We start from the raw sequence: 144,179 nt of genomic DNA on the forward strand, positions 1-144,179 counted from the left end.
TCGATATGCGATCAAGAATGTTTTTAGCCTCATCATAAGTCTTGTATAGCAGATTGCCTGCTGCTGCTGCATTGGCGACTGTCTGCGATGTAGGATTTAATCCATGGTAGAAAATTTCCATATGAAGGCAGTCTGATAATCCATTATGCAGACAATCTCGCACTAATCTCTTAAACCTCACCCACGTGTCACTTAGTGATTCGTCTTCTTCTTGTTCAAAATTATTGATTAATTTCCTCCTTCTTGCATTTTCCATAGGAGGGAAATCCTTCTTCATGAACTTCTCAACAACCTGTTCCCATGAAGTTATCTCCACGAAAAAGGAAATAGTGTGAGTCGAACTTCTTCAGCAAAGATATTCGAGAACACAAAAGTGTTACAAATTTCAATAAAGCTCTAGAGATAGGCATACGGATCTTCGCCACACCGTCCAACAAATTGTCTGACTGTCCGGATCATCTGTAACATAACCAACTTCATCTGATCTGTCCAAAGCTGGCCTCATGATTCCTGGGGAGAAATCAAATAGGTTAGTAGACGCATAATCCCGGATGGGTATTGCGATCATTCGCCAGGAGGATAGGATTTTCCATAATGTTGTTCGCATTTGCGGCTCTTTCTTCCGGTTGTTCCGCCATTCTGGGACTTCTTCCTTGTTGTTGGCGGTTGTCTCTCTGCCTTCTTCGAAATGTTCTTTCGATCTCTGGGTCGTAGTTGGGATTAGAAGTGTATCTTTCACTCATGTGACGTCTGCTTCTTCCTTACTGAAGGAATGGTAATGCAGAAAGGTCGAAAGCTACAAAGAAAATCAAAGAGGTTTGCTGTTAGTGCAATATATACCGTAGTCCCCGGCAACGGCACCAAAAACTTGATGCGTGTAAATTGTGATGCAATATGGTGTGAGTTTGCGGTGATGTGTGTTATGCGATGATCATGCAAGTTTTCCTAACAATACCGAAGTATAAGCCTTATTAGGTTTCCTGGTAAGTCCAAGGTCGAACACAGGGACTACTAAGTAAATATGCAACAGTTACTTTGATTCTCTTGCGATAGTAAAAACAAATGAAGTGGATGGTGTTTTGATTAAGGATTTTCCTATGCGAGGAGTTAAACGCAGAGTTGATGAAATCATAGAGTTATAATGAGTATGCGATGAAGGGGTTGAGAAGGGGTTTAGCTAACACTTCCTAAGAGTATGTACAAGTTATGCAATCATGCTACACACAAATAACAGCACGTCATTTCTCAATGCAAAATGCTATAGTTCCTATTTCTAGGAAACATGCAATGTGTATACGAAAAATTCGATAGGACTTATGTCTAAGCCTCTATTCTTGTCTATGCGATGATGAATGATGCATACATAAAGCAAGGTGATCGCATACAATCATTCCTATTTCTAGGGCGCATGCGATGTGTAAATAGCAATAGAACTTATGTCTAAGTTTTTATTTCTTGCTTATGCGATTCTAATCTGACTCTCTCAAGCCAGATTCTAATCTGACTACTCTCTCAAGTCTAGATTCTATCTTTAGACTACTCTCTCAAGTATATCTAAAGGGTGAATGATGCATACATAAGACAAGATGATCACATAAAATGTAAATATTAAGTCATGCTAGCTAAGTGCTTCTCAACCCATTCAGAAATTTAGCTACTCATGCGAAATATGGAGAGATTGGACATAGATTGAAATGAGATTTCCATTTTCTGTAAAAGTACTGAATACAAAATAACAAATGGATTTGAGCAATAAAAAGCCCGGTAAGCAATTTCTTGCTTCCCCTGGCCTTTTACATTGTTCTTTTTCACTCCAACTCTGTTCTAGATGTGTATTCTTGCTCTCGTAAGTGTTAGCTCTCTCTCCTTTGTAATTATTTCCAGCAATCTCTCGATCTGTCCGAGAATGATCTCTCAGCTTCCTCGTCTCCTTCTTTGTCTCCGTCTTCTAAGTATATCAACAAGTATGTGCGTGAACAGACTAACTAACTCTCTCACCCCTCACTTGTTAACCCTTTTACACTGGTGGCCTTCGGTATTTATCGAGCTCAAAGTGAAGCCGCCTTTCTTGCTAATGATTGCAATGATGGGCATCTCCCCTGCTCTGATGCGCCAATTAGTGGTCACCGAAAGTTAAGTGTACTTGTTACAATGTGGCTTGAACGACTTGTCAACTAAATTCATATTCGACCGTTATCAACTGAAGTCCCATCATGATTTATTATGTTGTCACCTTAATGCGCAGTCTTTATGCAACCACCTTTTTAAGAAGCTTCTCACGATTGCATGACTTGCAATCGCAATCTTCAAGCGCGCTGACGCCTTGTTCCTTTGGATCGCAATTTCCCTTGCACCATCACATTTTTCCTGCACAAAATATGTAAATTAACCGCTTTTATGCGATGAGCGCTTGCGATCACAATTCCTATTAGTTTAGCGCTTTTAGACATGAAATTGCTTATTTTTCTATCGCATTTTCTCATTGTTTTACTTATTTGAGCTATAACAACTTGTATTTCTACCAGTTATCACCAATCAATAGTATGATTGAAGGAACTCTTAACGAATAGCATCCATGAGCGCGTTTGAATCTTTCCGATTTCATTATGACCGAAATACAACACATACATTCTAACAAATAGTAATGTAAATTAATATTAATCAACGACATGCTACGATAAATAAAACACAAGGGAAAGAGTTCTCATACCAGTTGAAGACTCTCTTCAAACGTCGAACTCAAGGCAGCAAAAGAACCTCTACACGAACTCTATCGTCCAGCAAACCAGTTGGCTACGACAGCACGATTGTCTACACGAACAATCACGAACAAGTAAGAAGCGGGGATGACACTACCAGTTTGAGCCCTTGGTATTCTCGGAGTGAGAATCCAAAATGTTGTTTTTGGTGAATTTAGTTGTGATAATTTGTAGAAATACAAGTTGTTTATACTGTTTTATTTAGATATTGGAGTTAAAAGAGAGGAAAGTTGCTTCAATTGTATGGAAGTTGGCTAAGAAATGCAAGAATTATAATTTGCCGTCAATGCACCCACTGACTTCATTGCGATGGTAGAAAAGGATATTTCAAGTCTGTTTTGCAGGAAATCAAGTCACCCTACGCGTTCATGGCTCAAGATAAAAAGATCAATGCATCTACGTCGCATTGCGCCCATCATTCAAGAATGAATAGACGATCAACGCAATGACAGCGTATGCGACAATCGATCAAGAGCTAAGAGATTAATGCAACTTCAATCGCATGCGGTAATAAAAAAACAACACTGCATGCGGACAAACGATCGAAGATGCAAAAGAGCAACGCAATTGCGGAGGATCCAGACACGTGTATAGCTAACCACTGTGCATTTCTAATGGGATTGATTGCGTAACAAAAGGAATATTCAGTCCACCATTTCTGGAGCTGCCATAACAATAAAGTAGGGTCCACAAGTCAGAGAGTCAAAGCTGAGCCTATAAATAGCCTCTGAAATTCCATTGCAAGATATACTGGATATGAGCATATTTTGATATTTGTATATTGAGAGAGAGACTGGTCTGAGTGCTGATCGAAGAAGATCCGGGAAGAATTAAGAGACAAGGCTGAGAGGTGAGTCTCAGGGAAAATCCTTCAAATCCCCGCACTAAAGCTCTGTACCAAGGTCACCTCTACCGGACGAGCAAGCCCGAGAGGGAAGCTCTTCTGACCATTAATTCCATACGCCGGCAAGCAAATCCACCGTCCAGATCTGTGTCAAGACGTTGGCACTCTTCTATATTTGTTTCTATCTCTTCATCATCATTGGTATTCATCTTCTTAATCTCTATCATTCACACCATGTATCAGACGCTAAATATTAGTATTGAATGTCATGATCATTTTCATCTCCATCGTTCTGTCTATTTTCGTTCATCCATGAATCGCTTTCTCCACTATATTTTCTTAATCCCTTAGTAATTAGAATGAATCTAACAAGTAAATTAATATGTGCTAAAGAAATAAATATGTTTAGCTAAACCATGCTAGATGGCATCTTCACCTATGAGAGCAGAAGTGAAGATGTCATTCTGCCTATCGAGAAAAGGTTAGAAGAATGCGTTAACTAAAGCGAGAAGTACTTCTAGAGATGGAAGCAACCATGTGTTCATTACGTTCATCCCTATTTCATCACAGAGATGTGGGAACGCGGCTGATCACCGAGAGGTGTATGCTAAGGGAAAGCGGAACCGTAGTTATATCTTTAACGCAAATAATGAACTTGTGATGTTTATATTAATTATCCTTTCTATTTCTGACTCATATATAAAGACTTGCCACCACATAACACGACCCTTGTATAATCTTCACAGTCAATCTCAAACTCAGTATCATGTATCAGTATCTTGTATCTTGTATCATAATAGCTTAGGATTACTTTCATCGCATTTTATTTTATAATCACAACTTTACTTTACCGCATAATTTTACTTTATCATAATTTAAATACCTGTACACACACAACTTTTATTAATTGAAAAACCCCCAGTTGCATATATCACAAATGTAACGCATTAACTACGCAATCCCTGTGTTCGACCTCAGATCTCTCCAAGAAACTTGCAGTGGAATTATACTTGGTTTCAACGCAAGGAAACTTGTGACAACGCATAGCATACTACAAGCATTTCATTAATAACGCATACATCTAGAAGTAGTATCGCATAAAGTCTGAATAAGCATAACACATCATCCACATTCCATTTCCATCTCAAGTCATCAGGTTTATGGAAACATGAGCTAGTTTGATCCATCATTCATCCCCATCCACATGATTATTTAGAATCATCACATCATTTCATGCCTGTACAAGTTTATGGCGCCGTTACCGGGGATGAAATGTACAAGTTAATGTATAAACTTGACAGGCATGAAATGATGCGATGATTCTAAATAAGCATAGGGATGGGGATGAATGATGGATCAAACAACCTCATGTTGCCATAAACCTGATGACTTAAGATGGAAAAGGAATGTTGATGATATTTTATGCTTATTCAGACTTTATGCGAAACTACTTCTAGATGTATGCGTTATTAATGAAATACTGGTAGTATGCAATGCGTTGTCACAAGTTTCATTGCGTTGAAACCAAGTATAATTCCATCGTAAGTTTCTCGGAGTGATCCGAGGTCGAACACAGGGATTGCGTAGTTAATGGGTTACGTTCGTGATATATGCGACCGAGGTTTTTCAATTAATAAAAGTTGTGTGTGTACAGGTATTTAAAGTTGTGGTAAAGTAAAATTGTGCGATAAAGTAAAGTTGCGATAATAAAATAAAATGCGATAAAAGTAAACCTATGCTAATATGATACAAGATACAGGATACTAATACATGATACTGAGTTTGAGACTGACTGTGAAGATTATACAAAGGGTCGTGTTATGCGGTGGCAAGTCTTTATGTATGAAAAAAAATAGAAAAGATAACTAGTATAAACATCGCAAGTCATTAATTGCGTTAAAGACATAACTACGGTTCCGCTTTCCCTTGGCGTACACCTCTCGGTGATCGGCCGCGTTCCCACATCTCTGTAGTGAAACAGGAATGAACGTAATCAACGCAAGGTTGCTCCCATCTCTGGAAGTACTTCTCGCTTTAGTTAACGTATTCTTCTAAACTTCTCTCGACAGGCAGAATGGCATCTTCACTTCTGCTCTCACAGGTGAAGATATCGTCTAGCATGCTTTAGCTAAACATATTTATTTCTTTAGAACAGATTAATTTACTTGTTAGATTCATGCTGATTACCAAGGGATTAAGAAAACATCATGGAGAAAGTGATTCATGGATGAACGGAAATAGACAGAAAGATGGAGATGAAAATGATCATGACATTCAATACTAATATTTAATGTCTGAAACATGGTATGAAAGATAAAGATTAAGAAGATGAATACGATTGATAATGAAGAGATAGAAACAAATATAGAAGAGTGCCAATGTTTTGACACAGATTTGGACGGTGGATTTGCTTACCGTCATATGGAATGAATGGTCAGAAGAGCTTCCATCTCGGGCTTGCTCGTCCAGTAGAGGTGATCTTGGTATAGAGCTTCACAGCGAGGATTTGAAAGGATTTGCCCTGAGACTCACCTCTCGGCCTTGTCTCTTAATTCTTCCCGGATCTTCTCCGATCAGCACTCAGACCAGTCTCTCTCTCAATATACAAAATATCAAAATATGCTCATATCCAATATATTTTGCAATGGATTTTCATAGGCTATTTATAGGTTCAACTTTGACTCTCTGACTTATGGTCTCCACTTTATTGTTATTGCAATTCCAGAAATGGTGGAATGAATATTCCTTCTTTATGCGATCAATCCTATGATAAATGCACAACGGTCAGCTGTACACATGTCTGGATCCTCCACAATTTCGTTGTTCTTTTGCATCTTCGATCGTTTGTCCGCATGTAGTGTTGTTTTTTATTACCGCATGCAGTTGAAGTTGCGTTGATCGCAAAGCTCTTGATCAATTTTCACATACGCCGTCATTGCGTTGATCGTCTATTCATTCCTGAATGATGGGCACAATGCGACATAGATGCGTTGATCTTTTTATCTTGAGCCATGAACGCACGGTCCTTGATTTCCTGCAAAACAAACTTGAAATATTCTTTTCTACCATCGCAATGGTGTCAGTGGATGTATTGACGACAAATTATAATTCTTGCATTTCTTAGCCAATTTCCATACAATAAACGCAACTTTTCTCTCTTTTAACCGCAATATCTAAATAAAGCAACATAAATAACTTGTATTTCTACAAGTTATAAATAGGTAGGAGGAAAAGTTGATCGTGTAGACAATAAGCAAGTAGGAGAGAAGAAGACGGCTATCATAAAGCAGGGATGCTTATCGTTTAGACAAAGCTATATGATCGTGTAGGTTTTACTAAGCGATCGTCTAGTAAAATGTATACAATCGTTTAGAAAATATGGCACGTTATGCGATCGTTTAGGAAAGCTAAGCTGTTGGTTCTCCTCCACTTGATATAAATCATATTTATATCTAATTTCCTCCAAAATTAATGTATCTCATACATTTAGTCAATTATATCATATATAATTAACCAGTCCAATTATATCATATATAATCGAACTCCCTCTTGTCAATTTGAACATTTCAAACTGACACAAATATTGATTCTTGACTTTATTCAAGCTACCGGGTACGTCCAACTATACATAACTGGACCAACAACCTTTGCTTCGTAAGACAAGTGAACAGCAAGATGAACCATTACATAAAAAAAAAGTTGGCGGAAATTTTTTTTCAAACTTACATAATATGAGTACAATATCTTATTGCAATCAGTCCAAGTTTTTGACACATATTACTTTCGCACATAAATCACCAAAAAAAACTTACATAACTCCACAATAGGTGTATACATATTCTTTCATAAGTATGCTCAAACACCAATAGGAATAAGTTGCTAGAGTAGAATATGAGAGTCGTGCGTCTTTAATCCCCATAATTTTCCATCATTCACACTAACACACTGTGATAAATTTGAGGCAAACCCATCAGGAAACTTCATTGATTTCAAGAACTTACAAAAAGTTATCTTCTCACTTGTAGTAAAAGTATATGTTGCATGTGGCTTTACACATTTAGATCCGTCTTTTTGTAAGTGTAAGTCCTTTCATATATTCAAATCTTCAAGGTCCAAACGGTCATTTGTCGTGTCTTTGGTTTTTCCTTCAATATTCATCAAAGTCCCAAGCAAGCTATCGCATATTTTTTTTTTCAATATGCATGACATCTAACTTATGTCGTAACATTAGTTTAGACTAAAATGGGAGCTCAAAATATATACTTTTTTTGTCCAATTAATAGTTCTTTTTCATTTCTTATCTCGTTTTGATAGATGCTTACTTAGTACTGGAAATTTTAGTGCATTAACTTGCTCTAGGATCTCATCTCCATTCATTACAACGGGTGGATGTCTATGCTCTAATTTACCATCATGTTGCTTACTCTTATGCCAATTGTGGTTATCTGGAAGATAACGTCGATAACCCAATCTCTCTTATCTTAAACGACGGTCCATCTTGTTTACAAATGGGACATGCTTGATAACCTTTAGTACTCCATCCTGACAAGTCCTCATATGCAGGAAAGTCATTAATGGTCCACAACAAACATTCACATAACTGAAAGCTCATGCAATCGTAAGTGCGCACACCATTGTTCCATAATTCTTTCAACTCTTCAATCAGTGGTTGTAAATCGACGTCAATTTCTTTTCTAGAAGACTTTGGTTCTGGAATAAGAAAAGACATGAAAAAAATTAGATTCCTTCATGCACTTCCATGGTGGCAAATTGTAAGGAACAAGCATCACGAGCCAATGCCATATGTAGTACTCATATTCCCAAATGAATTAAATCCATCGGAAGCTAAGGCTAACTGAACATTCGTTAAGTCTGAAGTAAATTCAGGAAACTCTCTATCAAAACATTTCCACCCTTCAGCATCAGCTGGATGTGGCAACACACCATCAGTTTCAACTCGTTTATCTTTATGCCATCGCATCTCAGAAGCAATGTGTTTTGATGAAAACAATCGCTTTAACCTCGGTATTAATGGAAAATGACGTAAAATTTTGTTTTGGATCTTCTTATTCTTGCCATCCTTCATTTTGTATCGAGACTTACCACACACTGGACAACTTTGACAATTAGAATATCTTTTCCAAAATAAAATGCAGTCGTACTTGCAAGCATGAATAGAATCATATCCTAGTCCTAGGTCACGTAATTTCCTCTTGGTTTCATAAAAAGAACTAGGTATGCATGCACCAGTTGGAAAGGCATCTTTCAACAAATCTAGTAACATATCAAAGGATTTGTTATTCCAATTATTGAAAACCTTAATATGCATCAATCTCACCAAGAAGTTTAATGAGGAAAATTTTGTACAACTAGGGTACAACGGGTTACGTGCTTCATCCATAAACTCCTAAAAAATGTTTAAAGTGTTAGATTTTATGTCCTAAAACTCGTAGTTTGTAAATTAATAAACATATTCTATTTTGTTTTTTGATAAAATTTTTATTGAAATTGTAATCTTGAATCCAATAAACTAAGGTCCTGGGGCTATTTAATGTAGTTTGAACTTTATGTAGTGACATAAATGTGGATCAAGTTCAAATATATAGCCAAAATGGTCTATAGTATATGAATAAGGTTGGGCGCCTTATTCTGTGGATACTATGGATGCGACCCACTTTGTAGTTAGTACAAACGATGTGATCCTAAATCGTTCATATAGAGATATATGAGTGGGGGCATCCTATGTAAAGTTTACATAAGACTGAACCATGAAATAGTCACTTTTTACGTTCTAAATGTCGCTTTATGTATAAAACTGACTATTTCGTTAATTGATGACCTAGGTAACTTAATCTTAATCCTGAGTTAACTATGAACTCCTGTTCACTCAGAATTATCCTTAGATCTAGGTGAGGGCAGCTCAATATCGCTGGCCCAATAAGCCTCCCATTTCAGGGGTAAGATTGAGTGGATAGCTGGGAACATATGGTACAAGACGGAATTCACTTCTAGCCGTTATAGGGATAGTAGATAGGTTGTTCCCTTTAGTACTGAATCCAGGTCTTAAACAAGGGGCCCCACCCTCTCCTTAGCCTGAGAGGGATTATTGTTCATTAGAGGATTAGTGGAACTTAAGAAACAAGATGTAGTCTTGGGGGTAAAACGGTTTTTATGACCCACCTGAGATTACGAATAACCTGTGAAGGATTAGCTTACTAATCATGGTTATATCAAATGGACACACATATATCTATAGTAAGGGGAGTGTAACTACGGAACTATAGTGGAATGATCCGTTAGTTAACGAATGTTGATTAGCTTCGTCTAAAGAGTTTAGCCAGCTAATCTCGAATCGTTGGAGCCCATGATCTATAGGTTCATTAGGTTCCCCTACTAGCTCATATGGAATAAACTTAGAACAGTATGATAGAATGATTCGAAATGTTCGAATTAGATGAAGAGAGAGAAACCGACAAGTATATGTGATATAATGGTCGGATTTTTCAGTTTAGAGATACAACTTTAATATTTAAATGTGATTTGAATATCAAGAATATGAATATGTTCATATTCGGAAGCTCGAAAATAATAGAAATGGTCAAAGATGTAAAAAGTCAAATAGTTGACTTTTTACTTTGAAAAGTCAAACTTTGACCAACCTTATATTCAAATGTGATTTGAATTTCAAGAAAATGAATGTGGATTCATGCTCAGGAGGTCAAAATTAGTCAACACAAAAAAAATCATAAAAAGTCAAAATGTTGACTTTTTGGTCAAAGTTTGACTTTGACCAAATGACTATTTTGCCCTTTGACTAAAGTTAGTGGGAAAATCCAAACTTTTGTTGGATAATTTCACTAACAAAATAGTGGGCTAGGTGTTGGCTTATAGTGGAGACATTAAACCCAATAAGATAGTGGATTATAGGTGTTGGGTTTTTATAGATTTGGTTCATGCAATTATGGTTTTTTTTCTATAAAATAGGCTTTCATTTTGAATGAAAAAAGTTTTGCCATTTTTCCAAAATTGTTTTGTAAATTTGGGCTAGAAAAATCACATTTTTTGGAGAAAAATTTAAAACCCAAACCTAATCCAAAATTTCATTTCTTTTTTCCATCTCTTTCTCTCTCTCGGTTTTCTTCATCCACGGGGTCCCACAACTCAGTTCTGAGTTCAGAGGATAGTAGGTCAACTCTAGTGGTGGTCTGGAAGAGTTCGGGTTGATATTCAACAAGGAAAAGCGTTGTTCGGGAGCTACAAAGGTTGTTTCCTATCCACTTTTATTTACTATTTTTCCTTCAATTGCATACTAGTTTCCTTTGAATTAAAAGCAATTAGAGTGTAATTAGATCCTAATTCCGCTGCGTATGTCTCGTGTTCCATCATGAAGTATCCCTTTGTTCGATGTTCTCTGGCACTTCATCTCCAAAGTCTTCTTCATCTTCATTATATGCCCCTTCTCTCATCGGTCCTTGCAAATAATTTAAAAGATTGAACAACTCATCATCATCATTGTGTGCAGTATGTTATTCCCTTAATCCATCATCTACTAAATGAGCTAAATGAGTCGTGACTTTCTTAAATTGAGCTAAATTTACCAATTCTCCATGATAAATCCATTGACTATATGAAGAAGATATTCCATTAGCAAATAAATGTTGTTCTACTCCATCTAATGTTTAAGACATTGAATTTTGACAATATTTATAGGGGCATCTCATTTTCTCCTCTCCATTTACATGACACTTTGCCACTTCCATGAATTTTGCAACTTCGTCATGTACTCTCTTGAGAATCTAGCTCTAAGCTTAATCCAATCCTTATTCATCGTTGAACCAAATGAATAAAACATGTCTAAGTTTTGGATATATGAACGAGATTTTCCATCATCTCTAAGTTTAAGCCTTTATGATGAGAACAAGAGAGAAATCATTACATTTCTAGTGTTCCTTCTTACTTTACAAAAGGGTCGGTCTGTATCAAGCATGTGACGAGAACATTAGTAAAGAAAAATGGTCAAATATTTCTATTTTCTAATTTTACTAAAGTTTTTTTAAAACGACTATTTACTAGAGTTTTTTAAATGGTATGATATCAAATTTACATTTACTTATCAACTTAAGTTTTTCGGGTCAATCAATGATTTAACACTAGCAAGTAAAAAGTGTGAAATTTAGTGAATTTTCTTTAAACATCCTTAACAATTTCATAAAACTTAAAGCATATTATATCCATAAAAAGGAAAGATTAAACTTCAATCTTAACAAATGAATCTCAATCTGAAACAAAATCATTTATCAAAATAATAATACAGACACAACCTGCGAATAACATTTATTAGAAAAAAGCAAAGAGAAAAAGAACCAACCAATGCGCGTGTGGCGATAGTAGTGTGCGACAGCGTGCGTTGGTGTTCGGTATTGGAGCGATGGTCGTTTATGTAAAAAGTGTAGGAAGAAAGAGAAAATAATAGGAAAATGAAGGGAAATTTTAATTAGTGGGACTTAAAGGAAGGGAACCGAAATGGGTGGAGAGGGTAAGCAACTGAAAATCGAAGAAAAAAGAAAAAAACTGGGGGACGGGAGGTTTTGATGGAGGTCGAGCAGGATTTTAAGGTATGTGGCGTTCGGTGGGGGAGAAAGAAGAAGATGGGGGTCGCCAGAGGGGAAAAGAGAAGGAAAACGGAAAAAGAAAAAGTAAAACAAAAGAGGATTGAGGTCAGCCAGAAAAAGGGAATAGTTACTGGTTTTGTTTTAGGTTCAAAGCGAGAAATTATCTCTTTAATTTCTTGATCTTTAATTTGACTAATGCTTCAAAAAAAAAATTCTCTTGAAATGACATTTATAGTTTTATTGCATATACATGTTCCTATTTGATTTCACAAGAGGATAATGATGTTTCAGAATCAGAATTATTAGTATTTTCTTGGATTTCAAAATTTTGGCCACAAGAGGATTCTTCTTTGTTATCTAATGAAGAGGAAGGGCTTGAATGTGTTAATAAATTTAATAATTGAATTTTTAAATCTTCTTCTATTTCTAAGCTATTAATTAATTTTCCTTTTCATATGGTAGTTGGGTACAATATAAACACTATATTGAATATTATGAACATAAAAAATTAACAAACCTTGAATATTATAAAATTCAACAGAGCCCATTAACAAGAAAATGACCCAAAACATTAAACACTCCTCTCTTCCTCAAGCCAAGATCATACAGAGCCCACAACTCCTGGGTTCTCACCCAAGAATATCAAGGTAACACTTGTGATAATGTCCTTACTCTGTTCGTGAATCAAGTTGGACTCGATTGGGTTCAAGGAGCATTCAGACGATCATTGTGTTCGTTTACATGTGTGTTGTTCATTGTGTTCGAGTGTTGCTGTAGACGCATTGTAGACTAATCGAGGGATACTTCAATAATGGTTTTTCAAAGATACGCATACTCTATCCCTTGAGTTCTATTATAGCATGTTGTAATTTCTAGTAATGCATAATCTGTATGTTTCCGTTTTAGACTGTAATTGGTCGCGTTCAATCCGAATGGAATTTGGAACGATCTAGTTTTGTTGCTCATGGAGATCTCCGTTTTAGATTTCCTTCACCCTTGTATCCTCGGGATTATATATTTAACCATCGAAATTAGCTTTCTTTTAAAATTCTTTATTTAAATCTATTCTTTTTTTCAAATGTCATACATGTTTGAATTTTAAAAATATCATTTAAACTAATATAAAAAAATGTCACAATCAAGTAAATGTCACACCAAAGTAAATATAGAGAGCATGTTTGAATTTCAAATTTTAAACATATTATTCGTCTCAAATTAACAACAATACATCCACAATTCTTCAATAAAAAAATACAAGCTCATGATAGTGTTGGGTCGTATCGGGAGATGCGTCTACAACCTTAATCCACAATTGCTAAATCAAAAATAACATTAACATCTGCAACCTAAAATGTATTTGTCGAGAGATGCATTTGCAACATGAACCTCGATGTACTTACAAAATGCAAATTTAAATAAGTTTAATGCTCAAATACCATATACCACTCTCAAAATGAATATAGAATTTAAAACTCAACTAAGAACATTAATGAATTGAAACAAACCAATTCAAACTTGTATATTTCAATCTCAAACTCAATATAGAACTTAAAAGCAATATAAGAACATTAACAAATAAAACTCACTTTAACTTGAACCTAATGTAAACTTAAAATCCGACTTAAACCCAACGAACTCATAACTACATATTTCAATCTCAAACCTAATATAGAACTTAAAATCCAATTTAAACTTAACCAACTCAAAAGAATTGAAACAAACCAAGACATATACGTTTACTTATAATGAATTAAGTTTTATTATCTTTTTCATAACTATTAAAATTAATTCAAAATTTTCACTTTATGATTATTTTAAATTTATTGGCAAACATTAATGTCAAGGACTAAAGTGAGTATAAGGGTAAACTTATTTGAAATTTTTGGATCAAATTAAAATAAAAGTCAAATTTAAGAAATAAAAATGTAAGCCTCGTTTGGTAATCATTTGATTTTTTATTTTTTGTTTTTGAAAATTAAGTCTATAAATACTATTCCCACCTCTAAATTTCTTTCTTTGTTATCTACTTTTTACTAATAGTTTAAAAAACCAAGTCAAATTTTGAGAACTAAAAAAAGTAGCTTTTAAAAGTTTGTTCTTGTTTTTTAAATTTAGCTAAAAATTCAACCATTGTACTTATGCGTGCAAACTTAATTTTCAAAAATAAAAAATTAAACCACGAAATAGTTATCAAAAAGGACTATAACATTTTGAAATATTAAAACTAAATGGAAATTAGACTCAATATAGGGACCAAGAGTAATTTTGCCGAGAAAAGTTTTTGAAACACATGAAAAAACCCCTTTTAAGTCTAATGAATTTTTATTTTAAACAATAAGCTGTTTTATATATAATTTAAAATAAGTTACTGTATGTATATATATATATAAAAGTTTGTATATTTTTTTAATCTCTCTTTTGAGGTGAAAAATTAATGAATTAGAAACATCTCAAACCGATTACAAATATTACTCAAATCTGTTCCCCAAAATCTTTGGGTTTCCTTTTTTTTCCTTTTGTTAGAATAACAAAGTTCTTAAAGTAAATCAATACCTAAGATTTAACTATGATCAATTACAAGTGAGTACAACTAATTATATATTTTTTTTCAAAAAATATAAATTTTTGTTAAAGAAATAACAATATTTAATTCATCTCCATCTCCATTTAGCTAATAGAACAAAATTTCATCTCGTTCTCTCACTCATTCTTTCTGTAATGGAAGATATTTTACTCCATTCGACGCGGGTCTCGATAAAATTAAGCGGACATCAATATGCAAGGACAGTGCAATTTAAATACACAACAGAAAATAGCGCATGGGAGTTCAAAAAGACACGGGAAGAGATTCACCAAAAATTCAAGCAGAGTTGGTGACGACTGGACGGCGAGCTGACAGCATCTAGATGGCGACTGGATGGAATGGGTGAGCCGACGGTGACTAGACGGCAAAGAGTGAGGAAGATCAAAAATCGTTTCAAAGATCGAAAGGAGAAAAAGAAAAATAGAGGAAGAAGAGGCTGCATGAGGCTTTTAAACGGATTTCTCCTGACGGTCATCTGGTAAATCATTGGGAGAAATGAAAATATCGCAATGGTAAATCAAAAACCGTCGGGAGAGTTGTCAACTCCCGACGGTCACATGCAAACCATCGGGCTAACACCAAGTTCTGCCGACGGTGTTCTGACACAACCGTCGGCATAAATTCATAAATTCCAACCTAATTTTTAATTTAATACCCATGGGCCGACGGTCTTTCATGTACTGTCGGACGTACTCCACATCTCCCGACGGTCTTCTTACACCACCATCGGCATAACGTCCCCATTTTCCATAAATTTTTTATTGTAATAACAATCATCTGACAGTCTTTCCACGTACCATTGGGCTAACGCCACAAAGCTCGACAATATTTGAGTGACCGTTGGATCAATGTTAGCTCAACAGTTACTTCCATATCGTCGGCCGAACTATAACAATTTCCCATAAATCATTTCATTTATATTTCATATTTTTTAAAAATCAAACNCTATAACAATTTCCCATAAATCATTTCATTTATATTTCATATTTTTTAAAAATCAAACTACTCCCAACAGTTGCTCGACCACCGTCGGGAGAATTTAATTTTACCCCGACCGTGTTACTTCAACTATCCAGATAAGAGAAAGATATCCCGACGATTATGATACCGTCGGGATAGTTGAATACGCCCAACGGTTGGTTATTAGATCGTCGAGATAGATGTGTTATCCCGATGGTAGTAAACAATCCGTGGGAATAGTTTTTTATCTCGATGCCGTTCTTACACCTGAAGGAACTCGTATGAGAGAACCTTGAGCAGAAGTGGATTGACCAAATTCCATAAGTTATCGAATACAAAGTTTTACAGTAAACAAGCAATAAGATATGCATTTACAACTAAATTACAGCATGCTTTAAAATAAAAAGTTTTCGTAAAACCTCACCTTTGAAGAACTTTTCTTCGTGTTTTTCCCTCGAACAATCACGAACAACTTGAATACCTTTTTCAAGATAAACCTCAAACGAGAAAACCCGAAAACTACCACAATGAAACCTTGGTATTCTAAGGGTAAGAACCCAGGAGTGGTGGCTCATACTATTTTGGTTAAGACAGAAAGTTTAAGGTGGAGGGGGAAGAAAATTGAGAACTTTCTAATCTTAAGATAGAACTCACAGAAAACTTCTGTAACTTCTCAATCGTTTAACCAATTTCAACGTCCAGAACAAGAAGAAAATAATTTTCTTTTTATTCTCTTTTTCCAAATAGAATAACCACTCCTACTAATGTGGGTGGAGAGAAAAGATGGGGAAGGAAGTTGTAACTCCCTTCCTTATTATTCAAATAATAATTTCAAATATTTATTTCCGCCCATTAACCTATTATGTATCAAATACATTATGACAATATGTCATATATAATTGAAACAATTTAATTATATCATATATAATTAAATCCTTCTATTAATTTGAACAATTCAAATTAATCCAAAAACTGATTCTCAACTAAATCCTGTTGAGCTACCAAGGGGATCTTATGGACCTGTAGCTTGAAGCTCCAATGGTACATGAATAATTAATTAAACTCTTTAATTACATTATTCACTATCCGTTAACTGTCGGACACTTTGCTAAAGACCGACAGCTGCACTCTTCACACTACAGATATATTTCTGTATCCATAGAATATAACCAATCAACAGTATAATGGCCCTTCATAAATTGCTCATAAGTATAGTTGGACCAAATTATCGTTTTTCCCCTGTAGTTACATCTAACTCCTTAAGTACCACTTATCCCTCTAACTCTTTAATTATATTATTCACCATACGTTAACTATCGGGCATTCCACTAAAGACCGACAGTTGCAATCTTCATACTACAGATATATTTCTGTGCCCATTGGATATAACCAATCAACAGTACGATGACCCTTCCCAAATTGCTCGTAAGTACAACTGGGCCAAATTACTGTTTTTTCCCAGTAGTTATATCTAACTCCTTAAGTACCACTGATCCCTCTAATGAACAATAGATCATAGTCCTACTATGACTAAACCCCTCTCGGGCCAGGAGAAGGTATGGTGTCATATTGTTGAAGACCCAGAATCAACCCTTAAGGGAATAATTTATCTACTTACCCCTACCTCGGGGAAGGAGTGAATTCTATCTTGTGTAACTATGATCCTAGCTTCCCAATAAGACGTATGGCCAAAATGGTAGACTTGTTGAGTTGGTGATTTGGCCACTCTCACCCATACAAATTAAAGGACTATCCTTATAGGCAGGTGTTCACAACTCACTCAGGATTTAAGTCATGTTACCTATGGTCATCCTGGTAAAATGTAAGTCTCTATTATGAACGGCATTATATAATGAGACTAAACATTTCATGGTCCATTCTTATACAAATTTCTTTGTATAGAATATCTCCGCTCGCAAGTCTAATACATGAATGATCTGGATCAAATCATTTGTAGCACTTTACAACAATTGTAACACCTGTAAAACGGGTCATACTCTTAGTGTAACCAGGATAAGGTACCCAACCTTATCCATTAACTACAGACCATTTAGGTTATCACTTAAACATGATCCACCCATATGTCTCCACATGCATGTTTAATTTACAAAGATAACCTTGGATGTTAGTTTATTGGTTTGTGGTTAATGCAACTAAAATATCATATATGTTATAGACAATGAATAAAATATCATATATTTTATTAAATACATAAAGGGTTTGTTCAAATATGTTTATAAACTATAGGACCCTACGAGATTTAGGGTATCAACCCCAACAGCACCATCAGGGGAAGTTACATACGCCAACGTTTTTTGCTGTGTCGGGGTAAATTTCGTCGGAAATAATGAAAATTCTTGTAATGAACCTAAAACGACGATCCAACCGTTCAAAACAAGGCCCTAGGTTTCCTAAACATACTGACTAAATTTCAGTAGGATCCAACAGTTAGAACTCTGGAAATCGACAAATTAGTGAAAGTTGTCTCTAAAAATCCAAACTGCATTGTTTCTCTCCGTTTTCTCTTGTTTCGCTTTTTTTTTCTCAGATTCTTTTCACAACAACTTTTTGCCATGAATGATATAGACTTATAGACTTTATTTACAATAAAAATTCCCCAAAACAATGGGCTCTTATATGATCAAATCAAGTAAGACGAATCTACGTACCAAATATTGAAAACATCTATTAAGTCAAAAGAAATATTCAAATGAAATTTACTGTAATCATTCATGAAAATAGTACACAAAAGTACCCACCATGTTCTCTATCTTTTGTTTCTAAAAACCGAAAATCAAAGTTGCAAGAATTGGCTTTGATACCAATTGAAGGAATTGACTTCCCACAGAAGCGTGTGAACGCCTTGCATTTAGACATTTGATTTTTGTGGAAACAAAAACAGTAAAATAAAACATGCATTTGTAGGATAAACATTCAAACAAAACTATAAACATGCTAGAAAAGAGGAAGAAGAGAAGAAACCAAAACTTACATCTTTTGATTCTTCTAGCTTTCATCTTCCACCATTATCAACGATCTCGAATTTCATCAATGAAGAAGGATACCACCAACAAAGTTACCTTGTTATTCTTTAGGATTCCAAAAGAACTTGGAATGGTGGTCTCCAAGAACTTTTAAGGAGGAAAATACTAGAGAATTTTTAGAGAGAAGTTAGAGAGAATGTGGAGGCTTGGAGGCTAGGTTTTTTGTGTAATAAAAACTTCTCCTCTAAATGGGCTATAAGGATATTCATATGGAGAAGGTTAACTCATTTCCCTTTATACCCTTAGTGCTAATTAATTAAATAATTCTTATTTAATTAAGTGATACATTAGTTAAATAACCATATATTAAATCTCATTTAATATACATTTAATTAATTATCATAAATATCATATATTTATATTAACCTCCCATCTCCATTATTTCTTAATCAATTAATTAATCATTGATTAATCAATTAAACAACTAGTTGTGTATTTAATATTGGACAAATACAGAGTGCTAATATTATTATTAGTAGTAGTAAACACTTGACATAATTTATACCTCTTTTTCATGATTTTTCATAAGTTTAAGTTTGTGCGATAGCCATCATGGATTGACCTGGCGGTAAATAGAAGACATGGCATTGGATAAAGGGTTAAGAGGCCATGGTTTTAATCTATGGTAGATACTTACCTATGATTTAATATCCTACGAGTTTCCTTGATACTTAAATATTGTAGGATCAAACGCGTTGTTTCATAAATTAGTTAAAGTGCGCATAAACTAATATGAACCCACATAAATAAAATTAAAAGAAAAAAAAGAGAAAGAAATTAGGAAAAGTTTGTGTGATATTCTTTAAAAAATTTATAAACTTAGTTCATAATTTGAGCTTGCACTATATGTAGTTATAGAAAAAGTTTCGATGATAATTTTCTCTTTTTACTCTAAAATTATATAAACTTTAATAGAACACACATAGATAAAATAAATAAATAAAAATAAAAAAGAAAAAGTTTGTGTGATATTCTTTAAAAAATTTATAAACTTAGTTCATAATTTGAGCTTGCACTATATTTATTTATAGAAAAAATTTCGATGATAATTTTCTCTTTCTACACAAAAAGTTAAGATGATAATTTTCTCTTTTCACACCTAAAATTATATTAAACTTTTAATAGAACATTGTATGTAACATATAACGCCATCTTATTCATTTTGGGTTGGGATTGAAACATTTTATCGAAGAATACATATTTATGCTATTTAAACTATATTTATGTTGATTAATGTCAATATTTTGTAAATGAATTAAAGACCAATAGTGATTTAAAATTTTAGAAGTTGATTTACACATATTTTTCTGTAGATCTTAATGGTCTCAAATTTTTTGAGGTTTTGTTGGGTGGAATTAAAGCACCTGAAAATAATATCCTATATTACATCTCAAGATGAGGTCCTAAAATATTTTATAATAAAAACAAATTATAGAATATCAAAATTTATAGTAGCCTACAATTGTTATTTACAATTAATAATAATAAAATATATGAAACTTAGAAAATATCACCACGCAACTACATAACAGTGATATTTTATTTAAAAAGTGTATTCTCCAAATTTTCTTTGAAGTAAAATGGTCAATCTAATTCTTTATAGTCAACCATCTTCAAAATATCATTCTCAATTACTATCAATGCTAACCCATTTAAGCCTTTCCTGTGACATTATAGAGTATATATAGGTTTTCAACCACTTCAATTTGGAAAATTTTCTTTTTGTAGATGCAACTGTCAAATGAGTAGTCAACAAAATTATATATGCAATAATAACGTTAAGAAAAATATTACGTTTCACAAACCTCAAATATCTAATGGCTCCATTTTTTAAGTAGACAAGAATTCTCTTGGTAACTTCAATTCCATATACAATTTATTTCCATCAATATCTAATTTTTCATTATTCTTAAGAGTAGACTCAAAATAAGTACAATGAGACAACAAATTTGTATCATCTAGTGATGGCAACTTGAGAGGTAAATAAAAAGTCAACTTTTTTTTTTTTTTCATATTCTTGGTATTGTTCAAACCCCCTATTAAGAGAAACAATAACTTCATCAACGATATATAAAATTAATAATTAACTCTAAAAATTCTTCTCGAGATCATGGAACCATATTTTGGGTGTGATCCGAATTCTCATTAAAAAAAATTTCTTTTAATTTCACGCTTCAAAGAAAAAGGACATCAATGTTCATTTCCGTGGCATATTCTCTGAATCATTCCAAACATTCTTAAAGTCAACCTCTCTATATTGCTCAAAAAAATCAATTAATCCCTTTATTTATTTATTTTTCCATAGCAATATCGATAAGCATATTCTTTGGTTGTAAGTGTTACTAACCACCTTAACCGCACATAATATATCAAACCAAATAATAATAGCCACCAAAAACTCACAATCACTAAGCTCATTTGTTGTTAAAGATTTAGCTTCATTTTGCACTTTGAAATCATTATCACTAATTTCAACCACTTGAAGTAAAGCTTCATGTATTTCAGGCATTTGTTTTCTTATAACTTTAACACTCTCAATACGAGTCACCCAATGAGTGGATGAATACAGTTTAAGAGTAAATTTTTCAATTTTATTCTCAGGATTTCCCATCTTTTTGGAGAATGGGTAAATATAGTATAAATACGTTCTATGATTCCAAAAAAATCTCTAGCTTTACCATAACTATTAGCCATACGACACAAGGTGAAATCAATAGTATGAAACCACAAGGAGTGTAAAACATTCTTGGATTTATATCTAACAATTTTTTCTATACTCCTTATGCTTACCTTTCATATTCGACCCATTATCAAACCCTCGTCCCCTTACATCATCCATGTCAAGACTAAGATCCTTCAATTCATTTTGTAAACATCAAAAAGTCATTGACTTGTGGTATCATTCACATTTAAAAAGTCCTAAAAAGAACTTCTCGATAGTAATAGGACTAGATTATATATCAACATATTTTATCATAATAGACATTTGTTCTTGGTGGCTCACATTTGAAGTACAATCAAGTATGATTGAAAAATACTTTGCTTGTTTTATATTCTTAATGACTTCAGACTTGATTGTAGCACTAAACAAAAGTACATTTTCATTTTGAGCTCTAGGACCAAGATAATGAAAATGAACTTCATCCTTTTTAATATGTTGAACATGCTCTTGAATAATAGGATTGAATTCACATAACATTTCAATTAAGCCTAAAAAATTTCTATTACATTTTTATTTAATTCGTCACTAGTACACGAAATGCTAAGTTATGTATTGTAAGGTATTTCACAATTGAAACGAGTCTAAACAATACACCTTTTCAGTGATCCTTTTCTTTCTCGAGTTGTTCTAACTCCACTTTGTCAATAATCTCATTCTTTTGGAATCTAAAACACAAATCATACCAAGTTGTCATATTCTTAAAATGCTACTCTACCCATCATTAAAACCATTAGTAGCTAATTTTCCCTTACTAAGCCCTTTGCTAGATAATTTACAACAAAAAATTCAATAGACCTTTTTTTAATAAACAAGTCTCTCTATCACTTTTTTTTTTTTATTTTGTAATACTCTCGTATACAATGCAGAAGAAAAACACTTTAACAATTGGTTTTTGAGGCATTTCTCTATATAAAAATCTCTTTTAGGGCCTTTAGCTAAGAGATCAACTATTTTGGTACTGAGATTACCCTAAGTTCTAGAATCAAATATATCAATATGTAGCATCAATATCAATATCATTTTGAGCATTTAAAGCAACATTGTTCTTAACCTTATCAATAATATGATTAGTATTGCCAACAAGAACATAGTTTAACTGGCATAATGTTCCTACTATCAACCTCGTGGTTTGAGGTTCGATTCCCCCACCCCACACTTTAATTACAATACCTCTTCAAAAAAATAAATAAATAATATGATTAGTATTCTAAATTGACACATTACTAGAAGGGTTCTCATTAGACACATTTTCATCCAAATTAACACGATTATTAGCATTATCGTTTCCATAGATCTATTAATAAATTTAATTTATAAGAAAAAAATATTTTCTTTCTAGATCACCGAGAATCTACAAATTCTGTAGATAGTAGTGGATAGGAACCTTCCTTTTTCAATTATATATTTTTTTAGTTATTGTGTAGACAATAGCACATCCAAGAATTCTATGTAGGAGTACTATGTAATATAAAAATTATAATATGGGAGGAGGAGGAGAGGGAGGACCTTGAACCCACTAACAGATCATTCAATGTGGCCCTCCTTACCACTACACTACCAGCAGATTTTGGTAACTAAATTGAATTTCTTAATTTATATTTAAGCTCAAAATTTATATTAAAAATGCAAAAAGCATCAAGTTCGGAGGGAGAGGGGCACATGTCCCCTAACCCCTACGTGGATCTGCTGGTGTGTTAGATCTCCAGTAATACATTTTTATTTGGAACATATAGCTAATTAGTTATAGGGTGGGACCTACCGTGGGTTTTTTTTTTTTTTTTCATTTACTCTTTCTACAGTCTTTTGTTGCACTCCCTAAATTCAAACAGGGAGTATATGTTCACCTCTATTCATGTTAGCCTCAATATTATTTGTAAAATTTTTTAATATATGATTATATCTTCTATTCTTAAATTGATTGTGTTCTCTCTTTTTATTTGTTCATTAATGTTCGCAAATTTTGAGTTAAATGATTCTTAATTTGAAACAAATATATACTATTTCATCTATGATCCAATCGTTCATGACTTGTAGTAATTGGATTCTCTTTTAAAATTCTTATTATCTTTAAAATTTTAATCTTTTCAATTAAGATAATTTATTTTATTTAGATTTCCTATCAACCATATGTTAGTCTAGATTTCAACAATATTAATCTTTCCTAATTGCAAGTAAATTTAAGGTTGATGATCATTATATACTATTTGACTCAATTTTGTTTCAAGATTTTTTATTTGCTTTTAAATATAATGTAGTAATTACCTAGATCTTAGTGGTGAGTCATATCTATTTTCTTATTTTATGTAAACTAACCGGGTATTTTAGTTTTTTTTATTATTTTTACCAAACGAAAGTTAACTATTTTTCAAAATAGATATTTAAATTTAGCTATTTGTCCAATTGATCCAATAATATTATCATTCGAATTCTGATTTGAGATGGGTGGTAGGCCACTTGATAAAACTTCACTTAACATATGTTAGTTGGGCATAGGATACCAAACTTCATCTTAAATCTTATAAGCCAAACCCTCACCAAAATTTCAATCATGTTATACTTTTAATAGAAGGGGATGTGACATATACCATCCAATTCATTTTGGTTGAATTAACATGGCCGGCAATTAGATAACAACTTTTTGTTTTTCCTTTTTTTCGGTTCAAACAGGTAGATAAAATAATAGATATGTATTGACATTTTATCAACAGATTCAAGGCAAATAATCATTTGAAATTTTAGAAAATAATTTATGCATATTTTCAAATGTAGATTTTAAACTATAGTCTACCATATTACCCTTAGGGATAAGTATAGTTAAATTCTCCCTTATATGTAAAAATATTGTATTTTATTATAGTTTATTGATAATTAATTGATTAATCTAACAGTATATTTAATAATACTAATTTTAATTTTACAATATCATTTTATATTAATTAACAAAAAATATTAAAAAATTGTTGATACTATTTTAATACTTTATATGTAATTATTTGATTTTAGTTTCATGTGTAATTAATTAATCTAACAATATATGCATATACAAAATTGGTAACTCCTCCAGATTAATTATCGTGCAAATCATTTTAAAAAATTTATCGTTCATGTCCAAATACATATAATAATATCTCAAACAGGCCCTTAGGGATGATTAATCCAAATTTATATATCCATGATTAAGGACCTATTTGGATTAAAAAAAAAAATGTTTTGAAAAAAACTCATTTTTATTTAAGGGATTATATTTCATTTTTGTCCAACTTTCCTATTATTTTTATAAAAAAAATGTACTAATGGCTTCTTAATTATACAAAATTAGGGTCTAATTACCTTTTTATCCTCAACCTATAATTAATTACACATATTTTACAAAAAGAAACTCAAAAATTCCCTTGATTCACGTGCAAGATTTATTTCAACCAATTTTCATTCAATAAGTTGATACGTGAAATCAAAAAATAAAATTTCATTAAATGTATTTTCATTCACCCATTAACCTAACGAAAAAAATTTCAACAAATAAATACATTTTCTTTCTCCAATTAAATAAAATAAATAAAATTTTATCAAATAAATGCATTTTTTTTCTCTCCAACTGCCCGCCACATTTAAGGGTATTCTAGTATGAAAAATCCAAATCTTATATATGAAAATATAAAAAAGTTTGGACATTTATAAAAATAAGTTTTGAAAATGGATTAAATTTATAATAATCCGTTTATTTAAACACTTTTGATAAAAATGAATTAAAATATATGTGGTGGCCAAACATTTCAAATTCTTTTAATTTATTTTTTAAATTAAACATTTAAAAATGTACTTTCAAACATATCCTAAATTTGGTTCTTAAATTTTGAGCATATGTATCTCTAGAGTCATAAATTTGAGGTCTATCTTTTGGCTTAGAGTTTCGTTTTTAAATTTTATGTACCTGAAATTTTGTTTTCTGTTTTCTCCTAAATTTTTTTACATTAACTTTTATACTTTTCAAGATAATATTGGATAATTTTCCAGATATCAAAAACACAAAACAAATTTGTTTGATAATGATTTTATTATCTTTTAAAAAAATTATACTGACTTTCTCTCAAATTTTAATTATGACTTCTACATTTCTTAAAGAAACACTTTGAACTCCGACTAAATTCTAGAAATAAAAATAAGTTTTGAGAAACTATTTATTTTAATTTTTAAAATTTTGACTTCTATTTTTTAAAATATTTTGTTAAAAAATATATAGCGGTATATAGAAATTTATTGATAGAAATAGTATTAAAGCAACAAATTTAGAGGGATTTTTCAATTTAAAAAATCTCTCTCTCCCTCTCGATGTCTCTTACATGGGTTTATGGGTTGTGGAGGCGGCAATAGAATAGACGGCGTGTTTGGTTTGCATTGATGGCGATGGCGGTGGAGGGGATTTTTTCAGGTGGTTTTTGGTGATTGTGGAGGATGGGATTGAGAGGAGACAATTGTTGCGGTAGCGATGGTGACAGAGTAATGACTGGGGGATTTGATGTAATGGGAGGTGGCAGAGATGGAGTGGAAGGAGAAGTTGGCAATTTAAGTGCCAGCGATATTTAACCACCTTTATATTGTCTTTTCGGTGTACTTTCTCATTTATTAGGGTATGCTTTGGTACTCGAAAAATAAAGTAATTTTAAAAAAAATTGTAACAAATTTAGAGACAGAATGGGTGTTTATAGAGTTAATTTTCAAAAAGTAAAAACCAAAAACTTAGACCCTCGTTTGGTAACCGTTTCGTTATTTGTTTTTAGTTTTTGAAAATTAAGTCTATAACACTCATTCCATCTCTAAATTTCTTGATTTTTTAAATCTACTTCTGACCAATATTTTAAAACTGAGCCTAAATTTGGAAACTAAAAAAAGTAAGGTTTGAAAACTTGTTTTTCTTTTTAGAATTTGACTAAGAATACAACTCTCATACTTAAGTAAGTTGCAAATAATTGTAAGAAATTGAGGGAAAAAATAGGCTTGAATTAAAAAAAAAAAAAACGAAAAACTAACAATGTACCAAAATGGGGCTTAAATGGTTACCAAATGGAGCCTAAAATCATTATCTAATGAGACTTAAATTTTAGTTTTCAGAACTTAGCTTGAATTTTTAATATATTTGTAAAACATATAATAACAATACAAAGAAACTTATAAGCGTAAGTATTTTATAATTTTTTTAAAAAGTTCATTACAATATTAGTTTTCATAAATTAAAAAAAATGAAAATTAAAACCTAAATGATTATTTTAAATATTTTTTTTTTCAAAGATATTGTAATTAAAGTGTGTAGTAAGGGAATTGAATTTCAAACTTTGAGGTCGATAGTACGAATACTATGTCAATTGAGCTACGTTCTTGTTGGTATTTTAAATAAAATTTTAAAAAAGAGAAAATATGTTAATTATTACTAAATTATGTTTACTTGAATGATACGATGGAGTGATGTACCTATTAAATTAATGTGTGTGACATTACAAATTAATAAAGATACACATAAATAAACATGTAAGGCTATCATTTTATTTACAATGATAATGAATCAAAGTCTAAAAAAATATGATTGATTGGATCTAAATTCCAGAATTCAATAAACAATTTTATATATATATATATATATAATCGCATTATTGGTCACAATAATGTACTAAAAAATTACTAAAATGCAGTTAAATCGTTAATCATGGGATGGTGGAGGACTGGGTAGTTGTATGGTATGCAGCTAAAGGCCCCACATTACCCATCACAGCCATGTGGAAACTACCACGTGTCATCTTCTAATTGGGTTGCATAAATTAGTTTCTCTTAATTAATTTTTCAATGTTTTCAAATTATTTTAAGGACTGACGAAGAATAATATTCCAATCCACCGCTCGATTAAATTTCTCGAGTTTTAAGATTTAGTTTCTAAATTTTAAAAGATAGGGATGGATTTTAAATTTTCAATTTTATATTTTAAGGGTTGTTTAGGCTCTCAACACAGTGAATGTTATAATCTACAATTCACTATTAATTTACAGTTTTGTAACTCATTCACTTTTTCGGCTTTCAATTATAATGGTTGGTATTTCTAACTATGTCACACTGAAATAGTCTGCATCTCAAAACATACTATTATATCCTGGGCTAAAATAGTCTGCACCTCAAATACAAACTATTGTAGCTTATAGATTATAATTACGAACTATAATAACCAACTCAGCGTACTAAATGTCCTTAATAGATTTCTAAACTTTAAAAGTGTCTACTATGTCATTATCTAATATCAATAAATAATTTTACTTTATAATACTCACTAAAATCCTTATATTTTATGTTAAATAGATTTCTAAACTTTAAAAAAATGTCTAATATATAGGACTTTAAATATTTAGTTTGTTTCTAATATCTTTAATTTTGTGTCAAATTGTCAAATATTCATGAGCCTAAAGTTTAAAAACCAAATAAGTACAAATTTAAAAGTTCAAGACTTACATTAAACCATTTTTAATGTTCACATTCCAATTCCAAGTAAAACAGTTGTAAGCATTTTTTTTTTTAATTAAAACACTATTTTGATCTCTATATTTTGAAATTTGTTCAATTTTAGTCTATCCATCTTCAATAAATCTTAATTTTAGTCCGTGAAAATTAATTTTTACCAAAATTGATTTCATTCAAGGAAGTGTAAGATATAAATATGTTTTTCTCAAGAATTACAGTAAAAATAATAATAAATAATAAAAATATTTTTTTCAAACATTAATTTTAAAATTTATTGAAGATATAAAGTATAAAGTTCGATCATTTATTTATTTATTTTTATCAATGATTAGTCGTGAGATGCGCTAATTCAATATGCTTATCTTAACTCAAGGAATCAAATTACAAGGGGGAATAATCTTTCATGAAGGTACTACGGACACAATTTGTTTGTACTATAAATGTCCCATTACATTCAATCATAGTCGTTCATTAATTTCCATATGTCTTCGACAAAAATAATAATGTTGAGAATACAAAGGTTGTCTTGTTTTCTTATTTGGATGAATCCCTTTTGGATTCAACTTTTGTATTTTCTATTCATTTCATCTTTTGGGTTTTTTATTTTGGTTGTTTTAAATCCAAAAACTACTTCCAATAATTCTTTTAACCCAAAGAAATTAGATCTTTTCTTCACCTCTGTCTCAGCTTCCACAGTTTCAAGCATGTCAACAGTGGAAATGGAGGTTTTCTCAAATTCCCAACTCATTGTTTTGACAATTTTAATGTTTATAGGAGGTGAAGTTTTCACTTCCATGGTTGAACTTCAATTAAGGAAGTTCAAGCTCAAATTTTCTGAACAAAAAATTGCTTGTGTTTCAAGTGATTTAAGTGTAGAATTGGGAATTGTTAGGAATAATAATACTTTAGATATTATTATTCTAAAATACAATTCAATAAAGTTTTTGGGATTTGTAGTACTTGGTTATCTTCTAATTTTCAATTTCTTAGGCATAGGAATGGTTTTAATTTATTTCAAATTTGTTTCAAGTGCTAGACAAGTCTTGGAACAAAAAGGTTTAAAACTATCAACTTTTTCAATTTTTCTCATAGTTTCAACTTTTGCAAGTTGTGGGTTTGTACCAACAAATGAGAACATGATAGTATTTAAGAAGAATTTAGGTTTACTTATCATACTTATTCCTCAAGCACTTATTGGAAATACATTGTTTCCTTCTTGTTTGAGGATTTGTATTTGGAGTTTAGGAAAATTTATGAAGAAGAAGAAAGAAATTGTTGGGTTCTTGTTGAAAAATAGTGAAGAAATTGGGTATTTACATTTGCTTCCAAAGCTACATTCATTGCTTTTGGTTGGGAGTGTTTTAGGGTTTGTTTTAATGCAATTTGTAGCAATTGGAGCAATGGAGTGGAGATCAAATGCATTAAGTGGATTAAATTGTGTTGAGAAATTGATTGGGATTTTGTTTTTGAGTGTAAATTCAAGACATAGTGGTGAATCCATTGTTGATCTATCAAGACTCTCTTCAGCCATCTTGCTTCTCTTTGTTGCCATGATGTTAGTTTCCTTCTCTCTCTTTTAATTAATTTTTGCTTTAATTCCATTCAATTTAATGCAGAAATTATTAACTCAATTAAGTACTACAACATTTTCTTTGGAAAATATTAAATAAAGAAGACATACTTTGTTATTCTTCACGGGATGTTTGATAACTTATTAGTTTTTTTTATAAAAAAATAGTTTTAAATTTAGGTTATAATCATCGATTTCTATGAACATAAGAGTTTCTTTGAGAAGTATTTGAGAAGTATTTTCAAAATTCAAACTAAGTTTTGAAATTTGAAATTTGGTTATATGAATTTAAATGTTCTTTAAAAGAGAGAGAAAAAGAAAAGAAAATATGAGAATCATCCTAAAGAATTGTGAGAAAACAATTTTCAAAAACTAAAAACTAAAAATTAAATCATGAGCCCGACTATGTAGTTTTAAGTTTTCGTGTTTTGAAAATTGGGCTTCTTTCATTATGATTTTTTTAAACCATAATTTTCATCTCTATAAATGACATGTTTAGATTCTTAAGACCTCGCATGACTCCCTTATTCGAGTCTTGTATGAATATAAAGGAATGCGTCAAAATTAAATGACTCAGGACATCCAATCGGTAGCATCGTAAAATTCCTCAAAAATAAAAACTACTTCAAAAAAAATTATTAATTTAAAAAAAAAAAAAAAAATCTTGGCTTGGGCTTTAAAATGCTCCTAAAAATTAAATAAATAACATAGCAAAGAAACACATAGATAGTAATGTTTATAAGCTTAATTTTCAAAACCCAAAAAAAAAATGAGGGTTTTTGATAACCATTTGATTTTTCGTTTTAGTTTTTAAAAATTTAGAATTGTGTTTATTACTATTTCTTTACCATGGTTTAAACATTTGGATTCATAACTAAATCCTTAAAAATTAATTTTGTTTGAGTTTTCAAAATTTGACTTGAAAGTTTGAAGATGTTTCTAGAATGTAAACAATAAATTAAAAGTCATGGTGTTTATAAATTTAATCTTAAAAAAATACAACAAAACAAAAACCTCTCAAATAATCATCAAACATGGCTTAAATTCTTCTGTGTGTTTTAAATATTATTTAGAACAAATATACAATTAAAATAATCAATAATACACTCAATTCCTTGTGCTAGTCAAAATAAAAAGAAATATATATTCATTGAGTTGACTATCAAGGTATTCTAATAATGACATTATTAATAATTAGAAATTTTTTTTTTAAGGATGACTACTTTTATTTATTTATTTATTTATTTTTGAAAAATGACTCATATTATTAGTGACCAGGAATCCTCGTAGAAACAAGTCTTAATTTATGTTTTTTATTGGTAAAATTTTGACTTATGATTAGCATATGCATATATTCTATAATCTATATCATTTTTACTATATAATTAATCTAGTGACTACTCAAGGTAGATTGATTATATTATTTGAGTTTTTTAATGAAGAAATATTTTACTAATAATCAAATATTTTATATTATTAAAAAATATTGAATTATTATTATTATTATTTAATGAAAAATATTAAGTTGCCATAAAAAATTAGATCCAAAAGTTAAAAGTAGTTTTTTTCTTTAAAAAAACCTTATTCTTTATTTTTTTTTATTTAAAAACAGTTTTAAATTATTTTTAATTTTGAGATTTATTTATGCAATTTTTTTATTCTTTTGTTCTTTCCCATTTTTTCTATGCTAATTTAAAAATTTTAACAAATCAAAATTCGCCAAGAGACTACTAATACAATGACTATACGTGACTAACCAATGATAATATAAAATTTAAAAAAAAAAAAATCAATGACAATATGGTTTTGCACTTCTTTCCTAAACTTTCATTTATAACAATTTGATACTTCTTTTCCTTTATAAATTTGACTCTACCTTTCTTAACTATATTTATTTAATTTTGAATGACTTAATTTTTTGACCTTTAATCATTTTATCAATATCAATTTACACGTGTAAAAAATTCTATTATATGTTACATTCTTTAAAAATTCAAATACCAAAAAGCAATTCTTAACTATAAGTTTACAACATCAAAGAACCATATCTTATTTTACAAAACAGAAACTTTCTTTTCAAGTATTAGTCACAAATTTGTTATATTAAGGACAAAGTTTAATATTTATTTTTAAAAATCTTATTGTTAAGTTAGGTATAAATTTAATACTCAACAGATTAGTAAGAATTTGAATTTAGAACTAGCTCATTTGTTTTAACATTAATTCCTTATTTATTTAACCACAAAGAAAGTATTTAAGTATTAAATTAAATTCTTATTATTATTTGGTTGATGGGTTTTAATTTTTTGCAGGTATCTTCCACCTTACACTTCTTTCATGCCAATAAAAATTGATGAAGGAGAAGAAGAAGAAAATCAATTATTGGAAGCCAATAAAAGAAGTAGAAAAATTAAAAGGGCAAAATTTATGGATAATTTTGTCTTTTCCCAACTCTTTTATCTCATCATCTTCATCTTTATTATATGCATTACAGAGAGACATAATATCAAGGAAGATCCTCTCAATTTCAATATTTTCAACATTATTTTTGAAGTTATCAGGTAATTAACCTTTAATTAATTTTTTTCTTCATATTCTACAAATTTTTGGTCAAAATAAAAATTATAATTTTCCAAAAATTTCCACCCACAAATAATGTACTTTTCATTTTTCTCTTTCTAATTTCATGATCCTTTTATTTCACATTAAATTTTTAATTTTTCAAAAGTAGTTTTCATGAGGTTCAATCTTGCAAATTTTATAGCGTAATCTAGTTGAATACTTATTCGTGTCAACTTTTAAATTATATTATTATTTAGGATTTACAGATAAAGGAAATTTAAGAGTATAGGGTTTGAAGTTAGAAAAAAAATTATAATTAAATCTTCACACTTTGTCATTAAATCTTTTCATAGTACCTATTTCCTCAACATCACACCCTTGTATTTTGTACGTATTTTTTTAATGTATTTTTTATTTTTTTTTTCTCTATATAATTTTACATTTTCTTTTTGTCATTAAAGCTTCTAATAATTTCAATTTAGTCTTCCTATCTTCTTTTTTAACCACCTCTTCCTCTTTTATTTTATTTTTTTCTCTTTTTCTTCATGGAGCCTTTTTTTTTTCTAATGATAAAGGATTGATATAGTAAAATTGAAAACTCACATCCTTTCACAAATATATAAGTCTCTTCACATTATAAATACACTTCTTACTCTCTTTTTTTTAATGTATTTTATTAAAAAAAACATTTAAAATTATATTTTTTTAGAGAAAAAAGAACATTCAAAATTATAAAATAGAAATATATTTACTTCATTTAAAGTTTACAATTTTTTGTCCAACATTTAACAATTTAAAATCAACAAAAATAATTTTTTATATTTCACCATAGAAAATTATATGCTTAAAAGAATTTAAACTCTTTTATTACTTTAAAATTTAATCTAAGATATTTACTCTTTAAATTTAATTAGAAGTAATAATCATTTAAAAAAACATCTTCTAAAGATTTTTAACCACTCTATATGCCTTCAAACTAGTACTATTAAATTCCTATGTGTGACACTTTCATATAATTGTCTAAGATTGAAAGGAAATTTGTAAATTAATAAAATTTGAAAATACGTGTTTAAATTTGGACAGTGCATATGGAAATGTGGGGTTTACGATGGGATATAACTGCAAAAGACAAATTCATCCTCAAAGCAATTGTGCCGACAAATCGTTCGGGTTTTCAGGAAAATGGAGCGACAATGGAAAGGTGGTTCTTATTGTCGTCATGATCTTTGGACGACTAAAGAAGTTTAATATGAACAAACAAAGACCTTGGAAGCTTCTCTAAATAATCTTTGACCCACGTGGAAATAACACCTTTATTTGTAATTAAAAAAAATTGTAACTTTGCCTATCGTAATATTTCAAAATATTCCCCTAGAAATTTACTAATGTGTTACAAATGAACACAATTCAAGAATTTTAGGTAAATTTACACTTAATTTAACTGAAAATTTTAGCATATTTATTAAGAGGTCAAAAGTTCGAATCACTCAAATCGGATTCAAAATTTAATCATGAGATTGGATAAAAATAATAATTTTTGACATACATATATATATATATATATATATAACTGAGTAAAATACTAAATCTAATTTTTAAATCTTCATAATTAAATAAGTAAAAAAATTAAATATATAAAAAAGGAAATTAATAATATTTTATTCAAGTAACTTTTATATGCATGTGTATATGTATACTTGTAAATTTTTATTATTTACTTTTAAAAAATGATTAAATCTATTGCTATATTAAAAGAGAGAAGGAGGGAGAATCTTTTCTTCCCAATTTGCCCTTCATTTTACCCTAAATCATGTATGTATCTTTTCTTTCAACAAACACGACTTATAACTCTTGCAAAACAATGTGACCAACTTCTGCATTTGAAAACAGATTTTCCTCTTTTCTATGTTGGAAAAATGTCTTTCCTTTTTACAAAAGCAAATGAATAATTATCTTCTCTGTGTTGGAAAAAGATGTTAGATAAATGAATAATTATTCGAATTGAAGCCTATCGTAAGACAAATCGAAAAATGTATCATACCAAATAATGCGGGTTATCTTTCTCTTTTCTAGATTTGTTCTATGTGCCTCTCTTTAATTACTAAGGTATTTCATCTTTTTTATAGTAATAAAATATATCATCAAATAAGGCATTTCATTTTTTTTTTATTATTATTTTGTACGTCTCTCTTTAATTACTAGAGTTCTTTTCGAGAGATTTGAAAGTGAGAAAAGGTATCATCAAATAAGGTATTTGATCTATTTTTTCCCTCTTTTTTTAAGTAATATATGTCATCTCTTTAAAATAATATGATATAAGATATTTCCTCTATTTAGTTTTACCATTTTAAATACAGTTTTATCATCAAATGTGTATTATAAATTTCAAGTTTTGAATGAACAACCTATAATCAAAGTGTTTTTATTTTTATTCCAGTATTCAAATTGGAAGAGATTTAGTGATATATTTATTGTTTTTTTCATTTTCAACCTTCAATTCTTGAAAAAAAACTTCTATATCTAAACAAATATTTTCTTTTTAAGAAATTCATTTTTTATATACATTTTTTTAATCACCATTCTTCTTTTCCAAGATTTCATAGTGAAAAAAAATATTGAAATAAGTTTACTTTTTTCTTTTTATAAAAAACTATTTTAATATGACTTGGCTATGATATCTTTTGCATGAAACATAGAATGAAGTATGCAAGAAATAGAAGAAATGGACACGTGATGTATGTGTGGCATGAAGAATATAGAGTAAATGGAGTTGGTGGAAGCATGCATGGTTGATACATGGCAAAGAGAGATGAAATAGAAAATTATGGAATGAAAAATTATGATGATAGAATAGAATGAGTATGTTGGTATTGATGAGGCAAAGGTTTAATATAATATGTGTGTTTGAAATGATGATGAAAACTTTGTGTAAATTGAAAGTTAATAAAAGAAGACTAAATTAGTTATTGGAAATTATAAAAATTGGTAAAGAAAGATTGATGTAAATAAAGAAAATTTGATGTAAATAAAATAGGTATTGGAAATATGAATACTTGAATTGTTTGGGAGAAATGAAGAACTTTTTTATTTTATAAACCAAGGTACAGGTTCTCTTGATTTTCTCTCTAAGGCAAAAACTAAAAAGATGCGGAAGAAAAAAACTTGTCGAAGGAAAAACTTGTGTCCCTAGATTCATACTACACCCTCTTTATAGAGATAGTAAGCTTATTATGCATTACATTGGGTGGACACGTTATAGGACACATGACACCTAAAGTCTAAAAACCAAACATTTGTACAATACATTGAAACTAAAGTTTGACACGCATACAACATTTTGTCTTCAATTGGATTTTGTCGTCTACTTATTTGGATTAGTGGATTGAGTTGGCGTGTGGATGTGACGCATAAAATTTGTAAATTCGTTGTCACATCTTTCTTGAATATTGGATGTATTTTCTTCTTGACTGGTAGTGGATGGAGACGAAATTTATTGAAGAATAATATTGAGCTCTTCTTTATTTGATATTTGTGTCATTGTAGCCACCAATCTTGATTTTTTAGTAAAAAATTGTTGATTCTTTTGTAGGTTTGGTTTCATGTTGTTGGCATAAATGGAAAACCATTTTTCCACCACATTTTTTGAAGTAACGGTTGTGTTGTATTTGTCCCATCACTTGATTCAATATGATTGAGATAGGCGGAAGATGTCATTTGACTCTGTAACTAAATAATTCCAGCAAAAGATCCAGGCTAGATGAAAGTAATTTAAAAACGTAGAATTAAATCAAAAGAATTTGAGAAAATATTATTTAAAAAATATTTAAAACTTTCATGAATTGAGTATGGTAGGTTAGCCTCATTAAGGCCTTAGGTGATAAATTTAGTGGGTTTATTTATTACTTTTTGTGAACGTTTCTCTAGAAAAAAATTCTAAAAAAAAAGTATTTGGTCGTAGTATTTCTTTTTTATTTTTGTTCAAATGACTAAATTCATATTAAGAATTTTTTTTTTGTATTGAATTTTTAATGAATGTGTCCTAAAAGGAAAATTCTTATAACTAGAAAAATCCTAAAATATTGACACTTATAATAAAAAGTTCAAAAAATACTTTGTACTTTTGAAACTTTTTGTTATAAATTTTAAATATTTTTAAATATTTTTTTTATATTTAAAAAGGTCCCTCGAGTTTGTTAAGAATAAAAGATTTATTTAGGTATAGAATCTTATTCTTAAAATTTATAGGTTTAAAATTTTAAAAATAAAAAACATACAACTAAATTTCTTTGATTTTGAATAGAGTACTAAAAATTTATAAGTTGTTCGCTCAAATCTTAAAGAATATGCATAGTGATTAAAGAAAGACATTCTTTTAATTTCTAAACTTGTTTTTTATTTTTAAAATTTTAAAATCTTTAAATTTTAAAAACAAGATTCTATACCTAAATAAATCTTTTGTTCTTAACAAACTCTTTTTATTTATTTATATATATTTTTTAATCAATATGCTTTTTTCTTTTAACGTTTGATAGTGAAAAAATATCAAAAGAAGGCTTCTTTTTTTTCTTTTTTTCCCTTTTTATAAAAAATTATTTTTTCCATATATATATATATATATAGGCGATAAGTTTACTGGTTGTGTTTATTACTTTTCTGAACGTTTTTATCTTAAAAAAAAAAAATCTAAAAAGAAACAAGTAATTGGTTGCTGTATTTTTTTTTTTTCTTTAAATTTTTCCCAATTCACTGAATTTCAAGTAAGGGTTTTTTTTTTGTTTTTTAATTTTCACTTCAATATATGTATTACTTTTACATTTTATGAATGTTCAAATCTTTGAAAACAAATTTATGTATCTAAATAATTTTATTTTTTATGTTAAGAAGATATACTAATTTATCAATAATTTATTTGAAAATGCGTGTAAAATAATATAACTTGATAATTATTTGGAGTGTTTCCCTCTTATTTTATGAATGTTCAATTTCTTTTAGATATATATATAGAAGAAAAAAAAAATGTATCTAAACCATTCCTTTTTGTTTCATTCTTTTAATTTTAAGTGTATATATAATATATTTTTTTAATACTTTATTATGCTGTCCCTTTAAAAATTTTAATATATCTTTCATTTCATGTATTTTAGTTATATCCTTATTATTACTACTACTATTATTTTTTTGTATTTTTCTATCTCTTCCATTATTTTTAACTTTAAGGCACTTAGCGAGAAGTATATTCATTCACCGTTTATATTAATATTTCACCTTTTTTAGACAACTATTTATATTTCACCTTAAAAATATTCTAAAGATTTTTAACATGTCTATTTTATTTTCAGGGTAAATTAACCTAAAACAAAATACATATAGTTTTAGTACTAATTTTTTTCATTAATAAATTTATGTCAAATTATTCAAACTAAATGATATATATATTCATTCAATATTCAAATTCTACCGTAAAAAATTAAATTCCAACAAAATTTAACCACATCGCAGGTGCTTTTTAACTAATATTTTTAAAAAGGGAAACATTTCCTTTTATTAGAAGTATTTATAATTTTTTTGCATTAAAATGTCAAAGAGTAATTAAATATGATTTTAAGAATTTGGCTCTAAGTTACTCCACACACACACAAAATTTGAACTATCGGCATTCTTACAATTTTATGAAAATGATAATTAAAAGCTTGAAAAAATAAATTATGTCGATGCCAACTTTTAATTTACCTAAGCTATATGTGACAACGACAATAAATTTGTAATTTGGGGAAGAGAGGTCCTGCAAAACAAAGAAAAATGACTCTAATGCCTAAATTAATAAGAGAATTAAATAATTGAGAAGAAATCAAACGTTTTAAGTTACCTCATATAGAGGCATAATGACGTATTTATTGGAGATTTGACCTAAGGTTTAATTTAAACCTCCTAGGATTAGGATATCGATTTTTCTTAATTTTTGGCAAGTTAGATCAAATCTTATCTTTATCTCATTTTATCTTGATTTTTGGTTTTATCCTACCAAGTCAAAATTCATCCCTCAATAATATATAACAACTCAAAAAGAGGAAGGGAAAAAAATGAAATTTGGGATAAATCTAACACGAAAAATATAATATCATTATGTTTATTGATATTTTATAAATTATTTTAATTTTTTTTAAAACAATTATGACCTACAATCATTTACAAGAAATAAAAGCCTGTATTTTTAAAATAAAAAAGCCCCTAACATAATGCCATACAAGTCTAAATTGTTACAAAATAGATAGAAAAGAAGAGCAAACATAAGAACATTGAGGTGTCATGTACAAAGGCACCTTACAGTTCTATTTATAGGGCATAGTGGATTGTATGTTACAAAGTAAAAAAATTGATGGGGGAGGTTATGGGATTGGGTACCCTATGAAGGTTAGGGGTGTGATGTAACATAACTAAGTTATGGATATCTACAATATTACATTTATAATACTCTCCCTTAGAATCCATAGTATATAAAATATCTCGTTAAAGCCTTACTAGGAAAAACTCAATGGGATAAAAACTTAGTAAAAGAAAAAGAGTACATCATTCATATACTTTAATAACTGCCTCACTACAAATCTTGCTAGGAAAACCCATTAGGACAAAATCATATTCAAGGATAAAAGATAGCACATTTACTCCCCTCATGAAAACATCACTTGATACTCTTGGTTGTCACATACAAATGTTGTGTATTAACTTCTCAAATGTCGTTGCATGTAACACCTTTGTCATTAAGTTTTTCAAGTCGTTTTTTGAAGAAAATTATTGAATAGTGATGTTAGTATTTTATAAAGAAACTCGTATGAGGAGAACCTTGAGTGAAAGTGGATCGACCAAATTCCATTAATTATTGAATACAAAGTTATAGTAAACAGACAATAAGATATGCATTTAAAGTCTAAATTACAACATGCTTTACAAGAAATTGTTTCAAGAAACATCACCTTTGTAAAACCTTTTCTTCACGATCTCCCTTGTACGTATCACAAACTTCTAAGACCTTCTTCAAGATAAAGCCTCGAACAAAAACCCGAAAACTACCACAATGAAACTTTGGTATTCTCAAGGTGAGAATCCAGGAGTTATGGGCTCTAACTATTTTGGTTAAGAGAGAAAAGATTTAAGATAGAGGAGGAAGAAGATTGAGAACTATATCAAGAACACAAAATCCACAGAACGTAATTTCTTTCTCTCAATCGTTCAACAACAACAATAGAGAAGAAGAAAACGATTTTCTTTTATTCTCCTTGCCATAAAAACATAACCACCCCACTAATGTGGGTGGAGAGAAAAGATGGAGAAGGGACTTGTAACTCCATTCCTTATTATTCAAATAATAATAATATAATATAAATAAATATGATAACTAACTTATCATACTATATATATAATAAATTATATGTTACATCAAATATAACATATAACCTATAGTTCTAATATTGTATCACATACAATATAAACTATAGTTTCTTTTCTTTATTATATGACATTTAATATAAATCATATTTATATTAAATTTAACAACAATGAATCTCATTCATAGAAAATATATTTGAATCTCATTCAAATATTTATTTCCTCCAATTAAGCTATAATGTATCAAATACATTATGACAATAATATCACATATAATTGAATCAATTTAATTATATCATATATAATTAAATCCCTCTATTAATTTGAACAATTCAAATTAATCCAAAAATTGATTCTCAACTAAATCCTATTGAGCTACTAAGAAGACCTCATGGACCTGTAGCTTGAAACTCCAACGGTACATGAATAATTAATGGAACTCTTTAATTACATTATTCACCATCCGTTAACTGTCGGGTACTCCACTAAAGGCCGACAGCTGCACTCTTTGTACTACAAATATATTTCTATGTCCATTGGATATAACCAATCAACAGTATGATGACCCTTCATAATTATCGTTTTACCCCTGTGGTTTCATCTAACTCCTTAAATACCACTGATCCTTCTAATGAACAATAGATCATAGTCCTACTATGACTAAACTCCTCTTAGGCCAGGAGATGGTGAGGCGTCACATTGTTCAAGACCCAGAATTAGCTCTTAAGGGAGCAATTTATCTACTTATCTCTGCCTCGGGGAAGGAGTAAATTCCATCTTGTGTAGATGTGTTCTCAGCTCTCCAATTAGACGAATCCCCAAAATGGTAGACCTATTGAATCGGCAATCTGGCTACTCTCACTCATAGAAATCAAAGGACCACTCTCATAAGCAGGAGTTCACAACTCACTCAGGATTCAAGTCATGTTACCTATGGTCATTCTGGTGAAATGTAAGTCTCTATTATGAACGGTTTTATATAATGAGACTAAACATTTCGTGGTCCGGTCTTATACAACCTTTTTTATATAGAATATCCCCGCTCGCATGTCTAATACATGAATGATCAGGATCAGATTATTTGTAACACTTTACAACAATTGTAACACCTATAAAATGAGTCATACTCATAGTGTCACCAGGATAAGGTACCCAACCTTATCCATCTACTACAGACCATTTGAGTTATTACTTAAACATATACTTAAACATGATCCACCCGTATGTCTCCACATACATGTTTAAGTTACAAAGATAACCTCGCATGTTAGTTTATTGATTTGTGGTTAATGCAACTAAAATATTTGATATTTTATAGACAATGAATAAAATATCAAATATTTTATTAAACACATAATGAGTTTGTTCAACAATGTTTATAAACTATAGAACCCTGCAAGATTTAGGGCATCAACCCCAACAATCTCCCACTTGACCTAAAGCTAGTGTGGTGTACAATATAATCAAAATACAAAGTACACAAATAATAAACTAGGGCATAACACACTCAGTACAATATCTCCCACCTGCCCTTGTCCAAACGTGGCCTGTCCCATAGATCCATATTTTGCATGTGACCCTCAAATACTGTAGCCATGAGGGCCTTTGAAAAGGATCAACAACGTTGTGCTCCGAAGCTATTAATGTGACAATCACGTCCCCTCGATGCACAATCTCTCGGATGAAATGATATTTCTACTCTATACGCTTGTCGTGCTTATGACTCCTAGGTTCTCGGGAATTAGTCACAACACCACTATTATCACAATAAAGTGCGATGGGCTTTGACTTGTCTGGAACAACTTCCATATCAGTTAAGAATTTATTGAGCCAAACGGCTTCCTTGGTAGCTTCACAAGCCGCTACATACTCAGCCTCCATGGTAGAGTCAGCAATGCACCCTTGCTTGGTGCTTCGCCATACTACTGCCCCTCTATTAAGAGTGAACACTGATCTTGATGTAGATTTTTTAGAATTCCTATCAGTCTGAAAATCAGAGTCCATGTATCCCATATGGATCAAATCCTTAGAACTATATACTAGCATGTAGTCCCTCATTCTCCGTAGATACTTGAGGATGTTCTTAACGGTTGTCCAGTAATCTAGATTGATATCTACTAATTATCCCTACTGCATAGCAGATGTTAGGTCTAATACATAACATCGCATACACCAAGCTGCCCACAACAGATGCATACACCAAGCTGCCCACAACAGATGCATAGGGGATCCGTCTCATCTCCCCTCTTGAAGTGTCTTAGGACACTGTTCCTTAGACAATGTAACTCTATTTCTAAAAGGCAATAAGCCCTTCTTGGAGTTCTCCATCGAATATTTGACAATCATCTTGTCAATATACGATGTCTGAGACAGTGCTAGCATTTTGTTCTTTCGATCTCGAAAGATTTGAATCCCCAGAACAAAGTGAGCCTCTTTCAAATCTTTCATTTAGAATTGGATCGCTAGTTAGTTCTTAATTGCAGTCAGTAAACCTACACCATTTCCAATGAGTAGGATATCATCTACATGTAACATTAGAAAAACTACTAAACTATTGATGATCTTCTTATATACACAAGGCTCATAAACATTTTGATCAAAGCCAGAAGATTTGATCGCAGTATCAAACTTTATGTTCCAAGATCGAGATGCTCGTTTCAATCCATAAATTGACCGATTAAGCTTGCAAACCTTTTGCTCTTGACCTTAGGTTATGAATCCCTCGAGCAACACCATGTAAATGGTTTCCTCAAGATTGTCATTCAGAAAAGCAGTCTTAACATCCATTTGCCAAATTTCATAGTCATAATATGAGGCAATGGATAGGAGGATCCGGATAGACTTAAGCATGGCAATATGCGAGAAAGTCTTCTCATAGTCGACTCCCTCCACCTAGCAGTAAAGCTTAAATTTCTTTTTGGAAGGGCATTTGGAATACACGTTGCTCTTTGGAGGAAAGTTTTCCTGACTTTTTTGCTCTCTCATATGTCTAAGACATATGGAGACTTGATCTAAATGATTGGGAACATTCAACCTCGTAGGATTCTGCGTGACCGAGAGTTTCAGGCTTGGGAGATGGCCAAAAGATCCTTTCCTCATCCAGATATAAACAAGGAAAAGATAAACCCATTTGGAAACTTGTAAAAAATAGGGCGAGCTTTATCTGTTTCCTCCATCAAAATTAATCTTTCCCACCCTATTCTCAGAGATGCTCCGATCTTCAATGAAAGAGTTTTCAATAACTTATTGAAGGCCTCCACCCCCAAAGAAATGTAAATTCTTCATATGGATCATATTGCACGATAGCATAACGACCATGGAAGTACTCCATAAGAGATTACACGAATACAACTTAAACCCTAATTAGTGCATTTTGTGCTAACACAATACCGATGATATGGATCACATATTTTTTGGTTGCCAATTCACAGCTCTACTTTGGGCAAGATTACAAGCTCAACTCAACACTACTTTACACAGTGGCTCAAATTTTGAGATCTTTGCAAGATGGCTTGTGAAAATAGCCTCAAGTTTAAAAAGTCCATTGTGATTTTCAACTCTATCACTGCTACTCTATAGATGGTCTAGAACGAACGTAACGGTCAAACCTTGTCGAATACATTTAATAGCATTGCCAAACTTTTGGAAGATATTCGCACGCATACATCGGTTGTTGGTCTTATAAATCTAAGCTCGGTAAGGATTATAATCCTTCTTTTATTGCCATTAACTTTGTGTTTTTTTTGTAACTCATGGCCTTTTCTCCTGCCCTTGTATCTTCTCTCATGCTTATTGATTATCAGAAGTGGGTTATGACGAGGATACTAAGATTGTGTCGACCTAATTGGAAAAATTTAGTACATTTACTAACCTACACCCTGTATCTTTACACAAACTATCTTTGGAGAAATAATCACGTTTTAGTTTAAAAAAGATTAAAAAAAAAAAAACAAAAACAGAAACACGCCTAGTTTAAATAAAAAGAAAATTAAAATTAAAATCATGCTTAGTATTAAAAAAAAAAAAAAAAACAAAACAAAACAAAACAAAAAAGTGGTTTTCTTTGGGGGAAAATTAATTTTGGAAAAAGAAAAACCAAAAATCACGCTTAGTATAAAAAATAAAATAAAATAACCACGCTTAGTTTAAAAGGGAAAAAGGTCAAAATAAAAACACACTCAATTTGCGAAAAAATCAAAATTTTTATGGAATAAAAATACAGTAGAGTGGAGTTACGCCAATCAGCCAGAAGACATTTCAAATCTTGAACTGAAAAAAATATATATTATAAATCTTGAAAAATTTTGAATTGAAATGTATATACTAATTTATAAACTTTGGAAAAGTTCAATGAAATTTTGTTGCTTAAAATACTATTTTGGTCATCATATTTAAAAAAAAAATTATGTCTATTTACTTTCGATGTTTAATTTTTAGTTTTTATATTTTTAATAAATCTTAAATTAAGTCTATATTGCTGATTTATTGTGAGTTTTTTAGATTTTTTTCTTATCTATTAACATTTTCCAAATACATTTTGAAAACATATTTAGTATTTTTTTGTATGAAATATATTATTATTATTTGATAAATTTTGATAAATATTAATTTCGAGTAATCAAATTTAAAATTTATTCAAAATATATAGATTAAAACTAGAAATTTAAAAATAGAAAGATTAAAATGAACAAAATTAGTATGTTAATTAAAAAAACTCTTCTATATGTACAAAAACTTTGGGAAGAAAAATTATTTTTTTTAAAGTAAACAACGCAAATAATTAGCTTAGTACTGATAAAAAACAATTTAAGTGTGTTCATTTGTTTTTAGGATTTTCTAAACTAATTTTAAATATTGACAGCTTAAATAGAGACTTTTCATTAGTAGAAAATTCTTTTTACCACTCTATAAAATTTAAACCAAACGCTCTTAATTATCTTTAAATTTTTTTAATTTATTTTATTTTATTTTTTGGCTCATTCATAACTACTTCATATTAAAATTTTGGTTTTAACTTTTATTTATATATATGTACGAGAAATTGGCGATGGAAATCGTTCAATAATTTCTAATTATTGGTAAGTGAACTATTAAAGCAATGGCCTTAAAATAATAATAAATAGTAAGTGTATATCTCTATACAATGTAAAATAAGAATGAAGATAATATTTTTGAAGTAAAAGGATTAAAATATGTTTTCTCGAATATAAAATGTTTTTTTAATATAATTAGGACAGAGAAATTTCAAACTAAATATTTTGTAATTTATAGCACACTCCTATGTCAACGATGTGTTTGATTTTGCTGCTCTCGAATATAAAATTAGAAATTTGATTGAAAAAAAAAATCAAATTTGAGAGGTTTAAATTGTTTTTTTTTTCTCTTTAATTATTAAATTGGTGAAGAAAGGACAGCCACGTGTAGTGTGACAAGTCATGAATCCACTTTAGGCTACCATGCCACGTGGCAAACCATTTTCAAAAGAAATATTTCACATTACGAGTCGGGTGGTTGGAGACAAACTTTGAATATAAGTCAGCATCTTCCATTATTATTATCTTAATCGTTATTATATATTTTGAAGTTCAACCGTTTGAAATTTTAATTCTTATAAATTAACAAAACAACACATTTTTGGCAGGTGAAGATTTAAATCTCCGACCTCTTAGGAGAAAGATCATGTTAATTATAGTTGAATTAAAGTTAAATTAATTGTTTTGATAATAAAACAACACATAAATTAAACATTAAATATCGATATAAATAATTTTTTCCCTTTTCTTTTACTTTTTACAAAAACAATTTATTTATTTTCATATAATATGTGGGATACAAGAATTGTTTTCCTAATCTTAAAATTGAAAATATAAACTTTATGCCAATTAAACTATATTCTTTTAGACTTGACAAAAATAACTTCCCGATAAATTTCAAGATACTTTCCAATAGACTACTTGACTTCCTAAGTTTAAAAGTGTTGATGCCAAAATTTGGACGTGGAAGAATGTACCTAATCTTCACATCACATCAACGATAAATTTATAATTCAAAGAAAACGTGATATGCAAGATGAGAAGAATCTGGACATCAATGTGATACTTGTTATAATGCCTTTGATGCCTAAGTCTGTAAGAGGTTTTTAATTGTAGTAAGAGTTTTGGGAATGAGAAGGAACATAGTTCTCTTGAAATTATAATGATGTATTTATAAGAAAGTTCTAATCTAGGAAATCTAAATAAGGGTTCTTGAGCCATATTAGGTTGAGTCTCAAGTGAAATGGACTAAGGCACATATTTAGCGTTTCGTTCATCAAAACTATTCTCTTCCTAAAGGCCAAATACGTGGAGCATGCCCAATTCTTCAAGTGGGGAGGGCTAGTCTCGACCTCAATTGAGCAAGTTAGTTTGGATCTTGGCTCAAACTCTCATTTTCTCATACTTAATTAGGGCATAGGATATATTTTCTAGCTTGAGTTTCACCACTTTCTTGATAGGAGAATTTGCAAACTATATAAAGTCGATAATGTCCTCTGGTTCAAATCTCACGACAAAAAAGTATTATGTTATATTATATTATAGGGACAATTGCAAATATATAGATATTAGACCCAAAGTATTAACAGATATAACATAATGTAAGAAAAATTACAAATATAGCCAAATTTAAATAGTCTATCAATAATAGACCATATCACTAGTAAGAGTATAAAAGTCTATCATTAATAGACTTGTCTATATTTATAATTTTTACTTTGTTATTATTTTTAAAAATGCTACCAATTGTAATTATGCTATATTATAATATATATATATATATATATATTGCTGCCCTCAATTTCTAAATAAGTCATTGATTTGGAAAACTCCAAAAATCGCCACTAAGAGAGCCAGAGAGAGTTTCGCTAAATTAGGAGTTAATTCTTTGTAAAATATCTTTAAATCGTTTTTTGTGATTTCTTAATTACTTAAATGCGATTAAAGAAAATCATACTAAAGATTTAAAAAAAAAATCACATTTTAAACATCCAATTTTCTAGTTTGCTTTATTTTTGAAATTTCAAATCTTTTTGATTTGTTTTAGAAGTAAAAAATCATTCATATTCCTTTTAGAAATAGGAAGTCATGAGACTTTTTCCTATTCCTTTTAGAAATGAGATTTCTCTCTTCTAATATATAGCCAATAGACCCAACAAGAGATTCAATTATGAAAATTGAAAAAATTTGAACTTTCTTGAGATCCTTTTCCTTTTCTTTGTTAAAAAAGAACATACCTTTCACCAGCTACAATTTTCAAGACTTTTTCTTTTACCAAAATTCACCATTAATAACTAGACACTACCATCCTCTCAAAGTCTAGCTTAATTGTCTAAACAAATATGAAGACTTTGATTCTATCGAGAGCGAGAAACTCAATCTTCTTTCTTCTAAGAATGAACCCATTTTGGATTCAATTCTTCTATTTCATCTTCATCTCTTCATTTGGATTTCTACTTTTGATGATTTTAAAACCTTCAACATATCCTTCTTTTCAACCTACAAAGTTAGATTTATTCTACACTTCAGTGTCAGCCTCAACTGTTTCAAGCATGTCATCAATTGAAATGGAAGTTTTCTCCAATTCCCAACTCATTATCTTAACAATCCTTATGTTTATAGGAGGTGAGATTTTTACTTCAATGGTTGGACTTCATTTGAGAAAATTATTTAATGGTAACCTCCAAACTCCAAACCAGATTAGAAGTAGTGTTGAGAGTTTTGAATCTTTGAGTTTAATCAAATTCTTGAGTTTGGTAGTTTTGGGTTATCTTCTGATAACTCATATTGTTGGCATTGGAATGATTGCCATTTACTTCATTTTCATTTCAAGTTTTGCCAAAGAAATCCTCAAGGAAAAAGGCATAAATTTGGTCACTTTTTCATTCTTCACTTGTGTTTCTACCTTAGCTAGTTGTGGTTATATCCCAACAAATGAAAACATGATTGTGTTTAATGAGAATTCAGGTCTTCTTCTAATCTTAATCCCTCAAATTTTACTTGGTAATACTTTGTACCCATCTTGCTTAAGGCTTTGCATTTGGGTTATTGGGAAATTTAGTAAAGATGATGATCATCAATTCAAAGCTGATTATTTGTTGAAGAATAGTGAAGAGATTGGATACCTTCATTTGCTTCCTAGCCTTCATTCTTGCCTTTTGGTTGGGACAGTTTTTGGTTTCATTTTGATTCAATTTATATTGATATGTCCGATGGAATGGAATTCCAATGGTTTGAGTGGACTGAATTCTTATCAAAAAGTTGTTGGTATTCTATTTTTGAGCACAAATTCTAGACATTCTGGAGAAACTATTGTCGATCTTTCAACGCTCTCTCCTACCATCTTGATTATGTTCGTTGTTATGATGTAAGTCTTTCTCTCCTCCTCCCTCCCCCTCTATCTCTCTCACACACGTGAAATTATTCAAAGAGACTGTCATAATGTGGTTGACTTTCTATTTGGATCCATAAGAAAAAACTGCAAAAGTATTTCGAATTTATATTCAAATCCAATAATTGTCAAAAAAAAATAAATAAATAAACTATTGAATAATTTTTTTCTCTATAATAACTAACTATAATCAGATTTTGTTTGTAAGAGAAAAAAATAGTGTTTTAATTAAACAATAATCAATGAGTTCAAAATTAGGAAAAGTAGGGCTGTAATTAGGTATGCAATAATCCTTAATATTATAACAAGATTAGAAGTTGGATTTCTCTTTATTAAAGAAAACACGGATTTTATAGGAATTATTGTTTGAATGGATTAAGGTTTCTTAATGAAGAAAAACAACCGTTCAAATTATTAACTAATCATTGTTTCATAAAAAAAAAAAATTACTAAAAAGTAAAAATGACAAAACATAAAATAGTAATAAACCTAACCTTTCTCCATTATTTCAAACGGTCAACATTAATTACCATTTCTAATTCTAACCACAAAAAAAAAAATATAAACAAATAGTATTCTTAAATTAAAATTATAAGTATTAATTACTTGAAACCACAAAAATTATTCTTATATTTTATCTTTGAAATTTCTACAATTACATGATTTTGTGTGTATTTATATATTTATAATAATGGTTTTGGATATTTGAACTTAATTTATAGGTATCTTCCTGCATATACATCTTTTCTTCCATTGAAAGAGAAGCAAGAACTAGAAGATCATCTTCAACCTCTGCAAAAAAGAAGAAGAACAAGAAAAGCAAAAGCTCTACAAAATTTATTGTTCTCACAGCTCTCTTATCTTGTCATCTTCATCATTATTATTTGCATAATTGAGAGGAAAAAGATGATTGAAGATCCAATCAATTTCAGTGCTTTGAATATTGTGCTTGAAGTTATTAGGTAACCCTTATACCTTTCATTCTCACTTCATTTTTTTTTAGAAATTTTTATGCATCGAAAAAATGTCAAACTATTTATAGAAATAGTAAAAAAAAATATTGATAGACTTCTATCAATGTCTATTATATAATATTAATGATAGACTTCTATAAGTTCTTATCACTAATAGACATTGATAGACTTCTATCAACCTCTATTAAAGAAGATTAAATTTTACTATTTTGTGTAAATAATTTTCCTTATCTTTCTATTTTTGAAAATTTAATTTCATCTTTGACTCTTTTTTTTTTTTATGTCTTTTCACTGAAATTCAAATAAAATTTAAATTTCAATGATAAACGGTAGCATTGGACTAAATTCAAATCTAACACAAAACTTAAAAACTTTAAGCCTCATTTGATTACCATTTCGTTTTTTATTTTTGGTTTTTAAAAATTAGGTATATTTCCTCCTATTTTTTACAATGATTTATATCTTTATCGTGTACAATGGTTTATTTCTTTGTTAAATTTTAAAAACAAAAACAAATTCTTAAAAGCTACTGTTTTTAGTTTTCAAATTTTAGCTTGATTTTTTAAATCATTAGTAAAAAGTAGATAACAAAGGGAAAAAAAAAAAAAAGTTAATGTTTATAGGTTTAATTTTAAAAACAAAATTAAAAAAAAAAACTAAATAATTACGAAATTGGACCTAAAAGTGTTTAAAAACTTGACTAAATAGAAACTAAATCTAAAAGTTTGGGTTTTTTTTTTTCTTTTTTAATTTTATCTTTTTTTTCCTGGGTGGGCGGTATCAAATTTAAGTTGAAATTGTATGGTAGCTTGTAAATTAAGTCATTTTCTGCAGTTACATAATTTATATTCTCGTTTTTTTTATATCGAAATATGTAAACACAAAATGTGTAAAATCTTTTAAAAACTAATATGGTTTTGTTAGTATGCATATGGCCAAATAATAAATTTGGTTCCCATATAGTTGTCCTGGTAGGACTTTTGTATTGAGTTTTAATTTCAGTCATATTTATTGCTCTGTAATAAAAATCATTCCTAAATTATGTCGTTTTATTAATTAGAAAAAAAATTTCCACGTCTTCTTTTTTTTTTTTACTCAACTCTAAAATTCAGTAGATCTAACTAATATAGTTATCCAAACAGATAATTATCTCGCAAAAACGAAAACTATTTACTAAAATAGTAGGACAATATAAATCGATTTGTGAAGTTTGGTCTCAACATGGGATTAGATTACATTGAAATCAAACTCGAAATTATAGTGTTAAAAAGGACATTAAAATACTCACATATCTACCTTGAAATAAAATTTCAAATTACAGATTTCTTGATTATGAACGTATAGTAATAATTTAATTGAAATTTGAAGTTTAAAAAAGTAATATATTTATATGTATGTTTGGCAGTGCTTATGGAAACGTGGGATTCACAACGGGGTATAGCTGCAAACGGCAACTCCATCCCCAAAATGATTGCGTTGATAAATGGTATGGATTTTCAGCAAAATGGAGTAATGAAGGCAAAATAGTATTGATTTTCGTCATGATCTTTGGAAGACTTAAAAAATTTAACATGGATGGTGGAAAAGCTTGGAAACTTGTCTAACTTTTTTTTTTTTTTTTTCTTTTTACCTATAAGAGATTTGAACCTTCAATCTATGGATCGGACATTTTAGATTTATGCTAAATTTATTTATTCATGTTCGCCGAAATTTATCTAATTTTTTTATTATAAATTAGTTTGATAAAGTTTTGTATTTATCTTATTTTAATCTTTATACTTTCAAAGATATTGAAATAATTTACTTAATGTACAAAAGACCTTATTCGCATAGATTCAGTATTAATTGAGAGATGCTTGAACTAAAAAAGAATGGGAAGATGCGTGTTGAATGAGAAATTTTCACTAGTCACAAGTTATCACGTCATCACAACGAAAGTTCAAACTCATTGAGAAAATTATAAATTGAATCGGATTGAGTAATTAAAGTCACTTGAATCCAAAGTCCAACCCAATTCAAACCCATGGTGGAAATTTGGGTCAAAGCCAAGTTTAGCCCAAACTCAAGAGTAACTAAACTGAAGCCCATATTTCCATGGGGCAACCTCTATAAATAAGGGTCTTACCCCTTCATTTTGGAGGGTTGGAAGAATTGAATGTCAAACCTCTAGAGATTCCAAAATGTTAAAGTTTTAAAGATCTTATAAATACAACTCTCCTAAAGCTTTAAGGTCAATCCAAGACAATCAACAAGCCAGAGATTGATTCAACCGAATCAACAAGTCCAAAGGTCGACTCTCCAACAAGATTATCAAGTTCAAAAGTCGAACAAATATTAGAGATTGTACTCACTATACTAAAACTAATACAAATGCAAAGTTCAAATTCAACTAATCGAATTTCTTCACAAATCTCTTCAAACAATGTGATTTAATTTTAATAAGTATAATAATAGTAATTATTAAATCTAACATGAAAGGGAAAAAAAAAACAAAACAAAACTGGAACCAGTAGTTTCATCTTTATGAATTGTTTCTGCAAAAGTAATTGAAGATTTACCGTCGTGTCATGTCTAAAAAACTTGTTAATTATCATATGACTTAATTGTATTATAGTAGTCTTTTTTATTTTAATTATTTTAAATGATAATTTTAGTTCTAGCCAGAGACGTTCTACATTTAAGTATATTATTTTTCATTAAATATAAAATTTCTTTACATTAACAATATATAAATTTGTTTATATCCAGACGGAAGTTCGAAGTTTGCCTTTGCCAAGTTTTTTATTTTTAGCTTTGCATATTTTTTGTATATATAAATATTTTGAGATCATTATGAAATTATTTTACAAAAATAGATTGCATTATTTTATTTTTTTTCTTATGTATCTACTTGAATTCTATAAAAGTTTATAATAATTTTGTAATTAGTATTACTAAATAAAAATATATTATATAAGTACATTTTCGACAGGTAAATTACAAATTTAGTTCTTAAATTTTAAAAATTATGACTAATAAATCTCTAACTTATAAATTTGACTCTAGCCCCTTAAAAATGTCTAATAAATCTATAAATGACTTGAATTTTATATGATCTCAGAAATCCTAAAAATATTTTAAAAAGCAATCATTTTATAAGACAAAAAATAATTGTCTATTTAAACCTTAAACTTTTAATTTTGTAACTAATTCATATGTTAATTTTTAAAATATGTCTAATATAATATTTAATTTTTTAATATTTTCAAATATGGAACAGTCATATTAGATGCAAATTTGATATTTTGAGAATCTATTAAACAAAAAATAAGAATGTTCATAAACGTATAAGATACTTTTTAAAAATTTAAGAGCTATATATAAGCATAAATCTAGAAGTTCATGGGTTATATTCTTATATATATTTGTGCCCCTACTTGAAATTCTGGATTCGCCACTAATTCTAGCTATATTATTTTTTAAATATAATATTATAAATATGATAAAGAAATTTGAAATGTGAAAATTCGAAGGTTTAGAGTATAAAATTCATATAGGGAAATTGTATTGGATAGTAAATTAAGTTTAGGGTTTAGCAATTATGACTTTCACTTTTCAAATTTTGCAAATATGACAAATATACAATCCATAAACAATTTCTTGGTTTACCGATTATGAACTTCTAATTATTTTTTATTACATAAATCCCTAAATAATTAATTGATAGGGAGAAAAAAGTGGTGACCGGTGATCGGTGACTGGATGTACCGTGGTTGACAGAGGTAAGTGATGGAGAGATGGAGCAGTAGTCGACGACAAATGGTGTGAAGTTGGTGAAAGAGAGATGTTAGGGGAAAGAAAAATAGAGAGAGAAAGAGAAAACCGACAATCAACAACGGGCAATCGATGACCGGTCGTGTGGTGGTCGATGGAGGTAAGCGCAGAGAGATGGAGCGATGGTTGGTGGCAGATCGTGTGGAGCAATATTGTTGTTTAAAGAGAGATATTGGGGGAGGGGGGAGGGGGGAGAGTCAGCTACTTTCAAAGAAGAAGAAGTTCAAGTTTTTTTTTTTTTTTTTTAAAAAAAAAAAAGAAAATCTAAGTGTATTATTTTAGTTCAAGTGTATCAAGTGTACATTAGTAGTGTATCAAGTGTGTATCAGGTATATCAAGTGTATTAGGTGTATCGAATATATAAAATGCATATCAAATATATCGTGTGTATCAAATGTATCTAGTGTACATTAGTAGTGTATCAAGAGATATCAAGTGTATCAAAAATATCAAATGTATCAAGTGTATATCAAGTATATCAGGTGTAGTAGATGTATCAAGTATATCAAGTGTGTATCAGGTGTATCCATACATATTTTACATTTTCTATTTTAAATCATGGGCTAGAGTTTTTTTTTTTTTTTTATTCCTCTTTTTGCATGACTACAAACCTGATATTAATAACCTATTTTGTCCATTTTATAACTAGTCCATTCATGTATTGATTAAAGTAATTATAAGAATAAATAAAAATAAAAATATGAAATATTTTCTAAATATTAAGTTTCAATTATATATTAGATTTGTAGCCCAGTAGAAAAAATTTAAAATATATATATTGGATTTTAAGAAAGTATCAAATTGGCAGGCTTTCAGTTTCGGCTCCCATGCTTTGGGAACGTGGCTTCGGTGTATTTATTGGGCCTCTAATTCCATGGCCACAAATATGGGCTCATCTTGAAAAATGACCCCAAAAAAATCTATTTCATTGAAAAATGTCCTCCGAAAATACAGGGCCCTTCATCCCACATTTTTTTTCCTTCCATCTTTACTCCTCTATTAATGCTGGTAGAAACAATCCACGATTTATGGGAACTGTAATCACAAATCTCATCCCCTCACGTCCATGGTTAATCTTTTCGTTTTTTATTTTGATTTTTAAAAATTAAACCTATTTTCCTCCCTTCCTTAAAATGATTTACATCTTTCTCAAATATAATAGTTGAAAAATGACCAAAAAAATATATATTTCAATGAAAAATTTCCACCGAAAATACAAGGTCCTTCATCCAACATTTTTTTCCTCCAATTTTACCCCTCCATTTATGTTGGTAGAAACAATCTACGATTTATGGTAACTATGATCCCAAATCTCATCCCCTAAGATCTAGTTTAGTAACCATTTCGTTTTTTGTTTTTGTTTTTGAAAATTAAGTTTATTTTTCTTATAAATGCTTGCGCCTTTTTTAAATATAATGGTTGAATTCTTAACCGAATTCCAAAAATAAAACAACTTTATAAAAGCTTTTTTTTTTTTTAGTTTCTAAATTTTGGATTGATTTTTTAAATTATTGATAAAATGTAGATAACAAATGAAGAAATTTGAAGGTGAAACTAATGTCTATAAGCTTCATTTTCAAAATCAAAAACGAAAAAACAAAATGGTTACAAAATAAGACCTAAATTTTGGTTTTGAAATTTCATTTTCCACCCTTTTAAATCTTATTTTTCATTTATGAAATCTAGTCTTTTCATAAATTCAATTACATTTTTCAAGATTTAATATGTATCTAGCAACCTTTGTAACCTTGCTACATTCAATTGTTTATTTGCAACATCAATAACATTCTATGCCTTCAAGTTGCACGAATGTTTGTGCATAATAATCCTACGATTGGGGGGTTGTAAATGTCAAGTTGTACATGGATGAAAGTTGGGAAATTCTTTAAACAAATTATTCACACATCTTGAAACATGCAAAAATAGGGGAACGAAGAGTGTGGATGACAACTTTCAAACTCTAACGAAAGAAGCTACCTATGAAAGGGATTGCAACCATCAATTGCAAGAATATGAGGCAATCCCTCTCAAAAGTCAATAAACATGAAAAATTTTCACGATTTCTCATGTGAGGGAAGGGCAGTGTGTAGTTATTGGCACGTGTTAGTTATCATAAGATTGAGGAATAATTGTTGCGAAAAATATAGAAATTTAAATAATGTCATCTCAATCAGTAGCTAATCGAAAACTCCACCGAGTTTTCAGCTGCTTGGATTAAGAAATCCAGGTAGAGAAAGTTATTTTTCAATTTATATATAATATTTACAAATGAATACCGTGTATTTTGTTATATTTTACTAGGAACATTATACAGGTAGAGGAAATTAAGTTATCCAGGTAGAGGGGATTATATCATTTATTTTTATATATACGCTGTATTTGCTTAATAGGTTAAGCAAGTGTTCTCTGAAGGGACATTGCTTGATAATGAAGATTATAGGTATTACAAGGTATTTACATGGCTTATTCTAACGAATATTTAAATTATTTTTAGTATGTGTGTCAAAATATGACAAATATTTTAATTGTTTATGAGTAGCAAGTATCTAATAACTATTACTTAGAGTCCGAGTGTGAAACTTAATGAATATTCGTAATTAGCGTGTTAGATGATGTAATTAAATTTACCTTCACCTATCAGCTTTTGGGTCAATTGATATAATCAAATTTACCCTCATCCATCACTTAAGCTTTTGAGTCAATCGATCATGTTACCTACAAAAGTTATTGGTTGAAATACTTAAAGTTTCAAGTTTTTAAAGCTCTCCAAAAGTGTTTATCCCCAACCCTCACTTTTTTTTCCTTTTTTTTTTTTTTTTCTTTCAGTATAGTGTTTGTCCATGACTCAAATAAAGATTTTAGCAATTAAGTTGAAGGTATCCGTAGGGTTTCTTTTTTAGTACATTATATTCCATGACTTAAACAAAAATTTCAGCAGTTAAATTCAAGATATCCATAGGGTTTCTTTTTTAATACATTGTACTTGTATGACTCAAACAAATATTTTAGCAGCTTCAGAGTGTTTGTTGCTTGTCATACTTATACTGTACACCTTTTGACATGAATCTTCCATGTATTCTTTTTTTTGAAAAAAAAAAAAAACATTTTTTCAAGTTTGTTCTATTGTATGAATTTAGATGTATTTTCCAAAGTTTTTGATCGGGTAGTTTTTTGTGATATATTGTTTTTAATTTATTAGATTTGTTTTTAAAATATAACATAATAAGATGGATTTGACTTGAGGGGTATCCATCCATTTGTAGATTTTAAAATGTTGTAGATTTAGTTATTTGGCCATTTTTCTAAACTTAAATAGTTTTGGTTATTCTTCAAAAATACCATCGTATTTTGACCATTTATATGGTCGACCCATATCTATAATATTATCCTTAAGCTTCCAAAAGTTTCACATTTACCTTTAAATTTTAAACTTGTTTCAAAATTACTTTTATATTATTATTATTATTATTATTATTGAAGAAGTTCCATTAACTTTTTCTTTTAGTTGGAGAAGTGACATGATGGTGCTTTGCAAAATCATGTGGTACACATAGCAAAAGTGACTCGTTTCTATTATATATGCTGTTGAACTTTATAATATGTTTCAATTAAACCCTTATCATATGACAATTCTCATTTTAACCCTTCAACCATTGAAATTGATTCAAAACAACAATTTTGTTTACTTCTCCTCTTAAAATGATGTCAGAGATATGGCATGATGATAACCTGTAAAATACTAATAACAATAATAGAGAGCTTTGTCGCATTCAAAATGACATTATATAATAATTTGGATGTAGAGCAACAAAGTGAGGATTTAAGAGATAAATTTGTAATCTTCTGTGTATTACTTTGCGAGGAAAGTATTCTATATATACAAGAAAATTAACAAAAAATCTAAACAAAAAACAAAATCTTCCATAACAAACTAACCAAATACAAAATCTAAACTAAATCCTCTAATACTCTCCTCCAAGATGGGTGGTAGATGTCAATAATTCCCATCTTGGATAGTGTTACAGAAAGAATCAAAGACAAGAAAACAATATTGCAGGCAGTTGAAACGTTGTCAATTTCTTTCTATTATGTTGTTGTAACCCCAAAGCTTCATCGTTGACCTTGAGCGCCTGTGTATATAAAGAAAAACAAATGTGAGAAGAACGTAAGAAAAAGAGAGAGAGCAAGGCATTCGTTCGGTAATAACTTTGAGGAAGAAGTAATAAAAGAGACCCTCCCAATTTGTACAATGGACATAGGCCTTTGGCCGAACCACTTAAACACTTGCGTTCTTTCTTTCTTACTCTACGATCGTCTAGCATTTACTTAAGTATCGTTTACACGATCGTGTAATTCCAATCGCATCGTGTACACAATCGTTTGACTCTGCATCCAATCGTCTATACGATCGTTTAGCTCTAATCAACTGTCATCTACACAATCGTCTAGTGCTTCATTCTATTGTTTACATAATTGAACTATCGTCTATTCTTTGGAGCTTCGTCTACACAATTGAGCTGCCATCAGGTAAACGACATAAGAATTTTGAAGCCTTAGCATACAGTATCTCCTAACTCTTGAATTGTACTTAACCGTTAATTCTAAGTAATTTGTGACTGTGAAGAAAAGATCTTAGTTGTCTGGGACAACAAGTGGTATCAGAGCTCAGTGAACAGTTCAAGACAGATCCAAGATTTGAATTCTTGGATACTTCGAATCAGATAAATCAATCTTGAAGATCGAGAATGGAAACAACCAGATACAAAATCGAGAAGTTTGATGGAAAGACAAGCGAAGATTACAGACCTGTAAACTATGAAAAGCGAAGATTAAGGCCGTCTTGGGACAGCAGAAGCAACTACTGGCCATTACAGACCTGTAAAATACCCTAAAATACTCACTGATGCAGAGAAAGAGACAATCGTGGTAAATGCTTATGGAACCATTATCTTGAATGTCACAGATAGTATTTTGAGGCAGATTGTAGACCAGCCTACTGCTTATTCCCTCTAGAACAAACTGAACGAGATTTATCTCAACAAAGACCTGTTTAACAAAGCTTTCTTGAGGGAAAGATTTTTCACATACAAGATGGATGCTGCAAAGTCCCTCACTAATAATTTGAACGAGTTCAGGAGACTTTCTTCTGGATTCAGATCAATAGAAGACAATATTGGGGGAAAAAATGAGGCTTTCATATTACTAAGCTCTCTACCAGAATCATTTAAAGATTTTAAGACAGCCATGAAGTACGATAGAGAAAGAATAGCAACAAAAGTAATCATATCAGCAGTAAGAGTCAGAGAATTAGAGTTACAAATGAGCAAAAAAGATCGGTAAGGAGGTGAAGGTTTTCAAAGGGGAAAACAAAGAACAATGGGAAGGGGAAGTAGAATGGTAGTGATAAGTCCAAGATTAAGTGCCATTTTTGCCACAAAATAGGACACATGAAAGATGACTACCATGCCTTGAAGAGGAAGCTGAACCAACAGAACAAGGGGGGAAAACAGACTAAGGTTGATGTGGGGAGAATTCCCTTATGTATTCAGATGCCTTAGCTGCAACTGAAGAAGGTGGAGAGTAGAATACTATGGAGACTCAGGATTGGGTGATAGATTTTGGCTGTTCAGTTCATATGACACCATCTAAAGGATGGTTTTGTACCTACAAGAAGTGGGATGGAGGGCTGTTGCGTGGAAAATGGAGAATAAATATGTGTGCATCTTATGATATGTATTGATCTCCATGTGTGATGGTCATGCGTTGAACTAGCAAATATGCAATATGCGTTTAAGAATATACACGATGACCGTGCGTTCCTGCCACAAGTTTTCTTGTTCTCTCACCAAGTATAACGAAAATGCAAGTTTCTCGGGGTGATCCGAGGTCGAACTCAGGGACTTGTAACTCAATACTATTTGTGAAGTAATGCGTTTGAGGCGATGAATAAAAGTAAAAAGATAAAAGCTACAGGATTATACGCTACTCCTACTCCTAGCTAAACAGATTGAGCAATGGAAAATTAATTATGAGAATTGATAGAGATGCAACAGTCATTAACGCATTATAATGATCATTATGTTAAGTCATCCGAGTAATCCCAGCTCGCCACACTAACGCATTGCGCACCTCTCGGTGGCTGGCTGCATGCTTATATCTCTATAAAACATGGCTTCGTCGAGCATAAGATCGTGCCTATCTCTAGGAACGATGCATACTTCGCTTTTGTGTGTTCCACTACTCATCCTTTTAGGCTGTTAGTTGCGGTTAATTAGCTCATAGACAAGCATTGCAACAGCCATAGACAAGCATTGCTACAACCTCACACTAAGCGAAGAGAATTAACTCACTATACTCATACAACGCACACCTCTCGGTGGGTTACTATATGCGTCCTATCTCTAAGTTACACGATTGAGTATGCGATCGCCTTTGATAACTAAACGATGAAGGTAGACGATGAAAAGATGAAGAAAATGAAGAAGATGACGTTGAAGGAATTAAGATATGCATTGATTATAAAATGTTTTAATGTCTTAAGTCAAGATGTAATACAATACAGAGATAAGAGGAGAAATGGAAGGCTAGATGAAAACAATCTCTTGCTTCTCATCTAAAATGCGTTAAGGTTGTTGGTGGCGCCATAGATGGATGGTGGAGACGTCTCTCTCAACCTCTGTCTCCAGTGAGAACTTCAATCGTCACTCGGAATGGCTTGTGGAGGTGAAGAATCCTCAAAGAAAATCTCGTTCATGCTCTCATCTGTGATTGCAAGCATTTTTCTTAAGGCAGAAGCTCAGATCTTTAAAATGAAGGTCCAAGGTGTTATTTATAGAGCTTAAACACCAACAGCGTTTATGATTGCGTTTTACCTCCCTGCTACCTTTGTCGCGATATGGGCAATGTCAACGTCATCTTATCTTATTGATACTCTCAAGGTACGGGTTCAAGCTTATTTCTCCTGAATTGCCGACGCATTCCATCTACCTTGCAAGCAGTCTTTTATCATGATTATCACTATGTGGACGCAACATTCCATGTGGCAAACTAATCTTTATGACGATCAACACATGCAGTCAACCTTGCAGTGGTCTGAGACCGACGCATGCGATCAATTCCTGAAATATCTACGAAAATGGATGTTTTAACGCGGAATAATGCATGGTATAGGGTTAATAAGGATTTTTGGTGTTGATTGACACAAGCTCACTTTTCACATGAATTCTTAGTATTATCAACGCATATTCTGCTTGTTAGCCCTCATAATTCTAAGTAAAAGGCTACAATATCTTGTATTTCTACGAGCTATCAAGGGTTGATCTACATGGGAAACAACAATACTTGTAGAGCTGTTAGAATAGGGTTTGTATCCTTGAAGATGCAAATGGTTCAGTGAAGCTGATTAGGAATGTGAGACATGCTTCTACACTGAAGAGAAATCTTCTATCTTTGGGGATGTTTGATGCTATTGGCTGTGAGTATAAAGGTGTTGGAGGCACCTTTAAAATAATTAAAGATTCAAAAGTAGTGTTGGTGGAAACCAAAGTGAATGCTTGTATGTCATCAAAGATGTGCAAATGGCACATTCGACCTTGATGGCAACTAATGAAGAACCCACAGAAGATGAGCTATGGCACAAAAGGCTTTCTCATATTAGTGTGAAGGGGCTGCAAGTTCTCTCAAAACAGGGGATTCTTCCTAAGGGTGTTGGAGATAACTTAAAATTCTATGAACATTGCAAACTAGGCAAGGCTTCCCTAAAGGACAATATACTTCCAAAAAGATCCTTGAATATATGCATTTAGACTTATGGGGGCTAGCTCACTCTCCATCTCTAAGTGGAGCAAGGTACTCTCTTTCCTTTATAGATGATTACTCAAAGAAAAGTTGGGTTTACTTTCTAAAAACCAAAGATGAAGTGTTTAGTAATATCAAAGAATGGAAGACCTTGATTGAAAAGCAAACCTCTAAACACATTAAACATTTGAGAACTGACAATGGTTTAGAGTTTTATGGAGAGGAATTCAACTTGTTTTGCAAGGAGAATGACAATGTGGGCACAAAATTGTGAGATATACACCTCAACAAAATGAAGTAGCTGAAAGATTGACAGAACAGTCCTTGAGAGGGTTAGATGTCAGTTGTCCAATGCCCTCTTGCCTGAAAAGTATTGGGTTGAAGTTGTTTCCTACACTATCTACACTCTAAATAGGTGCTCACATCAGTCCATAAAGCTGAAAACTCTTGAAGAAAGGTGGACAGGGTAGCCTCCCAAGCTGGAACTCTTGAAGGTGTTTCCTACACTATCATATGTGCACTATATGATAGTGCCTTTTACTACACGATCGAGTATCAAATCTATATGATAGACTTCTTCCTTTTGTTGCATACTCGATTGTCTACTTGATCGTCTACTTCCTCCTTCCCTCTATCCAAATTCATACAGAGCCCACAACTCTTGGATTCTCATACCGAGAATACCAAGGTAATCGAGTGGTAGTGTCCAATTTTGTTCGAGGATCGAGTTGTACTCGTTGATGATCAAGGATTTTCCATAGGCTCGTTGCATTCGTGCTTGTTTGCTGAATGCAAATTGTTGTATTAATTTGAATGATAGGGTATATTTCAATGATAAATGATATGGGAAACCTTGATTTTGTTAGATGATGTATAGACTTTCATGAAATGACATGTGTTTGTTGTAAAAACTTGAATTTATATGTGTTCTTTTGAATTATAATATGTGAATTTGTATTCGTAGTCGGAACTTAAATCATATATTTCTGAAGTGATCGATGGTACAGTTGACATGAATGACGATGAGATTTTCGTAAAAGTATTTGGATCGGAGATACACGGACATGTTCGTGGTTATGGAGTACTTGTTACTCCTTCTGAGTTGTTTGGATCATCGTCTACTATACGTGATTTCGAGCGTCGCCTTAATGAGTCCGAAAATCGGTTTCAAGAATATGAATAACAAAGAAAAGAATCTGAACAACAAAGAGAGGTTGAGGTAGAAGCACATAGGCATCAAATAAGTGAATTGAAAAATAGTTTTGATGATAGATTCAAAAAATGATGGTAGAGATGTGTAAAGAATTTGTTTCTAGTTGATCAACTGGAATTTGATGTTATAGAATTTCAATAGTATTTTGTTGTACTTGTATGACATATAATTTTACTTTCATCCATGTCATTGTCTATTTTTTTCTATTTTATTCTTATACTTTGTAATTCAAAGTACTATAGGTAGATGAATTAGTAAAAACAACCCTCCGAGATTTGTCAATAAATGTGCTAAAATTTTTTGTAAGAAAACTTTCAAAAGATATACAATTGTTGATAAATAGGTTTTTATAAAGATTTAAAAATTTTTGAAAATAACATGATAAGCCTTCAAAACAATGAAAACCTTCGAAAAAGACCATTTGATAATAGATAATTATCGATAAATAATTTGACAATATCAAAGATTAATCAACCTTTGACAAATAATATTTTTCGAAGGTTAATAAACCTTTGAAAAAGCTTTTTCGATGGGATCTATTTTGACATTTTTCAAATGTTGAGATAACCTTTGAAAAAATATGTATAGAAGGTCTATTGAATTTTTTCGAAGGTTATAAATTTCGAAAATGGTCAACTTTCTTGTGGTGTATATTTCCTCCTCTAATGTAGATCATTTTGAATTATGTGAGATTTAAACCTTTAGTCTAGAATTTTTATTTTTCAACCAATTGTTTCATTATATTTTTAACTTTATTTTAATGGTGAAGTTAATGAAATAGTTGTTTTGAAATTACAATATTTCAAAGTGTTAAAAATAATAAACTTTTAAAACGACAAAGGCATAATTGAACATTTTTAAGTTTAATTCACTACATGTACTACTATTCTACAAGTCATTTCATGTCACTTTTCCATTTTTATTTTAACAAAGAAAAATTGACAGAATGTTTTAGAACAAATTTAAAGTTTGAAAGTCAAAATGAAACTTCAAAAAATTAAAGAAATAATACTCTCCTCCAAGATGGGTCTGTATCTACATGGGAAACAAAAATACTTGCAGAGCTGTTGGAATAGAGTCTGTATCTTTGAAGATGCAAGATGGTTCAGTGAAGTTGATTAGGAATATGAGGCATGCTCCTACATTGAAGAGAAATCTCCTACCTTTGCGAATATTTGATGTTATTGGCTGTGAGTATAGAGGTGTTGGAAGCACCTTTGAAATAATTAAAGATTCAAAAGTAGTGTTGGTGGCAACCAAAGTGAATGACTTGTATGTCATCAAAGATGTGCAAATGGAACATTCGACCTTGATGGCAACTAATGAAGAACCCACATAAGATGAGCTATGACACAAAAGGCTTTCTCATATCGGTGTGAAGGGGTTGCAAGTTCTCTCAAAGAAAGGGATTCTTCCTAAGAGTGTTGGAGATAACTTAAAATTCTGTGAACATTGCATACTAGGCAAAACAACAAGGCAAGGCTTCACTAAAGAACATCACACTTCCAAAGAGATCCTTGAATATGTGTATTCAGACTTATGGGGCCAGCTCACTCTCCATCTCTAAGTGGAGTAAGGTACTTTCTCCTTTGTAGATGATTACTCAAAGAAAAGTTGGGTTTACTTTCTAAAAACCAAAGATGAAGTATTTAGTATATCAAAGAATAAAAGATCTTGATTGAAAAGCAAACCTCTAAACACATTAAACATTTGAGAACTGACAATGGTTTAGAGTTTTGTGGAAAGGAATTCAACTTGTTTTGAAGGGAGAATGACATTGTGAGGCATAGAACAGTGAGATATATACCTCAAAAAAATGAAGTAGCTGAAAGATTGAACATAACAGTCCTTGAGAGGGTTAGATATCAGTTGTCCAATGCCCTCTTGCCTGAAGAGTATTGGGTTGAAACTGTTTCCTACACTATCTACACTCTAAATAGGTGTCCACATTAGTCCATAAAGCTGAAAACTCTTAAAGAAAGGTGGACAGGGCAGCCTTCCAAGCTGGAACACTTGAAGATGTTTCCTACTCTATTGTATGTGCACTATACGATAGTGCCTTTTACTACACGATCGAGTATCAAGTCTATATGATAGACTTCTTCCTTCTGTCGCATACTTGATCTTCTACTTTCTCCTTCTCTCTATCCAAATTCATATAGAGCCCACAACTCTTAGATTCTCACACTGAGAATACCAAGGTAATTGAGTGGTGGTGTTCAATTCTGTTTGAGGATCAAGGATTAAGTTGTACTCGTTGGTGATCGAGAATTTTCCAGAGGCTCGTTGCGTTCATGCTTGTTTGCTGAGTTGCTGAACGATCGAGGGATACGTGAAGAAAGAGTTCTTCAAATGTATTATTTACTCATCCCTTGTTTATTCATTAAAAAGCATGTTGTAATTTATCTTAATACATAATTGTTTTTGTATGACTGTAAATGTTTACGTTCTTTCACAATGGAGTTGGGAAAGATTCGCTTCCGCTAACTGGTTCTCTAGATTTAGAGTTCCTTCAGAACTTAGGAGAAGCAAGCAAGGTCCTAGGAATAGAGATCCATAGGAATGAAGAGGAGTCTATTCTAAGCATTAATCGGTCCAATTATTGTAAGAAGATCCTTAAAAGGTTCAACATGAATGATGCCAAATCTATGAGTTTACCTATTGCTCAGCACTTTAAGCTTTCCTCAGCTAACCTTCCTAAGGGTTCTAACTAAGAACATCAGAAACAGATGGTTGTCATACCCTTTAGTCAAGCAGTCGAAAGCCTAATGTATTTAATGATTTCTATTAGACCTGATCTTTCATATTTAGCTAGCTTAGTTAGTAGATATATGTATAATCTTGGTAAGAGACACTGGCTACTAAATGGATCCTAAGGTATCTAGTTTGGTCTAAAAACTCAAAGCTAGTCTGTCAAAGGTCAGCAAAACCAAACCTAAAGCTTTATGGATATGTGGATGCTGACTATGTTGGTGATTTGGACAAAAGAAGGTCCTTAACAGGTTACCTTTTTCCTTTTTGGTCCTAATCTAATCAGTTGGAAAGCATCACTACAGCATATAGTAGTCTTATCTACAAAAGAAGCTGAATATATGGCTTTAACAGAAGCAATCAAAGAAGCATTATGGCTTAAAGGATTGCTGAAAGACTTTGGGATAGATCAAACAGTAGTAAAACTCTACTGTGATAACCAAAGTGCTATCCATTTGTACCGAAATCCACAATTCCACACTAGAACAAAGCACATTGATATCAAGTATCATTTCATTAGAGATAAAATTGAGTCGAAGGAGATAGAAATTTTAAAGGTCCATACTTCTGACAATGCAACTAACATATTAACAAAATTTGTTTCAAAGTTTAAATTGTTTAAATGTTTAGAACAGGTTGGTTTTAAGCTTCCAGACACAGGGTAGACAAACCGGTCAGAATCAGGAAGATCAGAAGATTACAAGGCATTGGAGTCAAGGTGGAGAATTTGAAGAAGTTTTGACTCAAATACCTCAGATTTTGTTTGTTTATAACTAACTTTGTAAAACAGTTAGCTGGTATACTCTATAAATACCACTGATTTTAAATTCAAATCACATAGTTATCATCATTTTCTTAGTTTTCTGTAAACAAAAAAATCTTTACGCAATCTTCATCAGTGAAAAGAACTCAAATCTTCCTGTGGACATAGACAATCTTGTCGAACCACGTAAGCACAATGTCTCATTTTTCTTCCTTTATCTTTCTTGTTCATTCAAGTGTTTCTTTACTACAAATCGCGCGCCATTCAATTATCTTTCAAATCGCATTGAGTAATCAGATTATCAAGTCAATCGTGCATCGATTCTTCGCTATCGAGTAGCTTCGAGTACATCGTTTTCACCTTCGAGTCACATCGAGTATCATTCAAGAACCGTCGAGTATGATCGAGTAATAGTTCTGTTGTCATCGAGTTGCATCGAGGATTTAATAGAGACTCTTCAGACGAAGAAGGAAGTTCTCATTGAGGATCGAGTAGGAAGCAGTCGAGCATCGAGTATGAAGCAGTCAAGCATCAAGTTTCGAGTATCGAGGATTTGGCAGAATATTTTCTTCATCTCTCCAACGTTGATCTTGAGTATTTGGGACTTTTGAAGAGTGGTCAACCCAACACTGCATAATTAGATTACAACTACCATTTTCTTTGCAGGAACGATTTAAAGTCGAAGGTCACGAGGTTTCAATATTGCTTTAAATTCATCAATTTTATAATAATTGGAGAGATAGTTTAAAGAAAAAATGATTGTACAAATTTGATACAGTTACAGAAGATTTAGTAAATATTCCACCAGAAATTACAAGAGAAGATCATGTTGTATTCTAATATCTTTTTCCTATACATAAAAAAAGTTGTGCTTATTGATTTATTTTTTTTATTGATGCCTATACTCTACTTTTGAAATACGGGAGATGTGTGAAAGAAACCAAAAGAACCGTTCTAGATTGAATGTATATCACACATGTGGTTCACAAAGTATACAACAAATAGTTGAAAAAGAGGTAATTAAATGAAAAAAAAATATGTAAACTTCTTTTAATTTAGTCAAATTATCTAATATATAATATTTTTCACTTAAATAGGTTCAAGTCACTAATGAAGAACTGAGTCGAATTAGAATTTGGGAGCTAACTCACTTGAGTAATAATGGATTGACTGTGAATGAAACTACACAGGAGAAAATGATAAGTACAAAATAATGGATAGATATGATGTTATTGGTTAGAGTTTGAGTAAAGGTCATTAATTTATCATCTATGTTGCTCTGTTTTGGAAAGGATTGATTTAAAGAAGTCTTCTTAATATGTGTTTCGATTTGAATTTGGATACATTTATGTAGTGTATAAATGTTTGGTTTGCTTTAGAATCCTCCAATTTGGAAATATCTAACCATACTTAGTTGTTTTTGTGATGGGATAAAGAGAAGCATAGAACATGTTAGCTTTTAGGGCTTTTTCTAAGTTTTTGTAAATAAATTCTTTGTTGATCTTGTCATTTTTCCTTTTTTTAACATGCTAGTTAGAAAACATTTGAATTGAAATAGAGAATACTACAAATTGGATTGAATGATGGTCTACTTCTTGCCTAATCATATTATGTAACACAAGTATACTCATCAATAGTCAAGAGTAATGTTAAAGTTAATATATTATGTTAAGCCATCAATATTTATTTTTTTGTGATTGAATGCAAATTGTTGTATTAATTTGAATGATAGAGTATATTTCAATGATAAATGATATGGGAAAACTTGATGTTGCTAGATGATGAATAGATTTTCATGAAGTGACATGTGTTTGTTGTAAACACTTAAATTTATAAGTGTTATTTTGAATTATAATATGTGAATTTGTATTTGTAGTCGGAACTTAAATTATATGCTTTTCAAGTGATCGATGGTACACTTGACATGAACGAAGATGAGATTTCATACGAGTATTTGGATCCGAGAAACACAGACATGTTCATGGTTAAGGAGCAGGTGTTCTCCTTCTGAGTTGTTTGGATCATTGTCTACTATACGTGATCTTGAGCGTCACCTTAATGAGTCTAAACAACGGCTTCAAGAATCTAAACAACAAAGAAAAGAATGTGAGCAACAAAGAGAGGTTGAGGTGGAAGCATGTAGGCATCAAATAAGCGAATTGAAAAATCGTTTTGAAGATAGATTTAAAAAAATGATGGTAGAGATGCGTAAAGAAATTGTTTCTAGTTGATCAACTATAATTTGATGTTATAGAATTTCGATAGTCTTTTGTTGTACTTGTATGTCATATAAGTTTACTTTTATCAATGTCATTGTCTATTTTTTCTACTTTATTCTTATACTTTGTAATTCAAAGTACTATAGGTAATGAATTAGTCAAAACAACCTTCCGAGATTTGTCAATAAATGTGTTAAAAGGTTTTGTAAGAGAACTTTTGAAGGATATACAATTGTTGATAAATACGTTTTTATGAAGGTTTTAAAATTTTTAAAAATAACATAATAAGCCTTCAAAACAATGAAAACCTTCGAAAAAGGCCATTTGATAATAGATAATTATCGATAAATAATTTGACAATTATCGAAGATATATGACCTTTGAAAAATAATAATTTTCGAAAGTTAATCAACCTTTAAAAAATAATATTTTCCAAAGGTTAATAAACATTTGGAAAAGCTTTTTCAACAGGATCTATTTTGACACTTTTCAAATGTTGAGATAACCTTTGAAAAAAAATGTATCGAAGATCTATTGAATTTTTTTGAAGATTATGACTTTCAAAAATGGTCAACTTTCTTGTGGTGTATATTTCCTCCTCTAATGTAAATCATTTTGAATTATGTGATATTTAAACCTTTAGTCTAGAATTTTTATTTTTCAACAAATTGTTTCATTATATTTTTAATTTATTTTAATGGTGAAGTTAATGAAATAATTGTTTTGGAATTACAATATTTCAAAGTGTTAAAATAATAAACTTTTAAAACGACAAGGGCATAATTGAACATTTTTAAATTTAATTCACTACACGTACTACTATTTTACAAGTCATTTCATGTCACTTTTCCATTTTTATTTTAAAAAAAAAAAAAATTGACAGAATGTTTTAGAACAAATTTAAAGTTTGAAAGTAAAAATGAGACTTCAAAAAATTAAAAACGACATTGTTGAAATTAACATACAAGTTGAATATATATATATATATATTTGGTATATGTTACCTAATTAAATATATATATATATATATTATATATATAATATCTAAATATATATAATTGATTATAAGTAGTTAATAACTATTTAAATTATTAATTAAATCAATAATAAATAATGGGTCACCATATAGTTTATCTCCAACAACCTTTAAGTCAATGAGTAACCTTTCAAAAAAAATATCAATTTAGTAAACTTTCCTTTTTCTTTTGAGACGATCAATTCAGTAGCCTTATAATTACTAAATAAGAGACAAAATATATATTATTAAATTAAGAAAATAGACCGATTAATAGTGTATTATTAACTTAAAAGAAAAGAAATTAAATAAACCTGGACCAAATAAGATTTGTGAACAAGTTGCATGTGTTTACAATAAACAAATAATTTTCTTTTTAACTTTCGGCCTTATTTTCTTCACAAAAGATTCTTTTGGATCTTCCCTTGTCGTTAGGGAGGGAGAGAGATTTTTTTTCTCATTGAAATTTGTCTTATAAGTTTCAAAATAAATCATATGTTGACAATGTAATAAAACATCCCATGACAAGACATCAATAGCGTGTTATTTTTAATTCTTAAAAAAAAAAAAAAACTAATTTGATCACTCTAATTTGGATGTTGTTGTTACAATTAAAATTTTTATCTATCAAATTATATTTGTTTATTTTTTGTTTTTCTTTTTGTTTTTAAATATTTTTTTAAAAAATATTGTGTATTTATGTAGATATTTTATCAAAACTTTGCTTTTTATACCTTTCTAAAATTAAGGGACACAAATTAGAAATTCAACGACTTATTAAATACTCTTAAAAGGTTATGAATCATTGAACATAAATTTGAAAGTTCATGACTTAAATTATAATTTATAAAAATAAATATTATTTTGATCTTTAGGTTTTGAATCTAGTTTTTTCATTTAGTACCTTAGTTTTAAAATGTTATAGTGTTATCTTAAATTTTGAGTTTTTTTCATTTGGTCTATGCTTTAAAATGTTACATTTTTACATACTTAAGTTTTTATTTATTTATCAATTATCATTTGGTCCTCAAGTTTTAATATTTTATGTTTTATGATTGAGTTCCTACTCATTAATGCTCTTTTTAGTATTCCATGTCAATCCTCAATTTAAACTAATTAAAATAATCATAATGTGAAATTTTTTAATTAATTTTAATAGCGATGAAAATTAATGAAAACTAATTTAAACATAATTAATTAATAGTATTAAGAGGGATTAAAAGTCAACCATTAATGAAAATCAAGGTAAAAAGTGTAAATAATCTTGAAGCCCTAAGAATCAAATTGAAAGGAAACTCAAAACTCAAGTGTAAAATTGTAACATTTTAAAACATGAAGATCAAATAAATATTAGATTAAATTACAAATTGGTCCATATGATTTAGAGAAATTTAGAATTCTACCTCTATCGTTTGATAAAATTTCATTAAGAGTCCTGATAAAATCTTTATAAATAGTTTTGAGACTATTTATGAAGATTTTGTCTGACCATAGTGACTAAAATCTAATTATAAACCATATAGATAAAAATTCTAGCTTTTTCCAAATAATAGGAACTAAATTTGCATTTTACCTCAAAATTTAAAGGTAAAAGTGTAATATTCTAAAACTTGGAAACATTTTTTTAGGAAAAAGTACATTTTTGGTCCATAGATTTTGGGTCTTGTTATTTTTAGTCCCTAAGTTTCAAAATGTTATAAATTTAGTCCTTAACTTTTGAGTTTAGTTTCAATTTAGTCCACAGGTTTCAATTCGATCCTTATATTTCAAGATTTACACTCTTAACTTCGATTTTTCATTAAATACTCATTTTTTATTTTTAGAGTTAACTTATGTTAATAAATTAAAAATCGTTAAAAAAATTATAAGTAATTAAGTCTCACTATTTTTATTACTTTTAAAATTAAATTTAAAATTTAACTTCATAATTATTTTTAATTAATTAACAGAAGTTGACATCAATAATTGAAAATGAGTGTTTAATGAAAAAATGAAGTTAAAGATGTAAAATCGGTGATCAAATTGAAACAATTGGGGATAAAATTATTATTATATTGAAAATTGAAATTGAAAAAATTGTTCACGAGGGGAGAGCAAGAGCCACGAATGCGAGGATGAGCTTTTACCCTTAGGCCTCATCTCTCCTTCAATCAAATTGCCAAACGTTTCCAAAAAAACCATATCACGAGCCACTACAAAACAAACACAACCTTCTTTTTTTCTTTTTCTTTTTTATAAATCACAAGCACTTTTCTTTTACCCAAAACCCCCCCACTAATTCTTTTCAACCAAAATTCATAGCCTTTCCAAGAAAAACGAGAGCTACCCACCAAAAAAAAAAAAAATGCCTCAATTTCTTCTTCTTCTTCTTCTCTTCATTGCTTTTCTTCCTTCTCGTGCCCTCAACATTGGCGTCCAAGCTCTCGATGCCTCCATAACTATGGTTCTTCTAATTCCCACTCTCTTCTTCTTCTCTTTCATTTCTTTATTCTGATCTTTTCTTAATTGGTTTCTTCATTTGTAGAGTAAAGATTGCAGTAGAAAATGCGAATCGGAGTTCTGCTCAGGTTGTTTTAGGGTCTCTTTGGAATGACTTTTTAATGACGCACTTAATAAACTTTGATTCTTCCCTGTGGTTTTGTTTGAGTTTGTATTTAATCTGTGTGTGTTTCAGTGCCTCCACTTTTGAGATATGGGAAATATTGTGGGCTGTTGTACAGTGGGTGCCCTGGTGAACGCCCTTGTGATGGCTTGGATGCTTGTTGTATGAAGCATGATGCTTGTGTTGTTGCCAAGAATGGTTAGTACACCTTTCTATTTCTATCTTTTTTCTTTCAGAGTAGGGCTCCAACAACTGATCTCATACTTACTTAGTTATATTCATTTTGGCTTTTTAAGTCCTCTTCTTATTTTTCAATCGTAGTTTGTCTAGTAAGTTTCTTCACTAATTAAGACTAATATCACTGCCCATTTTATATTGTTAAATGTATGAGAAGAGTGCTAATTTTCAATGGTTAATTTGTGAATTGCTTAAATTTTTATTTTATTTATAATTAGTAAGTTTACAAAAAAAAAAAATTTACACGTTTTTTTTGGTTAAAATCGTAACAATTATTTAAGTTTACAATTTAATATGATGAAACTTAAAGTTCATAGTTGAAATTGATACGATTATATAAACTTAGAGTAAAAATTATCCCCCACCCCAATTACATTGTGCCTTTTTTTTTAACCATTTTATGTACCATGTTGTATATTGGAGAATGTTGTTGGTATAATTTGGATGTGACATGTTTGTTGAACAAATTTTGGTGTAATTAGTGTGATATGATAGAGTTAAATAGATAATAGATATGTCACATTCAAAGTGTTTTGTTAACTAGAAATAGAGATTTTGTAGAAGTATGTGCTCAAAGATTTAAGGAATGTTGTAAATTTCTAGAATTTGATTGAGGAGGGAGATCATTTGATTATTGAAGTTAGGAAATTAATTTATAATTTTATCTAAGCTATAGTTTTTTTTTTTTTTTTTTTTGGATAGTTGCAATTATAACCATCATATCTCAAATATTAGTAGATACAGTACAACATAAAAAATTTATAGATATAGCAAAATTTAGATTAATTTTTAAAATCTATTAGTGAGAGATAAAGTCTATTATAGATAAATTTAGTTATATTTATAATTTTTTAAAAATGTTATTATACACTTAATTACCAATTTAATTACTGACTCTAAGAATGCTACTTATTACAATTATTTTAAAACTTTTGGTTTAGACTTAATAATTGATGTGTTGTCCGATGAATAATTTTGAAGTTAGGCTGTTTGATGAGAAGGCTAAATTGTCTCTCTGTTTTGAGTGAACCAAAAAGCCTCACATGTGAGGTGGCTATAAAGGGACATATATAGCTTCCTTTATATTTAAATAAACGGAGTTTATTTATTAAATGAAAACAGATAATTACAGGCTATAATTTTCATTTTTCAATATTGTTTAATGTGCAATAGAATTATGTGGGAGACCCAATTAAAATTGGAAATTGTTCTCCTTGAAATGAGAGGAATTACAACCAACCTCAATTTTGGATTTTGAACCTTTCAAAAGAAATTTTATTCTATTTTTCCATTTTTTTCTTTTAATTTTAGTTTAAACTCTTAAAATGTTTATTTTATTCAATATTCTTTTTTCTAAAAAATCAATCATATTTTACCTTTATTTGGTTTGTATCAGATGAATATTATAAGTTGAAAGATTAAATTAAATATTTTCGAAATATTCATCTCAACTTTTTCATACATTAATATATTTTAAAGATATAAATATTTTTGAGATCACGAATATGGTAAAACTTAAGTTGAAGGCTACATTTGTAATATTCAATTTTAACTTTTAGTAGGGTTGGCAACGGGACTCGGACGAGGCAGATTTCCACATAAATACTTCATATGGGCTAAATTAAATACATAATATATATATATAAACATCAATGCTGAGGACTTTGGTGTACATGTGTTTGTTTATTCAGATGACTATCTAAGCCAAGAGTGTAGCCAAAGCTTCATAAATTGCATGGAGAACTTCAAGAGATCAAAGTCAGCTCCTTTCAAAGGAAACAAATGTGAAGTTGATGAAGTCATTGATGTCATATCCTTTGTTATGGAAGCAGCCCTTATTGCAGGCAGAGTTTTTCACAAGCCCTAGCTTTATTACAAATACCCTTTTAATTTCTCTTTTTTATTTTCCTTTTTATTTCTATTTATCTAACTTTGATTATCTCTTCATTTTCCCTTGTTGTTTGGCATGGAACATTTACACCCAATGCTCTCACTTTCTTTTAATTTCCTCCCTATTCTCTTAGACAATGCCAACAAAATATATATGATTTTTTTTTAATCTTTTTTATTGATTATGTTATGATATGTTTGGGAGTGATTTAAATATAATTTCTATTATAAAATATATTTATTTATACATTAATGTTTGGTTTATCAAATTTATAATTGATTTTAGTGTGATTAAATGATTAATGTTTTTTTTTTTATTAATGAGTGTTTGGGTCAACTTATGGATACTTCAACTAATCTCGTGGGGCAACCCGTCTGATCCTACAATATTTGGGTATCAAGGAAATTCGTAGGATATTAAATCCTAAGTAGGTGGTCACCATGAGTTGAATCTATGGTCTCTTAGATTTCAGGGATTCTCTTATTTACTACTAAACCAAATCATGATGGCTACCATGATCAATGTTTATTTTTCATAGTAATTTTGGAATTTACTACTAAAAAAAAGAATTACATCTTTAAAAAGTGAGACAAGTTATTTGTAGGGAGAAGAAAAAAAAGTAAGAAATAAGAGTTAGAGTGAAGCAAGAGAAATCTTTAAATAAGAGGAAAAAAGAGTTAGAGGGAGAGAAGAATAAAGTGGTGGATGGCAAATTTTGTAGAGGAGAAAAAATGATCTTTTTTCTGAAAATTTAATGTGAAAATAGAGTGAAATAAAGTAAAAAATTTCAAATTTATTGCAAAAAACCATTTTGAGAACCATTTGTCTATTTACATTTGAACAAAAATAGCTTGTGACCCTTTGCCCAACATCTAAATTTTAAAATGAAAGTAATTTTACCTATGGCAAGAGTGATTTATAGTATCTAAAAGGTTTCACTTCTCAACTTAATAGAGAATATGGATAAAAATATCGATAAAATATCAATATTGATAGATATTTAAAAAATTTTGATAAACACGTTAAAATGGTTATTATTTATATTACATTCACATTGGTGAGATTTTGTTATTTTATTTTTAAAGTTACATAATTCTTTTATAATATAATGAAAAAGTCAATAGATATTTAATTCATAATTTTTAGGTCCTTTTGGTAACCATTTGATTTTTTATTTTTGTTTTTTTTAAAATTAAGCCTATAGACATTAATTTCACCTAAAAAATCATTATCTTAGGCCATTTTGGTAACCATTTTGTTTTTTAAAATTATACTAATTTTACCTCAAAAAATCTTCATTTATTATGTACTTTTCACCAATTGTTTAACAAACCAAACCAAATTTTGAGAACTTAAAAAGAATACCTTTCAAAAAAATTGTTTTTGTTTTTGAAGTTTGACTAATAATTCAATTATTGTACTTAAAAAGATGCAAATCCTTGTAAAGAAAGTGGATGAAATAAGCTTAATTTAAAAAAAAAATAAAAAAATAAAAAATAAAATTGTTACCAAACGGTGTCTTTGTTATCTACATTTTGCTAATGGTTTAAAAACCAACCCAAAATTGAAAACTAAACTAAATTACTTTTAAAAAGTTGTTTTTATTTTTAAAATTTAAGTTAAGAATCCAACTGTTGTCTTGATAAAGATGCAAATCATTATAAGGGTTTGAGAGAAAATATATTAACTTTAAAAAACTCAAAACAAAAAATGAAACGGTTATAAAAAAAAAAGGGCATAATTGTTTTTAAATATTTGGTCTTATTTTATAAAATTTACATCAAAATTTTTATACTAGATTTGTGTATCTAGAACGCATACATGTGCAACAAAGTTATAACCTACACCATGTACTGATTTTACTATTTAGTACTTTATCTAGATATTGACAATCAATATTCTATTAAGGTGAAAAGACGATTTATCAACAAAGGGTTTTTTATTATTATTATTATTTGGGAACAGAGAATCTAATCTCCGATCGAAGTCACAATACGAGTTTGTCAGTTGAACTATGTTCGTATTGATATTCCTTACCAATTGTTCATTGTGATTATTAATCAAATGTGATAACTAATATCAACTTGAATACAACTCAATTGACATAAAACATACTTTCTCGACTAAAATGTCACATGTTAGAGTCTCAAAGTCTCATACTATCAAAATTTTGTAATTATTGAATTATGTACGCATTGACATAGAGATATTCATTTTCCCGCACGGTGGAAAAATCCTCGTGTAGATTGGGAATAAGGGAAGAAAATTATCTGCAAGAAATGATGAATGCATTTTTCATCTCCATTTCTCGTTTGTTTTCATAACTATGTTTTTAATATATATATATATATATATATAAACATACAAAAATATGTATATGTTTGAATCATCTTAAATATGAATAATGATATTGTAGGAATAATATGATATTTTAAGCTATTTTAAATTAAATTAAATTTAATAGTTTCAAGAGTTCTTCATGATTAATTAACCATTTGAAAAGATTACTAAGAAATTAACCTACAAGGATTCATAATGGAAAAGCAACTGTTTAATTTTTTTTTTAAAAAAAAATCTTGAAAGAATTATTTTATTTATTTATTTTAATTAAACAAAACTACAAAACACATTACAAGAAGTGAAGAATTATTTAATTCATTTTTCCAAAAAGGACGAAGAAATTTTTTGTGGTATATCTCAATATATTTTAAATTAAGATCATGTTTGATAACGTATTTCATGATACGATAATATGAAAAATGGGCCCAATTGATTATGTTTATTATTATTTAGTTGTGTTTCATAATAATAATGAATCGTGTGACCTACTTCCAAATCTATAATAAATAGATGCAATTTAATAAAAGAACGGTGGATATTTCAATGGGATGATGTTTGAAAATTACATTTACGTGGGATCTATTACTATTATCATTATAGAAACTATTACTGCAACAATATGAGAATTATGAATCTCATTTCATGATAACAATAACAACAAAAATAGAAGGGTGAATGCGAGAAGCGATCCTCATTCGCCAAGGGACAAAATGAAACAAATGGACTAAAAACAATTATACTTTAATCAATTAAAAATAAATAAATTAAAGTCTCTAGTGGCCATCATTATCAAATATTCTTCTCCAGCACAGCAACAACTTGCTCTTCTTCGTCTTCTTCATGTGCTTATTTCTCCATGAAACTTTTTCTTCTTTTGTTTTTTTCAATCGAAATTCTCCAAAAGAATTTGACATTATTCCAAAAGACAATCACAAAACAAAACACAAATCATTGTTATAAACCACTCTGAATTGTAAAGAACAAAGGATTCTATCCATCGTTTTCATTTCAATTTTCATCTGGTAGCGGCTTTATTCAGTTCCATCTTCTTCTGATTCGACTCCATTATTCTACCACCGCCAAGCTCTTCCAACTTTCATCCCACCCTTTCCCTCTTCTGTCTCACTCAATTCCCCCCTTTCCGGCGAACAGAATGATTCCAGATACTCTTACTCCGGCCGATACCTCCGACGGTATCCGTAAGTTCTTCAGCTTTCGATTTACTTTGGTTTATTGCGTTTTTCGTTAATTTAAATCTTACCAGTGATTGGAAATTTGGTGTCGATTTGTAGGCGATCAGCTTCGAGAGCATCTCCTGGTGGTGAACGAGGAAATTGAAAACGGAGGAGTGGACGGCCATGTGAAGATTCGGATACGTAATTTGACGAATTCGATTCTTAGAGGAATCAGTGTGGATATACCTAAGGGGAAGATCGTCGGAATTATAGGTCCGAGCGGCGGTGGCAAATCCACGACGCTTAGGGCTCTTAATCGGCTGTGGGAGCCGCCAGCGGACACTGTGTTTTTGGACGGCCACGATATCGTCAATCTCGACGTTCTTAGTCTTCGCAGGAAAGTCGGGATGCTCTTCCAAATTCCTGTTCTCTTTGAAGGTGCGCCGTTTTCTCTTGTTTCTTGGCGCCTAGGGTTTCGTTTTGTTCGATCGGAAAATTTGGGAAATTCCTGGAAAATTGAAACGTTTTGATGATAGTTATGAGAAGTTGACTTTAGACTAAAAGTTTAATTAATCTTGAAGAAAAACATAGCATTAAACTTCATCATAACTTTTGATTTTGAAGAGCAGTGATGAATTATTTCTTAAATCCTTCAAAGACGTTATGTTTTGAGATTGATACTGGCAAGATTCAAGAACAAAACTGTGGCTGTTGCAATTAAAATTCTTGGTTGGTCATTTTTCAAAACAATCCTTCCATATATTCTTCTTCAGGTACTGTTGCTGATAATATAAGATATGGACCACAGTTAATGGGAAAGATGCTGAGTGATGATGAAGTTCATAAGTTACTCAGTTTAGCAGATCTCGACTCGTCGTTCTTTAGCAAGATTGGTTCTGAACTATCCGTCGGGCAAGCTCAACGAGTCGCACTTGCTCGAACCTTAGCAAATGCACCTGAGGTATTTTACTTGCATTCATTGAGTCACACTACAACATACATTCTCTTTGATTTTGCAAGTGATTTTGAGGAAAATATGAATGAATTAGAGCTAATTAGACATGAAATTCGGGTAATCGAATATGCGGTTGGAGTGGTAGTTGTGTTTGTTTGATTGTTTAGGAATGTAGTGATATCAATGGATCCAGTCGTTTTGGATCAACTTGTGTGTTTGTGTTAGTATTGTTGATGAAGGGATCTCTGGTCTGCTGAAGGTGTTGTTGCTAGATGAACCAACAAGCGCATTGGATCCTATCTCGACTGAGAACATCGAGGACGTGTTGATGAAGCTGAAGACAAAATGGGGATTAACAATCGTAATGGTTTCACATAGCATCAAACAAATCCAAAGAATTGCAGACATAGTCTGCCTGCTCGTAAATGGCGAGATTGTTGAAATCCTACCGCCGAACAAACTCTCGGAAGCCAAGCACCCGATGGCCCTCAAGTTTCTTGAACTCAGCTCTTGAAAACAACCCTGCATTGTTCTTGTCGTGTCCTACTGTGTTTGTAGACTCTTAGAAGTCGAAAAATAAACGGTTTTTCCATTAGCGCAAGCATGTACATTCTCATAACTGTTAGATGCACGATATTGGTTCGCTCCGAGCCGATCCAATCCTCAATTGGGAAGTCGAGATTTATCATCGGGAAAAAGAAAAGTGGGGAGGAGGAGTGTTATAGTGAAAATTGTTTGGCTTTGGCAAACTGAACCAACAGGGGCGGGGACCGATCCAATGGTCTGCTCTGTTGCACGCAGGACCCCAACATCAGTCACGTGCTAGGTTACCTCCTGGACCCACATTCCCTTCTGCCACGTCACTATCCTCCCTTCTACAGTATTTTATTATTTTTATTTTTAAATTAAAAAAGAAAATTATAATGTTATAAAGTAAACAGCTTTTGTGTTTGTTTGGCTTGTTTTGTTTTTGCATGATCTCTCCAAATTACATCCATGCCGAAATCCGAATCTTTCTTGCTCCTGAAGAAGAAATAATAATAATAATAATTTTTTTTTTTGTAGTCTAAACATAAAACAAAAGACAATAATTAAAATTTAAAATTCCTATTTGCTCCCTCACCCCATTCTCCTTCTAACTCATTCCTCTGTTTGATTCAGACATGGGCGCCCTTCCCAATTCCTTCTCCCTCTTCTCTCTGATTTTCCTCTTCACTGCCGTCTCTCCGGCAGCTGCCACCGCCGGCGGCCCACCTCTAAACCTTATCCTACCCCACCCTTTTCTGTATCGCTTCAAGTCCTTAAAGGAAACTCTTTTTGTTGCTTCTCCTTCTCCGCCGCCACCGCCGTCCTTTCCCTCTGCTCCTCCTCCCGAGGAGAAGCCGGTCTATTCTCCATTCCGGCCGAGCATGGCGGTGGTGGTGGGTGTTCTGACCACCACTTTCTCCATCACCTTCCTTCTCCTTTTATATGCCAAGCACTGCAAGCGTGGGAATGCGGTGGTGATCGGTTACTCGATGCGTCCCAATACGATGATGGGTGTTCCGAGCTTCTCTACCAGGAAAAACTCCGGCATCGACCAGGCCGTGATCGAATCGTTGCCGATTTTCCGATTTGGATCGTTGAGTGGACAGAAGGAAGGCTTGGAATGCGCCGTTTGTCTGAACAGATTCGAGCCGGCGGAGGTTCTGAGACTTCTCCCGAAATGCAAACACGCCTTCCATGTCGAATGCGTCGATACTTGGCTCGACGCTCACTCAACTTGCCCTCTCTGTCGCTACAGAGTCGACCCAGAGGACGTCTTATTAGTCGAAGACGTCAATATATTTCTCCACAACCCACCACCTCTGCCGCCGCGGGAATCGAATTCCAAGGATGTAGTGTTGAACTTAGAACAGGGGAGAAGAAGCAGCAAGGCTGGATCCGGTAGAGTCTCCGGCAGACACTCGTCAGTCGGCGAGAAGAGAACAGGGGAGTCCAGTTACCGTGATCCAGCATTGTTGAGACGGTCACTCGACAGCAAGAGAACCGAAACGGTAGCTGTCGGATGCTTCGATCGGCACCGGAAGGACGGGCTACTATTGCCGGAGGAGAAAACAAATCAAAATCAGAATCAGAATAGATTGGAGCACAGGATCATAGTGTCGCCGAGGGTGCCGGTGATGGTACAGGGGCAACAGACATGGAGCGATGTACAAGCTTCGGATCTGTTGTATCTACGGTCAGAAATGATAATATCTGACAGCCGTAGATTTTCGGTAGCTTCATTACCACCGGAATTAAAGAGACAGCGACGGATGGGGATGATGGGGAAGCATGCCGGAAAAGGGGCCGGGATGATGATGATGGCAGATGTGTAATAAATAACGGTGTCAGATTCAGAAATCACGGATGAACGGACCCAACCCAGAGCTCCCACCAGCTTCTTCTAGAACAGAGCAACCAAAAAGAAAAAAACAGAGAGGCATTAAAATTTTCTGAACCAACCAACCACTGTAATGGTGATTGAGGGGTGAAAATTACAGGTGAAGGGCGGTGGCGGCTGCGGCTGCGGCGGAGGAGAGGGGATGGAACAAAAGGGAGAACGGTGGAGGGGGGGAGGAGAAAGTGGATCTTGAAAGGGAAATGGAGAGCAAAGGGAAATTAATTGGGATCAGGATGAGAAGAAAGGGAATTTTGATTATATATGTTAAAAAGTAGAAAATATTTTTGTAGGGAAAATAGTGTAGGAAGGGGAAGGAATAACGAACCTAAGCTTTCTTTTTGGTTACATAACATCTTGTCCTAACTCTCCAGCTTTTGCTCTATGATGTGCTCTCTCTCATGCGATTGCTTTTCTCTTTTAATTCATTCATCTACTTTTTCTTTTAACTAACTTTTTTATTTATAATATTTTCCAGCCTAAATTCCAAAAAAAAAAAAAATGTAACTTTTGAAACAATATTTTATTTAGGTCTTTTTTTATAACTATTGTTTGATAGTTATTTGTTTTTATTTTTGAAAATTAAGTCTATAAATATTAATTCTGCCTTCAAATTTCTTATTTTGTTATCTTTTTTTTTATTAATTGTTTTAAAATTTAAGCCAGATTTTGATAATTAAAAAAAACTTTTAAAAACTTGTTTTTATTTATTTATTTTTTGTTAAGAATTCAATGATTATATGTAAGAGAAATATGTAAATCATTATAAAAAATAATGATAACATAATTCATTTTGAAAAGGAAAAAAAAAGGGAATTTTAATGTTTGGTGAATGTTCTGAAACTAACTTGAAAATCTGAATCTAAAATAGTGGGGTGGTAATAGAAATTTGAATTGAATGTTCACTTCCATTTTCAGTTTTTAATATGCTAAAAGATTTTTAGGATGGTTTTGAAATTTTTAAGAAAGGTTAAATAAAGGTAATATTGCATATTTTATTAAAGGTATTATCAAAACAAATGACAGTTTTTTTTTTTCTTCTTCTTTTTTGGTGATTTATTTAGAAATTTTTATGGTTTAGCCGTGTAGCGAGTCAATGATGAGAATTCTCTCTGTGAAACCTTTGAAGTTTAGGACCTGAACTAATGTAATGCTTAGAAGTTGGTGTAAGGGTATAATTAGCAAACAGAAAACGTGTCAAAAGGAAAAATAAAAAAGAGATGGTTTCATTTGCACGTTAGAATTTTGGTTAAACTATATATATATTTCAAGGCAACAAACAATGTAACCAACTACACTCTAAAATTTCTAATTATAAAAAGAATATTATTTAGAAAATTATCTTTCCATATCAAAGAACAACTTTAGAGGATGTCAAAGTTGTCAATGCATGGATAGATTTGTTATGTTCTCTTTAAGGATATGACAGAAAAAAAAAAATTGTGTGAATAAAGTTGCCAAGAGAAGGAAGAATTTTCTAACCTGGTCTTCATTTCATTTGGGGAGGCCTCCTTATTGAGTAAAAAGGAAACATATTCATTTTCAACCGTATCATTCACACGACTTGGTTTAAAACTTTCCTCATTGGAAATCCAAGGATCATTTCTGTGACAAGGGATGCTTTGCAACGTTAAGAAAATTTACGGGCAATATTGACACTTTTTAAATTCTAAACTTTTAGAGGCAATTTTTGCTAGATTAAACATACGTAACTTCTCTTAAGGTCGAGGTTCAATTTCTCATACTAACAAGAAAAGGAAAAAGTAGTTCTCAAGCAGAATTTTGATTTGTAATTTACATGGTGGGGGAAAAGAGCAGTTTTCCATGTTGTTTTTAATATAACATTAAAGGTAGGTCCATGTGAGGGCCATGAGATGAAGAAGTGAAAACATAGAAACAACCATGAAGCGATGGACTATGGAGAGTGGCACAACACAACGCTGAGTAAAACAGAGAGAAAAGCCAGATAGGTAAAAAATTAAAATCTCATTGGGAATTAGGGAGGACACAAGAAAAAGGACGAAAAAGGGGAAAAAAAAAATCTAAATATAAAATTCCTTAAATAATAAGTTAGAAAGTCCGTGGTCGAAAATATCCATCGAAATTTCAAGATTTTGATGGCTTCAAAATTTAAGTAGGAGAAATATCCTTTAGTTAACCTAGTTCAAAATGTTGATGTTGATGACAGGGACAAATCTACGAAGGGACTGAGGGACACATGCATCTCTCATATCACGACGTTTTACATTATACATATTTATTTTGTTTTATTAAATATAAAATAATATAGTTATATATGGGATATATATTAAAACGTGTTCCCCCAATCCTATAAGTGGGGCTTGCTTCAGCGGTTGGCGTTCAGAGTTCAAGACTACATTGAAGCAGTTATATTTTTCTTTTATTAATCAAATTTTATTACTTACAATTTCAATATATATATATATAATTTAATACACTTGTTACAGTTAGAGTTGTCCATTTAACTCGTGGGGAATCCTCTAATATACGAGGATTGAGAGATTTTTTTTCTCCATTGACTAAACAGAAACGGGTACGAAATTACATTTTCCACCCCTGTCCTAGCCCCACTTCTCTATCCCACCCCGATAAAGTATATATCTGTCTCTTATACACATCTAGATGTGTATAAGAGACAGAACTATATATGACACGAATTTTGACGCTAGTTGGCTAAAATTTTAATCTTGTATAGAGTTGTGTTCTCCAACATTGGATATACAAATGGAGGTGACTCTAATTTAGAAGTTTATGGGCTAAAATTTTAATCTTATATAGAGTTGTGTTCTCCACCCCTGTCTTAGCCCCACTTCTCTGCCACTACTAGTTGATGGAAATATTGAGATCTCGGTTTTTATGGAAATATCAATGTTTATGGAAATTTCAGAAAACTTTATGAAAATGGATGGAACATTATTATAATTAGTTCGAAAACTTTGATTATGCTTTAATCATACTATAATTGACCATTTTGAATGATTATTTCTAAAAATTAGCACAATATATGGATGTATATTGTAATGGTATGTGTAAATGTTGATGCTAGGAAGTCCATCTGGAGCGGGAGCAACTTCTAGAGCAAATTCTGACTAAACTTGATCACTCAAGTCATTGCTCATTCCTATTCATGCTTGCTATAACAATTCCTTACGAGATGCTAGTGCTACTAGACCTTTCTAAGAGAAAAAACTTTAAAAAGACATGAAAAATAATTATAAAATAACAATTTAATTATAAAATTAAAGGAAGCATGACATATTTGCCTGCAAAATAATTATAGATTATTTATTATAATATGTTTATGTGTAATATGAAAAAGATAATAAACTCTAACTGAAATAGTGAAAATTAAAGTAAATTAGATGCTAAAACTCCTAATTTAAGAAATAAGTTTGAGAGAATTTGAGAGATTTGGAGAAAATTGGAATGAATTTGAGAATAGAAGAGAGGATTGAAATTGAGGTGTGAAGAAGGTGAAAATGGAAAATTAAAAAATATAAAATACAAAAAATATAAATAGAAAAATGAATTAAAATAAAAATATTTGGGAAATTCTAATCATCAATTTCCAAGAAATCGTGGAAAAGTAGCTATCAAATCATTAATCCGTCACAAATTCAATTGAAATTTCCCCTAACACGATTTCGATCAAAATTTTACACCATATTAGAATATTTACTTTTGTTTCTTTTTTTAAAAAAATACTCTGTCATTCTCAATTTTTTTTTTTTTACTTTTGTTATTTTTTAAGTGTATATATATATATATACTAGTAAAGATAGACATGCAATGAACATGAAATCTTGCCATTTTAATAATAACAAAAAGAATATATTAGTTTTTTTAGCATGTAATAAATAATATATATATATATATATTAAAAAAATAATTACAACAACACTTAAAACTTAGATATATGTATATTGAAATTCTACTACCTTTTGGCTATGTTTTTGCGTCTTTTATTTGTATATTGTTTTGAGACTAGAATTTTATAAGATTGTTGTAGTATATTGTTGATTAAAAATCATTTTTAGTCCCTAAATTTTTATAGAAGAAACTATAATCCATTAACTTTAGTTTGTAATGATTTAGTCCATGTACTTTCAATTTTGTAATAATTAGTCTCTAAACTATATATATTTTAACCAATTAAACTATATCTAGATCAACTATTATTTGTAATGTTTTGTACAACGAGGATCTATTAAATTGATATTTAACATAAATTTCATTGCATCTTTAATTTAAAAAGTTTTGACTTGTAAATTTAGGTTAATTCTTTGTTTCGCCTAAATTTCAATTGAATTTGTGTTTAATAGTTTTCTAAACTTTAAAATTTCCTTATTAAATGTGTAACAAAATGTCTAAATAATTGATATTATAGCTACAAAGGATAAAATGAAATATCCCAGGCATATTTATGACATGTTTGAGAATGATTTTGAAATTATTAAAATCACTTTAAACGCATTTTTAATTGCTCAAAATCAATTTTATGTTTAGTTATATACATTTAAACATATTTTTTATACACTTAAATTTATTTGGAATGATTTAAAAGTACTTTTTAGGTTATTTTGACTCTTTTGAAATCACTCTCGAACATGCTATTAATGATAAAGTTGAACGACGTGGAAAGTAAGATTTCTTCGATGGCGGTTTATCAAGGCTTAAAGGGAGCGGACGACAAGGGTTTAGCATGTTTTATTAAGGATTTCTAATAACTACCCACATTTTACAGACATATCATCTATACGTTTTTCAATCCTTAAAAAAAAATGGTAACACCTTTTATTGTTGAAGAAGATATGTCATTTATATTTTTCTTGTACCGAATATGTCATTTATATTTTTCTTGTATCGAATTTTCATCTCTCATCCATACGTTTTTCAATTTCTATGGTAAAATATTTTTCACATAGAGAAACGTATTATTGAAGAAGGTATGTCATCTATGTTTTTTTTTTCTATACCAATTTTTCGTATCTCATTTATACATTTTTCAATACTTCTAAAGGAGTTCTACGACCTTTCATGGAGAGAAACGTAGCATTAAAAAAGAAAATATGTCATCTATATTTTTATAGTACCGATCTCTTTAAGCATATTATAATATGTAGATTTGTTTTTCTTTGAAAATTTTACAATCAACAATTTTAGAAATTTATTTTATATTGATCTACATTTGTTCGCGAATGCCCCATAATTTTTTTTTTTTTTTTTTTTTGTTTTTTTTCTGGATGTCTCTTTTAATGACTAAGGATTTTTTTTTTTTTTTTTTTTGCTCTTTTTTTTTTTTTTTTTTTTTTTTCTCATTTCTTCTTTTGGAGATTGTTCCTTATCTCTTTAGGTATGATATGTATGAATTTGAAATACATTCAATAATTTTACCGATTGTTTTGTATTTTTTTATTTTGATATAAACATTTGCTTGCATTTGAAATTTAAACACCCCGATGCATTTGATTTTTTTTTTATTTATTAGTGAACAACGTAGAATCAAAGGGTTTTTTATTTTTAGTATTATTGAATTCAAATGTGGAAAGATTTAGTTGAATATGAGATTTCAATCAATACTTAGAATCATAGGGTTTTATTTTGAGTATTATTGAATTCAAATTGGGGGAGGTTTGGTTGAATTTGTTTATCGTTCAAATTTTGAAAACAAGATTTTATATCTAAATAATTCTATCTATTTTAAAAAATTATTTTATTTTGATATACATTTGTTTTTAATCATGGATTTTTTTCAAGATTTGATTGGGATAAATGTATTATCAAATAAGGTATAATCCATTTCTTTCTCTTTCTCCTTCTTTTCATTTTTTCTTTTTTGAGTAGTGTTTATCATCTCAAGTATTATGATGTATCTGATTTAAAATACAACCAACAATTTTACAAATTTGGTTTATTGTTTTATTTTGATATACACATTTTGTCTATTTTTTTAGTATTATTTTGTGTGACTTTTTTTAATCACTAGATATATTTTTTTAAGATTGAAGTGCAACATAAAATCATGTTTTATTTTTAGTATTATCGAATTCAAATTTGAAGAATTGAATATGGGTTTTTTTTTTTTTTTTTTTTTTCATTTTATCAACATCAAATCTCGACGATAAGATTTTATATCTAAACAATTTTATTTGATAACCTTGAACCTTAATTTTTATTTTTTCTAATAGAGTATCTAGACAATTTTTGTTAAGATCAAAAGAAAAAAACGTTGATATTGAACTTAAATTAAGATTTGTTGTTTTTTTTTTTATTTTAATTTTTTAATTTTTAGTATTGAATTCAAATAGGTGTATATAAACCAAATTTATTTGTTTGTTTTAGAAACATAAAACCATTAATGGATAACTAATTTGAAAATATACATTAATATAATTCAAACCATTCTATTTTTTTTTAAGAATATATAATTATTTACTATTTACTTCTAAATAGCATATAATTCTCTTTTAGAAACTGAGACCATATTTGCATAAAATAAAATAATAGTAAATAGTTTTTTTAAAAAAGTAAAATTTTGTACCATTTTATTTTAGACATTAATTGTCTAAATTATTTAATTTTGTAATACTAAAAATACATATTTAGTTAATACAAGATTAAATAATTAAAAAAATTAATATTTATTTAAGATACCTTTTATTTCAAAATCCTCTAATTGAATATTTTATCATTCTTTTTTTTTTTCTTTCTTTCCAAAGATTAATCAATTCAAAAGAATAAAAAAAATGAAACAAACCATGTGGGTAATATTTTATCGTGCTACTCCTTTATAAATTATAGTTTATAACTTTTATTTCAATTACATCATATGTATTTTAGTTTTATTCATCATTTTTTTTTTTCCATTTCTATCTTTTTCAATATTTTAAAATTTAAGGTCAAATATATTAATAATTAACTTAATGAAAATATCTCTGTTTTAACCATGTCCACTTTATTTTATTTTAAATTAACCTAAAACAAATACGTATAGTTTTAGCAACTATTTTTTTATTACTAAATTTATGTAAAGAGTTTATTATTCAAATTAAATGAAATAATATTCATTCAATATTCAAATTTCATCGTAGAAATTTAAATTCTAATAAATTTTAACCTTGTGCGATACTAGTATCTTTTATAGTATATTAAAAGTCGCTAAAAGGGGAGAAATTTTAGTTTTCCTCTTTGTCCCTAACTTTTTCAATAAAAATTATTTTGCTCTCACATTCACACCTGTCCATACTCTTCTACTTACCTTTCACATATTTTTTCTTTTTTCTTTTTTATTTAATTTTACATTCCTCTTTTACTATTATATCTCTCAATAATTCCTATTTCACATTATTTCCTACTTTTTTTTACCTCTACTTTTTTTTACATTTCACATCTTTTTTTTGTATTGCATTTTTCTTTTGTCATTAGATATTTCAAAGATTATTATTTTGTCCTCAAATTCTTTGTTACGAATATTAGTCTCGTTTGTTTTGAATGATTATTTTTTTATTTAAAAGATCAAATAAAGAAAAATGGTTGTCCGACTTTTTTTTCAAAAAAAAAAAAAAATGTCAAGTGTATATCGATATGGATAATTTATTTTTACTCAAGACCATTTAAAAATATCAATAAAGTACATTTCTCCATTTTATCTCTTAAATTAATTTTAAACTTCATGTTAATATGTACAATTATATTCGTTCTGCCATTTATATTTTCTTCTATTAAATTATGTTTCAAATATTTTCAATTACATCGTCCAACACATTTCATACTCATTATAAATTAATTAAATAAAACATACATATAGTGATATAGTCTTAATTATCTAATCTCTTCATTATTTTTAAACTTCACGTTAGATATTTATACTATTTAAATTAACTAAAAGTATATTTATTTAAAAGTTTATGTTTTAAAGATTTGGAACCACGTGCATTGCACGTGTGCTCTAACTAGTCATTATAAATGTACATGTCTAATACAAAAAAGATGACCTTCGAACATCTAGCTAGAATCTTGATAATTATGTAGAAACTACCTTAATTCAATTTTAAGGTGAAATGATGTGAAAATTTAATGAGAAAATGTTTGAATGAAATTAAAAATAAATATATGTTATTTTTCTCAATTTTGGCTTTTTGGAAATGAAAACTTTGGGTGGTTAAAAAAAAAAACTTACATCAATTCAATTTTGAGGTGAAATGATGTGAAAATTAAATGGAAAAAGATTTGAATAAAGTTAAAAGTAAATATACGTTGTTTTTCTCAATTTTGATTTCTCGGAAATGAAAATTTTGGATGATAAAAAAAAAAAAAAAATCACATCAATTCAACTTTAAGATTTTGAGATGAAATTGTACCATTCGTGTAATCAAGACAAGTCCATAGACGTTAAAAAGTTAGCTAGTCTCTACAAATTATTCCAAGATCCATGATTGGTTGATTTTTGATTCCATGAAACATGTACGTTTATTTTGATGATTCCAGGAGGGGGCTTCATCCATTTCAGATTAGATTTTGGATGCTTTTGAGTTAATGTAATCTAATTGATGTTGGATGATATTTCTCTTCTTGATATTGAATCCATTGAACTCGATTTTTGATATTTGCTTTAGAATTTCCTTTTCCCAACAAAAGCTCTTCTGAATTTGTGAACATTCTTTACTAGAAGAGCCTTAATGATTGAAGAGTTTGGAAAATAAAGGCTTTTGGACTAGTAAAACAAGATTGTTTGGATTTGTCAAAATTTTCCAAACTTGTTTGGCCATTAGGACTTGATTAAATCCTTCTACATCTCTAGAATTCCACCAAAATCTCGAAAAGGATCTCGTGATATTATTACAAAATTCCTTTGGGAGTCTGAATAAACTCATCGCATATGTTAGTAGAGTTTGACCAATACTTTTAATTAAGATTTCCTTTTCAGCCCTTAACTTTTTAATCTATTTGGTGTAAGATTATAATAACCGTCATTGCTATAGTAAATACAATTTCAAACCTCTAATTAACTATGATCAATAATATTTCGAAATCTTTCATTTATTACCGTTTACTATTCCCCTTTCAGATAAAAATAGTTTACATTTCAAATACATATTATTATAATCTAAACTAAAATAATATATATTTCAAATATAAACTAAAGGTCCCATGGACAAAATCCAACATAAGAGAGTCGTTAATCGTTACCTCACTGTGTTCAATCTCCTCAAAATAAAGCGAAAAAAAAAAAAAAATGTTATGCGCTATGGCCATCGACAGCGTCGCTCTGAGAAAATCGGTGGCCGGAATCGAGGCTGGGCGACCCTTTAATCAGAACCCTTCTTCCTCACCCACCCGCTTTCATTTGAAACTGAAATTTCCTCTACTTTCACAGACCAAATCTACGAAGCTTCCCATTGAATTTCATTCTAACCCACTTCACACCCTCAACATCCTCCCGTTTGCGCGACTTTCCTGCTCTGTTTCTCTCCTCTTTCGCTGGTTAGACCCATTCTACTATACCCTTTTATCTTTCTCCCTTCATTTTTATGTATTTTCCATTAATTTTGTGTTTATAGATATAGGGGTTTGTTGAAAATTTATTGAATCTTTCAGAACGTACCGAAGAAATTAGGTTATAAATCTTCTGAAAATCGGAAATGGGGATGTGTTTTTTTGTTAGATTTTCGGTTGTTAATTTTTGGTGATTAGTATGTGTAGAAGCATTTATGCATTGTTGTATCAGTGTTTGATGAGATGATAACTTTTACTCCAGGGATTCTTGGAGATGGGCTGCTCAATTCACTTCCTATTACTTGTTCTTTCTTTGTTTAGTTGCGCAAGCCCACGGTTATCCATCTTTTTCTAATAGATATCCGTGTGAAGATGTTAACTTGTATTATGCTAATGTAGCAAAGTTAAAAGGTGAACCTCTCAAACGTAAGCTAAATTCAATTGTTGCTGCACATCATTCCTTGTCCTATAAAGAGGTACCTTTTTTTTAATTTTTGGGAGACACATATTTTGGTTATTAAGGTTTGAGTTTGGTAGCATTTAGGTCTTGAGTTTTCAAACTCGAAATTTTAACTGTTACGGTTTGAAAAAATGGTTTATTTTGTGTGTGACATCAATTTTCTGTTAATTAGCTAATTGAAAGTTGACATGGTTGCCGCTTCTTTCTCCCTCCTCCATTGGCTGCTGCTCACTCACCATTGTCGTTCTCCCTCGTCCTGAAACGAGGGGCAGCCTCTCATCCTCCCTTGCCCACCCTTGTCCACCACCCTTGCCCACCTCATCTTTAAACGAGGAAGAGTTTCAATATCGAGGGAGAAGGGTGAGGTAGGGGCACTATGGGTGCTGGCAGGAGAGTAGCGGAGGATGGGGAAAGAAGAGAGAAAAAAAATTTATTATTTTAAAATATTTTAAAAAATATATTTTTGAATAAATAGATGTCACATTATCTCTAATTAACGGTTAACCGTGGAGACCAAATAAACCATTTTTCCAAACTCCAGGTATTAAAATGTCTGAGTTTAAAAACCCAGAGACCCAAGTGTTGCCAAACTCAAACTTCAAAGATTAAAGTCCCTTTATTTTTTATGACAAACTTTTAGCTCTAGCTAGTTCCTCTTCTAGTTCGTCTAATATGTTAATTACGCATCTAATGCTCAGCTAAGCGGATTTGATGAACAGGTCTGGGATGCCATCAAGATTCTTGATGCTGCTGATGTTGACAAACCAGAAGCCTCATCGGCAATGTAATTCTAGTTACAGCTAAAACTACTTCAATTTTATTTGGTTTGTAATTTTGATTCATACATATCTAACTATTTCATGCAACATAACTTTTCCCATTTTGGTGAAGCAGGTATTAAAATGGCTTGTGCCTTATATTCTACATAGTTGATGAATTCTACCTGAATATTCATTGTCCACTTTTACCACAGAGTGGAGATTTACTCGCAAAGGATTGTGTCAAAGTCTCTAGCAGGGAAACCTGAGGGTTGGAACAGTAAGTTCTTTAGTAGACTAATTTTTGAACTTGCCATGCCAAATGTCTAAACATCTTTATACCATGTCCTTCACTTTGATCTCCTGCTCTAAATCTTTCAGTTTAAGTAGCTTTCTTGGCAATTTGAGTAAAAAGATGAATGTATGACTGTTACTGTAGAATATTGAACAATCAGTATCTGGCATATCAAGGCAAATTAACAACAGTATCTATAGATGACGAGTTATTTTTCCTTCTTCTTTCCATTTTGTTATTCAGGGGAGCATTTGTGGCCTCGTTCTTATGGGCTTAGAAGAGGTCCATCCCTGACTGATTTGCACAATATTCATCCAGCAGATACAAATGGTAATTTGAGAATTTTCTATTCTGGCAAAAAGTCGATGAAATTAGTTTGATATTAGTAACTAACTGAAGTTTGAGCAGTGAATTTGTCCCGGGGGAACAAATATTTTGGAGAATGCCAAGTTAACTCCCCAGAATGTTTAAAGCCAGCCTACAAAGAAGCAGCTTCCGATACTGAAACCGACAAGGAAAAATGGGCACCTCCTAAGCGTGTAAGACTTTTGTTGAACTTTTGGCAATCTTGAAGTTGGAATTCTTTCTTTCCCGGGAAAAATGTGTATAGATTCAAAGCATTCTTTTATAAGATATTGATATGCATTTGGGAGATGATCTCATATATCATAGAATATCCATGGCAGTATATCATATATTCTTACTTGTGGCTTCTTATTTGGATTAGGAAATAGAAAACCTGCACTGTTATCTTTGAAACTCGAGAAGTCTCTGAATAAATACACATATCACTATCCTAGTTTATCTAGATCAGAAACATATAAAAAATTATTAAATCTAGAATGCAGTGATTGCTTGAGTTGTCGTTACTTATAATCACAATTTCCTTATCTGCATTTGTTTTCACTGGCAGGTTAGAGGAGATATAGCAAGGGCAGTAATGTATATGGCAGTCTGTTATGGGTTTCACCTTTCTGATTCTCCAAACAAGGGTAGGTTTCAAGGGGAAAAAGCAGTAACAGTCAATGCAATGCAATTTCTTATTTATTCATTTATTTTTGCATATTCTGTCATTTATGTACTGCTTTCATCATGTATACATTTCAAAAAATAAATTGTCAAGATTTTAATAGTGTTTCACCCATCCTTTGTAGGAAATAAGGAGATGGGCCTAGTTTCCACATTGTTAAAATGGAATGAGGGTGATCCGCCATCAAGAGAAGAGAAGTTGAGAAATGACAGAATATGCGAGTTTTATCAGCACAATAGAAATCCTTTTGTCGATCATCCAGAATACGCTGAGCTAATTTGGAAGCAAATGTCTCTGGCTCGTGAAAGCTCAAAGTTTCTCAAGGGAAAGCAATGATCAATATATGTCATGACCATTAACCGCCACAAGGTGAGAGTTTCTTGCGGAGGAGATATTCTTTTTGTACTTGGTGATATTCATTTTTTCCTCTGCTTATTGAAAGAGGGTAGCAATGCATCATATGAGATTCTAGTTTATATTTATTCACAACGAAATATGTTTAATATTATACATCAAGGAAATTAGGCTAGGCCGAGAGTTGATTTAATCTGTTTAATCTATCCTCAATGTTCCTTCTGATAAGTGGATTTAGATATTCATTTAATTATAATATTAAATGATTGTGAAAGAAAATACTTCAAGAATTTGAATTTAGAACTTCTATAATATTATCATGCCTCAATTCCACCGCGAGAAAAGTTGGGGGTGGGGTGTATGAATTTCCAACTAATTTCAGTTGAACAAATAATGGAGTTTGACTTGGGAAAGATGACTTATATGTTCACATAGCCTAAAGAACGAAAATGGTTTCTCTAATTAAGCTACGGACTATGTAGAATATTGACTAACATTCTTCATTTTGTTCCTCTTAAAATTGTAGTTCTTATAGAACAAGTGTTGAAATTAGGGTTTTTTACTCTAGGGGCAATTTTGTCTTTTTACTTGTACCCTAGGGTTTTCCTTTTTTCTTTTTAAGCTGGTAGTCACTATGTATTATTTGTATCAGTCATATAATAAAAATCCTTCATCCCGTGATTTTTTCTCCCTGATTAGGGTTTTCCACGTAAACCTTGTGTGAGCTATTTTCTTTCTCTACTCTGTCTTTTTCATCACGGTATCAAAATATGGAGACGAAACCTTGATCACCATTGAGGAAAACCCAACAAGAGAATCCCAAACCAATGGCACAGATATAGCCATTGTTATCCAAAACGCCATTGACTGATATTTCCAATCTGTCATTCACCACCTTCAACGTGATGACCAGCCGACTAGAACCGATCACCCGATCAGATCCGACCAGCCGGTGACTTCCCTTCCGATTTCGTCCGATCCCCCACAGATGCAACCGATCGAAAATCATCCACAGCAGGCCCAGTCGATGTCTTCCGCACCGCACAGGCTGAAGTTGCATCTGCCGTTCGATGCCCTCCAGGTAACACAGTCGACCGTCGTTGAATCACAAGGGTTGAAACCGAGCCTACCATTCCAGTTGACCCGCAACTTTCCGCCAAATCTCCAGCCAGGTAACTCATTGTTTTCAGCCGAGCCTGGCATCTTTCCTCCCGTGCGGGTCGATCCAACAATTTCGGCAGGCAGGTTCCAGCCGGTCCTTCAATTAGGCGCAAACCAAGACTTCCAGTCGGGTCAGCCGAGAATGAATCCAATCAGTGGCCGTCACTTAATCAATTGAGATCCCATGTTTCAGCCGGATGCGAATAGTAATTTGGGACAATCGTCGCCAATCATGGGTGGATTTGGAGGAGGAGAATCATCGTCCCATCGTCGGGATCAAGGGAGTATAATCCAAGACCAGTTTACTCAGTTGCAACTACAGATTAAGCAGCTGAATGAGATGTTCCAACAACAGATGGTTGCCATTGGAGAAGCATTGGGATCAGTATCTAATGTCCAGTCAGATCTAAACCAGAATCAACTGATTTACCCTGGAAATTTGGTAACTTCTTTCCCTACGTACTCTTCAAATTTATTCTCTGGAGCTATAGGCAACTCTTCTAGCTTTATTGTAGGAGAAAAGTTGAATGGTGAATTATTTTTCTTGGTCTCAATCTATTAAAATGGAGGGTCGTCACAAATTTGGGTATGTGACGAGTGAGATACGAAACCAAGGCCAGAAGACCCCCAAGAACGAATTTGGAAGGGGGAGGACTCTTTGCTGAGATCTATTTTGGTAGGAAGTATGGAACCTCAGATTAGAAAACCCCTATTATATGCAGCCACAGCTCGAGATATTTGGGAGGTAGTCCAAAAACTTTACTCGAGGAGACAGAACGCTTCACGATTATATACCTTACGTAAGCAAGTCCATGAGTGTAAGCAAGGGGCAATGGATGTTACAACATACTTCAATAAACTCACTTCTTTGGCAAGAGATGGATTTGTGCTGTGAGATGATTTGGAATTGTCCTTGTGGAGGAGTTTTGCACTATCAATCTGAGGAAACCGATCGTGTATACGACTTTCTTGTGAGACTAAACTCTAAGTTTGATGCAGTACGAAGTCATATATTGGGAACCCGTCCGATACCATCCTTAATGAAAGTCTGTTCTGAAGTACGTCCCGAGGAAGACAGGTCTAGGACGATGAATGATACTCTTGTGACTCCGACAGATTCCGCTGCTTTCAAAACTTCAAGCCCTGCCTATGATAAGTAGAACAGTAAGCCGCCGCTAGTGTGTGAACATTGCAAGAAACCCTGGCACACGAAAGATCAGTGCTGGAAATTGCATGGCCGTCCACCGAATGGTAAGAAACAGTGAAGCCAGGCACTGGTAGGTGAATCAGTAACTGGAGACACACAGTCTCAGAATCAGGAAAACAGTCAGAGCACTACTAGTACAGTAGGAGTCAGTGTAATCGCCCAATTAGGTATTTTTCACTCCTCTGACATTGTTAGTATAATTGGTAATAAACCATGGATTTTAGATTCTGGGGCTACAGACCACTTGATTGGTTCCTCTGACTAGTTTCTCTCTTATCAACCAAGTGCTGGGAATGAGAGGATCAAGATTGCTGATGGGTCTTTTGCCCCAGTTGCTGGAAAAGGACGGGTGTCACCTTTTGAGGGCTTAGTTCTCCAAGATGTGTTGCATGTGCGAAAAGTTTCTTACAACCTTTTATCTATTAGTAAAATTACAAGGGATTTGAAATGTCGTGTTATCTTCTCACCTGATGCTGTTGCTTTTCAGGATCTGAACTCGGGGATGACGACTGGCACTGTCCGACATGACAAGGTGCTCTATTTCCTCACTGAAGAAGCCTCATCTAGTATATGTGATAGGACTAGTTTGCTTTCATCTCATTTTTCTGTTTCTGAAACTAACTATATGTTATGGCACTATTGCCTTGGGCACCCTAATTTTCAGTATATGAATTATTTGTTTCCTCATCTTTTTCATAATGTTAATATCTCTAATTAAATTGCGATGTGTGTGTCCAAACCAAACAGCTCCGTGAATCATTCAAGTCTCAGTCTTATAAGCCTTCTAAACCATTCACCCTGTTCCATAGCGATGTCTGGGGTCCATCACCTGTTACTACCATTATTGGAAAGCGATGGTTTGTAACCTTCATTGACGATCGTACTAGGCTAACCTGGGTTTTCCTTTTGACAGACAAATCCGAAGTTACATTGGTCTTTCTACAATTCTACTATAGAAACCCAGTTCAATGCCAAAATCGTTATTCTCTGTAGTGATAATGGTCAGGAATACTTTAATAATTCCTTAAGAGAGTTCTTAATCTCGAAAGGAATAGTCCATCAGAGTTCCTGTGCGTACACCCTTCAACAAAATGGAGTGGCCAAACGGAAAAACTGTCACCTAATCGAAGTTGCTCGGTCTCTTATGTTGTCAACTTCCTTTTTTTCCTATTTATGGGGAGATGCTGTTTTGACAGCAGCCCATCTAATAAATCGAATGTCGTCCCGGGCTTTAAAATTTCAAACCCCCTTGGATTACTTCAAAGAGTCCTATCCTAATAACCATCTTATTTTTGTTGTTCCCCTCCGAGTATTTGGATATGTTGTGTTTGTCCATACTCATGGCCCTAACCGAACCAAGTTTACTCCTCGTGCTAAAAAATGTGTCTTTGTGGGGTATCCACTTCATCAGTATGGGTACAAGTGTTACCATCCCTCCGCCAGAAAATACTTTGTTTCAATGGATATGACATTCTTCGAAGATCATCCATTCTTTCCCAATGGTTCTTTTCAGGAGGAGAATACTAGTGAAGAAACCAATTGGGCTTCGAGTCTATCCGTCTTGCTTGAACCCATCCTTGATATAAGTACCAATGAATCCATTCTACCTACCAAACAAGTCCCATGGATCACATACTATAGGAGGAATCTTAGAAAGGAAATGGCACCGCCTGTTACTTCTCCGACTCCAGTCCATGAGTCAGAACGGGGATCAGTTCTAGGTATTAATACTCCTATCCCTGATAATGGTAATAGATGTGATAGAACTGATGCTTGTGTTGAAAATGATGAGAGCAAAGACAGGGAAGACAATGACAATCAGAATGATTCCACCAGAAATAATCTGACAGAGGCAGGAAATGATGATTGTGAGACATTTGTTCCAGCAGAGAATATTGTTGAACTTGGAATAGAAATGTCACCTATTCCAGGTGAAAACACCGTTGAGAGTGGAAAAGAAATGACAGAGCATGAGACTTATAAGCAGGAGGTGGATTACAGTATGAAGTCCGATGAAAATAAAGACCGAGATGCATCGCTTGACCTTTCGATTACCCTGTGGAAAGGTACCAGATCGTGTATAAAATATCCACTGTAGAGTTACTTGTCTTATAGCAACTTGTCTCCTAGGTTCAAGGCCCTCACTACGAGCCTAGACACAGTGGTGATACCGTATAGTATACACACCGCAATGGAGATTCCTGAATGGAAAGCCGCAGTCATGGAAGAAATGGGGGCGCTTGAGAAAAATCATACATGGGACCAAGTTACTCTTCCTAATGGACACAAAGCAGTTGGATGTAAATGGGTGTTCACAGTAAAGTATAGGCCCGATGGAACAGTTGATAGATACAAGGGCAGGTTGGTTGCAAGAGGTTTTACTCAGACTTTCGGAGTTGATTATTCCGAGACTTTTTCACCAGTAGCAAAGCTGAATACAATACGGGTTCTGCTTTCAGTTGCAGTTAATAAAGATTGGCCCCTTCATCAGTTTGATGTGAAGCATGCTTTTCTCAACGGAGAGTTGAAGGAAGAAGTTTACATGAGTCCTCCCCTAGGATTCGAGAAACAGTTTAACCACCGAGTTTGCAGACTAAAGAAGTCCTTATATGGGTTAAAACAGTCCCCGAGGGCCTGGTTTGGCAGGTTTACTACTTTTGTAAAGTCATAAGGGTATAGTCAGGGACATTCAGATCACACTCTCTTCCCTAAGAGGTTAGTATCCAGGAAGATTGCAGTTTTGATTGTTTATGTTGATGATATTGTCATTTCAGGTGATGATGCTTCAGAGATTGACCGATTAAAGACAAAGATGGCTGAGGAATTTGAAATCAAGGACCTTGGAAAACTAAGGTACTTCCTTGGAATGGAGGTAGCTCGATCGAGAGAAGGGATTTCAGTTTCCCAACGGAAATATACTCTGGACTTACTTAAGGAGATAGGTATGACAGGCTGCAAACCAGTTGATACTCCTATAGAAGTGAATGCAAAGTTAAGTGATATGAGTGAAGGTGTTCCAGTTAATAAAGAGAGATATCAGCGACTTGTTGGAAAGTTAATATATCTCTCTCATACTAGACCTGACATTTTATATGCAGTGAGTATGGTAAGTTAGTTTATACAGTCTCCGTACGAAGAACATATGAGGGCGGTGGAACGCATCCTGAGATATCTGAAAACTTCTCTAGGGAGAGGCTTGATGTTCAGAAAAACTAAAAGACAATGCATCAAGGCATACACAGATGTAGATTGCTCTGGTTCTGTGGTAGACAGAAAGTTGACATTAGGGTATTGTACCTTTGTGTGGGGTAACCTTGTCACATGGAGGAGTAAAAAACAAGGGGTTGTTGCCAAAAGTAGTGCCGAAGCTGAGTACAGGGCCATGAGTCTGGGGATCTGTGAAGAAATTTGGCTTGAAAAGTTTTAAGAGACCTTGACCAAGATCACATCGGTCCAATGAAACTCTATTGTGATAACAAAGCCGCAATAAGCATAGCAAATAACCCAGTTCAACATGATAGAACAAAGCATGTGGAGATTGATCGGCATTTCATCAAGGAGAGACTTGACAATGGCAACATTTGTGTCCTCTATGTTCCTTCTAGCCAACAGATTGCAGATGTCCTAACAAAGGGGTTGCTTAGACAGTTGTTTGACTTGTATGTGAGCAAGTTGGGTCTTATTGACATCTACGCCCCAACTTGAGGGGGAGTGTTGAAATTAGGGTTTTTTACACTAGAGGCAATTTTGTCTTTTTACTTGTACCCTAGGGTTTCCCTTTTTTCTATTTAAGTTGATAGTCACTGTGTATTCTTTGTATCAGTCATATAATAAAAATCCTTCATCTCGTGGTTTTTTCTCCCTGATTAGGGTTTTCCACGTAAACCTTGTGTGTGCTATTTTCTTTCTCTACTCTGTCTTTTTCATCAACAAGACTATGCCCTTACTACATTTAGTTGTCAAGGAAACTCATAGGATACTAAATTTTAGGTCGGTGGTTATCAGGGCTTGGACTCATTCTCTCTGAGCTCTTTATTACTTAGCACTTATCGACCGAGATGCCAACCTAGAGTGGTTTACCCCTTTAAAGTCTATTGAACTCTTGGAATCTAAAAACAGATATCCATAATCAAGAATCTGTAAAGGAAACATCTATATCTTAAAAATTTTTTAATGCACTATCTCAAGATGGAAGGTTGAGTTGATGTGGTAAGCCTTTTGTTACTACCAATACGATTGCAGTGTCATGTAAAAAGTTGAAATGGAAGAGTAGTAGAAAAAGATAAAATTATATTAATACTTTTTAGTAAGAATAATCTAACTTACTAGAATGGTCCTCATGAAAATTGTGACACCAATGTCTTGTTGACATAAAAAAATGAAGAGTAAGTTAAAACTATATGATAATTGTTTCAATTTCTCCTCCAATGTAACAAAAAGGAAATGTTTGGAAGTCAAAGAGCAAGTTTCGTTTCCATGACTAAGTAGGCATTGGCATTCATTGCCTTCACTGTAAAGGAGATGGAGTGGTATCTGCATGATTAGTCAACGAGAGATCTATGTTCCTTCTATGCCTTCTTTCCAAGAAAGCTGGTTTCAAAGGCGTTTGAACAATTTCAAACTTGTATGTTAGCATAGCAACAATCTCAGACATTGCAGGTCTTAGATTTCCATGAGGTTGAAGGCATAACAAAGCAACCTGAATTGCATGTGCTACATTCTTCTCCAAATATCCACCATCCTTCATCCTTGGATCCACTAGTTCGGTGAGTGCAGACCTCTCATATAGTTTCCATGCCTGCATATTAGTATAGTTGAATAGTCATATCAGAATGTCTTAAAATTGACAAATACTGGACAATAGTTGTGGGATTCTATGCATGTACATATTCAGGAAGATATTGCATTTCGGTTGGTAAAGAAAGATTTGTGTTTTTCCTGCCACTGATGATTTCTAGCACAAGAACTCCAAAGCTGTATACATCTGCCTTCTCTGACAGTTCTCCCCTAATTGCATATTCCGGCGCTGTGTAACCTCTGAACAAATGAAGAGCATGTGATAAAACTATCAATATAACAGAATATTACATCAAATTGTTTAGCCTAGCCAGTGATTTATCAGAAGGCTTACAGAGTTCCAGCAAATGTAGTGCTTAGGTATGCTTGGTCATCAGGGAAGAACCTAGCCAGCCCAAAATCACCAATCTTCGGTTGAAATTTGTCATCAAGAAGAATGTTGTTTGCTTTGATGTCTCGGTGAATAATTCTTAGATGGGAATCCTCATGTAGATACTGCAACCCTTTGGCAATGCCTCTGATAATCTTCAATCTGGTGTTCCAGTTGAGGATTTGGTCACTTCCACCTGTTTTGTAAGAATTTTGATGTTCAACATTATTGTATTGGCAGGTCAAGGGTAGGGAAGATCACAACTTATAGAGAAGAACTATTAGTAATACCATATATTATGAGATCTAAACTCCTGTTCTCCATATATTCATACACGAGTAGCCGTTGAGGCCCATCAGAGCAACAACCAAGCAGGCGAACAAGGTTCTTGTGTTGGATGCTTGTTATTAGTCTGACCTCTGATAGAAATTCTGGCTCTCCCTGTTGGGATTTGTTAAGTGAAAGTTTCTTAATTGCAACCATTCTTCCATCTTCTAGTGTTCCCTATAAAAGATAAGTTTGAAGTTAAATTGGAAAAATGAAGATACCTCGCAATCTAACCCACATTTGTTCCAAAAGGAAAAAAAAAACCCAATCCAAGAAAGGTAAACCCAAAGAGACACCATCTTAAGGGGCATATTGAGAATCCCAAATTGAAAAGATGAAGAGCCCTTGCAATTTTTACAAGATACATGGGTTACTCATCTCATTGCCAATTGGTTTTGAGATGGAACCATATTTATCTAATAGAAATTCATACCAGATAGACGGGTCCAAAACCTCCCTGGCCTAGAAGATTTTTCGGGTTAAAATTCTTTGTTGCCTTTTTCAGTGTGTGAAAGTCGAAGTAACTTAATGAATGCAGGTTCTCGCTTAACAAATCTGTTGATGCTGCAGCATGAGAATAAAAAAATATTTACTTTTTGGCAATTTGATAAGCATTAGTAGTTTCTTCTGATCTTGCAATATTACTTTCTTTTGTTACCTTGAGTTGTTCCAGTTTGTCTTAATAACTTCACCACCTTATTTTGTTTGATAGATTTCCTAAAGATCAATATGAGAATCAGCAATATTACCACCACAACTAGCATTCCAAGGAAGAAGCAGAAAACTGGAGAATGTAGCAGAGATGAAGAGCTCTTCATCTGATCTTTAGAGATTCCTGGAACAACAGCCCATGTAAATTTTATTGGTTTCAGAATGCAAAATGAATCCCTAATAACACTATACTAGAGAGTGGCTCCTACAATTTTGAATTTCTTGCCAAGACAGAGGTCAAAATTAAAGTTGAATTCCATATCTGGTAAGAACAAGTGTCAGAAATGAGTGTGGAGTTTATAATACCTTGAAGTATTCGGCGAGGCATCCCTCAGTTGGCCTGCAAGACATAAAGGAAGAAGCTTTTAACCAAATATTCAATTCAGGTTCTCTTCTCTGTTTTATTGTCTTTCCTTTTTTAGGGTTGAGAAGTGAAGCTGTTCTTTGAAGTGTACTGAAAGTGCTTGAGCTGAACAGATGATGACATAAAACCAGCATAGTTTTTGACGAAAGAGGTAAACTGTGAAGTTCCCTCGGATATTACAAATTCTCATTTGGGTCTTATTGGCAGTTGGCACCTTGATAGAAATATCCAAACTTTTTTTTTTTTTCCTTTTTTTTAAATTACCTTTTTGTCCATGGGGTTTGGATAATAGATCAACTTCATCGTTAATTGTAGTTCCTATGATTTGATAAAACTCATATAAATGATCTCTATAAGACTGCTTCTAGAGTGAAGACTAACTCCACAAATCAACACAAACTTTTTCGGTATGTTTTGTCCTGACTCACATATTTCCTAAAAAATTTTCCAAGAGGTCATTCAACATAGTATTGTTCTTAGCTAAGCACACTTAACCTTGGAGTTTCTATGGTTGAATCATTAAAAAGGAAGGTAAATTTATTGGTATAGGTAGTAGCTTTCAATCATTCTAAGCCTTTCTTAATCATACTTTTATATCATCGTAATCCCTCTAATTTGGATGTGATTTTGGTTCATTCATATACTTTTGAACTGGCGCATTACAAATTATAAAGATTTTATCAAATTATAGAGACTATTTATGAGACTTTATCAAACCAAAGAGACTAAATTCTATCTTTCAAAATTGAATGAACAAAATTTTAATTTTTTTTCAAATCACAAGGACAAAATTTGTAATCTAACCGTTTAAAAAGTCATAGACTTTCATCTGAAAGTTTAGGAATTACTCGATTTTAGTCCTTCCCTTCACGTTAGGTTTCAGTTGGTCATTTTAACAGAAAAATTAAGTGGCATTTATTCTTTGGAGTTTGTTTTGATATTGTAAAAATGGATAAAAGCAGGATGGGGACGTTTGTCTGTGGTCTTGGACATTAACTCTTATGCTAGTGAGAATTTGTAATGATATAAATCCAAACACACATGGGATTTGTTGTTGTCAACAACAGCTAATTGAAAACAACAAGAAATATGTTCATAGTACGGCTATCTTCTTTGTCTTTCTTTCTAGTTGTTTTGCATTTACTAGATATGATATATCTATTGATAACCTCAAATTATCGCCACCATTTTTATGGTCAGAAAATTTCATTTAGTATTACGTATGTAATTCCATTTTTTTTTCTTTTTATTAACATTAATTAAAGTAGTTGATCTTGTAGCCAAAAATATGTCTATTTGGAGCAATGTTGGAGTGGATAAGTTCTTCCCTCAAAATTAAATAGATTCATATTCGAAAGAACTTATTGTCAATCAGTAGATCAAGTGAACCAAAAACTTATGAATAGATAAAAACACAATTCAACCAATTTTCAAGTATAGTTTTCTTTTGGTCCATAAGTTTCAAAGTGCTACACTTTTACTTTGAGTTTTGAGTTTGATTTTCATTTGGTACTTAGATTTCAAAATATTACATTTTTATCTTTGAGTTTTGAGTTTAGTTTTCATTAATCACTAAATTTCAATATTTACACTTTTACCCTCTGAGTTTTCACGAATGCCCACTCTTGGTTTTTGGCATTATCTTTCATTTAATTAATTAAAAATAACTATCATGTTAAAAAATTTAATCAAGTTTAATAGTGATGAGAATTAGTAAAAATTAATTTAATTCTTTTAAATTAACTAATAGATATTAACATTGAAGAGAGTTTTGCTTTCTTCATGGAAAATCAAGTGTAAAAATATAAATCTTGAAACCTATTGACTAAATTGGATATTAAACTGACAATTCAAGAATAAAAATGTAAGATTTTGGAACTAGATCAAATAAGAAACTCAAAATTCAAGGTAAGAGTAACATTTTGAAACCTAAGTAGTCAATGAAAACTAAATCTAAAATTTATAGATAAAAAAGATATTATTTTTTCAAATATAAATTAGTCTCAAATTCATAATAATGTATTGAACAAACTCATATATATGCAAAATCTTAAATATCTTTGATCATTAAGCTATAATTATCATTTATCACTCTAAATAAGAACCATAATGTCAAATATTATATATAAAGAAGAGAGTATTCAAGTCTACAATCTAGATAACAAAACTTAAGACATTCTAGTATTTTCCTTGACATTGATGGGTTTTTCTTTAATTATTATTTCTAATCCATATTTCAGAAATGAAAATATTTGTTTCACTCTTTTTTGTGAGTCAAAATATATCTTCCATTCTAGTAAAAGAAAAGGAAATTAGACGTTGAACAGACACATAATGGTCAATGCATTGACTAAAAGCAGCTGAGATTAGGTCAAAATACAAAATTCCAAAGGCTTTGACCAATCATTTCAAAAGGTCAACAAACATGTCAAATCCAACATTGTTAATGAAGAATTCAACCGTGGGTTACACTTCATTTCTTAATCATACTTTTTTTTTTATTAAAACATCAATCCCAATTAATTACCCAAAAAAAGAAAACATCAAAACCAAATCATCACCAAACCACGATTCTCTCTTTCTTTGGACTGTGTTCAATGTTATGTCCCCTAAAACCAAAGTTACATTGTCCTCATCCTCTTTGTCATTAGGATCTCGAGAGACGAGAAGCTAAAGAAAATCCCTTACACATATCAATTTTCATTATTACTTTATTTTAGGTTAACTTGTAAATTCTAATTATAAATCATACAAATTAGATTCTAACTTTTTTACAAATCATAGAAATCGAATTTATAATTTAACCTTTATTTTATCATCAATTTCGAAATGAATTGAAATAGTATACGATTTGTTTTTTTTAATATCCGTGAATGTCTGGATCGAATTATGACTAATTTCACAGGACAACTCGGTTGATCCTATAACATTTGAGTAGATGATCATTATGGATGGAACCCTTTCCTCTAACTTTTTATCAAATTCATGTATTTTAATGAGTGTTGGGTCAATTCATGATGTTACCAAGGTTTTTTTAGAAGCTAAAGAGCTGAGAATGTCAAGAGAGAGTAAATGGGAAAAGTAAGTTTTTATTGGAAAGTAGTTTGGAAATTGAATGCACACTGTCCATAGTTGTTTGTCAGCTGCAACGAAAGAAAAAAAAGCTCTATTCAATTCCCTTGCTATTATTATTTTTTTTTCAGACCCATTTTTTAATTCAATGCCATTTCCCAAATATGGAATATGCATATCATATTGGTGGGATTTCATTTCATTTTCCCCTCTCCTTCTCTCTCTCTCTTCATATTTTATTTCTCCTTAAAGCATCCATCTGCCTAATTAACTCATTGCTATCTACTTCAATTGGAAAACTTCAATTAAATTTTTCATCAAAAGCTGATGCCTTGTTGCTTTCATCCATTATTCCCTTCAACCATCTTAGTGAGTACAGTTATATATAATAATAATATTCTAATATTTTCTTGTAAAGTTTGAGCCTTTTTTGATTTGGAACAAGAAAAACTGAAATGGGGTTTGGAAGAGCTTTCTTGATTTCACTTACATTAAAATGAACAAAAATTAGATTAATATCAACAGAAGAAAGAACAACCTCATGAAAATTTACCAAGACAAAAGCTTAAGAAGACATTAAAACAAAAACAAAAACATTATCATAATCATGATGATCAAGAGCATAAACTATACTAATAACTATTATCTCTGATCTTCATTTCTTTTTTCTCTACTTATTGTGAAGTGGGTTAGGGCCAGTAGGAACAACCCTTTTCTCTTCAAAGTTGGTGACATTATTATCGATCATCATCTTCATAGAGCTCAAGAAGAAGCACTCACAACAATGGATGTTCTTCAAGTACTTGCACCTATTGTTTGTCTCCAGTGCAGTTGTCAAGCTGTTTTTGTCGTCTCTGACACTGTCGTAAGCCAAAAACAACATCTTCCGAGCTTCCGCGACGGAGCTAACGCAAACGACTAAAAACGAAAGGCAAAGCACCAAAATGCTAGACTTAGCTAGTCCCATTGCACCACTCATTTTCAAAAATGAAAATTGATGATTTAGAAATGATGATCATGTGAAAGGGTGAAGACCCACAAAATCAAAAAGGATTGATGAGAATATACTGTGTTGGAAAATAGCTCTTCTCACTTAAGGGGGAGTAGAAAACAAAAACAAAAAAAACAAGAGAATGGAGAATTTATAGTTGAAAAGTAACTTGTGAAGGGAGAAAGAGAGAAGGAAAAGGCAAAAGGAATTGAGGAAGTGAGAGAGAAAAGGGAAGAAGAGGGAAGGAGTAGAAGAGAGTGTGAAGAACATTAACTAATGAATTATGATGGTACCAATAGGAAGAAATAAACAGTAAAAGACCTTTTTTTGATACATCAAAATCGTTTGTCTGATCCAAAAAAAAAAAAAAAAAAAAAAAAAAAAAAAAAAAAAAAAAAAAAAAAAAAAAAAAGAAAACCCTTCACCAACCCTCTTAATTGCCATTGGTGAAATATCATTATATACAAAATCAAACAAGACAAGGATTTGTAATTGGGAACTGTAACAAAAGCTCAAAACACAATATTTTGTTTCCTCTCTTTCTCATTATTTTTTAAATCCAACCATTGTGAATTATGAATATTTGAAAAACCTCATTTCAAGAAAGGGTTTTGTTTTCTTTATACGAAAGATCTAAATTTTAAATAATGGATGATGACGGTTGTCCCCATTTTTTAAAATGGTTATGCAATCGACAAATAAAGATAAAAGCAAAAAAGTGTAAGCTATAGAGAATTTACATGATTCACTAATAATGTATTAGTTACGTCTATGAACAGAGTGGGAGAATAATTTACTGTTAGAGAGAATAATTTCATATTATAGATCAGACACCTCTAGGATTAGAGAGTTATACGACACACTTCTCTAAACCCTAGAGTCAAAATCGTATAGTGTAAATGTGCTAGTGAAACCCTCCCACTTGGCCATTTGTAGTGCCAGAATTATCATGGCATTAATTCCAACGAAAATAATGAAGAAGTTGATCCTTTGCCAATGCTAGAATGCACTAACAACGAGTTAATTATCCATATACTACCCTCGTGCACCATTAATGAGAGTGTTTAGAGAGACAAGCACGAGCATGAATTCTAGGAGGAGCACAAACACAAGTGAGAGTGTGAGAGATCAATGAAGAGTGTGAGGGAGGGAAGAAAAGCCCTAGCTAACATGTGAGAGCAGTATTGTACAAATGATCTTAATTTTTCACTCACTAAAATCACAAGAGAAGGTATATATAATTAATATGTTATTAGTGTGTTTCAACAATGATAAAGGATTATACTTTATTATTTTCAAAATTTGGGATAAAAGATATTACGACCGCATAAAATTAAGGTCATACGTACAGAAAAGAGTATATGTATTCTCTTTATTGTCGAACTATGCTCATACTGTGTCATGTTTTTGTTCGTATATCTATAAAAACCAACCCACAACCCTAAACACAACAACCCTACTGCTTCTACTTCTTCCCCTATCATTTTTTTTCTTTTAAAACAAAAGAAAGATTTATATATATATATTTTTCAAATGGAAAAACAAAAAAAAAGACCCCTCAAACATTGATGAATTCCTCTAAATAACCAGTGAGTTATGAAGGAAGTTAGGATGTTCAATGAAGGATTTCCACGTGCACCCAAAAGGGGCCATTAAAAGCTGACATTCAGAGGGGGAAAAAAAAAGAGGAGAAAAATGCAGAGGGCAAAAAGCTTGGGGGAAGACGTTCATGGAGTTAATAGACATAATTTTTTTTTTAAAATAATATATAAATTATTATTATTTTTTATTTCATCTTTCTTTAATTTGCTTGGTTTTGCATTAATTGTGTTAGCTATTGTTTATTTTGAGGTCCGATCGGCTTAACTGGAATGGTGAAAAAAAATATTATAATATATATATATATATCAGAATTTTATTGCATGCATCATTTAATTTTCTATTAGGAAAAAGTCTATTCAATGCTTCATTGTATGTCAAGAAATTGTGTGTGTTTTTTAAAGGTAGGGATCTCGCAAGTCGAGGTCACACGATCAAAAGAGAAAAACAACCAACTCCATAAAAGATTACACAACTCGAGAAAATAGGTCTTAAGAAAAAGAGCTAACATGAATCCCATGAAAAGAATTCCCAAGCCGTTCATACCAACAGAGAAAAACATTAAAGTGCACAACCCCCGACTAATCACATAAGGAGGTGGTAAGATAATCCCGACACAAAAGACATGACTATAAAATTTTTGTTATGGATCGAGAACTATCAAAACTTAATTCAACATTATAGATATGTTACTAGTAACTCATAAAGTACTTTTGATTCTAAATTATAATTCTTTCTTTTAATTATAAATTTTTATTTTTATATGAGCCAAGTGTGGTTCAATTAGTTTAAGGTATATATATCTTACTTCTAAGATTAGAGATTTGAATCTTTTACTGTACTTGTTAAAATTTGTATCTCTTTATTTGTCTAAATTGTGTTGCTCTTTATAGGAGAAAAATCGGAGGGAAAAGTAGAAGTTTCAAAATGGAATTTGCTAATTAAAGTTCAATCGAAGAATTACTCTAATTTTTTTTTTAAAGTTAAACTAATAATTCTATCTATTTAAACTTTAAAATTTTTTAAGAGTATCAACTTACATCCCCTTCAGATTTCATTCAAAAAATATCACGTGAAATTTATAATTGATTTTTTAGAGAGAGAAATTTATCATTGTTTCAATTAAATTTTTAGATTAAAAAAGTGAATCAATTTAGACTATTTATTAAGCTTTCCTTTGAAAATCACCAAGAGATCACTTCTTATACATATGTAGAACTTTTCAAATGTGGAATTAACAAAATCAATAATTAGATAATGATGCATGAATTATTTTTTAAAAAAAGTCCTAATTGGTGGAGAGTCCAAATTAATATGTTTATTAAAGTTTAGAAATTTAATTGATAAAATTATAGGTCTCACTCGATATTTTTCAAACAAAATCTGAAGGAGATGTAGAAAATTGACAGACTTACGAAGGCTCATAATTTAAATTAATATAACTACGAGTTCAAGATTGTACTTGGTACTCATTTTTTATATGTGTAGTGTAGAGGATGGAAAAGAAACTATAATTTGAGACTCAAATGCATTATAATGTTTATTAAAACTAGTGGTGATCAAACTTCACAAGTAATTATCGTAACATTAATAAATCATGATAACTTCACCTGTCTTCATAGGTTAATCCAAATCAAATTATTTTGTGCCTCAAATTAATTACCTAAATTCACTCAAATTCTTTAAACAAAAATTGGGGAGTGTATTACCTTTTTTTAAACCTAAACTTTTACTATTCATTTTCCTAAGTTTTCAAAAGTAATTTAATTAAATAGTTCAATGTGGCCCTAAAATTACTTTTTCTTTTAGGTTAGTGGTTACTAATTACTAGACATTAATGTTGATGTGACCAAAAAAAAAAAAAAAAAATTCTCTTCTCTTTTTTGTCTGACGTCATAAATTGAGAAAAAGGAGTGTAAAACATAAAACAAATAAAATATACATTTTTGTCTAGTCAACACTAAAATTAATTTAAAATATCTTTATGGATTTTTTTTACAATTATACATATTTCTTCTCAATTTCTCAGAATGGTTTTTATCCTCTTACATAAAATACAATTAAGTTTTAAAAAATTAATTTTTTTAGTTTTCAAAACTTGACTTAATTTTTAAAAATAAGGATAAAATATACATAACAAAACAAAAATTTAGAGATAAAAAAAATATAAAAAATTAATTTTTAAAAATTAAAAAAAATTAAATAGTTACCAGACAAGTCTGATCTACTAGTAATAACTAAAAATTCAAGGACTAAATGATTTATAAAAAGCTTAGGTGATAGTAAAATTTATAATTAAGGGATTTGAGATTTAGATACCAAAATTTGAAAGAATTGAAGTATTCATTTTTTTTTTTTGGAGGCAGTGTTATTTTCCACATTCAATTAATTTATCCCAAAAACTCAAGATTGAATAAGGTTAATTAAGAGGGTGTTATATAAAAGGTAGGTGGGTGAGATCAAATCTCTTTTCATTAATTATTTCCACAGAAGGCAAATAATTAATTAATAGAACTTAGCTCCATTTGAGCTGCAAAAATGATTAATTTTCTACAAGCTCTCAATTTGAAAGAGTAGTGAGGGTTAGGGTTTGAGTTAGAGAAATAAATGAGCTTAGGACTGCTATAATTCTTCTTCTGAATTATTATTACTAATGTTCATAGCTTTTCTTTTTTAAGATATGCTTAGTGACATTATGGTTTATGTTGATTTGATGAAAATTTTCAAAATGTTGGTTTCATGCTTTACAAAGACTTGAGAGGCAATTCATCAAAAGAAAAAGACTTAAAAGAGGGCTATTCTTGTAAAACATAAATTAAATAAATATTAAAATAAACTAGTTTTTTTTTAGTTAAATAAGGGTAGGGAATTCGAACCACAAACTTATTTGTTGCCAATACATCTATATGTTAATTGAGTTATATTCATCTTGACAATAAAGTAGATTTTAAATGTCAATGTGGATGGAAAACGTGAATGCCCCGATTTTATGAAAATGAAGTGGAAATATGAACAAAATGTTTCTAAAATTTTTCAAAAATGAAAACTTCATAAGAAGAGTATTTTAATTGACAAATAGATTAATTGGTATAAAATTATGAACTTTGAGATAACTTTCAATTATATTTCAAAACTTTAAAAAGTTTCATTTCTATCAAATTTTAAAATTATTAAAAAAAAATATTCCACGTTAAAATAAATTATGGAAATTGATGTAAAACCTAATTAATGATATAAATTAGAAATGATAATGTAATCTTTTTCAACAAGTGAATTAATATTTAATCAAAGAGTAATTATAAAGTTATATTATTTAAATGTTTTAAAAACACCCCATAAACATTTGGTTAAAAGTTAGCCAGAAAATTTTTGAAATATAAAATAAATGAAATTACTTGATTGAATCAAAATTTGAGCATAAGAAAAAGGAGATTTTTAATTTTTTTTTTTTTTTTTTACAATACTTCAAAATGAGTTTGGAGCTAATAAATGAGGCCAAGTCACACTTTAATATAATCTTTTTGTGGAGGCAATCATTTAAAATCAAAGAAAAATATTGGTCCCTAAAACCCAAAAAGTCTTTTGTTTATTAGCTCTATACAAATAGAGTAAGCTAAATAATTCCCACAACTTTATAGATGCCAAATATTCACTTTATATTCAATGATTCAATAAGTTATATCTAATTCATGGTTCTAAAATTTATTTTTTAAAATTCTCGTCCTCTCATATCTTTATAAATACGATACGATATACATGATCTACCTTAAATTCAAATTTATATGATTCTGTCTTTAGATTCTACGAGAAAAGTGTGTTATTATTTTCAACTTAATTGATGTAAGTAGTATTATTTTTTTCCCATTTCTAATTCATATGAAACTATCGTTCACATTCTAATATTACTTTTATTCAAGGAAGAAATTTTATTTATTTAGAAGAAAAGAAATCAAATATACAAAAAAAAAAAGACGAAATAATACGACTAATTAAAACCCCACAAATAAAAAGTAAAAGAGGAGAAAACAATTGGCCTAATGAGGACACAGAGAGGAAATTTCGTATGTAATATGTACAAAGAAAAAGGTGAAGAAAATAAGAGGAAAACTTGATAGAAATTACATACCAAACTTCTCATAAAGTGAGGGTTGGCATACAATAGAGTTATGTTATTATTATTGAGGACTAAGCTTTGAAAAGTCCCAGTCAATAAAGACCTTCCAAGAAAAATATTTTGCAAATGATGAGTGCAATATTTTTATAAAAATTTAATTTATATATTGGGAGCGCCAATATAATTTTATTTTATTATTAAAAAATGGTTGGATGAACAAAAGCGAGTATAACTCAGACATAAGAGGTGTTAGTAATAGAGGTTTATTGTTTGAATTTCACTATTCCAAATATACTAAAAAAACTTTAAAATAATGACACATCGGTTATCATTCACCTAAATTCGCAAGTTGAATTAAAAACTTTATCATATAATAATTTTATTTAATAATCATGTAATAACACAGTTTCTAATAAGTCCTTCCCACGAATTTTCATAGCCTGGTGCAATATTTAATTTAATGACTCTCCCATTATTAATGTAAAAGAAAATGACTCTTTCATTATTTGCTTTACTATATTGATAGCAATTCATTTCCTTTTTGTTTACTAAAGAGATCAAATAATTCATTTGCTTTTGGTAATAAACAATTATGATATTACTCAAACAATTGATATCTTAATTTCTTTTCCTCGAGTTAGCATGGGTCAAATTACAAACATATCTAATGGATTGTGTTGGAGAATAATTGGTTGTTTTTATCTTTTTAAGGCCTTTTTTTACGATTTTTTTTCAGTTGTCACAAATAAAGTCATAACATCTATCTCATACTCGAATAATTTTTTTCTTTCCTAATATGAAATTTTTATGCGAAATATTTTTATTTCACAATTTGGGAAATCTTAGTAGAAATTTTTTTTATCGATATTTTTCTTATTTATGGTGCATATTATTTTGAAAAAAAGGAAATTATTTTTAGGGAATTCTTTTCTTATTTGGGGGCTTTTTGCAGGGATGGCCTCATTTGGGAGGCCCAAATGAAAAATGGCCACCTATAGAAAAAGTAATGGAAAGTGGCATTCTATTGACGTCATCCACGGGTGCTTTTACCACTTTGTCCCTGAGATGCACCTCGTGCGCCTACCACTATCAAGGAACCCGATCTTCGATTACTCGTCACTCGATCCTCGTTGGATCGTCACACGATCTCGATGTACAATCACTCGATACCCGGATGCATGGTCACTCGATTCAACTATAATCGACATGTGTATACTCAATCATAGCCACGTCATATTTGATATTCAATTAATGTATACTCGATCATTTTGAATTGTCTACGCCCGTTAGAGGACCTATTTTGTAGTTAATGCTCATGTACAAACATACATAAATTGGAAAATTTTCTGACAATTCTCACTATTCTTTCAAATCAATTTCTTGAAATGTGAAGTTTTTTTTTTTTTTTTAAACTAAGAACAAAGAGAACTGAAACACAAAAGAGAAAATCGAGCTCACTTTCCCTCCAAAAAAACCTTTACAAAACCTGTTTTTTCTTGACAGAGATCAAGTTATAAAGACATTCAGATCATTTCACTATATTGTCTCACACCTTAAGTAAGTAAATATGCTAGTTTTTTTTTTCTCATTTTTTGCTTAGAGTACCGTATTAGACCGCTGGTATTTGTAAGTATTGAGGAAATTGAAGAAATTCATCGCAAGGCAACATTTGATTAGCCAGAGAGGGAAGACCAACCCATGTGTGGAGCATATGTCAATGAGCATGATGTTTTTCCATTTGGTGTATCACTGGAAAACGACAACATTGATGTTAATATAATAAAAATATTACATCCGAATGTGACAATAGAAGAGGTTGGACATATGTAAATGAGAATTTGATGATAGAAGAGGAAGGAGTTGAGAATGAAGAACAGCCAACCCTAGTTGTTTTAGGGAGTGGTCCTTCTATTGTGAATGAAGAACAATTAACTCTGATTCTGTCAAATGATTTTGGCTATTTTGTTGGGAGTGTGCCTCGCCAAAATTCGTGCAATGTACCATCCAGTAGTAATGCCAAAATGGGGGACTTGATCATGCAACCACAGTCGTCCGTAGGGTTGGGGGTTACAGTTGAAGTATGTCAAATTTTCTTCAACAAGAGTGATGTAAAGATGAAGTTAGCAATATTGGCCATTAAGAACAACTTTGAACTGCAGGTTAAAAATCAAACAAAAAATTGTATATTGTTCAGTGTTTACACCTGACTTGAGTGGGTCGTTCGAGCAATTAAAATGGACAGATGTGATATTTTCAAGATCACAAAACGCACGCCCAATCACACATGCTCGATTGAAGTATTGAATCATGACCATAGGCAAGCCAATGCATTCTTATTGGTCACTTGATGAAGGATAAGTTTGGTGTTGGTCGGGGGGACAAACCACACCATATTATTGAGGATTGTGGCATCAGTATGGTGTCAATATTAGTTATGACAAAGCATGACATGCAAAAGAAACTGCTTTTGTTCTTGCAAGTGGGATGCTAAAGGAATCATATGCCAAATTGCATGCATATGATGAGGCTTTGAAGATAAAAAATCCTGGAACTGTATTTGAGATCAACTTTGAAGAATCAAAATATTTAAAATACATGTTCATAGCACTAAGTGCGAGTTTAAGAGATTTTAAAAGTTGTCAACCCATGATCATTGTAGATGGTACTCATCTAAAGGGTAAGTACAAGGGAACAATGCTAGTTGGTGTTGCAATAGACAATAACAACCAACTGTACCCACTGGCATATGCAATTGTTGATAATGAGAATGACCGAGCCTTGATGTGGTTCACAATGAACCTTAAAACAGTAATTGGAGAATGTCTTAACCTCTTATTCGTCTCAGACCGTGGACAAAATATAGCTAATGTCAATGTCGTATTCCCCAATTATTACCACAAAATTTGTACCTACTATTTGAAAAGGAATGTGGAGAAATACTTCAAGGACGAGTCCATTAAAAAATTTGTTTCACGATGCTTGCAGAGCATATCGAGAATCAGAGTCAAGTGTCGTTGGGTCCAAATAGTGAACTACAATGATGGTTTGCTTGCAAGATATTTGAAGGATGCTTATATTCAGCGATGGGCATGTTGTTACCAGTCCGGGAACCGATATAATAACATGACCAACAATAGTGTTGAATGCTTCAATGCTATTATCAAAGAAGCCCGAGTGTTGCCAATAACTTCGTTGCTAGAATACATCAGAGATCTACTTCAATGTTGGTTTCATGAGAGGCGAACAGTGTGGTCTAATAGTACATCGATACATTCAAAGTATGCAGAGGAAATAATGGGTTTAAAGTGTGACAAAGCTAGATGATGCCGAGTAAATCCAATCGATTGTTATAAATTTTATGTCAAAGACAGTGGATTAGATGGTATTGTCAGTCTTAACACTCGAAAATATGGTTGCATAAAATTTCAGTGTTTGGAGATTTCGTGTTCGCACACTATTGCTACAACTAGATAGTGCAATATCAATCAGTTTATTCTATGCAATAGATTCTATAGTGTTGATTCTCTAGTGTTAGCATACACGGAGTCAATAAACCCACTTGTTCATGTATCTGAATGGAAAAGGTCACCAGGGTATACCGAGGTAAAAATACTCCCACCGAAAAGAATGGTACAAGTTGGTAGACGAAGGGTAAACATGATACCATCTGTTGGAGAACATGTCACATTAAAGAAATGTGAACGGTGTGGTCAATCGAGACATAATAGACAAAAGTGCAACGAACTACTTGATACGTCCAAACGTAACAAATGGTCAAGGACCAAGACTCAAGGGACACATGCAATGACCAATACTTTATAATTTTACTACTTTGCATTATATTACTCATTATGTAAAGTAAAGACTTTCTGATAATTTCTCAATTCACGATGATTTTACTCGTTACTCGCTACCCGATGCATGTTACTTGATACATGATTACTTGACAATACTCGATCCAATGCCTTCACTCGATATACGATACTCGTTATACCATACTCAATGTAAGTTACTTATACAAGATGCAAGTACTCAATACTCGATACATGATTACTTGACAATACTCGATAAACAATTCTCGATCCAATGACTTCACTCGACATACAATACTTGTTATACCATACTCGATGCAAGTTACTCAATACTCGATGCATGTTACTCGATGCTTGATGCATGATACTCGATACACGACACCTAAAATCATGTACACTCGATACACGTACAGTTGCTAACTGTAAAAAAATTGCTCATTTAAATATGAAAATATACGAATTGCTCATATAAAATTAACAGGTTCATATATTTACAAAAACTGTCAAAATTTACATAGAAAGATCTAATAAAAAAACCAATCAGCCACAATTCGACACCATACTACTACCTAAACTTATGCATTTTATCTTATCATAAACTCTCCAGATTGGACCCGTCACCAAGTATTCGAAGAAATTAAGACAAAAGATCCCACAGTCTAGTGTATCTAACCCCTGTAGGAAACCTGTATTGAAGGATCTTTTAACGAAGAATTCTATGAGCGCATTCGGATCACTCCAATTTCACTGTGACCAAAATACACCATATACATTCAAACGCATAGTTATGCAAAAAAAAAAAAACAGTAATTAACGACATGCTTTAAACAAAAAATAACAAGGGAGAGAGTTCTCATACCAGTTGAAGACGCTCTTCAAACTATGGAACTCAACGCAGCGGAAGACCTCTACCCGATCAATCAACGCCCAACAGATGCGTCGACTACAGCAGCACGAATAACCACAAACAAACAAACGCAGTGGGGATGACACCACCAGAAAAAAGCCTTAGGTATTTTCGGTGAGAGAACCCAAAATGTGGTCTTTGACGACACCACCAGAAACTCTCCAGTGTGACCCTTCGCTTTCGGTGCCAGAGTCCCGCCCTAATGAGCCCACCGTAAGGAAGAAGCAAATTAGAGCAAGAGACTAGTAACCTTATCCTCTTACAAGAGATCAAATAAAGAAACACGCAAAACTATCATCCTTTAAGGGAACACTCTCAGGGTGCCTCGAGACGATGCGCAGTAACTTTATTCAACATAACGAGGGAGACCAAGGGATATGCTGTCGCACTTCCCACTCCCACTTACTATGAACACTCTCTCCATCCACCTTGATAATGACCTACACAAACACCATCCATCAGGGGGACACGCCAAAGGTGCCGCGAGGTCGAGAGTAGATCTCATGGTGTGGACTATTTAGGATAAACATTAAAGGTTTAAGTGAAACATCTTATGCCCCAAGTACCTCCCACTGAATGTTTTACCTAGGGTTCATTAACCAAGACAATCCGGCTACTAATTTTAGTCTAAGTCGTCTTTTTAATTTCTGCTCATAAACAACGTTTGTCTATGAAATATGAACAAGTTCAAGTAGTCACATTTAAATATTTTAATGGACTGTCCTTAACTTGTATGCATGCATCAAATCTATCTAATTCACCTTTCCAGATAAGTTCCCAGGTAGGAGTGTTACGTTTCTGTCAACTTAAATATCCCAGCCTAGACAGAACCCGCCTTAGACAAAATGTCCCTCATAAATAGATTTGCTACACTTTAACCTTTTATTAGCCAATTTAATCCTATTAAACTGATTAAAAGATTAAAGTCTTAAGGTTGCTAATCATATTAGAACCGTGATCTTAGGTCTATGTGATCTAAGTTTTAAAGAATTTAAAACCATGAATTATACCTAAGTGAGCATACATGTCTTTTTTATTTCTTTTAGTTCTAATTTCTCTTTAACTTNTTATGTATTATTTTTCTTGAAGGATGGAGAAGTATATATTCTTATGTTAGGGTGGTACATGGGACGACACAGAAGAACGCTATATTGGAGGTCGTTTAAAGGGTTTGCTGGTTCTGAGCACATTGACGTATAATGAGTTGGTAAATCTAGTATATGAGATCATACAAGTTAGTTCGACAGAGTTCAAGATTGTAATGAGGGTGACATATAATAAAATTAAAGAAATTCATCGCGAGGCAACATTTGATTACCCAGAGAGAGAAGACCAACCCATATGTGGAACGGTTGTCATTGAGCATGATGTTTGTCCATTGAGTGTCTCACTGGAAAATGACAACATCGATGTTAATAAGCGGACGTATTTCATCCGAATGTGACAACAGAATAGGTTGGGACATGTGTAAATGAGATTCTGATGATAGAAGAGGAAGGGGCTGAGAATGAAGAATAACCAACCTATGTTGTTTTAGGAGTGGTCCTTATGTTGTGAATGAAGAACAAACAACTTCGATTCTGTCAAATGATTTTGGCTATTTTGTTGGGAGTGTGCCTCGCCAAAATCCATGCAATGTACCATCCAGTAGTAACGCTAGAATGGGGGACTTGATCATGCAACCACAGTCATCCGTAGGGTTGGTGGATTCCATTGAAGTCAATAAGATTTTCTTCAGTAAGAATAATGTGAAGATGAGGTTAGCAATATTGGCCATTAAGAACCACTTTGAGTTGTGGGTAAAAAAAATCGAACAAAAGATTGTATATTGTTCGATATTTACATCCAACTTTTAAGTGAGCCATTCCCGAGCAATTAAAATGGACGGATGTGATATATTCAAGATTACAAAATGCACGCTCAATCACATATGCTCGATTGGAGTATTGAATCATGACCATAGGCAAGCCATCGCATTCGTTATTGGTCATTTAATCAAGGACAAGTTTGGCGTTGGTCGGGAGGAAAAACCACACCATATTATTGAGGATATGTGGCATCGGTACAGTGTCAATATTAATTATGACAATGCCTGACGTGCGAGAGAAACTGCTTTTGCTCTTGCAAAGGGGACGTTAGAAGAATCATATGTCGTTTTGCATGCATATAATGAGGCTTTGAAGATAGAAAATCCTGGAACTGTATTTGAGATCGAGCTTGAAGAATTAAAATATTTCAAATACATGTTCATGGCACTAGGTGCAAGTTTAAGAGGTTTTAAGAGTTTTCGACCCGTGATCATTGTAGATGATACTTATCTAAAAGGTAAGTACAAAGGAACAATGCTAGTTGGTGTTGCAATGGACGGTAATAACCAACTGTTCCCACTGCATATGCAATTGTTGATAGTGAGAATGACCGAGTCCTGAAGTGGTTCATGATGAACCTTAAAACAACAATTGGAGAATGCCCTAACCTTGTACTCGTCTCAGACTATGGATAGAGTATAGCTAATGTCGTTGATGATGTATTCCCTAATGATTACCATAGACTTTGTACCTTCCATTTGAAAAGGAACATGGAGAAATATTTCAAGGATGAGTCCACTAAAAAATTGTTTCACGATGCTTGCAGAGCATATCGAGAATCAAAGTTTAAGTGCCATTAGGTCAAAATAGTGAACTACAACAATGATTCCCTTGCTAGATATTTGGAGAATGATGAAATTTTGCGATGGGCACTATGTTACTAGTTCGGGAACCGATATGATAACATGACCAATAATAGTGTCGAATGCTTCAATACTATGACCAAAGAAGCAAGAGTGTTGTCAATAACTTCGTTGCTAAAATACACAAGAGGTCTACTTCAAGGTTGGTTTCATGAGCGGCGAACAATATGGTCTTATAATACATCGACACATGAATAATAGATTTAGAGGGTGACAAAGCTAGGCGATACTGAGTAAATCCAATTGATTGTTATAGATTTCATGTCAAGGATGGTGGATTAGATGGTATCGTCAGTCTTAACACTCGAGAATATAGTTGTGTATAATTTTAGTATTTGAAGATTCCATATTCGCACGCTATTGCTGCAGCTAGAGAACGCAATATCAATCCATTTACTCTATACAATAGATCTTATAATGTTGATTCTCTAGTACTAGCAAACGCAGAGTCAATAAACCCACTTGGTCATGTATCCGAATGGAAAAAGCCACCAGGGTATATCGAGGTAAAAATACTCCTACCAAAAAGAGTGGTATAGGTTGGTAGACGAAGGGTAAACAGGATATTATCTGCTGGAAAGCAGGTCACATTAAAGAAATGTGGACGGTGTGGCCAACCGGGACATAATAGACAAAAGTGTAACGAACCACTTGATAAGTCCAAACGCAACAAACGGGCAAGGACCGAGACTCAAGGGACCCAGACACAATCGATGTCAAATAATGTATAACATTCTGATAAATACTTTATAATTTATTACTCTGCATTAGATTGTTTATTTTGTAAAGTAAAGACATTCTGATAAATACTCGATACTCGATTCAATTTACACATTACTCGCTGCTTGATGCATGTTACTCAATACACGATTACTCGACAATACTTGTTAAACCATACTCGACCCACATTACATGTTACTTGATATTCCATGTAGGTTACTCGATGCTCGATGCATGTTACTTGATACACGACACCTAAAATCATGTATACTCGATATACATATTGTTGAGTTTTATGTCCAAAAACTCGTAGATAATAAATGTAACTTTTGACTATTCATTAATAAATTATTTGAAGATTATAAGCTCATACATCAACATTCAAGAAGTTGTTTCACATTTCTTTAATCTTTACAGTTAGTTATTGTAACTAATTATATCAGAAATTAGTATAAATACTCATCATTTACAAATTTTAGATACAACAACTATATAGCTTCAAGAAGAACTTGAAAAATCTGTAAAGAAAAAGAGTCTGTGACTTAGCTTTATTAATAAAACTCTCTCCTTCCCATGGACGTAGGCTTGAATAGCTGAACCACATACATCGCTAAGCATTTTTCTTCCTTTTCTTCTCATCGTCTACAAGATAGCTTGATTGTTTACTTTGTCTTTATATCGTCTAGAAGATCGACCGATCGTCTACCTTTTCTTTCAGCAATCGTCTACACGATTGCATGTTCATTTACCTTTTTTTTTTTCTGCCATCGTCTACCCGATTGCAAGACTCCTCCATTGTATACTCAAAGCAGTCGCACAGATCAAACAAGAAGAAAGCATTAGGGTTAGAAGAAAGTAAAAGAACACAGAAGGCGGAGAACGAGAGAATCAGTAAGCAAGAGAGAGAAAGGGAAAGAAAATTAATTTGCATTAAACACCCATAAGAAAAAGAAATCTTTTTCATTTTTCCATCAGATAAAGAGCAGTGGGATCGACCACGTGTAAGGCATCATCTGGAAAATCGTGGGCTCTTATCAACTAACCAAAAGACTTAGGGCAAAGAACAGGGCTCTCGGTTTGGATCAACAGAAAACGACCTCACCTTATTTTCATTATTTGGGCTAATTGTTTCTTTTTTTTTTTTTTTTGCAGAAGCAGGCCTAACATTATTATTGATGTTTTTCAATAAAGCGTTATTGTTTATATTATGTTAATCATGTCTAAATAACTTTAATCCAATAAACTAACATGTTGGGTTGTTGTATAAGTCTTGAGCTGTATGTGGAGACATATGGGGATCACTATTCAAGATACAACCTAAAAGGTCTATAGTATAGGGATAAGGTTGGGTACCTTATCCTGTAACACTATGGATACAGTCTACTTTGTATTTGATATAAACACAATGATTCAACGTGTTTGTGTAGGAGACATGTGCATGGATGTATCCCATGCAATGAGTTTTCATGAGATCGAACCGCGAAATAGTAACCCCTAGTTGTAACACCGTTGACTAGTTAGGTTTCTATTTCACTAGGATGACCTAGACAACTTAGTCTCAATCCTGAGTGAGTTATGAACTCCTGTTCACGAGGGATTGTCCTTTGATTTGTATGGGTGAGTGGCTGTCTCGCTGACCTAATAAGCCTACCATTTTGGGGACAAAACCAAGTGGATAGCTGGGAACATAATTTCATAAGATGGAATTCACTCATTTCCTACTTTAGGAAAGTAGATGAGTGTTCCCTTAAGTGGTGTTTTCGGGTCTTGGACATAGGGCCTTGCCCTCTCATTGGCCTGAAAGGGATCTCTATTTGGTCTTTGGACCACAAATAGGTTGTTCATTAGAAGAACATTGGTACTTAAGGATGTAGAAGTAACCTAAGGGTAAAACGATAATTTGACCCAACTGGTGTTACGAATACTCATAAAGGACTAACTTGCTGTTATTGGTCTATATTCATGGAGAAATATATCTACAGTGAGAATAGTGCAACTGTGAGTCTATAGTGGAGTGTATCCGCGGTTAACGAATATTGATTAACTTGGTCAATGAGTTTAGTCAATTAATCTCATATCGTTGGAGCTTCTAATCTGTAGGTCCATTAGGTTCCACTGGTAGCTCAAAAAAAGGTATTGAGGAAATTAAAGTAATTTGAGTTGTTCAAATTAACTAAGGGAAAAATAATATAATGTATGTTGATATATTATAATATAAAGTTTATAATTTAATTAAACTTTATGATATAAATTTACTTTTGAATTTGATTTAAAAATTAATTTATGGGAGAATGATATATTTGAAGGATTTCAAATATTAAATGTAATATGAATTAATTTCATATTAAAATTATAGGTTAAAAATAATGCACATAAGATGCATATTAAAACTATAGATTATATGAGAGAAAGATAATTGAATGTGATTCAATTATAAGATTAAATTAAATATGTGATATTTAATTTAATGATTAATTAATATGAGAATTAATTAATTTAATTTAATTTATTTAATTAAATATGATTTCAAATTAATTAATTGAATTGAAACTATAGTTATCGTGAGAGGGATGTATTAGAATATGATTTCTAATTATACATTTATTAAAATATAGGGCAGAATTTAATTATTATTAATTATTTTGATCTAATTAAATAATTATTTACATTTAACTTTTTTAATAAATTAAATCGAGTTAACTTATTTAGTTAAATTAAATAATTATTATTATTTGATCTAATGTAAAATAAATTAAAATTAGATTTGTTTATTTTAATTAATAATTATAATAATAAATAAAGTTAAATAAAAAAAATGTAACTCCCCACATTGTGGAGTTACGTTTTTTATGGGGAGAAGGAGTCTTCTCTCTGATTTTCTCCATCCCCTTCTGACTCTCACGCTCACAATGTGGTTTTAACGGAAAAAAATCTCTCATCAGCACAAAATTCTCTATGAATCCTTCTATTTTTTCTCCTAAAAACCAAGAAGAGGGGATCTCACTTCTCACCTTAGAAAACCCAATAAAGGATACTGGTGAAGGCTTTTTGGGAGTGTCGCTTATATCCAACAGAGGTTTTTCAATAAGGTATGAATTCCTTTTATTTTTATTTTTTGATTGTGTATGTTTAGCCTAGGTTTATTTTCCAATGCTATCTTTGTTTGATATTAAATTAGAGCTAGATCTGATTTTTTTCCACTACGCGGGGCTTTAATCCCTACAATTGGTATCAGAGCCATCTCTATTTGAATATAAATTTTAATTTTGCATTGGTTATAGGTGGGATTATATGAATGTTTTTGGTTTGCTGTGAACTGTTTGGGTTTAATTGACCATAGATTTACATTTTTTTTTATGTGATTTGATCATGTAAGGGCCTCTGCGTTTTGAGCATTTTAATGTAAATTGAGTCTGTAAGTCCGTGTCTAGAATTAGGTTGAAGATCGATGAAGATCGGATCAATATTGGCAAAAAATCGAGGAATATAGTGGCTGCATTTCGAAAAAAAAAGAAAAATCGGAAAACAACAGCTGCAAAATGGAAGGGTTGACGTCAGCGTGACATCAAGAGGTGTAGTCATCTGGCCAGTTCGGTATCGCGACGCAGTTCGACTTGGTCTAGGATGTGGTTCACACTGATTCAGCTGGTTCTTTGACTTTTGCACCTGGTTTGACCGGTTCTCGGCTAGTTCAGTGGTTTCTAGTTCAGTTCAAGCGGTTTTGGCCTAGTTCAGTGCTTTTTTAGCTCGGTTTAAGCGGTTTTGACTCGGTTTAAGGGTTTTTTGCACGGTTTGAGCTTTTTTGGCCCGGTTCGAGTGCAGTTGAAGACTACTTAGGATAAAATTAGTAAAATTAATGTAATTTTTTTGCTTTAATTTTATCCTGGGACCAATTAACCTGTTCATTAGCTATTTAAATGGTTTAAGGATGTCATTTAGATATAATCTATCTTAGGTTAAACATATTCATGCATTCTTATATTATAAATGTTATAATATGTAGTTTATGCATGATAGGTTAATTTCTTTATTAATATAATTGTTATATATATATTTTTTAAATTAACAAAGCATGAAGCATGTAATTACTTAGATAAATATAAGGAGTTATATTTATTATAAAGTTTTGAGCATGCTTAATTGATTTTCATGTTTGTTTTAATATAAAGTGTTATATTATTATATGAAAATCAATATGCATAGAGCATGTAACATCTATAGTATTAATGTAATTGTTAAATTAAATTATGCAATGCATGTTATATGGTTTGTTTATTAATTAAAACCATAGAAGAGCATGATTATAGGGCTAATCTTAAAAATAAATAAATAATAACTTAATGATTAGAAACCGTCAATCTATAATCAAGAATTGCATGCAAATATAGGATCATAAGGTTAATAAATTAATTTAAAAATGTTTGTAATTAATTAGACCTAAGATCAACTTTTAATAGGATTAGAATTTTTTATCTTAGTTTTTTTTTAAAATAGTTTTAATGAACTAAGTAGGAAAAACATTACTGTGGTTATAAGAGAACTCTACTGTTGAAGTTCTGTCCAAGGCTGAGGGTTTTTAAGTTGACGGTTAACGAAACACCTCCTACCTAGGAATTGACCCAGAATCTGAGTTGAATTAATCATAGTTTGATGTTAGCATACATTATCGCTAGGTTAATTAAAGGAGTTTAATTCACCTAGAACATTTTTTTATAAGTGTTATAATAAAAATAGACTTAGAAAGATTACTTAGCGGTTTTATCTAAGTTAAATAAACCCTAAAAAAATAAATACGTAGCACACTTTAATGGGAGAAAAATTACAAAACGAGATATTTAAAATCACGTTTTGCTCCTATGTCCCTATATTCACAAAGTGAGATCCATACTTGGCTTCGTGTCGCCTTAGGCGCGGCCTCCCTTTGAAAAGTGTTTGTATGGGTCAATAACAAGGTGAATGGGGAAAGTATCTATAGTAAGTGGGAGTGGGACACGTGTCAACGTATCCCTCAGTCTCTGCCCCTAGGTCACATCGTGAGATTCCTATGATATGCCTGCATGTTGTCCTGAAGCAACCATCCCTTCGAAAGGTCTAATCATAGGATTCAAAACACCGTTAACTCATAGAAAAAATAGGGTTTCTTAGGTTAATTACCAACAGTTGTCTTTCCTAACGATAGCCTGTTGGTACGTACCTTTGAGATCTGAAAGTGGGTGGGTTCCACTTACGAGGATGAGTTAAATGTATTAACAAATCCTTGACCAAACAACGGTGGCTAAAGTTTATAGGAATATGAGTTATTCTGGTATTAGATTTAGCTGAGAATTGTCTCATTTTAGAGGAAGAGTAGCTGATCACACTTCGTGGCGGTAACACTAAACCTCTAAAGCATTGTTGCAAAACTGAATCAATAGTTTCTTTGGGTTCTTTGATTACTTGTGAAGAAAATCTAAATAGAGATCCAGTGAGCAGAAGCGGATTGTTCCAAATCCCAATGAGAAAGAACACAAACAATTATAGTCTAAATGGAAACGATTATGCATATACAATAAATTACAGCATGCTTCTTTAAAAGAATGAACAAGGGATAGAGTATACAAACTTTTGAAGAACTTTTCTTCAAGTATCTCTCGATCGTTCAGCAACTCGTTTAACAACACGAACTCGAACGCAATGATCAGAACTCGATCTCAATTAACGATTGGATGAACCTCGATCACAATCGAGTTTAGAGTTCAACTTGATCCTCAAACCTCGAATAGAACTAGAACAGCACCATAAGAGTTACCTTGGCATTTTTGGTGTGAGAATCTAGGAGTTGTGGGTCTGTGTGACTTTGGATAGAGGAATGAAGGAGGTAGACGATCAAGTAAGTGGGAGATGGATGAAGTCTATCATATAGACTAGATACTCAATCGTTTAGTAAGAAGAAGCCTATTATATAGACTTTGCTACTCGATCGTGTAGTACCGCATAACTATCATATAGTATACTTGAAACTCGATCGTGTAGTACGCGAATTCCATCTTGTATAGTTGAGTTCCCAGCTCCCGAATCAGACGAATCCCCAAAATGGTAGGCATGTTGAGTTGGAAATCTGGCCACTCTCACCCATACAAATCAAAGGACCACCCTCATGAATAGGAGTACCCAACTCAATCAGGATTAAGGTCATGTCACCTATGGTTATCCTAGTGAAATGTAAGTCTCAATTATCAATGGCATTATAGAAAGAGACTAATCATCTCATGGTCCGATCTTATACAATCTCTTTGTATAGGATACTCCCGCTCGCATGTCTCCACATGAATGGTTAGGATTAGACCATTTGTAGCACTTTACAACACTTGTAATATCTACAAAGTGGGTTGTATCCGTAGTATCACCAGGATGAGGTATCCCTCCTTTATCCTTATACTACAGACCATTTAGGTTATTACTTAAGGCATGACCCACTTGTATGTCTCCACATACATGCTTAAGTTACATAAAATAACCTTGGATCTTAGTTTATTGGATTGAGTAAATACTTATAAAATAATACTTATTTTATTAATAACAATATTTTTACAGAGCATTTACAAACTACGAGACCACCAGGAGAATTAGGACACCAATCCCAAGAATCTCCCACTTATCCTAATGCCTCGGAAGACTAATGTACAATATAAAACAGTACAATATAAAATAAACTAGGGCATATTCTATACCCCAATATCATCTCCCACTTGCCCTAGACAAGGTACTGCATATCTCGTAGACCCAAACTCTCTAGATGACCCTCAAACACTTTAGCCGTGAGTGCCTTTGTAAACGATCAACAACGTTGTGCTTCGATGAGATCTTCGTGACAATCACATCATCGTGATGCACAATCTCCCTGTTCAAATGATACTTCAGTCCTATGTGCTTGCCTTTTCGGTGACTTCGAGGTTCTTTAGAATTTGCAGCACAATAGAGTGTGATTGGCAAAGACATATTTGGAACAACTTCCAAATCGGTAAGGACTTCCTAAGCCAAACAACCTCTTTAGCAACTTCACAAGCGGCTACGTATTCAACTTCCATAGTGGAGTCCCCGATGCATCCCTGCTTAATGTTTCGCCATACTACAACTCTTTCATTCAGAGTGCCCTGATGTCGATTTTTTAGCATCTCTATCAGTCTCAAAGTCAGAGTATGTATATCCTGTAAGGATCAAATCGTTATCTCCACACACAAGCATATAGTCCCTCGTTCTCTGAAAATACTTGAGGATCATTTTAACCGCCGTCCAGTGATCCAATCCTAGATTGGACTGATATCGACTGACAATCCCTACTGCATAGCAAATGTTAGATCTAGTACATAACATTGCATACATAAGGCTACCAATCACCGATGCATAAGGAATTCGTCTCATTTCCTCAACCTCTTGAGGTGTCTTAGGACATTGTTCCTTAGACGAAACAATTTCATGCCTAAAAGGTAATAAACCCCTTTTGGAATTCTGCATCGAGTACCTGATTAGCATCTTGTCAATGTATAATGCATGAGACAAGGTCAACCTTTTTTTCTTACGATCCCTTATGATTTGGATCCCTAGAATAAACTACGTCTCTCCCAAGTCTTTCATTTGGAATTGGGCGGCTAGCCATTTTTTAATGTCAGTCAGAAAACCTACATAATTCCGAATGAGTAGGATATCATCCACATACAACACAAGGAAAGCTACTGAGCTGTTGATGATTTTCTTGTAAACATAAGGCTCATAAACATTATAATCAAAGCCAAACGACTTGATTGCACTGTCAGATCGAATATTCCAAGATCTAGATGCTTGTTTCAGTCCATAAATTGACCTATTAAGCTTGCAAACCTTTTGCTCTTGATCTGGATCAATGAACCCCTCTGGTTAAGCCATGTAGATGGTCTCCTCAAGATTACCATTCAGAAAGGCAGTCTTGATGTCCATTTGCCATATCTCATAATCATAAAATGTGGCTATGGATAGGAGAATCCCGATAGACTTCCACATGACAACAGGTGAGAAAGTTTCCTCATAGTCCCCTTCCTCGACTTGGGTATAACCTTTTGCCACAAATCTAGCCTTAAAGGTCTGCACCTTTCCATTTACACCTCTTTTCCTTTTCTAGATCCACTTACAACCTATAGGTTTTACCTCATCAGGCTGATCCATAAGTTTCCAGACGAAACTGAAGTACATAGACTCCATTTCCTGATTCATGGCTTTAATCCACTCATCTTTGTCAAAATCCCCCATTGCTTGCTTATAAGAAATGTATCCTCAACTCCATCGTCAGAAAAGATGTTTTGGGCTTCTGTTAAACCTATGTAGCGTTCCGGTGGGTTCACAACCCTCCCACTACGTCGAGGTAGTCTCAACTCTTGAGATGGTTAACTAGATGAACCGACATTAACAACTCTTGTTAATCTATTAACCTGTTCAAAAACTCTTGTTGAACTCTTAGTAGTCTCATTAAAAATATCATTTCAAACAAGCTTACTTCAGGACTTATGATCCTGTATGTGGTCTTCTTCCAAGAAGGTAGCATTTATCGATACAAACACCTTTCTCACTTGGATCATAGAAGTATCCACCCATCGTTTCTTTGGGATAGCTTACAAATAGGCAAACTTTTGAACAAGGTTCCAACTTTTTAGGGTTAGCCACTGGCACGTGGGTTGGACATTCCTGAATCCTAAAGTGACATAAACTACCTTTACGATCTCTTCATAACTCAAAAGACGTTTTAGAAACACTCTTTGAGGTAACATTGTTAAATGTAAACTATAGTCTCTATTGTATAACCCCAAAACGAGTCTGGAAGACGAGCATAACTCATCATAGACCGAACCATGTCCAACAGGGTTCTATTTCTCCTTTTCGATACACCATTCTGCTGAGGTGTACCTGGGGCTGAGAGTTGGGACGTGATTCCATGTTCTATCATATAGTTATAGAATTCTAAGTTCATATACTCTCCACCACGATTATATTGTAGTGTTTTTATCTTCTTACCTAACAAGTTTTCAACTTCAGCCTTATACTCCTTGAACTTTTCAAGAGCGTCAGACTTATGTTGAATTAGGTATAGATACCCATATCTTGAATAATCATCTATGAAAGAGATGAAATATTCATACCCACCTCGTTCTCTTACACTCATCGGACAACAGAGGCCTGAAAATATAAGCTCCAAGGTTTCTTTGGCTCTAAAACCTTTTCCAGTAAAAGGTCATTTGGTCATTTTTTCTTCAAGGTATAATTCAGATACCAACAAAGAGTTTTCTTCTAAACCATTTAGAAGTCCACATTTCACCAACTTCTCAATCCTATTGAGATTGATGTGACCTAACCATCGATGCCAAAGATGGGTGTTTTCCTTAGGAGAAGCCCTTGGTCTTTTTGTAGTTGTTGTTTTTTTGAACATTTCTGTGTTAAGCAAGGCTTTTATGACTAACGACCTTAGTATATACAAGTTATTTTCTATTGAACCAAAACCAATCTCCATACATTCTTAAAAATAAACACTTTATTCTCAGAAAAGAAGATGGAATAACTTTGTTTAATCAGACAAGAAACTGAAATTAAATTCCTTTTGATATGAGGAACTACATAAACATTAACCAATCAATAATGCAATGACCCTTCACAAATTGCTCATAAGTACAGCTGGACTAATTTACCATTTTGCCTTTGTAGTTATATCTAACTCCTTATGTACCACTGATTCCTCTAATCAACAATAAATCATAGTCCTAGTATGACTGAGTCATTTCTTCCTAAGAGAGGGTATAGCCACTATGTTCAAGACCCGGAATAAGCCCTTAAGGGAGCAATTTATATACTTACCTTTGCTTCGGGGAATGAATGAATTATGTCTTGTGTAGCTGAGTTCCCAGCTCCCCAATAAGATGAATCTCCAAAATGATAGGCTTGTTGAGTTGACAATCTGGCCACTCTCACCTATACAAGTCAAAAGACCACCCTCATGAGCAGGAGTTCCCAACTCATTCAAGATTAAGGTCATGTCACCTATGGTTATCTTAGTGAAATGTAAGTCTCAATTATCAACGACGTTATATAAAGAGACTAATCATCTCGTAGTCTGGTCTTATACAATCTCTTTGTATAGGATACCGTTGCTCGTATTTCTCCACATGAATGGTCAAGATCAGACCATTTGTAGCACTTTACAACATTTGTAACATCTACAAAGTGGGCCGTATCCGTAGTGTCACCAAGATAAGGTATCCCTCCTTTATTCTTATACTACAGACCATTTAGGTTATTACTTAAGGCATGATCCACTTGTATGTCTTCACATACATGTTTAAGTTACATACATGCTTAAGTTACATAAAATAACCTCGGATCTTAGTTTATTAGATGAAGTAAATGCTTATAAAATAAACTTATTTTTATCAATAACAATATGTATATAGAGTGTTTACAAACTGCGAGACCACCAGGAGAATTAGGACACTAATCCTAACAACTTGTTTTGATAAATTTGATTGGATTTTATGCATTTATTTGCTGGTGTGATGGGTTAAGACAAAGATATCTAATACAGTCATTGTTTATTTTCAGCATTGTCTTCCTCTATAATAGCACTACTTAAAAACAAAAAAATTAACTGGTGAAAATTATTCTACGTGGAAGTCCAACTTGAATACAATTCTTATTGTAGACGATCTGTGGTTTGTCTTAATGGAGGAATGTCCTCCGACCCTTGCTCGTAATGCATCCTAAGTGATAAAGGATGCTTATAACCACTGGACAAAGGCAAATGAAAAAGCCCGAGTCTATATCTTGGCTAGCATATCTGACGTCTTGGCCAAGAAACATTTGGTATGGTCACGGTGAGAGAGACTATGGAATCTCTCCAGGAGATGTTTGGACAACCATCCTACAAACTCCACCATGATGCCCTCAAGTATATTTAAACTTGCCGCATGAAATTAGGCACATCTGTTCGGGAACATGTCCTGGAGTTACTATGGAATCTCTTCCGAAGAGTTTTCTTCAATTTTGCAGTAATTTGATGATGAACAAAAATCAATTCAGTCTGACTAGTCTCCTGAATGAGTTACAACTTTATCAGTCTTTTCTGAAAAACAAGGGACAAATAGAAGGAAAGGCAAACGTTGCCCATTCTAAAAGAAAGTTCCACAAGAGTTCATCCTCTGGGACTAAAGTTGTATCTCAATCTTTTGCTTCTAAGAAGATTCAGAAGAAGAAAGGAAACAAGGGGAAGGCTACCACCGCTGCTGGTAAGGGCAAGGGAAAGGCCAAGGTGGTTGATAAGGGCAAATGTTTCCACTGCAATGTGGATCGACACTGGAAAATGAACTGCCCTAAGTACTTCGTTGAAAAGAAGAAGGAAAAGGAAGGTAAATTTTATTTACTTATTTTAGAAACATGTCTTAGAGCATGATGATTTTGCTTGGATACTTGATTTAGGAGCAACTAATCATGTTTGCTCTTCCTTACAGGAAAATAACTCCTTTTAGCAGCTGGAAAAGGGTGAGATGACGCTCAAGGTCGGAATGGGAGACGTCGTTTCAGCTCGTGCAGTAGGAGACGCAAATTTGTTTTATGGAAATAAATTTCTTTTATTATAAAATCTATATGTAGTTCCCAAGATAAGGAGGAAATTAGGATCTATTTTTTGTTTATTAGAACAATCGTACTTAATTAATTTTTCAGTTAATAAAGCGTTCATTTCAAAAAATGGTGTACATATTTGTTCTGCTAAATTAGAAAATAACTTATATGTGTTAAGACCAACTGAAATAAAAACACTTTTAAATCATGAGATATTTATGTTGGGGTAGATGCCTTAAAGTCATTTTGTAGTTTGTAAACACATTTTGTACGAATGCTTGTGATATATAATATATGATATTTACTTCACTTCTTAACTTTACACATTCAGATGTTTTATTCGCTTTACCAAAAATCAATAAACTTAAAATCCCCGGTTGTCTTTATGTAACTTAAGCATGTATGTGGTGACATACAAGTGGATCATGTTTTAAGTGACTACCAAAATGGTCTGTAGTATATGGATACAGGAGGGAAACCTTATCCTGATAACACTACGAATGCGGTCCGCTTTGTGGCATAGTTATGACTTGTCACAGATGGTTTGATCCTGATCATTCGTGTAGGGGACATGCAAGTGGGGGTGTCCTATACAAAGAGTTTATATAAGATCTGACCACGAAGTGTTTACGTCTCGTCATATAACTCCGTTCATGACAGAGACTTCACTTCACTAGAATGACCATAGGTAACATGACCTCAATCCTGAGTGAGTTGGGAACTCCTACCATTGAGGGCAATCCTTTGATTTACATGGGTGCGGGTGGCCAGAGTGTCGACTCAAACCTACCACTTTGGGGATTCGTCTGATTTGGGAGCTGGGAACTCAACTTCACAAGATGGAGTTCACTCCTTCCTCAAAGCAGAGGTAAGTAGATAGATTGCTCCTTTAAGGGCTGATCCCAGGGCTTGAATAATGTGGCGCCATACATCTTCTCATGGCCCAAGAGGTGTACACACATAGTAGAACTATGTTGTATTGTTCATTAGAGGGATCAATGGTACTTTAGGAGTAAGATGTTACTATAGAGGCAAAACGGTAAATTGGCCCAGTTTACTTACGAGCGTCTGTGAAGGGTCGTCGTACTGATGATTGGTTAAATTCAATGGATATAGAAATATATCTATGGTAAGAAGAGTTCAGTTGTTGGTCTTTAGTGGAATGCCTAGCAATTAACGGATGGTGGATATCATGGCTAAAGAGTTTAGTCAGTTATTCACGTACAGTTAGAGCTTCGAGCCATAGGTTCATAAGGTCCCCTTGGTAGCTTGGATACAAGTTGAGAATCAGTTTTTGAGTCAGTTTGAAATGTTCAAATTGACAAGAGAGAGTTCGATTATATATGATATAATTGAACTAATTAATATATATGATATAATTGACTTTATATATGAGATACATTAATTTGGAGGAAATTGGATATAAATATGATTTATATCAGTAGAGGAAAAATGCTATGGTTAATATATCATATTTAACCATAGGTTATTAATATAATGTGATTATATTTATTATCTATTAATTGGACAGTTATGTGATAATTGACCCGTGTCTCTTCTGTTTTTATAATAGATGAGTAAGATGAAGAATCTCTTTAAGACGCTTAAATAGCTCACAGTGTGTTGAGTAATTATGACATAGTGTTGAAGTGTGTCATCGCTTAGTTAAATCAGAGTCTATACGATAGTGCTGATCAACCGCTTACCTATACAATAGTGCTGAATGATTGTGTAACGCTTACACCTGTTCGCGTTACTTACTAAACGATCACTTACCTTTTACTAAATGATTGTTTAGTGCCCGAGTTTTTTCAACCAATCGTATAGATGATCACTTAACTTTTCCTACACGATCGTATAGACGATCGCTTACCTTTTCCTACACGATCGTATACTTCATTTAAACGATTAAGCATTTTGTCTATACGATAGACAAGCCTTTCTCCCACTTGCTTGATCGTTGTATATGATTTCTCTTCCTTCTCCCCTCTACCAAATCCAAACAAAGCCCACCCTTTGGATTCTCACTCCGAGAATACTGAGGGCTTCGAGAGGTGGTGTCGTCCCTATTTCCTTCTGTTCGTGTGGAGACTGTTTGTGGTAGACAATTGGGTGTTGCTGAACGATAGCTTGCTGTTCCAGCAAAAGCGAGATTTGCTGTGAAGAAAAAGTCTTCAACTGGTATGGTCTCTCGGTCTCTTATTCATTGATTCTTTAAGCATGCCAATAATTTAGCATTGTGAATGCATATCTGTATGTTTGAATGTATATGTGGAAAATTTGTCACAATGAATTGGAAAGATCCACTTTCGCTCATAGGTACTCTTGTATAAGAGTTTCTTCAGTTTAAAACTGCTAATACTCAATAAAAAGGCAACGTATTTCTCCTAAAAGTAATAACATCTATCTTTGGAACATAAGACTAGGTCACATAAACATCGATAGGATCGGTAGTTTGGTAAAGAATGGACTTCTAAATGAGTTAGAAGATGATTCATTACCACCTTATGAATCTTGTCTTGAGGGAAAAATGTATAAAAGACCTTTTATGAAAAAGGCTATACGGCCAAAGAACCCTTAAAGTTGATACATTCGGATCTCTGTGGTCTAATGAATGACTATTCCAGATATGGTTACGTATACCTAAGGGGTCATAAGTTTGAAGCCTTTGAAAAGTTCAAGGAGTATAAGGCTGAAGTTGAAAATCTATTAGGTAAAACAATTAAAATACTTCGATCTGATCGAGTGGAGAGTACATGGATCAAAGATTCCAGGACTATATGATAGAATGTGGAATCCAATCCCAACTCTTTGCATCTGGTACACCTCAGCAGAACGAAAGGAGGAATAAAACCTTGTTAGACATGGCTTGCTTGATGATGAGCTATGCTCAATTGCCTAACTCGTTTTTGGGGGTATACAGTAGAGAATGCAGTACACATCCTGAACAATGTTCCCTCGAAAAGTGTTTCTGAAACACCTTTCGAGTTAAGAAGGGGGCGTAAACCCACTTTGCGTTACTTCTGTATTTAGGGTTGTCCAGCATATGTACTTGTGACAAATCCTAAGAAATTGGAACCTCGTTCAAGGTTGTGCCAATTTGTTGGTTACCCAAAAGAAACGAGAGGTGATATTTTTTATGACCCACAAGAAAATAAGGTGTTTGTATCGAAAAACGCTACTTTCTTTGAGGAAGACCACATGAGGAATCATAAACCACGTAGTAAGTTAGTGTTAGGAAAAGCTACTGAAGAGCCAAAAAATGTTGTTGAAGATGAAGCTGGTCCTTCAACAAGGGTTGATGAAGAAGCCAGTACTTTAGGTCTATCTCGTCCTTCTAAATTATTGAAAGTGCCTTGACGCAGTGGGAGGTTCATAACATGACCTGACCGCTACTCGGTTTAATTGAATCTCAAGTTGTCATACTTGATGATGGTGTTGAGGATCCATTGTACTATAGACAGGCAATGAATGACGTAGATAAGGATCAATGGGTCAAAACCATGGATCTCGAAATGGAGTCTATGTACATCAATTCAGTATGGGAACTAGTAGATCTACCTGAATGGTAAAACCTATTGGGTGCAAATAGATCTATAAAAGAAAGAGCGACATAGTTGGGAAGGTACAGACCTTCAAAGCTAGACTTGAAGCAAAGGGTTATATCTAGAGAGAAGGGGTTGACTATGAGGAAACTTTTTCTCCTGTTGCAATGCTCAAGTTCATAAGAATTCTCTTATCCATAGCCACATATTATGACTATGAAATATGGCAAATGGACGTCAAGATTGCATTTCTAAATGGTAATCTTGAAGAGAATATCTTTATGTCTCAGTTTGAGGGGTTCATAATCCAAGGTCAAGAGCAAAAGGTTTGCAAGCTGAATCGATCCATTTATGGGTTGAAATTTGCGTCCAGATTTTGTAATATTATATTTGATATTGTAATCAAATATTTTGGTTTTGGCCAAAAAATTGACGAGCCTTGTGTTTACAAGAAGATCATCAAGAATAAAGTAGTTTTTCTAATACTTTATGTGGATGACATCCTACTCATTGGGAATGAGTTAGGGTACCTAACTGACATAAAAAACTGGCTAGCAGACCAATTCCAAACGAAAGATTTAGGAGAGGCACAATATGTTTTTGGGATCCAGATCATCAGAGATCGTAAGAACAAAACGCTAGCATTATCCCATGCAATGTATATCAACAAGATATTGTCTAGATATTCGATGCAGAACTCCAAGAAAGGTTTGTGCCTTTTAGACATGGGGTTCATTTGTCTAAGGAGCAATGTCCTAAGACACCTTAAGAAGTTGAGTATATGAGATGCATTCCCTATGTCTCAGGTGTGGGCAGCTTAATGTATGCTATGCTGCACTAGGCCTGACATATGTTTTGCTGTAGGTATAGTCAGTAGGTACCAGTCCAATCTAGGGTTAGACCACTGGACAACGGTTAAGAATATCCTCAAGTATCTTTCAGAGAACGAAGAACTATGCTGGTGTATGGGGATAAGGATTCGTTCCTTATGGGATATATCGACTCTGACTTTCAAACTGACAAGAATTCTAGAAAATCTACTTTAAGGTCAGTGTTCACCCTTAATGGGGGAGTTGTAGTTTGAAGAAGCATCAAACAGGGATACATAGCAAACTCCACTGTGGAAGTTGAGTATGTAGCTGCTTGTGAAGCAACTAAGGAAGCAGTATGGCTTAGAAAGTTCCTCTTAGATTTGGAAGCTGTTTCAAATATGGACTTGCCCATTACGTTCTACTGTGATAATAGTGGGGCTGTAGCCAATTCGAAAGAACCTCGCAACCATAAACGAGGAAAGCATATAGAAAGGAAGCATTGCCTCATACGGGAGACTGTGCAACGAGGAGATGTAATTGTCACCAAGATCTCTTTGGAGAAAAATTTCGCTGATCCATTTACGAAGACTCTCTCGACTAAAGTGTTTCAGAGTCATCTAGAAGGTCTAGGTCTGCGAGACATGTATATAGTATAATCTAGGGTAAGTGAGAGATGTGTAATGGGTATAAGGATGCCCTAGTTTATTGTATTTGTATATTTACTTTCCATGTAATGCATATTACACATTTGACATTTCCAGCTTTGGATTATTTTTATATATATCCCACTAACTAGAGTTTTAGTTCAAGTAGGAGTTTGTTGGGTTTTATGCCCTAAAACTTGTAGATAGTAAATGTAACTTTTGACTGTTCATTAATAAATTATTATTGATGTTTTTCGATAAAACGTTATTGTTTATATTATGTTAATCATGCCTAAATAACTCTAATTCAATAAACTAATATCCTGTTGTATGAGTCTTGAGCTATATGTGGAGACATACGGGGATCACTGTTCAAGATACAACCTAAAAGGTTTATAGTATAGGGATAAGATTGTGTACCTTATCCTGTAACATTATGGATATGGTCTACTTTGTATTTGATACAAACACAATGATTCAACGTGTTTGTGTAGGAGACATGTGAGTGAGGGTATCCCATACAATGAGTTTTCATGAGATCGGACCGCGAAATAGTAACCCCTAGTTGTAACACTGTTGACTAGTTAGGTTTCTATTTTATTAGGTTGACCTAGGCAACTTAGTCTCAATCCTAAGTGAGTTATGAACTCCTGTTCACAAGGGATTATCCTTTAATTTGTATTGGTGAGAGTGATTGGCTCGCCGACTCAATAGGCCTACCATTTTGGGTACAAAACCGAGTGGATAATTGGGAACATAATTTCATAAGATGGACTTCACTCCTTTCCTACTTTAGGAAAGTAAATGAGTGTTTTCTTAAGCGGTGTTTTCTGGTCTTGAACATAGGTCCCTTCCCTCTCATTAGCCTGAGGGGGATCTCTGTTTGTTGGTTGGATACCAAACAGGTTGTTGATTAGAGGAACCTTGGTACTTAAGGATGTAGAAGTAACTCAGGGGTAAAACGGTAATTTGACCCAGTTGGTGTTACGAACACTCGTGAAGGACTAATTTGCTATTATTGGTCTATATCTGTGGACACAGAAATATATATACAGTGAGAAGAGTGCAACTGTGAGTCTATAGTTGAGCATACCCACAGTTAATGAATATTGATTAACTCGGTTAATGAGTTTAGCCAATTAATCTTATATCGTTGGAGCTTCTGATCTATAGGTCCATTAGGTCCCACTGGTAGGTCAAAAAAGGGTATTGAGAAAATTAAAGTAATTTGAATTGTTCAAATTAACTAAGGGAAAATAATGTAATGTATGTTGATACATTATAATATAAAGTTTATAATTTAATTAAACTTTGTGATATAAATTTATTTTTAAATTTGATTTAAAAATTAATTTATGGGAGAATTATATATTTGAAGGATTTCAAATATTAAATGTAATATGAATTAATTTCATATTAAAACTATAGGTTATATGAAAGAAAGATAATTGAATGTTATTCAATTATAAAGTTAAATTAAATATATATTTCTTATTATTTAATTAATTAAAATAAGTTAAATTAGATTTGTTTATTTTAATTAATAATTATAATAATAAATAAAGTTAAATAAAAAAATAGGTAACTCCCCACATTGGAGAATTGCGCTTTTTTATGGGGATAGGGAGTCTTCTCCCTGATTTTCTTCCTCTCCCCCCGAATCTCACGCTCACAGTGTGGTTTTAATGAAATAAGAAAAACCTCTTCTCAGCACAGAGTTCTCTCTGAATCTTTCTCTTTTTTCTCACAAAAACCAAGAAAAGGGGATCCCACTATTCCGCCTCAGAAAACCTAATAGAGGATATCGGTGAATGCTTTTTGGGAGTGTCTCTTATATCCAGCATAGTTTTTTCAACAAGGTATGAATTCCTTTTTTTTTTTAATGTATATGTTTAGCCTACGTTTATTTTCCAATGCTATCTTTGTTTGATATTAAATTAGAGTTAGATATGATTTTTCCCCTGCGCGAGGACTTTAATCCCTACACATACACCTGCTTAATATGGAAATATACATATAGTTTCTTGAAACTTTATAATATAGAAATATACAATTTGCTCATAAAATTAATAAGTTCATACATTTACAAATATTGTCAAATTTTACATAGAAAGACCTAATAAAAATATTGATCGGCCTATAACTTAGCACCATACTGTAACCTAAAATCATGTATTTTATCTTGTTGTAGACTCTCTAGATTGGATTCGAACACCAAGAATTTGAAGAACATGAGACAAAATATCCTACATTCCAGTGTATCTGACCCCTGTAGGTAGCCTTTATTGACACAACTCAACCTCCAAGGACTATGTGTAAAGTTGGGTTTGCAGCATGTAAATTGCATAAATGTGCCAGTGAAGAGAGGATGAAGCATAGAGGCCCTAGGAATGATACCAGATCCTTCTGTATGATATACTTGGGGAGTGAGCCATACAAAAGGGTGCACTCAAGGTTCATGTCTATCATCAACATAATCCAATGCTACTTGTAGTAGAGCGGGTTATAGATGTAATCGAAATCTACCCATCCAGGTTGATGTTCAACTTTCAATCCGAACACGTAATTGACATACGTGTGTTCTTTCTCCCATATTTTAGTAGCTTTTTTCACGCATTTTCTTATATATGATATGAAACAAGCTATCCAGTCCCTGTAGGTTCAAGTGACTCTGCAAAATAAAGAATAATAGGTTAAATATATATCAATCGTGCAAAATTTAAACCATCTATAATACATACCAATATGCCATGTGGCAACGTCGTAAACCGATGAGCACATATCTCTGACCGGCTAACAAATTATCATCAGAGAAACATGAATAAAGCATCGAGAATCTATAATATAAAAGTCCAGTTAATGAGTGGAAATAGTAAATAACAAGTATACAAACGTAATGAAGATGTTAACTTACGTTGTTCTTAACCCAATAATTGTCACATATTCGCTCATGAAACAACTCCTTCATTTTGTAATTCATCCTAAAAAGGACTTCATTACTCGGCCACTGAGGACCTATATCTACGCTGGCCAACCAGACCATGAACTCATTCATCACATCATTTGGAATAGCATTGGTCAGGTCATAAGGGACGATGTCAATCGGACGTTGACCTAGCTGAATGTATTTCTACTTTTTCCCCGCCACCCTAGTCGTGTCAATTGGAAAGGTATACGGTCATGTTAACTTCCTCTTCCTACTTGCTTGTCTCTATTCCCCATCAAAGTTTGCAAGGTCACCCTTCATATCAAGCTCGACCTTCACCTTGGGCTCACTCTTCACCTTGGGCCATCTTGCTCGATCTTAATCCTAAACTTCTATGACGTTTATGGTAGAAGCAACTCAAGATGCGGTAATGTCAATGAGGAAAGGGTGGTATCTCGGAAAGAAACATAGAAAGATGTGGTATCTCAGGGAGAGCAGTGGATACTATAACGATGGGGAGGATTGGTTGGTGGATGGTGGAGGGATGGGGTCACTAGAATTGATGGAAGGTGGAGGGATAGGGTCAATGAGCTCGGTGGATGGTGGATGGATGGGGTCAATGGACTCTTTGGATGGTGGAGGGATGGGGTTAATGGGCTCGATGGATGGTGGGTGGATGGGGTCAATGGACTCTATGTATGGTGGAGGGTGATATTACGAGACTCGGTGGAGGGTGGAGGAATGGGGACACTAGTCTCGGTGGAAAGTGGGAAAGTGTGGTCATGGAACTCAGTGGATGGTGGAGGAATGGGGTCACTGGTCTCGGTGGATTCCACGCCTAAACCTTACATCATTACGAAGTACATTTAGTCAAACACTACATGTTACATATTTACATTAGAACAGGTTCAATATAATACTACGTACCCGATACAAGGACTACATTAAGTTGGTGACTGTTTATACACCGGCCTGAAAGACACTTAAGTCAGACTTCACATCTTGTCTTACTGTATATCATCCAATTTATGCTCCAGCATAGACACTCTCTGGTCTATGTCAGGGAGTGATGTACGAATGCCCACACCCCTTACGAGGTCCAAATGAGATGTATTTGGTCGAGGTGACACTTATTCCTCAATTGGGGGCACAGACTCGTCAATAGGGAGTTCGTGAGACTCATTATGAGGAGAATGAGTCTCACGCTCATCAGTAGGGAGCTCGTGAGGCTAATGCTCATCAACTTCTGACTCGTGGGACCGATGCTTGTGACTCTCATAGTCACTTGAGTGACTATGAGCATCCTTATCATGGTATGATCTATGTGTCTCTAGGAGCTCGTCTCGTATATGGGTCATTCATCAACCCTAGTGTCCCTATACCGTCTCCCCCTATACGACATGATCAATGGTGCGGGTGTGATCTTTGTTTATACAAAACAATAAAGAATTTGTTAGTTATATATGAAATTCACCTTAGATCCAAGTAAATATTGATATAGTACACTAACCTCCCTAGACTTAAACACGTCTCGCTGTATTATTTTGGTTGGTGGTGAGTATGTACATTCCCACCTCAGGAATCGAGGTATAGCATGTCTACTCAGTCGGATTGAAACTTTTCCGGCAACCGTTGATATGATCTCGCATGCCCACACCTACCATAATTCATAAATGATTATAAAACAAGAATAAATAGTAAGTCATATTGTAACTAAAATAAGTTGATCTCGTATGGTCAATGAATGGATATTACCCGGAATGCATAAGGAAACCTGGTAGGTTGTACTTGACAATGTAGTTCTTATTGTTTTTGGACCCTTTTGTTTGTAGTTATCTGTGTTGCCACTCAATCCTCTTTGTAGTCCAAGTAACGTCCTCTCTAATAGCACATTTCCTCAATCCATGAAATTAAAGTAATCCAAATCTTCCACATCAATTAATAATGTCTTGATGACATTGGCCCTTGTTTTCTCCCTCCCATCATACCCAATTCAGTGTAATAGACCAATGTCATCGTCACAGCATCCATGTCGTTCTCAAACTCCATCTCCTTGGACACTGTCTCTAAGGTACCAATGTGAATGTCCCCCATAAAATCATTCTTGAAGTACCTACACGCAGGGATTCAAGTGTTTCACCTCTCCTCACAACTGTTGGATTAGGTTACCGCCACAATTCCGTCACCAACATGAAGTCTTCTTTGGAGAATGTAAAAACCGTATCATTCAAATCAAAGATCATTGCATCCTTGTATCATCTATAAACCCCCCAATAGAATGTAGTGGACTAATAAACTGTTGAAGATAATGTCCGTGTCCACGAATCGTCCAAAAACTAATTTCTTGAAAATGGCAAGCTGAGTGGGAGTAAGCTTCTCTTTCACAATCTTGTTAGTCATCATAATTTGAGAGGATAGGCTGGTCGCTTGACTTGGGAAACGATCTTGGGGAAGAATCTTGAATTGTCTAGCCATACTACACAAAATAACAAAAAACACTAGAAAGTAAGCATTCTGTTCAATACTCGATACTTGATGTATGATACTCAATGCACACGATACACGATACACGATTACTCGATACTAGATATATGATATATGCTACATATTGTCCCTTACTCACTATATTACATATGACTAGATGGTTGATTATCGAGCATTCGGTTTGATTTTCCACCTTCATAACTGATCCTACTAAAACCCTAAACTGTAGATGGTTTGAAATACCAGAAATATGAAAACCGAAATGAAAAAATTCGAGCTCCAGCCAAACATGCAAGATATGAAAGTCGAAATGAAAATCGTATCGGTCGAGTATCAAGGAACATGCAAGTGCATGTCAAGAAACATGATGCCAAAATAAGACAAACAAAGAGCCGAATGCTGCCAAAATATAAATAAAAAGAATAACGTTACCTGATGCAGAGAGAATCGAGAGAGTTTCGAGTTTAGAGGTGCAGTCGTTGAAGGGTATAAAATCGAAAGACGAGAGATAACAGTTTAAGAAACAAGTTGAAGTGGTGAAATAATGGACTTCAAATGGGTTGAGAATTCACAAAGTTCAAAATTATAGAGTATACATTAATCGAGTATTGAGTATGATGTGGCTGTGATCGAGTATACACGTGTTGGTTGTAGTTGTATCGAGTGATCATGCATCCGGATATCAAGTGGTCATGCATCGAGGATCGTGTGACCAACGAGGATCGAGTTGGTAGGCGTGAGGGGTGCATTTCAGGGGCAAAACGGTAAAATGACACGTGAATGATGTTAGCAGAAGGTCACTTTCCATTACTTTTTCTACAGGTGGCCATTTATCATTTGAGCCTCCCAAATGAGGTCATCTGTACAAAAAAAATCCTCTTATTTAGCCTCAACTTGTAATAGGCGAATTTTGTTCTTTTTTTAGGGTGAGCACATTTGTTCATCTTGAGAAGAGTTTTTATTCTTTGAGGCCAAATTGTGATTTATCCTTGGTAGCCAATATGTTCTTAACAGCCGACTGATACATTTTGGGGTTTTTAATCTCTACTCACTTTATCCCGTTGTGCGAATTCTTGGTTAATTCGTTAACAAAACTTGAAGATAACTTTTGTCTTAGCGGGAGCCTAAGACATCGCTGAAGAGAAGGGATTCTCAGTCTTAGAGAGAGCCTAAGACTTCATTCTCAAGAAGGATTTCTCCATCTTAGGGAAGACCTAAGATTCATTAGTGAAGGGAGTTCATTGAGTACAAGGAAGATAATCAAGCAGAGAGAGAGCTCACACTCTGTTGAAAGCCAAAGTGTTCAACACTAATATTATCACAGTTAGGGGGTGAAGAAACTCTTAAACAAGAGAATCCATGAGCGGAAGCAGATCTTTTCGATTTCATTATGATAAAATTACCACACAGACATTCTAACAAACAAATATGCATTATAACACTAATTATTGGCATGCTTTAACAAATAATATACAAAAGACTGAGAGAAATGTACCAATTGAAGATCTTCTTCAATCAAACTTAGTCCAGTGGAAGCGAACTCCTCTACGCTCCTTATCGCCTAGCAAACAATCGCCTAACAGCACCACGATCGTCTACACGATTGGCAGCGCACGAACCGGCAGCAACCAGGGATGACACCACCGCTTGAAGCCCTCGGTATTCTCAGAGTGAGAATTCAATGGGTGGACTTTGATGGAATTGGTAGAGGGAAGGAGGAAAAGATGATCGTGTAGTATAAACAAGCAAGTGGAAGATAGTAGAAGACTATCGTATAGACATGTGCTTGCCGTTTAAAAAAGGTACACGATCGTGTAGGTTTAGCTAAACGATCGTCTATCAAATGTTAAGTGATTTTTTAGGTAAACAATTGTATATAAAAAGTAAGCGATCGTTTAGAAATCGTGGATGATCGTTTAGTGCGCGGGTGTGCGATCGTTTAGGAAGATAGGCACTATCGTATAGGCCTGTCTCTTATACACATCTAGATGTGTATAAGAGAACGATACGTGAATAACTGACTAAACTCTTTAGTCACGAGATCCACCATCCGTTAACTACCAGACATTCTACTAAAGCTGTCTCTTATACACATCTAGATGTGTATAAGAGACAGGCCACGGGATCCATCATCCATTAACTGCCAGACATTCTACTAAAGACCAATAGTTGAACTCTTCTTATCACATATATATATTTTTTTGTCCATCAGATATAACCAATCATGAGTACGATGACCCTTCACAGATGCTCGTAAGTACAGTTGGGCCAATTTACCGTTTTGCCCCTGTAGTTACATCTCACTCCTTAAGTACCACTGATCCCTCTAATGAACAATACAACATAGTCCAATTATGTGTGAATATCTCTCGGGCCAAGAGAAAGTGTGTGGCGCCACATCGTTCAAGCCTTGGAATCAACCTTTAAAAGAGCTATCTATTTACTTACCCCTGCTTTGGAGAAAGAGTGAATTTCATCTTGTGTAGCTGAGTTCCTAGCTCCCAAATCAGACAAATCCCCAAAGTGGTAGGTTTGAGTCGGTGACATGACCACTCGCACCCATGCAAATCAAAAGACTGCCCTCAATGGCAAGAGTTCTCAATTCACTCAGGATTGAGGTCATGTTACCTATGGTCATCCTAGTGAAGTGAAATCTCTGTCATGAACGGTGTTATATAATGAGACGTTAACATTCCATGATCAGGTTTTATACAAACTCTTTGTATAGAT

General features: G+C 32.2%; 8 protein-coding genes across 10 annotated transcripts; 7 read left to right on the top strand and 1 right to left on the bottom strand.

Annotated features, from left to right (window-relative positions):
• Positions 1 to 28,526: 28,526 nt before the first annotated feature.
• Positions 28,527 to 33,521, top strand: LOC120071189 (sodium transporter HKT1-like). Its single transcript, XM_039023309.1, has 3 exons — positions 28,527 to 29,578; positions 31,906 to 32,154; positions 33,239 to 33,521. Exons 1-3 carry the CDS (start codon positions 28,527 to 28,529, stop codon positions 33,435 to 33,437), a joined length of 1,500 nt encoding a protein of 499 aa, XP_038879237.1. The 3' UTR covers positions 33,438 to 33,521.
• A 13,392-nt stretch (positions 33,522 to 46,913) lies between these two features.
• On the top strand, positions 46,914 to 50,540 carry LOC120070557 (cation transporter HKT8-like). Its single transcript, XM_039022350.1, has 3 exons — positions 46,914 to 47,938; positions 48,685 to 48,924; positions 50,342 to 50,540. The coding sequence occupies exons 1-3, from the start codon at positions 46,914 to 46,916 to the stop codon at positions 50,538 to 50,540; spliced, it is 1,464 nt and encodes a 487-aa protein (XP_038878278.1).
• Positions 50,541 to 70,759: 20,219 nt separating this feature from the next.
• Positions 70,760 to 73,416, top strand: LOC120070849 (phospholipase A2-alpha). The gene is made up of 4 exons (XM_039022736.1): positions 70,760 to 70,950; positions 71,032 to 71,074; positions 71,182 to 71,307; positions 73,038 to 73,416. The coding sequence occupies exons 1-4, from the start codon at positions 70,852 to 70,854 to the stop codon at positions 73,211 to 73,213; spliced, it is 444 nt and encodes a 147-aa protein (XP_038878664.1). The 5' UTR covers positions 70,760 to 70,851; the 3' UTR covers positions 73,214 to 73,416.
• Positions 73,417 to 76,373: 2,957 nt separating this feature from the next.
• Positions 76,374 to 83,424, top strand: LOC120071093 (ABC transporter I family member 17). 2 transcript variants are annotated; one of them, XM_039023139.1, is made up of 4 exons: positions 76,374 to 76,776; positions 76,870 to 77,190; positions 77,526 to 77,713; positions 83,197 to 83,424. In XM_039023139.1, exons 1-4 carry the CDS (start codon positions 76,731 to 76,733, stop codon positions 83,353 to 83,355), a joined length of 714 nt encoding a protein of 237 aa, XP_038879067.1. In that variant the 5' UTR covers positions 76,374 to 76,730; the 3' UTR covers positions 83,356 to 83,424. The 2 variants fall into 2 exon arrangements, with proteins under 2 accessions (XP_038879067.1, XP_038879066.1); XM_039023138.1 differs by lacking the exon at positions 83,197 to 83,424 and adding an exon at positions 77,967 to 78,659 and having other exon boundaries at positions 76,381 to 76,776.
• On the top strand, positions 78,392 to 80,531 carry LOC120071092 (RING-H2 finger protein ATL43). The gene is made up of 2 exons (XM_039023136.1): positions 78,392 to 78,533; positions 78,869 to 80,531. Exon 2 carries the CDS (start codon positions 78,871 to 78,873, stop codon positions 80,065 to 80,067), a length of 1,197 nt encoding a protein of 398 aa, XP_038879064.1. The 5' UTR covers positions 78,392 to 78,533; positions 78,869 to 78,870; the 3' UTR covers positions 80,068 to 80,531.
• A 5,899-nt stretch (positions 83,425 to 89,323) lies between the features above and the next one.
• Positions 89,324 to 101,254, top strand: LOC120071119 (extracellular ribonuclease-like). 2 transcript variants are annotated; one of them, XM_039023181.1, is made up of 9 exons: positions 89,324 to 89,633; positions 89,908 to 90,121; positions 90,804 to 90,889; positions 91,079 to 91,143; positions 91,402 to 91,488; positions 91,567 to 91,697; positions 92,072 to 92,150; positions 92,313 to 92,557; positions 101,117 to 101,254. In XM_039023181.1, the coding sequence occupies exons 1-8, from the start codon at positions 89,386 to 89,388 to the stop codon at positions 92,522 to 92,524; spliced, it is 1,122 nt and encodes a 373-aa protein (XP_038879109.1). In that variant the 5' UTR covers positions 89,324 to 89,385; the 3' UTR covers positions 92,525 to 92,557; positions 101,117 to 101,254. The 2 variants fall into 2 exon arrangements, with proteins under 2 accessions (XP_038879109.1, XP_038879110.1); XM_039023182.1 differs by having other exon boundaries at positions 90,825 to 90,889.
• LOC120071118 (putative serine/threonine-protein kinase) lies at positions 99,386 to 101,226 on the bottom strand. The gene is made up of 6 exons (XM_039023179.1): positions 101,063 to 101,226; positions 100,838 to 100,968; positions 100,368 to 100,581; positions 100,042 to 100,273; positions 99,797 to 99,947; positions 99,386 to 99,708 (listed from the first exon to the last, which is right to left on the bottom strand). Exons 1-6 carry the CDS (start codon positions 101,220 to 101,222, stop codon positions 99,418 to 99,420), a joined length of 1,179 nt encoding a protein of 392 aa, XP_038879107.1. The 5' UTR covers positions 101,223 to 101,226; the 3' UTR covers positions 99,386 to 99,417.
• A 12,485-nt stretch (positions 101,255 to 113,739) lies between the features above and the next one.
• Positions 113,740 to 114,579, top strand: LOC120071190. Its single transcript, XM_039023310.1, has one exon. The coding sequence runs from the start codon at positions 113,740 to 113,742 to the stop codon at positions 114,577 to 114,579; it is 840 nt and encodes a 279-aa protein (XP_038879238.1).
• The last annotated feature ends 29,600 nt before the right edge of the window (positions 114,580 to 144,179 follow it).

This window comes from Benincasa hispida, chromosome 2 (assembly GCF_009727055.1).
Source record: "Benincasa hispida cultivar B227 chromosome 2, ASM972705v1, whole genome shotgun sequence".
Lineage (NCBI taxonomy): Eukaryota > Viridiplantae > Streptophyta > Magnoliopsida > Cucurbitales > Cucurbitaceae > Benincasa > Benincasa hispida.

Bases quoted from the DNA above. Each gene is read 5' to 3' on its own strand.
- LOC120071189 (XM_039023309.1), top strand. From the start codon at position 28,527: ATGTTGAGAATACAAAGGTTGTCTTGTTTTCTTATTTGGATGAATCCC. The intron at 29,579-31,905 runs GTTAGTTTCCTT...AATTTTTTGCAG, and splicing joins CTTCTCTTTGTTGCCATGAT to GTATCTTCCACCTTACACTT. The intron at 32,155-33,238 runs GTAATTAACCTT...AAATTTGGACAG, and splicing joins ATTATTTTTGAAGTTATCAG to TGCATATGGAAATGTGGGGT.
- LOC120070557 (XM_039022350.1), top strand. From the start codon at position 46,914: ATGAAGACTTTGATTCTATCGAGAGCGAGAAACTCAATCTTCTTTCTT. The intron at 47,939-48,684 runs GTAAGTCTTTCT...CTTAATTTATAG, and splicing joins ATTATGTTCGTTGTTATGAT to GTATCTTCCTGCATATACAT. The intron at 48,925-50,341 runs GTAACCCTTATA...TATGTTTGGCAG, and splicing joins ATTGTGCTTGAAGTTATTAG to TGCTTATGGAAACGTGGGAT.
- LOC120070849 (XM_039022736.1), top strand. From the start codon at position 70,852: ATGCCTCAATTTCTTCTTCTTCTTCTTCTCTTCATTGCTTTTCTTCCT. The intron at 70,951-71,031 runs GTTCTTCTAATT...CTTCATTTGTAG, and splicing joins TCGATGCCTCCATAACTATG to AGTAAAGATTGCAGTAGAAA. The intron at 71,308-73,037 runs GTTAGTACACCT...TTGTTTATTCAG, and splicing joins TTGTGTTGTTGCCAAGAATG to ATGACTATCTAAGCCAAGAG.
- LOC120071093 (XM_039023138.1), top strand. From the start codon at position 76,731: ATGATTCCAGATACTCTTACTCCGGCCGATACCTCCGACGGTATCC. The intron at 76,777-76,869 runs GTAAGTTCTTCA...GTCGATTTGTAG, and splicing joins CGATACCTCCGACGGTATCC to GCGATCAGCTTCGAGAGCAT. The intron at 77,714-77,966 runs GTATTTTACTTG...GGTCTGCTGAAG, and splicing joins CCTTAGCAAATGCACCTGAG to GTGTTGTTGCTAGATGAACC.
- LOC120071092 (XM_039023136.1), top strand. From the start codon at position 78,871: ATGGGCGCCCTTCCCAATTCCTTCTCCCTCTTCTCTCTGATTTTCCTC.
- LOC120071119 (XM_039023181.1), top strand. From the start codon at position 89,386: ATGTTATGCGCTATGGCCATCGACAGCGTCGCTCTGAGAAAATCGGTG. The intron at 89,634-89,907 runs GTTAGACCCATT...CTTTTACTCCAG, and splicing joins GTTTCTCTCCTCTTTCGCTG to GGATTCTTGGAGATGGGCTG. The intron at 92,151-92,312 runs GTAGGTTTCAAG...CATCCTTTGTAG, and splicing joins TTCTGATTCTCCAAACAAGG to GAAATAAGGAGATGGGCCTA.
- LOC120071118 (XM_039023179.1), bottom strand. From the start codon at position 101,222: ATGAAGAGCTCTTCATCTCTGCTACATTCTCCAGTTTTCTGCTTCTTC. The intron at 99,948-100,041 runs GTAAGCCTTCTG...TCATTTGTTCAG, and splicing joins ACTACATTTGCTGGAACTCT to AGGTTACACAGCGCCGGAAT. The intron at 99,709-99,796 runs GTACATGCATAG...ACTAATATGCAG, and splicing joins TGCAATATCTTCCTGAATAT to GCATGGAAACTATATGAGAG.
- LOC120071190 (XM_039023310.1), top strand. From the start codon at position 113,740: ATGCTAAAGGAATCATATGCCAAATTGCATGCATATGATGAGGCTTTG.